The 129,696-nt window shown below is 47.2% G+C and overlaps 5 protein-coding genes and 2 non-coding genes across 10 annotated transcripts; 4 read left to right on the top strand and 3 right to left on the bottom strand.

Annotated features, from left to right (window-relative positions):
- Positions 1–25,813: 25,813 nt before the first annotated feature.
- Positions 25,814–25,885, bottom strand: Trnah-gug (transfer RNA histidin (anticodon GUG)). The gene has a single exon. It is a non-coding gene; the product is annotated as a tRNA-His (tRNA).
- A 2,117-nt stretch (positions 25,886–28,002) lies between these two features.
- Positions 28,003–28,074, top strand: Trnah-gug (transfer RNA histidin (anticodon GUG)). The gene has a single exon. It is a non-coding gene; the product is annotated as a tRNA-His (tRNA).
- A 6,949-nt stretch (positions 28,075–35,023) lies between these two features.
- Shf (Src homology 2 domain containing F) lies at positions 35,024–55,163 on the top strand. Of its 4 annotated transcripts, none has more exons than XM_076848535.2 (7): positions 35,024–35,527; positions 44,697–44,838; positions 47,543–47,749; positions 49,236–49,376; positions 50,580–50,751; positions 50,898–51,017; positions 54,536–55,163. In XM_076848535.2, the coding sequence occupies exons 1-7, from the start codon at positions 35,030–35,032 to the stop codon at positions 54,720–54,722; spliced, it is 1,467 nt and encodes a 488-aa protein (XP_076704650.2). In that variant the 5' UTR covers positions 35,024–35,029; the 3' UTR covers positions 54,723–55,163. The 4 variants fall into 4 exon arrangements, with proteins under 4 accessions (XP_076704650.2, XP_076704652.2, XP_076704651.2 ...); XM_076848537.2 differs by having other exon boundaries at positions 50,852–51,017; positions 54,536–54,617; XM_076848536.2 differs by lacking the exon at positions 49,236–49,376.
- Positions 55,164–57,508: 2,345 nt separating this feature from the next.
- Positions 57,509–87,967, bottom strand: Duox1 (dual oxidase 1). Its single transcript, XM_076848534.2, has 33 exons — positions 87,910–87,967; positions 85,802–85,885; positions 85,443–85,607; positions 84,417–84,604; positions 84,050–84,251; positions 83,737–83,903; positions 83,073–83,133; positions 82,842–82,938; positions 81,475–81,565; positions 80,322–80,424; positions 79,918–80,090; positions 78,546–78,721; positions 78,232–78,350; positions 77,476–77,613; positions 76,699–76,812; positions 75,763–75,962; positions 74,731–74,916; positions 72,361–72,586; positions 72,009–72,102; positions 71,580–71,755; positions 69,511–69,580; positions 68,973–69,098; positions 68,201–68,379; positions 67,720–67,950; positions 67,119–67,218; positions 66,824–66,873; positions 65,262–65,389; positions 60,847–61,000; positions 60,238–60,470; positions 59,872–60,030; positions 58,555–58,710; positions 58,323–58,451; positions 57,509–57,631 (listed from the first exon to the last, which is right to left on the bottom strand). Exons 1-33 carry the CDS (start codon positions 87,965–87,967, stop codon positions 57,509–57,511), a joined length of 4,656 nt encoding a protein of 1,551 aa, XP_076704649.1.
- Positions 87,968–94,846: 6,879 nt separating this feature from the next.
- Duoxa1 (dual oxidase maturation factor 1) lies at positions 94,847–99,695 on the top strand. The gene is made up of 7 exons (XM_076848532.1): positions 94,847–94,906; positions 96,497–96,672; positions 96,905–96,962; positions 97,601–97,735; positions 98,021–98,234; positions 98,505–98,722; positions 99,439–99,695. The coding sequence occupies exons 2-7, from the start codon at positions 96,526–96,528 to the stop codon at positions 99,693–99,695; spliced, it is 1,029 nt and encodes a 342-aa protein (XP_076704647.1). The 5' UTR covers positions 94,847–94,906; positions 96,497–96,525.
- Positions 99,696–101,067: 1,372 nt separating this feature from the next.
- On the bottom strand, positions 101,068–104,319 carry Duoxa2 (dual oxidase maturation factor 2). Its single transcript, XM_076848533.1, has 6 exons — positions 104,173–104,319; positions 103,093–103,150; positions 102,700–102,834; positions 102,227–102,440; positions 101,709–101,923; positions 101,068–101,261 (listed from the first exon to the last, which is right to left on the bottom strand). Exons 1-6 carry the CDS (start codon positions 104,317–104,319, stop codon positions 101,068–101,070), a joined length of 963 nt encoding a protein of 320 aa, XP_076704648.1.
- A 1,035-nt stretch (positions 104,320–105,354) lies between these two features.
- On the top strand, positions 105,355–123,247 carry Duox2 (dual oxidase 2). The gene is made up of 33 exons (XM_076848531.1): positions 105,355–105,424; positions 105,678–105,767; positions 106,075–106,239; positions 106,837–107,024; positions 107,157–107,358; positions 107,511–107,677; positions 108,094–108,154; positions 108,276–108,372; positions 108,806–108,896; positions 109,325–109,427; positions 109,952–110,115; positions 110,669–110,844; positions 111,041–111,159; positions 111,493–111,630; positions 111,852–111,965; positions 112,138–112,340; positions 112,639–112,824; positions 113,945–114,170; positions 114,255–114,348; positions 116,168–116,355; positions 116,900–116,969; positions 117,297–117,380; positions 117,862–118,040; positions 118,222–118,452; positions 118,633–118,732; positions 119,577–119,626; positions 119,889–120,016; positions 120,263–120,416; positions 121,524–121,756; positions 121,995–122,153; positions 122,477–122,632; positions 122,736–122,864; positions 123,125–123,247. Exons 1-33 carry the CDS (start codon positions 105,355–105,357, stop codon positions 123,245–123,247), a joined length of 4,638 nt encoding a protein of 1,545 aa, XP_076704646.1.
- The last annotated feature ends 6,449 nt before the right edge of the window (positions 123,248–129,696 follow it).

The raw sequence follows: 129,696 nt of genomic DNA, 5'->3' as shown, positions 1-129,696 counted from the left end.
GGGGGAATTGGAACGAATCCATGAGTCACCCAAGAAACCAGGACCTGGGCTAGAAAGACCCTGGTTAGTCCCTTAAAGAAAGGGTCTTGGGTAACTGCTCCTTTTTGCCTGGGGGAGGCCCCACTGAGCTGTATGAGTAAGAAGGATATAGGGAAGAAAAGAGCTGAGAAAAGCCCAGATCCCAAATATTGCTGGGGGGAAAAATGGAGCTAAACAAGACTTGAAGTTAAATCAAGGAAGCCCACATTTAGAATGATCAGCATGAATGTCAATGATCCTAATTAAATTTGAAAACAAAATAAAACTTAAACATTTGAGCCTCAGCATAAGCAAGCCTAATACAAGACATTCACATTTATAATATAGGTTCATGTTGAGATGAGTCTTTGCTTTACAGAAAATTTCCTTCCTCATGGAATTGCTTTTAAAAATGTGATCTCTTCAAGCATACAAAATACAATTTCATTAAACACATATGATCACCTTTTATTGTGTGAATGGTGGCATTCCTGTATAAGCACAGAACCACCTGAATTTTGTGAATAAATATGAACTATTAAGAAATTTGGCACATCAGGCTCCTGTTTTCCCCCAAGGCCCTTGCTTACCTTGGCTTGTAGAATTCCTTATGGCTCTTCAGTGAAGGACTAAAAGGAAATCTCAGCTAGAGTGGGGCGAGTTTCTTGCCATTGGTTGGTTTGACTTCCTGCTCATTCAAATGTGAGGGCCCCTCCTTCTTGAAATCTCAGGCCCTCCTTCAAGGTTTCTGCCCTCACTCCCCATAGAGTGCAAATCTAAAGTTAAATATATGTAGGGTTTTTTCTTCTTTTCTTTCTTTCTTTTTTCTTTTTCTTTTTTTTCTTTTCGTGTGTGTGTGTGTGTGTGTGTGTGTGTGTGTGTGTGTGTGCTAGGTGTTGAATCCAGGGATGTGCTACCAATGAGCCACATATCCAACCCATTTTATTTTATTTTATTTCATTATATTTCACTTCATTTCATTTTACTTTATTTTCAGACAGGGTCTCACTAAGTTGCCCAGGCTGGCCTCAGAAACTTGCTATCCTTCTGCCTCAGCTTCCCTAGTAGGTGGGATCACAGATCTGTACCACTACCTCCAGCAATATTTATAGATTTTGAAGACTACTTTGCTAAAGTATCTCCTAACAGGCACATCTTCCAGCACTGGACAAGGCATTGGACAGCAGATAAAAGAAAGGTATAAAAGTCTCTGCACTCAGAAATGTACATAATTTTGTACTGGAAAAACATTTCCTAGAAAATGACAGAAAGCAGGACTGCACATGATTCAGTGCCACATGTGGCAAGGAATTCTTTTATTAATCCATTCACCAAATATTTATTAAGTACCCACTATCACACAGGCAGCTGTTTAGGGATCTGAGGACACAAAGATGAATGAGACAACGTCCCTGCCATCATGGGACATAAGAATCACTGAGGAAAGACAGATGTGTCAAGAAAGCACTTGTCTTGAGTCCAGAGCCCTGAAAGATGCTCCTGTATTTTGATCCCAGGAGTTGGAGACCAGCCTGGGCAACATAGCGAGACTGTCTCAAAAAAAAAAAAAAAAAAAATTGTAGTAATGAATCACTGATGGAGAAGGAAGGGGAAATATACACCATGTCAGGAGGAAGAAGCTTTGACTAAGGCACAGAAGTGAGACCTACTCTGACAAGCTAAAGTGGCTTTTAGAATTTAAGAATAGAGGGAAATTATTGATAAATTAATTAAGGAAGGATAAAATAAAGGAAGAAATTAGCTACAAAATGAAGAAGGGAAATGTGAATGGGTTGGGATGGGTTATAAGACATAAGTCTGGAAATGTAGTCAAATACCAGCTAGCTAGGGGCTCTGTTGGCCAGGCTGAAAGTATGGGCTGATTCTGAGCAGAACAGGGATGCTGGAGGAGGGTGTATTTAATGGACAGTGGGGACAGGGAGTCTAGTCAGGAGATAAAAACAACTGTCCAGGTTGGACTGAGGCTCTCATTAAAGCAGTAGAAGAGGATGAATAAAAAGAGACAAATCTTGGAGATTAATCAGATATGGAGAAAATGAGTGGGAAAAAAAGGGAAGATAGTTCTTCAAAACTGTCCAGAGGTTGGGGATGGAGCTCAGTGGTAGAGCACATGCCTAACATGCATGAGACAGTTGGTCCAATTCCAGTACCAAAAAAGAAGTAATAACAATATTTATCTTTCCCAAGTTTCTGTGCATACACATGGATGAGTGCACATGAACACACACACACACACACACACACACACACACAATCCCTTGCAGAGTAAATATATGTTACATTGTGGGACTAGGGCAACTCATATCACCTCTCAGGCCCCTTTGCCTTTCCTGCTCTACCTGCTACTATCTCATAAGTTTATGATGAAAATTAAATAGTTTAAATAGAAGAAAGAACTTGGACAATACTAGAATTGTAGGGTCCTACTGTCAGATATTCAGGAAAATGAGGCAACAGTGTTGAAAGTAAGCCTACTCACAGATATCTCCAAGCTGATGTCTGACTCTCAGAAGGACTGTGAAGTGTCCCTCGCTCATCCTGTCTCACACTCTCTCCCCATATCCCTGCCCCCTTTCATTTTTATCTTCAGTAATTGTGAGTTCTGTAACTAGGTCCAGGCATAATGATAGGCACAGACCCTAGTGTGCCTATCATTATGCCTGGAAATGAAGCCAATGATCACATCTCCCTCTTCTCTGACCCTCTCTCCTCCATCTTTCTTTCCCTGGAGAAGATGTAAGAACACACATCTTTATCACCTCAGTACAGGCCTCAGCATATTTTTCCAAAAGATTCTGATTCCCAACTGCCAAAAGGAAGAAAATTAACCTGGAAGGTTCTTCCTCTCAATTAACTGACTTGGACTCAATGGTTTATTTATTTACTTTTTGTCACATCACATACAAATTGATTGATTAAAAACTCTCAAATTACGGATCAGGAAGAACCAAGTGACTTACCCAAAATCAACAGCTAGTATGTGGCTCACCCAATTCCATACCCTGAGACACTCATTCCCAGTTCTGGGGCTGTTTCTGGACTATGAGGCTAAAAGTTAGTAAGAGATACCTCTGTTTCTGCAAGATTTCATAGTCTTGCAAAAGATTTTCCTATATGTTCACTATTCATCCTCACAATATTCCTGTAAGACAAGCAAATTAACTGCTAATTCTATTTTAGGTTAAAAAAAAAGGAGGAGGAGGAGGAGGAGGAGGAGAAGGAGAAGGAGAAGAAGAAGAACCAATTTGCTTAAAGAAGATGAGCAATTTGTCTAAAGTCACAGTTACTCAGGGCAAAGCCAGGACGAAAGGACTACTCTGGTCATTTCCATGGAAGCTAGACCTTATAATTGTGTAAAGTCTAGAGGTTACTCCTGGAAAACTAGGTGACCTGCCACAAACTCATCTGGAAAATAGCCATAAATAATTGATTGTTCTATACTTCCTGCTGTTACCTGTCCTTTGATTGCTCCTAGAAGCAGGCAGAACTAGGGAGAATGTAGGGACTTCTAATTTTGGCCTTAATAGAATAGCTGAAAACAACTAAAAAAGTTAGATAAAATATCAGCATCATGAAGAGCAAACAGTGGAGGTGGGACTAAGGGCTGTGATCCTGGAGAAAGGGAAACACCAGAGTTGTTCTCATTTATTTCCCTCCCTCCCTCCCTCTCTTTCTTTCTTCTTTCTCCTTTGGTACTGGGGATTGAACTTCACTGAAGATGAAATGGATAGCCACTGGAGTTCCATATCTATTTAAGCATTGGAATCTACACTTAAAAACCTACAACATCTGAAATTTGAATATTTCAGATGTTCAAATCCTACTAAATAGGTAAAGAAGAAGTGATACCAATTTTCATAAACTATTCCAAAATTCAGAAAAGAGTAACACCACCAATGCCTCACTAAGGAAGCCGGCATTACCCCAATACAGAAATCAAATAATATAAGAAAAGAAAGCTACAGACCAACATCCCACAAGAACATAAATGAAAAAATTGTCAACAAAATTACTAGCAAATCAAACCCCGCAATACATAAAAGTATATCATAATCAAGTAAGATGTATCCCAGAAACTAAAGGCTGTTCAATATTTGAAAGTCAATGCAGTTTACCTCGTCAACAGACTTAAAAGGAAAAGTCATATTATTAACCCACATATACAGAAAAATACTTTTTAAAGTCCTACATTTGTTTACAATAAAAACTTTTAGCAAACTAGGAAGAAAAGAAAATTTATAGCTACTTGGAAGGCTGAGGTAGGAGAATCACAAGTTCAAGGCCAGCCCGGGGATGTAGCTCAGTGGTTGAGTGCCCCTGAGTTCAATCCCTGGTACAAAAAAAATGGGTACCATTACATATCCATTCAAAAAATGGCTAGAGCTAGAAGAAAGGAGAGAGGAGAGAAGGAAATAACCAATTGCTGGTGTGTTTCCAAGGCAATTAGAATTGCATACGCTGCTGATGGGAATGGTTTCCACAAGAGTGTACAAAAACAACAAAAAATCAAATATATTTGTACCCAAAATGAAGTTTAAGGAAATGTACTTTAAAATTTTTAACTAGTGCATCTTCAATTTTTTTTTTTTTCAGTTTTCCCCACTTAACTTCTCTTTCTGGCACTCAAATTACACGTACACTGGATCACTCAATGATATTCTAAGATCTTTAACAATGTTCTCTTTTTTTGTGCTGTTTTTTCTTTGTGTTCCATATCTTATAATATCTATTGCCATGTCTTCAAGGTCACTAATCTTTTCTCCTACTGTGTTTAAGCTGCCAGGTGCTATGGCATATGCCTGTAATGCCAGCAACTTGGGAGGTTGATGCAGGGGAATTGAAAGTTTCAGGCCAACCTCAGCAACTTAGCAAGGTCCTCAGCAACTTAGAGAGACCCTGTCTCACAATAAAAATAAGGACTGGAGGATATATACTCAGTAGGGACCCAGTCCAGTACCCAAAAGGAAAGAAAATTACAGCGTCTAAGCTGCTATTGATCCCATTCGGTAGACCTTTTAATTCAAATATTATTTTTCATCTCTAGAAATTAAAACCTGTTTGTATATATGGTATTTCTCTCCTCATCAAGATTATTACTTTCTCTGTTTTCTTTAATATATTTTACTATGTATGGGATGTACTAAAATACCTGTTGCAATGGTTTTTGTCTTCTATATTTTTTTTCTTTTTCTTTTTTTCAGTGGTAATACTGGGGATCAAATCCAGAGTCTTACGCGTGTTAGGCAAGGGCTCCACCACTGAGCTGCATCTCCAGCCCTTGTCTTCTAATTCTATCATCTGTGTCGTTTCTAAGGCTTTTGTTGTTGTTTTAATTTTTGAGTCAGGATCTCACCAAGTTGCCCAGGTTGTTCAGCTTCTTGGTTGTCATGAACTGGGCAGCTTTCTGCCACCATGCTCCTCCACCATGATGTTCTGCTTCACCATAAGCCCAAAGTAATAAAGTCAGTCAACCATAAAACAAACCTTTGAAACCATGAGCCAAAATAAACCTTTCTCCTCTAAAGAATAACAATAATAAGTTGCCCAGGCTGGCCAATTAGTGATCTTCCTGCTTCAGACTCCGAAATTGCTGGGATTACAAGTGTATGCTGCCATACTGGTGTCATTTCTGAGTTTCTATTGAATAAATTTCCCCTCTTGGTATTAGTCTTCATTTATGCTTTATTACATGCTGGGTAATTTAAAGGAAGATGATCGTTAATATGAGTTTTACATGGTTACGTGATAGATTTTTGTGGATACCTTTAAATATTTTTGGACTTCATCTGGAATGTGGTTAAGTGAGTTGGAAACAGTTTGAATCTATAGAGCTTCCTTGCACACTTTGTTAGGCAGGTTCAGAACAGTCTTCAGTCTAGGATTAATTTGGCTCTTCTATAGGCAATTCTATTCTGAGAATGCTCCAAGAGTTAGTTGTTTCCACCTTGGCTAGGTTCCCAGTACTGGTTAGACTCTAGGATTTTTCTTTTCTTTCTTTTTATTATTTAATTATGATTTATTTGTTTATAGTGCTAGGGATAGGACCCAGGGCCTCATGCAAGCCAGGCAATTGCTGAGACACATCCTCAACCTTTTTTATTTTATATTGATACAGAGTCTCACTAAGTTGCTCAAGCTGGTCTTGAGCTTGTGATTCTCCTGCCTCAGTCTCCTAAGTAACTGGGATTATAGGCATACACCACACACCACTGTGATCAGCTCTTCTGAGTTTTTCTGCCAACCTTTTTTGAGTAGTTTTTCTCAGGACTTAGTGGTTCCCCCACGTGCAACTGCTGGCTCATCAGCTTTCTCTCTATGCAGTTCTCTCCTCTATACTCTGCCCTGTGAATTTGAGCAATCTTGGGCTTCCTGAACTTGGACCTCTATGAGACCGCAAGCCTCAAACCCACTTCTCTGTGAGACCACTGGCCTCAAACCCACTTCCCTGGACTATGGCCTGGAAATTCTCCTAAGTAGTAAGCCCAGTCAACCATAGCATTCGTTTTGTTTCCCTTCTTTCACAGATCTCCATCCTGCACTGTCTGTTGTCCCATATCTGAAAACCACTGTTGCATGTATTTTGTCAGAACTGTTCGGTTGTTTAAGGTGAGGGGTAAATCTGGTCCCAGTCACTCTATCTTAGCCAGAAGTTAAAGTTTATAAATAATTATCAAGTGCTAACTTTTGTACTGGACACAGCCTCAGAAATTAAAGATAACACTAGTGACCCAGACAGATGAGGGTTCTGTACTCTTGAAAGACACATTTTAGTGAAGGCTTGGGACACACATCTGTACTGAAGGCAGTGACATACATCTGTAATCCCAGCTATTTGGGAGGCTAAGGCAGGAGGATCACAGGTTTAAGGCCAACCTGGGCAATTTAGCAAGACCCTCTGTAAAAATAAGATTAAAAAGGCTGAGAATGTAACTCAGTGGTAGAGCACTTGTCTAGCATGCATGAGGCCCTGAGTTCAATCCCTAGTACCACAAAAAATTTAAAACAAACAAATAAAAGTATGTGAAGACAAGTATTGGGTCTGATAGTGGGAATGGACACATTACGTTTTAATTTCTGCCAGTTGCACAGGAGGAGAGGGTGGTGGTTAGGTGGGGAGACCAATATAAAAAAATACTGCCTACAATTATATAAATAGAATGTTTATTTGGCTAGCAAAACAATAACAACAAAACTGTATTCTCTTAAGAACCAGTTTGGGCATGGCTGTAGTCTCAACTACTAGCGAGCCTGAGGTGGGATGATCATTTGAGCCCAGGAGTTCAAGGCCAGCCTAGGCAACATAATGAGCCCCATCTACTAATTTGGGCAACTATTGTGTCTATTATGAAACTAAGAAGTTGGTGTAGTATTTAGCTCAATGTTCAGTATAGAATGCTTTTTATTTCACTTAGGTTCAACCAATTCTTGTAGACTCAAACACATCTCAGGGTAATTTGGTGCCTTTCTATTCATTCCTATGTAATTTCTATTATTATTCCTATCTTTATTTTCTTTCTTTCTTTCTTTCTTTTTTTTTTTTTTCTTCTTCCTAGTGTCTTCTACCTTTGGGTTCAGAATTCTCTCCAAAAGAATACTTTCTGTTCAGGCCCAGTAGAAAATGAAATGTGGGCCTCCTGCCCAAAAATCATATTATAAATTTCAAGACAGCATCAGCAGAGCATTAAACCAAGCACAGGGCCCTTCTAAGAGTGGATCCCACCAGTCACGTGGCACATGCCTGTAATCCCAGCAACTTGGGAGGCTGAAACAAGAGGATCAAAAGTTTGAGACAGCCTCAGCAATTTAGTGAGACCTGGCTCAAAATAAATAAATAAATAAAAATGGCTGGGGATATGGCTCAGTGGTAAAGTGTCCCTGAGTTAAATCCTCAGTACCAAAAAAAAAAAAGAGTGGGCTTCATGTGACTGCCCAGGTCACATGCCTGTGAAGTTGTTCTTCCTCATCTCACCTCCAGACAAGTTTCTGTCTTCTCTGATACCCTCAGCCATTTGTTAGACAAACAGGAAGCCTTGATAGCAGCCTGAGTGACACAGTTAAAACCAACAACCAGCCAAAAGAACTGAGCTTCCACAGCTCAAATCAAATGCATCCTTCCTGGGGCTGCAACAAAGAAGGGACTTAGCCAATTTTTGTGGGATAATGAACACTGAAGACAGAAGAAATCATGCTGTAACCCAAAGAAAAGGAGCTAGGTAGCTTTAGACATCAGGACCTTCCTGGCACTCCTAAAGTCTCCACACGGATGATCCTTTCTTGGGACCTAAGCTAGGGTCTTCTAATGCTAATGCAGTATTGATAATGCCATTCATCAGTCTATGGATAAAATCCAGAAAAAATATTGAAAATGGAAAAATTATATTTAAAGTAAAAGGAAAGAATCAACCAACCAAAAGATCCAACATTCATTAGTGGCTAAACTAATGTTAAGTGGAGTTAATATACTGTAATAACTTGTTATCATCTAAGAAATAGAACAGATTTGAAAATCATCCTGCTTCATAAAGGATGACCAAAGAAATCAAAGTACCAAGGAGGAGGGGTCCTTTGGAGACTCACGTGTCCCTTCCTTACTCAGTTTTACTGGCCTTGACCCCAGCCAGTATCATAAAATAGCTGTTATCTATTTTATGGGTGTGGAGCAGAGATTCTTAGAGCAAAATAGACCTTTCAAATCTTCCTGCTAACATCACAAGCTGTGGGTCATCAAGTCCTGGTGGGCATGTCACAGGGATTCCGTGCTGGTCCTACACACAGGCCCTCAACAAACCTTTCACACAGATCCCACTTCATGGAGATGACATCCACTCCCTCTCTCCATTCCTAACCTTCCACGCATTTTCTTATTTTTGCAAAAAGGTCATTTCCACCTACCTGATCGATTCATTTCCCAGAGTCAATATGTTCTAAACAACAACCTACTGTTGCTGGACCCAGTGGCGGGCACCTAGAGTTCCAGCTACTCAGGAGGCAGGAGGATTGCTTAAGTCTAAGAGTTTAAAGTCAGTTTGGGCAACATAGTGAGACTCCAAGACCCTTTCTCACAAAAACAGCACACACTAAACAAAAAGCAAACAAACAAATAAAAACCTTTCTGTTATCTTCTCAGAGGTCACTTCAGCTCAAATCCCCTCCCCTTGACCTTCAGGCAGAGTAAATCACCCCATTAAGATGTTCCCCATCTGATCTGGTGGTAGAGCTACGATTTGGGCCCTTTTGCCCTCTCACCAGCAGAGAGTTCCTTTAGGAAAGAGCTTCAGAGAGTTCCTTTAGGAAAGAGCTGGTGAAAGACAAAAAGAGGGAAGCATGTCTCCAACTTCACAATTTTGGATGTGGTTGACCCTGAATACCAGGCCATTTGAAATACCAGAGATAGTTAAAGAAGTGGGTTTAATAGGGATGGTGACAACAAGTGTTTTCCAAGGATCCCATATATTTATCTATACACTCACACACACACACACACACACACACACACACACACATATATATATACTGTACTGTGGATTAAACTCAGGGGTTATTAATAAATAAATTTATTAATAAGTAATACTATTAATGAATTAATAAATAATAAATTATTAATAATAAATAAATTTTATTTTATTTTGAGACAGGGCCTCGATAAGTTGCTGAAGCTGGCCTCAAACTTGCAATACTACTGCCTCAGCCCCCTGAGTCATTGAAATTATAGATGTGCACCACCACACTCAGCTATAATTTGTTATATATCCAATTATAGTTTATCTTTTGAAATGCTTTCTATTTCTAATGAAACTGTGAGCTTCTTGAATTTTGCCTGTGAGAAGTGTCTTTTCCTCACCAGCTTTGTCCCATAGGATAGTTTACTTTTAGGGTGGTGAGACGGTGTATGTGTAAAGGATGTGGAAATAGAGGAGGGAGATAATAGATACCCCTTCACATTGCAGCACCAGTCCTGGACAATTCCATGATCAAGTGCTGACTAGCCTGCTTTTCTAGTGTAGAGTTCCTAAAAAGAACTAATTTAAAAACCAACTAAGTATTATCTGACTATGGGAAAAAAAGAATGAGAATCTGGCAAATCCTAAGGAGCCACTACCTCTTTGCCCTGGTATTAGGGATTCTACCTTCTTTCCTTTCTTCTGCTTATTTCTAAGTTTTCTCTATTTCCTTTTCTCCACCTCCTTCCCTCTCTCCTCTCTTTCTCTCACAGTTCTTCCTCTCTGTTTCATATCTCTCCTTCTTACAATTTGGAGGGCTCTGCTGGAAGCTGTGCTACAGAGAGCTTGAGAATAGAGCAGCTCCAGAATGCCTGTGGGGGCCACCTCATTCCTTTCAGAGCTGAGCTGACTGGCGACCTTGGCAGAGAACACTAAGGGAGGCAAACACTGGTCATGTGCATTCGAGGAAGAGGATGAACGGGCAGTCCCAGCTTTGTGATGGGAATGGAGAGTCCCAGGAGGATTTGTGAAAATGGTCTTGGGTTCTAGAAATCTGATATCAGCCACTTTCCATTATCACAGTCTTATTGAACTGTGGGTTAGAATTTAATTCTAATCCATTAGAACAGGATTTACTCTCTGTTGAAGAGAGTTGGGGGTTGGTTTCTGGTTGTAAAAGGCTGACCTCTAGTATTCCTGAATGGTTTATAGTTTGCTGATTATGGCCCAAGTGTGAAGAGGACAAAGTCTAAGAAGTTTCGTTTTGATTGCCACTCAATCCTTCCCTACATACTCTGATTATATCCAGTTGGTGAAAGTCTACCTTAATTTGGAAAACAAGTTATAAGGAAGTAATCCTTGTCCAAATTATTTGTTATGAAGCAGTTCAGGATTTAGTCCCTCTTGGGGTTTTTGTTTGTTCATTTTATTTTGTGGGTGTTTTTCCCCCCCTCAGGTTTTATTATTAAGGCAGGAACGGAAAGATTTCTATCAGAGACTCTGTGGGCAAAGTGACCTAATGTCTTTTGGGAAAGTTGAATTTTCATAAGCCTCGATTTTCACTTCTGCAAAATGGAAGTGATGATGATTATGTCTACCTATGAGATTAGTAGAAACGTCGTATTAGAACCAATGTGAGAAGGAAAAGAAAAACATTGGTATAAATGTGGAAGTGCTCCAAATATTACTTTAATAACTAATTTAAGTGTAAAGATGTTAATAGAGGTGCTCTCCCTCCCCACAAACTAGATTGTTCTCTTATGTTTCCGGTACCACTCCAAAATTTTTACCTGAATTTTCTCGTTTTTTTTCTTGACCACAAATCCTTGAGGAAAATTCTATTGCTACCCCAGTTTTCCAAATAAGGAAACTCAGGTGTAGCAACATGAAGTCATTGGCCAAAATCACCAAGTAAGCAAATGACAGAGTTGAGCCTGAGCTCAATCCCCCTGTTGTTACCCAGGACCCTCTAGTCCTCATCCTGCCCCAGCTGCCAAGCTGTCCTCTTCTCCTTTTCCTATACTGCTCATCCTCTCCCCTCCCCCACACTAGGTGTTGAACCCAGGAGCACTTCACAACTGAGCTACATCCCTAGCCCCAGCCCACCCCACCCTCTCTTTTAAAAGTTTTATTTCTAGATAGGATCTAAGTTTCCTGGGCTGGTCTCAAATTTGAGATCGCTATGTGCCTCAGCCTCCCTCCTGAGTCAATAGGATTACAGGCTGGCGCCACCACTCCTGGCTCTACACTGCTTATCTTTTAAAATCCGACTCAGGATCCTCCCTTTTCCTGCAAGCCTTTGGACTTCAGTTTGGTACCTCCACTTGTTGTCTTCTTTTATTGTCTGAGCCCCCATTTCAACATCGCCCCAATTTCAAGATGCAACAATGCAGCTCGGGGTTGTGCCTGTGTTACAGAGCTAAGGATGAGCCAGCCAGCCTGGGGGAGTGGGAAAAAACTGGATGCAGGAGGCTCTATATCATCAAGGTGAAATCCAGCTCTCCATACTGTTTTCCCTCTTACCATCTAGAGTCACACTCACTCATCAACCCACATCCTCCATAGCTCCAGGGAGGTGTTTGTCTTTCCCCAAAGAATCTCACATTTACCACCTAAGCCAAACCTTTGGACAAGCTAGTTTAACATTTAAAAGGGAGATAACAATGGCATCTTTACAGGGCAATAGAATTAAATGAAACAAATTCACTTATTAAATGAAATAAACAAAAGCCTTCAACATATTGTCTGGGACAGATATTTAATAAATATTCTTTCTCTTTTCTCTTTTCTGCATGGCTCTCTCTTCTTATTCTATCCCTAAATTTAGGCTCAATGATCATCCTATTATACCAAGTTCCTTGTTTTGTTTAGTTTTGTTTGCTTTGTACCTGCTGAGTTCCTGACACATATTTGATCATCTGCTCTTTTATTTAGGGGCCATAGGCAAATCCAATAAGGTGGGACCAGGGTTGGGCTGGACCCCAGGCCATGTTTAAACTACAAGGGCAATGGTCCAAACTTGTGGAGTCAAATGTACTCTCAGGTCCAAAAAGTGACTTCAGAACCAGAAACAAGGGGCACCTAAGTCATCAGTGTCAACACAAATACCATGTTAAATAAAAATTACAAGAGGCCATTGTTGTGGACTAAGATCCTGCACAAACCAGATAAAAAATCAAAACGGAGTCACTAACACTAAAGTTCATGTCAGCAAGCTGTTTCTTTTAAGAATTCAGGATTATTTCTAAGAAATCAGGATTAAGCTGGGCAGTGCCGCCAATTGCTACAATCCCAGCTACAGGAGGCTGAAGCAGGAGGATCACAAGTTTGAGACCAATGTGGGCAACCTAGCAAGACCCTGTCTCAAAATTAAAAAGTGAAAATAAGAAGGGCTAGGGATATAATTCAGTGGTAGAGCACTTGCCTAGCATATGTGAGGCCCTGGGTTCTCTCTCCAGCACCACCACCAGGAAGAAGAAGGAGGAGGAAAAGAAGAAAAATTAAAGAGATAATAGTCAAATTGTGGTTTTTAATTTTCAGTTTTAATTTTCCATTCCCTGATGATTACTGATTCTGAGAATTTTTTCCTGTATTGATGGGCTACTTGTGTATTTTTGTTGTTGTTAAGAAATGTCTGTTCAGGGGCTGGCTCAGTGGTAGAGCGCTTGCCTTGCATGCTTGAGGCCTGGATTCTATCCTCAGTACCACATACAAATAAATAAATTTTAAAAAAAGAAAAAGAAATGTCTGTTCAGGTCTTTTTGCTCATTGTTTTTATTTGGGTCTTTGTTTTCTTGCATTGAATTATTTGAGCTCCTTAAATAAATAGGATAAGGATATCAACCCCTTATTTGATGTATGACTTGCAATTCTTTTTCTCCCATTCCTCTAGTTATCGCTTCAGGAAAGTAACTTTGAAATGACCATTCTCCTTTTTGTCCTTTGTTTCTGCTTTCTTCAGCCCTTTTCTGACTAAAAACCCAACCACCTATGCTTGGCTCATTGGAACTATTACTCTATTTTACAGAAGAAAGTGTTGCCTGATTCTAGAATCAAAAATAATATAGTCAATTAAGATCTTTAAATTGTGTGTGTGTGTGTGTGTGTGTGTGAGAGAGAGAGAGAGAGAGAGAGAGAGAGAGAGAGAGAGAGAGAACACCCAGGGCCTTGCACATGCTAGGCAAGCACTCTACCACTGATCTACATACCCCGTCCTTTTTTTCCTCTCTCATTTTATTTTGAGACAGGGTTTTTGCTAAATTGCCCCTGCCTGCCCTTTGCAATCCTCCTGTCTCAGCCTCCTGAATAGGTGGGGTTACAGATTATTTTCATCCTTTGAAACTAAAAGTATCCTCTCACATATTTGATGTAAGAATTGAAACAAAATATTTATCTGATTGGTTTTTTAAACAAATTTGAAGCAGCAAGTTCTTTGCTGCAATCTTATTTCTTGTCAAGAGCAGTTATCTCCTCAAGGGAACTGAACATTATGTCTGAGATACTGACTGTCCTATAAAGAGAAATTACAGGGCACTCCTTTTTCCAAGGAACAAGCTCTAGATTGGAATTCTTTATCAAAAGAAGGGTATCTGTTTGTGATTAATAAAACCTACAGGATGATTCAGCACAGTTCCCAAGGAAAATGACTGTTCAGATCCATTTTGCATAATATATTACAGGTATACTCTGTACAATAAGTTACACATTACGTAAAATATTAATGGGCAAATTTAATTTAATTGTAGCAAATACAATGAAAAAAGAAGGCAAATAATGTTTTTTGTCACATAACTATAAAGTTCAGATCAAAAAAGTTAACATTAATTTATTCCTTAATAATTATAGTCAAAGTAAGCTAGGTGCAGTGGAGCACACCTCTAATCCTAGTGGCTCAGGAGGTTGAGGCAGGAGGATCACAAGTTCAAAGCCAACCTCAGCTACTTAGGGAAGCCTAAGTAACTCACTGAGACGCTGTCTCTAAACAGAATACAAAAAAAGGGCTGGGGATGTGGCTCAGTGGTTAAGACACCCTGAGTTCAACCCCTGGTATCAAATCATCATCATCATCATCATCATCATCATCAAAGTAAGTGCTACATTTTTCTCATTTAAGGAAATTACTAGGATTTTTTTAAAAAAAAATCTTCCAAATATCACTTGCCTTTGAAAGTAGCCCTTATTAATCACACACTAGCCTTCGATAAATGTTACATATATTAATATTATTACTATTATCTTTTAGGAACACTGCAGAATATGAAAAGAAAATGCTAGACAATGAATAGCATGCTGAAGAATCATATTTTTGTAAAATAAAAAAAAAAAAAAAACACTCCCTGCTCTGGTGAGCTGAATGCTTCCTACCCAGAAGTCCCTGCACCTGAGCTGGGAGCCCCATGCATGGTGGGGCTCTGCCAAGAGTATAGGGGCACCAGTGAGATGTCAAGCTCTATGTCAGAGCACTGACTTGCCTCCATTGAACTTGAAAAAGGCCTAAAGGAGAAGGGAAGAAATACAGAGACACAGTCCTAACATAACTACCAAAAAATTCAAATTATTATTAATAATAACAACTTAACTTTATTGAGAGCTTACTAGATACTATGCTCTGGGGCAAGGACCTTTTTGTATATCATTTCACCAAATCTCAGTGGAGTAGTTACTATTTTTTCAAATCCCTATTTACAAAATGGGGCTTAGAGAGATGAAACCACTTTCTCAATTGCTATTGAGTGGAAATCTTAGCCATGAATCCAGACATTTGAGTATTTTCCAAGTCATAAGCTTTAAGTAGTTGGTTCTAAATTTTCCCCCTGGAACCTCTAGAGCCCCAGAGGACACTAATAGAAGACATTGAAACTGGGGGACTGATTCAGCCCCTCACTTCATATCACAGGAAGTTTCTCTAATTCCTGCAAAAGCCTACTCTAAATAACCTGCAACCAACAGGTGCAATTTAATATTCTCCTGAAACGAATAAAGAAAACTTTAATAATAAGAAAATGCCACCAGGCTGGCACAAGCTTTGAAATCTGCAAACACTGCCTGATAGGGTTTGGATCTAGAATGTTCCCCAAAATCTCCTCATGTGTTGATGCTTTGGTCCCCAATGAAGCAATGTCTAGAGTTGGAACTTGGGAAAAGATTGAATCATGAAGGTTCTAACCTCATCCATGGACTAAATCCATTTGAGGGATTAATAATATGAATGGACACCTGGGAGAAGGTGGAAACTGTAGGCAAGTAGGGCCTGGTTGGAAGAAGTAAGTCACTAGGTGTCACCCTTAGGGATTATATATCTTGTCCCTCACCTCTGCCCCTGCCCCTCCCCCCCTCCCCTCCCCCCCCCCCCCCCCTCCTCCTCCTCCTCCTCCTCCTCCTCCTCCTCCTCCTCCTCCTCCTCCTTCTTCTTCTTCTTCTTCTTCTTCTTCTTCTTCTTTCTCTCTCTCTCTCTCTCTCTCTCTCTCTCTCTCTCTCTCTCTCTCTCCCCCCTCCATGGCTACCAAGAGCTGATCAACCCATAGCAATAGTTAGCTGATCATGGACTGAAAGCTTTGACGCCATAAAACAAAATAAACCTTTCCTCCTTTAATTTTTTTTTTTTTTCAGGTGTTTTGTTCACTGTGAGGAAAGCTGACTAACACACCACAACCCACAGGCTGGGTTCTGCAGAGCTTTTCCAGATGGAGGATCTGCTGACTCTGGCATGCAAGACCAAAAAGCTGCCTGCAAGAAAGCTGGATTGGAATGGTTGCTGCCATCTCCTTACATCACTACTCCCTACCTCACCACAGGAAATCACTGTCCACACTTTTTGAGAGCTATAGGGGAATGGGTCAGATGGAAGAGTGAATAGAAAGGGCCATGGCCAAGGCAGCATCTGTACTGAAGATGGATAGCACAGATAAATGGGAAGTCAGCAGAGGGTCTTCAGAGCCCAAGTCTCCTCCTCTCCCTTTGCCTTTCTTTGTCCTCTTTCTGTCTCTGGCCTGATCAAACCCCATCTTCAAGAAATGATCTGAAATTAACTGCCTCACTGGAAACTAAAGTCTAAGAGTTGCACATGTATTTTCTGTATCCTTTTAAAGATGTTTAAGAATCAATGAGCAGTCAGATGTGAGGGTGCACTCCTGTAATCCCAGCAACTCAAGGAGGCTGAGACAAGAGTATCACAAGTCCAAGGCCAGCCAAAGATCCTGTCTCAAAAATTTTAAAACTGGGCTGGGACTGTAGCTCAGTGGCAGAGTGCTCACCTAGCATGTGTGAGCACCACATATTGTCCATCTACAACTACAAAAAAAAAAATTTCAAAACTAAGTAAAAGTTTTAAAAGGACTGGGGATTCAGCTCAGTGGTGGACCCCTTGCCTAGCATGGATAAGGCCTGTGTTTCATTCCTAGCACCACACACACACACACACACACACACACACTCACACACAAACATACACAAATACAACCAATGAGCCAGTGAGGGAGGTAGATTTGGGTTTGTTCAGGATTATTTCTCCTAATACTTGACTCCTTAAAATTTGTACAGTTGAAGGGAGGGAAGGGGAGGGGGCATGGGGCATGGGGCAGGAAAGATGGTGGAATGAGATGAACATCATTACCCTAGGTACATATATGACTGCACATGTAACACTACATCATGTACAACCAGAGAAATGAAAAGTTGTACTCCATTTGTGTACAACGAATTGGAATGCATTCTGCTACCATATATAACTAATTAGAACAAATTTAAAAAATGGAAAAAAATTGTAGAATAAATAAATTTTGGAGGTTAACAAGTCCTTCTCAGAATTCCATAATTACATCAATCTATTGGGCCAGCTTGTGGACCAATGGGCCACAAGGATAGAGATTTTGAGCAAAGGGACTTCAGGTGCTAAAAGATTTAAGGCCTGCATGGATCTTAGGCAGAAAAATGTCTAAAGCAAACACTAAACACTGTGTTACTATATGTCCCACAGGTGTCCTTGCAGGTCCTAGCAGTGACTTATAAGCTTTACCTCCAACTCAGGTTCCAGAACAATAATATGCTGGCTCTAGCACTGGAAGGTAAGCTTCCCACCTTGCTGGGCTGCTGTGCAATTGGTCTGGATTAAGCCTTCCCTGTTCTGTGGACTGAATTATGTTTCCCTCAAAAGTCATACATTGATGTCCTAACTGCTAATGTGACTATTTTTGGAATAAGGAAAAAATTAATATTAAATGGAATTACAAGGGTAAGACCCTAATCTGATAGGATTGGTGTCCTTATAAAAGGATACACCAGAAGGCTTTATCATTCTAGGTCTCTCTATGCCATGTGAGGACACGGTGAGAAGGTGTCAGAACATGAGGCAGGTAGAAAGCTGAGCAGCAGAAACCGAATAACTCAACACTTTGGTCTGGAACTTTCTACCTCCAGCACGGTCAGGAAATAAATTCTGTTATTTAAACCACCCAAGCTGTAGTATTTAGTCATTTCAACCCAAGTGTACTAAGACACCTGCCTCCTCTCTGATGCTTTAAGATTTATAATCAAGAGAGGTTCAAATGGGTAGATATACTGTCTAAGCCTACTCTCACTCAAGCCAAATATCCTTTACTACACATCAGCGAACACACTTTACCCCGCACATCATTGGTCTTTTGCCATGTCTAAAAGAGATAAAAAATCCAGTGAGGCCCTGGTGATACCAGAGAATCTTCTTTTTTTGATCGGAGTTGGTCCCAAGTTCTCACTATAAAGGAGGTTATCTTGAGGATCTCCGTGAACCAGATTATGTTACTTTTGAGTGGGAGGACAATATTTTAGCACCTTTTAACAAGTGAGCAGGTTAGCAAGGGAATTGGATAAAAAGATATATTTAATAGGGAGAAGGAAGGTTTAAGAGCCCTGGGGAAGGTGGGGAGCTTAGGGACCAGGGCTGGTCTCTATAATGTGAAACTGAAATCAGCAAATAAATTCGCTGACTAGATAGTTTTCCCCACATCTCCCAAAAAATAGAAAACTAAAGTACTTGATGCTGGTACAGCATTAACTTTAGCAAAGGTTAATAAATAATTTTAAAGTATTTAAGATAAAATGTTCAATGATTAACTGATTATCTTTCAAATTAAGGAACAGGGCTCCAGGGGTCAGGGACCTGATCAGATAAGTTACACAAGCCAGAGGTGAGGTCAGAGTGGGAAGTACTAGATTGGAGAAGCTGTAACTGGAAGAAGCCCTGTTAGAATTGTCTGGGAAGGTGAGGTGAGGGGTAGGGGAACAATGAACGTCCAGGCCTAGGTGGCTATAGACTCAGTTGATTGACAATTCTGTTTATCGGAGTCATGCCTTGGAGTGGTCTTGGTGCAAGACATTAATCACAAATTCTTGCCCTTTCCAAACAAGAATACAACAAACTGTTAGGAGAGGAAGTAGAAAAGAGACCACTGTCAACAAGGGTTTTTCTTTGAAACTGCTTATTATCAGATATATTGCCTAATCCTGCCTCATTAAAATGTTGGGCCTCTGGAAATATTTAAGGGAGTACCACCCTCTGTTATATTCTGTAAAATTACGAAATGATTCTGTCCTTCCTGGTGACTAAGCTTTCATTGCCTTATGTGGTTCCAGGAAAGTAGGCCCCTAAATCACTCAGCACAGACTCAACTTCTTTAGAACCCATTGAAAATTGCTGGTGTTTCCCAGCATTCATATAACCGTATTTACAAATATGGTTTTATATAAACAAAGCATTCCAATAAATTTCCTTTTCAAAAGTCACAAAAGCACTGCAACTTTTTGAGACCCAAGCAAGTTAAAGATGATATCACTGGTAATCTATAAGGGGATAGAAATTTGCAGAAGCCATTACTAAAGAATGGGAAATCCTTTTTTTTTTTTTTTTTTTTTTTTGGAAGAAGGGGCATGTAGTTGTGAGTTGTTAAAGCAGAAATGAAATGCCTGTTAAATGACAGCAATGGCGAGGTGCTAAGAAATTCAGTGAGACCCTGTCTCTAAATAAAATACAAAATAGGGCTGGGGATGGGGCTCAATGGTCTAATACTCCAGAATTCAATGATATAGAGAAATTTCTCTCTCTCTCTCTCTTTTTTTATTTTTTGGTACTGGGGATTGAACCCACGGATGCTTAACCACTGAGCTGCATCCCCAGCCCTTTTTATTTTTTGACACAGGGTCTCACTAAGTTGCTTAGTGTCTAGTCAAATTGCTGAGACTGGCCTTGAACTTTTGATCTTCCTTCTTCAGCCTCCTGAGTTGCTGAGATTACAGGTGTGAGCAACTTCACCCATCTTAAGAGAAAATTTTCAGATCAGCCAGGGGAAAAAGACATATTACACACAAAGGAACAAAGATACTGATTCATCGGAAGCTATGCAAGCAGACAGTGAAGCAACATCTTTAAAGTAGTACAAGAAAAAGCTGTCAATAATAATAGTATTAGGGCTGGGGATATAGCTCAGTTGGTTGAGTGCTTGCCTTACATGCATAAGGCCCTAGGTTCAATCTCCAGCACTGCCAAAATAATAATAACAATAGTATTATATAGGGAAAATGAGGTCAAAATAGGCATTCTCAGACTTCCAATGCATAAGGGAATTTATCAACAGCAGATAAGCAGTACAAGAAAATTTAAAAGAAGACCTTCAGCAGAAGGAAGACGATATCAGAAAAATATATAATTCTATACAAAGAGTCAAGAGAATAATTATAAAATACATTTTTCTTATCTTAAATTTCTCTTTAAAAGATAATTGGCTGATTCAAACAAAAATAATAAGCAGGGCGCTGTGTTTGTAGCTCAGTGGTAGAGTGCTTGCCTATCATGTAAGGCGCTGGGTTCAATCATCAGCACCACTTAAAAGTAAATAAATAAAATAAAGTGTAAAAAGTACAATAACATTATTTTTAAAATAAAAAATAGCAAGGAGGCTCAATGGCAAAACACCTATAATCCCAACAATTTGGGAAGCTGAGACAAAAGTATCACAAGTTCAAGTCTAGCCTTGGCAACTTAGGGAAGACTGCAAATTAGCAAGACTAAATAAAATAAAATAAAAAGACTGAGGATGTAGTTCAGGATAAAATACCCCTATGTTCAATCCCCAGTACAAAAAATAAATAAATAAATAAATAAATAAAACAAAAATAACAAAGTATTGTGTAGTTTACAACACAAAAAAAAGTAAAACATTTAACTACAGTAGCAAAAAAATTTTTTTTTAAAAAGTCAGGAGAGGAGTTATACTGTTATTTATTCTTAATATTAATTAGTACAACGTTATTTAATAGTAGATAGAGATAACTTGAAGATGTTTACTGTAAGCTTTCTAGTAATACTTCATAAAAACAAAATAGAGAATGGTAGTGGTCAAAAAAAAAAGAGAGAGAGAGATAAAGCCATTTAAGAAATGCTCATTTAGGGCTGGGTTTGTGGCTCAGTGGTAGAGTCTTGCCTAGCATATGTGAGGCACTGAGTTTGAGTCTCAGTACTACAAATAAATAAATAAAATAAAGGTCCATCAATAACTAAAAAAATATATTTTTAAAAAAGAAATTCTCAATTAGTCAAAAAGAAGGCAGAAAATGAGAAAGGAGAAACAGAAGGGACAAATAGAAACAAAATAGCAACATAGGATTCAAACTATAAGTGTCTGTGTGTGTGTGTGTGTGTGTGTGTATGTGTGTGTGTGTGTGTGTGTATACATTCCCTTTTTGGGGGAATACAAAGGATTGAACCCAGTGGGTGTTTAACCACTGAGCTACATCCTCAACCCCTTTTATTTTTTATTTCGAGATAGGGTCTTGCTATATTGCTAAGGTTTCAGCTAAACTGCTGAAGATGGCTTTGAATTTGTGATCCTCCTTGCCACTGGGATTATAGGTATGCACCACCATGCCAGCTATAGAATCATATTAAATGGAGAACTCTAAACTAACCAATGTAGAGGTCAATAGGATAAAAATAAAACAGAAATTAATGAATTTCTTCTACAAAAAAAACACTTTAAAGACACAGAAAGATTAAAGGAAAAGGATAGAAAAAGATATACTGTATAACATTAATCAAAAGAAAGTTGGGGGCTGGGGATGCAGCTCAGTGGTGGAGTATTTGTCTAGAATGCACAAGGCCCTGGGTTTGATTTCCAACTCTGAAAAAAAAAAAAATGGTAGCATGGCTATTTAAATAATCAGACATTTAGATTTCAAGGCAAGGAATATTTCCATGGATTAAAAAAGAATTCTTAATAATAAATAGATCAATTCATTAAGATAACACAACAATCCAAAATGCATGAAACAAAAACAAAAATCAAGAAATAGACAAATTCACAATGGGATTTTTTTCAACACCCCTTCCCAATCATTGATAGATCAAGTAGAAAGAAAACCATCAAGGATTTAAATACTTGAATATTACTTTAAAACAATCTGATCTAATTGATAATCATTCCCCCATTAACAGCAGAATACATTTTTTTTTTCAAATGCCTTCAGAAAATATACAAGATATCCCAGGAATAAAATCCTCTGGGCTCAGATAAATCAGAAGTGAAACTTTTCCAGCCTCAGTTTTCCACACCTACTTCTGGGGATGGAGCGCCTTCTAGTGGAAATCCAGTCTGCTGCCTCTTCCCTAGATGTCCCTGCAAACAGGCTGGGTGGTGACTCCCTTCCAGATCACCATCTTCTCTCAAAACTTTCAAGTCAATGCTGGAAATGTAATTTGGTGGTAGAGAGCCTACTTAGCCTATATGATGTCTTGGGTTTAATCCCCAGCACAAAACAACAACAAAATCTCAATGTCCCCCACCACATTGATGAGGTTCAGTAGACTCAGCTTCTTATAGTAACCTAAGAATTCACATGGTAACCCATGAAGAGCTCCATTAGAGCTCTAGAATACAGCAAATTTTTGTGTGCTGACGAGTCAAGTGGTGAGACCTTGTTAAAATGAAGATTCTGATCCAGTAGTTCTGTGTACAAGTAGATCAAGATTCTGAATTTTAAACAAGTTTCCAGGTAATATGGCGGCCCCTAGTCCAGTCTGCTTATCAGTGGCAACATGCTGCTGGTGGCTGACAGCAGCAGTCCCAGGTATGCTAGGAGTAACAAGGAAGCCACAGGGTCATTGTTTAAACAAACAATCCAGAGCTTATAAATCACTGTTGTTGCCTCCTTAAGTCTACACACTTATACCAAAAACATATTTTGCTGAAATGTTACTTAAAATATTTTTTAAAAGCATTGTTACTTAAAACATTTTAAAACTTGTTGCACCTTAAAAGACTAAGGGGTGATGTCTTTTTCTTTGAAGGCAGATTTAAAAGCAGTCAAAAATCCTTTCAAACGAATGTGATTATATATATATGGAGATGGATTCATGCATATGACTTATAAATCAACCCTGAAGATAATTCCCAAACAAGAGTTCAAAAAGTATTTGGGGCAGTTTATTGTAGAGAGTGTAATGCTAAATTGGAAACAATGCAAGTTAAGATGCTTAAGATCCACTGTGTTCATTTTTAAGGAGTTGGTTTCCTTATCATATTCTCACCTACTATTTTATTTAGGTAAAACTTGAATATGGCTTAATAAGTTCTAGGCACTGTTGCTTTACAAATATTTACTTATTTGATGTTCATAATAAGCCTGCTTCCCCCACTCCCAGATTACAAATAAGAAAACTGAGGCATTGAGATATGTTACTTGCCCAAGGTTGACCAGCTAGTAAATGGATGAGTCAGGATTCAAATCCTAGGCAGTGTGCTTCCAGGTGCCAAAGACTTCATTACTAACCTATGCTACCCTTTAATATGAGTTAGGAGTAGCCCAAAGGAAAGGTGTCAGCTACTACACCTCAGTGTCTATCAGAAAAAAAGGATAAAGAAAGTCAAAGTTAGCTGGTTTGAGTTGCATACGCTGGTACTCCCAGTGACTTCAGAGGTTGAGGTAGGAGGAGCACATTTGAGGCCAGCCTCAGTGGGACCCTGTATCAAAATTAAAAACGGAGATGTAGCTCAGTGATAGAATGCCCTGGGTTTGCTTCCCAGTACCAAAAAAAAAAAAAAAGAAAAGAAAAGAAAAGAAAGAAAAGAAAATCAAAGCTGACTTGGACTCAAGACTGGAAATCTGCAGAAAGTAATAAATCCAACCAAAATGGAAACAGCTGGAGCTAGAATGTGTGCACAGAGAGCTCTTACACAGCCTGCCTCTTTCATGGATCTCAGACCTAAAGGAGAGGTTAGGCCTCAAGCTGGAAGTGGGGAAAAGTGGGGACCACATTCCCAAAATCAGAAATCACAAAATGGTTTCAAAAACTAAAGGCCAAAAGGAGAAGGGGTGCTGGCTGCTGCTTAGAGAGGCTCCCAGGGCAGCAGAGTCTTGGTGATGTCTTCCCAGGCCAGGGCCTCAGGGTCTCTAGCTCTCAGTTTTTGCAGCCCAGAAACTTTATTGTATCAGTGTACCCAGAGATAAGCAGCCTCAAGGAAAATGAATCATACCAACTAGACTCTTAAGAGACTGAACCAAAATATCACAGTAAGGAGAACAAGTGCCAGCAGATCAGAAGCTAATGCAGAACAATGTTCTTCGCTGCAGGAAAGTCTAATTAACAGTCAAATCATCATCAAGTCTATTTCATGGGCCTGAAATCAGAGTAAGGGGAATTGACAGAGTGACCTCAAAAGACAGTATTATGAAATTTTGGCAGCTGGATGCACCCATCGCCAGGATGACTATATACCTGCCAAAATGGCTAGTAGTTGGAAATGCAGGAGAGGACCCTTCCCTCCTGTATTCTTCCTACAACCAGGTCAACCTTCAACACTTTCAGTTCATCTTTGTCCAGCATTCTTGACCTCAGATGTGAATGGTTCGTGGGGTACCTCACATGGTGGACATTTATGGGGGTTGTTTTCTTGGTTGTTTTTACTCATAGAGAGTGAATACTCCTGACTTCCTCCCAAAGTTCTGGAATCAGCTCATAACCCATTGCACAGAAGTACCGCAGAGAGTAATGAGGGGCTGGGAGCAGGTCCATTAAGGAGAAAGCCAGATCTTTCTTTGCTTCCCCCATACAACCCCCATGCCTTGTTCCAGCTCATAGAATAAAAAAGTTCAGTGTAGTTTTTTTGTTGAAGGATATAAGGAATAGAGTGGTCACATTCCCGTTGAATAGTTCTGTTTTGTTTTGTTTTGGTTTAGTTTTTTGGTCAGTGATGTTGATTTTCTAAATATATAATTCTTACATCAGACATCCAAACCCTGGCAAATTCTCAGGCTCACCTTTCCTCATTCTGAGTGTTCAAGCTCAGAACACTCTTGTTGTCTGAGCTGTCCTGTTGTGATTTTAAACTTACCAAATCTAGGGAATTGGGAGCTAGGAGACCCAGGGAAATGACAGCCTGCTGCAGTCCTGGCTTTTTGCATCTTTCAGTAAATCTGTGCTGATGGATTATGAGTAAAAGGGGTGCACTATCATTACAATGTCCATTTCTCCCAGGAATGCTCCCTGACTGCTTTGCTGCCACCAATAATAACACCCACCCCTCTGGGAAGAGCTGGAAAGGCTTATTCCTCATTCAGGCCTCTCTCATTCCCTCCTTGACAACAACCCAGCTGCCACTAACAGCCTGAAAGCCAAATCCAAAACTCACTTCTGTTTTACCTAATGCCAAATGACAGACCGGAATTTGTTGAGTTGGATTTTTTAAGTACACATAAAACAAACCAACAAATACAATTTGCTTTAAACCTGAGGTAGAGTGGGGATGGTGGGTTCAAGAGAAAACACTCTGTCACCTATGAGTCTATGGAGATTGAGGTTACAGATCTCTCATTAGCACCCCTCTTAGTGACTATAAGAACCAGCTCTCCAGCAGGTCATATTTTTCCTTGTCACAGGATCTGAACCAAAAATGGTTGCCAAATTTATTCTAATCCTTAATGCTTGCGTGTTGTTCCTATAGTCTATATCCCCAAAGTCTTGACGTTTTAGCAAGTGTGAAGTTTTTTTTGAAGGACCCAATATGACTCCACCATTGCCAGGGACCAAATGAGGAAGGAAAAAAAAAAGGTACCTCACGGAATCATCAAAAGCAAGACAGTCACATACTAGGAAAGATGAAGGTGGTTAGTTTATTAGCAGATGCAGAATTTAAAAGAAAGAAATGTCCCAGGAGAGCCATACAACTTTCTGTATACACACAATAGTCCGTTATATAATACCAGCCCGAGCCTCCAGCCCGGGCCTCATTCGTGGCAGAATATGATTTAAACACAGAGAACTTGGTAAATCCAAAAAGACGCCCCTTGCCGTGCCATTGTTCCCACAATGCCGTGACTCGGATTCGAACCGAGGTTGCTGCGGCCACAACGCAGAGTACTAACCACTATACGATCACGGCGAGCTACCGGGACGCCACGCTGTACGGGTGACTGAGTGTGGCTCTTCTCGTCTAGAAGGCCGCTGCCCTGGCTTTCGTAAGCTTCTTGTTTTAAACTAGCTCTCCCAACCACCCGACCTTCACACTGACCCCGAAGAGAGATTCGAGCACCACGAACTTCCCACCCCGAAGTCTGCTTCACGGTCTGTACCGACAGCAAATGACAGCACATGAAAAAGCTTTGCAAACTAAAGGATTTTTATGACGCCACGTCTCTGTTAATGTGAAACCCCAGGTCACCCGAACAGGGGCCCGGGGTCCCTCTCACGCTCACGTGCCCCGACTGTCACGCTTTCTGAAGGAACTCTTAAATTTTACGAATAGGAATTATGATCCACCCTCACAACTTCCTTGGAAACGGGAGAAAGGGACCCCAAGCGCAGCCCACACGGTGGCGTGGTCGGGGTACCTGGCCTTTGGCCCAACAGAGAGCAGAGGAAAACTAGCTCGTTTGCGTGCAGTCGCGGAGGGGAGAGGCGGGAACAAGCAATGACAAATTCCTGACGTGCAAAAAGGTGGAGCTTACAACAGAGAAGTGTTAGGAAAAAGAAAGCCCCTCTTGGATCCTCGGTAGCTCGCCGTGATCGTGTAGTGGTTAGTACTCTGCGTTGTGACCGCAGCAACCTCGGTTCGAACCCGAGTCATGGTATTGCGGGGGACAATGGCTTGGCAGTGGGGTTTTGTCTCATCGCCCTCTTCCATTTTTACCCTGAGTTCTGGAAAAAAAATGTATTCCAATTCCCTTGTGACAGTTGAGAACGGCGTTTACACCAGCTCTGGCTAAATTGGTCTGCTGCAGGGCATAGGCTTTCGATTACTATGCGCTTACGCTCAATTTTGGAGACAGCCCAGAGAACTCGCCAGGCTACGAAGTGTAATAGGCATCTGTGCAAATTTCCCTAATACAGGAATGAGCTCCACGGGATTGGAAGAAAAGGCTCCTCAAAAGAAGTAACCTTTGAGGCAGCTCTTAAAAGTAGAATGGAAATTCGTCAAGCAGGCAGGATAATTTAATGTGCAAAGGCTAGAACGAAGTCTTGAAAAGGCACTGTCATAATTCCTCTCGTAAGTGTTCTCCCTACGTCTTCTTTATGAAGTCCCCACCCCCACAATGCCCCCAGGCCCTGGTGTGACCGTAGACGCTTCTCAAGCACCTGTTGAGTGAATGAGTGCAAATAATTAAAGAGTGGGAATCGACACCGAGGGCCAAGTGATGAGCTGGAAAAGCAGATGAATTTACTGAAGTCTCGTGGGTGAGGGTGGTGAAAGGATTCAATCCGTGTTCAGCAAGATCCTTCTGCTGGGACGAATGACACTTGAGAGGCGGGTGGTCACTATGAATTCACTTGTCAGGAAACCACTAGCACATTCCATTTAGCAAATAGCCACTGCTCACTGTATAGCGACGCAGTTTAGGCTCCGTTAGGGCGCCAGCACTGATGGGCAAGAATAAAAACCAGACTTGATCCCTGCTGCCACCTAGGAACACAGCGTAGGGTGGGTGCCCGGCGCGGCGGAAGCCTTGAGGAGGGAGGAGTCAGAGCCCGGGGACTGTAGGAGCGGCTGGGCTCTGGAGAACTGAGAGGGTGAGGTGGGTTCGTTGAGTTCAGCCTACGCAGCCAACACAGTTCTGGGGGCGTCCACACCCTCCACAAAGGCTGTGTCAGATCACTGCTGCGGGAATCAAGCAGCGAGGAGCGCCCAGGAAGAATGGCCCCCTACAGGCAGGGGAATCCCGATAGAGTTTCCAAGTCACAGGAGACTGACCTCTCACAAGGACGGTCTGAGCTCTGGTCAGCCCAGTCCCTGGATGCACAAGCGGTCTCCTTCCATTCCCCACCCCACTCACAAGTAGCCCACCACCAGAAGCTCATGATCACATTTTCTGGCCAATGTACCAAAATCTCACACAGAACCTGAGCAACTGGAGACACAGCGGTGCGCCTGCGCATTCTGACACAGCGTCAAGCTGGAGCCCCGCCCCATAGGTGGGTCTCTTAGTGACGCACGGACTGGGAAGGCCTATGACTGCTGAAGAGGACAATCAGACAGTCCGTCTTACAGGTCCCCGGTAGCTCGCCGTGATCGTATAGTGGTTAGTACTCTGCGTTGTGGCCGCAGCAACCTCGGTTCGAATCCGAGTCACGGCATTGTGGGAACAATGGCACGGCAAGGGGCTCCCTTTCTTTTGCTTGTATGAAGCCATTTTATACACCTTAATTCACTTCCTTGAAAAGAAACTGCTGTATCTCTACCTTTGAAACTCGAGCTACTTCGTAGACCTCCAGTTTTCCGAGTACAACTTTAAAATCACGCTCCGGAAAATTAGTGTCCGAATTATTCGATACTGACAAAACAGCGCCCCCATGACCTTGTGATCCCTGCACCCCTTTATGCATTTTTAAAACTTGGTTCATTCATTTTTGAATAGAGAATACATATATATACAAGCCTAGTGAGAAGTAAAGCTCCTCATACTTCTGGTCACCCACCAATTATTGCCAGTTTTCAGTATCTTTCCATGACAGTCCTTGTGTAAATAAATATGTATTTATGTTTGTGTAAATACTTTCCTCTTTGTTTATTGCAAAGGAATCTCCTTCCATTTTGGGTCTTGTCTTTTTCCTTCCCAGGCCTGGACTCAGGCAAAATGGAAGAAGGGGATTCTTTGCTGTATCCATAAGAACCTTTGGATGAAAGCCTGGGCCCTGTTGACAAGAAGCACTATTTTGATTTCAGGTTGGAAGGACAAAGAAGAAGCCTGAGTTTGGAGTATGGAAGAGAATATTGACTTGACAGTCCATCTGAAGACCCTCTACTCCCAAGACCCAACTTGAGTCACAAACTACTATAATTATAAAATTTAGCCTAGCCAAGTGGTAGAACACTTGCCTGACATGCACCAAACCCTGAATTCAGCACCCAGCACTGGAGGAAGGGTGTGGGGGGAGCAAATAAAATAGAGTTAGGATATTCCTTCAAATGAACTGAAGACAGAACTGAATAAGTCTTGCACATGTTTGTGTTCCAAGCACACAGTCTCCCCACAAATATTTGGACAGAGTTTTTTAAATGAAGTATATAAAGTGACCAGGTTTGCTTTTTATTGGGGGGTGGGGGGTTGTACCAGCGGTGCTCTTTGACTGAGATATATATATATATATTTTTTTTTTTTTTTTTCTTTTTTTTTTTTTTCATTTTGAGACAGAGTCTCACTAAGCAGCCCAAGCTGGCTTCAAACTTGGAATCCTCCTACTTCAGCCTCCCCAGTCACTGGGATTACAGGCATGTGCCACTATGCCCAACCAGGTTTGCTTTATGATTTCATATTAAGTTGTGTTCTTTCAATACAGACCATGTTATTTTCATATCATATAGGAATAGTCTGAGATTCCACTAAGAAAAATGCGCTCTCCCATTTTTCAAGTGAAATTTAGCCCTCTAGGTGTTTTCCTTCCTTCATTCCTTCTTTCCTCCCTTTTGTTTTGTTTCTGATTTTCTTTTTCAATCCTTAACAGAAACATTTCTGGAAAAATATTTTACTTTCCTCTTACTATTACAGTCAGGAAAAAAAGTGAAAGTTGGTGATAAAATCAACTCACCTGGAGCTTCACTTGGATGATCTTTGGAGATATGGCCCCATCTGAAGGCACCCAGGCTACTCATCTTCTGCCAGTTGTGCTTGATGGGAATATGAGTTCAATGCATCAGATCTTCTGATGTTTCAGGAGAAAACAGCAATCTTGAGTGTTATGTGTGAGCTCTCAAATTTTTAAATATTGTCAACTTATTCAATTAATTTTTTAAACATTAGGTTGAATGAAACTTTGTAGGCCAAACAAAATCTGGCACAAATGAAGTTCCAGTTCCACATCCAGAATCTCAAAGAACATAGGTCAGAGTGAAGTGGATGTGGTTATCCTCTCAGGGAGATGAACAGAGTCAGACCCAGACAAGATTGGAAGCAAAAGAACCAGACTTAGAAGAAGACAACTCTCAGGAGAAATAAGAGCTTAAGTCTGGGCATCCAAAGTCAGGAAACAGGGAATGAGGATACTTCACTGGCTCAGTGCCCTGTGAGAAAAGCAAGGGCTCAAGACTGGGGGCCTCAAGAAGTATACAATGTCGGGAGATTAGAGAAGAAAATGAGAGGAGAGAAAACCAGGAGAATATCATTCTAAGGAAATCTTGGGTGAAGAAGGTTTCACAAAGAAGGGAGATCAAATTCCGGTGCTACAAAGATGTCAAGGAGAAAAAGAAATGAGAAAATTATTGGGTTTGACAGAAGTCATGGCTGACTTTTGTTGTTAATACTTTGTTTTGAGACAGGGTCTCACTAAGTTGCCCAGGCTGGCCTCAAACTTGTAATTCCCCCTACATTAGACTCCTGAGTAGCTGGAATTATGTATTTGCCACCATATCTGGCACCACTGCTAACTTCTAAAACTTTCTGTGAGAGCAACTAGGTGTATGTATCAAGAGTTAAAAAAAAAAAATTTACATTTTTTCCTCAATAATTCTACTTTTGAGAATCCCATAAAATGAATGAATCTTAAACTAGGAAGTGCTATCTGCATAAATATGATCATTACAGAGTTATTTAGAAAGAAGGAGATTGGAAATATCCTAAATGTTAAAAAAAATAGTAATAATTAGGTAATGTTGTATTAAACCAAAGCATATTCATTAGGGCAACATATTAAATGGCCATTTTAAAAGTATAAAGTCAAGTTTTAAATGCCTTTCCAACTACAATGAGTAAGATTCCCTTAAAGCAATATCTGATCCAGGTCTGAAACAGAGAAGGTATGATGTGAGTCTAGAAAATCTTGTGTGAGAAAGAAAGTTTTACTTAAAGATTGATTATACCAAGTCAAAAGGACACAGGAACCTCTTGAAAAGGCTCCTATCAGCCAAATCTGAAACAATTTGAGGATTAGAAAGAATAATAAGCTAGGCACAGTAGTGCATGCCTGTAATCTCAGGGATTGGGGAGGTTGAGGCAGGAGGATAGCAAATTTGGGAACAGCCTCAGCAACTTAGTGAGGCCCTAATAATTTAGTGAAAGCAACTTAGTGAAAGGCCCTAATAATTTAGGTAAAGCATCCCTGGGTTCGATCCCCAGTACTACTACTAATAAGAATACCGTGATGGCAATGGATGTTGAATAAATTTTTTTAAAAAAATTCAACTTATAGGGATAAGGGAAAGAGAGTGGGCAGGGATGGTGATAAGAAAGATCTTCTTTATAGAAAAATGCCAGAATGCCAGCTAATAAAGGCAAAAGGAATGATAGAGTGATAGACTAAAGTCACCATCTTGCAGTCCCCAGTGTAGTAACAAATATAAACAGATCATCAGGGAAGGCTTAAGATATTAGGTAAAATGTTGTTGGAAGCAAATAGCCAAAAATGCCTCAGTACATCACCCCACAGCTCACTTGAAATAAAGTCAATTGGAGTGATTTGGTAGACTTCAGCTTAACCAAATTCTCGAATCTAGCAACATCAATAAAGGGACAAGTGGGCATTTCAGGACTATTAATGTGACACTCTGGGAAGTCCACAACATCTCCTATGTAGTGGTCTTTTCACAAATGTTTAATTTGAATTAAATCATGAACAAACATGAATGAACAAAATCACGTGGGACACTCTACATAACAATTAGCCTGGACACTTCAAAACCATAATGTCATGAAAAGCAAACCAGCAACAAAAGAAAGAGGGACTGCTTAGGATTAAAATAGACTAAAGGAACTTCACAAATGCAGCAGGAAACTATAAAAGACACATGAGAAAAATGGGAAACTTTCATATAATCCTTATAATGGACAACACTTTTAAATAAATGTTAAACTTCCTAAACATGATAGGGGTTTTGTGGTCCTATAGAATTCCTATTCTTAAGAAATATCTCACACATACTCCCACCCACACACACACACACACACACACACACAGAGAGAGAGACAGAAGAGAAGAAAAAAAGAATAAATATGGCAAATATCTAAATTCAATGAATCTTGGAAAAACATGTACAGGTTTCCACTGAGGGCTTTTGTTGTTGTTTTGGTACCAGGGATTAAACCCAGGGCACTATGAGTTTCATCCCCAGATCTTGTCCTCATTTTGAGACAGACTCTCACTGAGTTGCTGAGGCTGGCCTCAAATTTGTGACCATCAAGCCTCAGCCTCCCAAATCACTTGGATTACATACTTTTTTAATATTTATTTTTTAGTTTTAGGTGGACACAATATATTTCACATTTATGTGGTTCTGAGGATCTAACCCAGTGTCTCGTGCATGCTAGGTGGGCATTCTACCAATGAGCCACAATCCCAGCCCTTCACTGTACTCTCTTTGAACTTTTCTATAGGTTTAAAATTCCCCACCAACCCCCAAATAAAATAATTCCCCCCAAAATGGAAGGAAATGAAGGCTATATAACATGGGGAAATCAAAATACAATGTTATGGGGGAAAAAAGAACATAAAGTTGTGTGTATACCACAATTACAACTATATAAAGCTAGGAATAAGAGAAATTATTTTTGTTTATTTCAACTTTGTTAAGCCAGTACCATGTTACAGGCTCTGTACTAAATGGTAGGAACTACTCCTGCTTCCCAACAGAATCCAACTCTACAGTGAAACACAATGTAAGGGTTTGGAGGAGTGTTGCTATGATGGCCCCTTCTCTGAATCCTTGGTTCCCATCAAAGTGCCTGCCCGCCCTGAGATGCTCAACATTACCAGCTTCCAGGAGCTCACACTCTTCAGGGGAGGAAGGTTCATTAGTAACTTAAAACAATAGTAAGTGTATAATGCACACAAGACATTGTAATTTTAAAACTATCATTTAAGCCCTATCATTAGGACTTTTTCCTTCCCTCTGAAATAATTTAACTTTGTTCCTGTTCTTCCCCACCAGGAATACTCTCCTTCCTTATAGTGCTGCTCCCCACCTTTATGCCTTCATTCAGCTCAAGGCTGGCACCCCTTTATTTCATCTTTCCAAATTCTACACAGCTCAGGTCTACCTCCTGCAGGAAGTCTGCAGACTTGATGGATTCCATTCCTTTGAGCTGTCATCAGTCTGACTCTGTTCTGCTTTTTTTTTTTTTTAATTCCAGGGATTGAACCCAGGAACTCTTAACCACTGATCCACATCCCCAGCACCTTTCTTAATTTTTTTATTTATCTATTTTTAAATTAAAAACAGGTCTTGCTAAATTGCTTAGGAGCTTGCTAAATTGCTGAGGCTGGCTTTGAACTTGCAATCCTCCTGCCTCAGCCTCCGGAGCTGCAAGTGCCACTGTACCCAACTCTGTACTACTACTTAAACATGTGGCCTCATATGATACCTTTCATTATAAATATTTTACAGTTTTATAAGCTAGTTCATATCCATCATCTCCCTTAATAACAATCACTATTTCCCTTTCCAGGAAAGGATGAGTGGCCTTGACCAAATATCTGTTTAGAGCCCACAACTGTTGACTCCTTATCAGTGATCTTTCTGTTCCTTCACACTTGATGACTGTGGAGATTCTCACATATGGATGATACCAGAAGAATAGTATTCTGGTATCATCTCTGTCCAGCTTTGCATCATTAGTTAATATTTTAAACTGCACATTTAAGAAACTTGTACATGTTACATTTTCTGTTGTACTTCACGGAACAAAGCACAATACCAGATTTTTCATTATCTTCTACAGTCCAGTACTCAAAGTGTACTTGCTCTGGAGCCAGCAACATTTGTGTTACTTGAGAGTCTGTCAGAACTACAAAGTCTGGGATTGCACCCAAGCTAGACCTACAGAATCAGAATCTTTAATTTAACAAGATCCCCAGGAGACTTATGTTCACATTAAAGATTGAGAAGCATATATACACAACATGCCCTAGAATGTGACAAATATTTTGAGACTTGAAGCCCAGGGAAATCTAGAAAATTTGTAATTTTCCTATCGCATCCTTCTCCCCCAGCTTTGAATTCCTTCCCTTTGGGACCTCACCTGGTTCTTTGCTCCCTCATAAGGCAGACATTAGCCTAAGAGTGGGGAGACACAGAGGCAATACTTAGCACATGTTATGGTAAGGTGAGGCAAATATTTGTTGCCTTTAGGGCACAACACTTCTGGTGAGAAATTGGCTTTATTCCTAAGATAAAAATGCCTAGCACTTAAGTATCAGAGCCTCGAGAGGATAAGGGATTTGTGATAGACAACATTGGAACTGTTTCTAGACTTGATTTATTGACTTGTCTGTTTCCATTCTGTCACTAATCTGATTGACAATGAAACCCAGAATGTGGCTTGAGGGATTTCTGCGAGCGCGCATGCTGCCTTCAGGGGCTGGTGGGCCTTCTTGGGGCAGGTGCGCCGGTAGGTTGGGGGTGTTTGTGCGAGGCTTGTTTGCTTGGGAGAAGGGCATATGTGGAAACCACAGGAAAGAAGTGGGTGTTTCTAAGGAGTTGATTATGATGTGCGAAGTGTCTGCCTGAATTGGAAAACAACGTAGATTTGGGTAAATGTAATTCAAGCAATGGGATAGGAGGAGGTACGTGGGGCTCCCGGGGTGGGGCAGTTATAGACACATCTTAGGAAAACAGCTCCTTCTCTCGCCCTCCCTAGACTTTCCCTTCTAGAAGGTTGTTCTCCCTGCGAGGCTTTGAGCCAAGAAAGAAGCGAAACAGAAGGAGCCAGAGGGCCTGAGGGCTCCCCTTTCTGCGTCTTGCACAAGCTGGAAGCAGAGGAAGGGGCGCGGATAGATATGGGTGCGCGCCCCACAAGCACGCGTGGTGACAAGTGGAGGATTCGCTTTCAGTCCAAGAGTCGCAACCTCCGCCCTGCAGTCGCCCACTGCCCACTTCACTTCTCTAGCTTCCACACAGGCTGGGAGCTGGCGGCCACCTCCCCGCGACCTCCTCCCGCGCAGAGGGAGGTCGACTCCGTTAGACAGCGGAGCCCCGCCCTTCCCTTGTTATTGACGAGCTCCGCCCCCTCCTGCCGCCCGGCGCAGCTCCGCCCCCTCCCTGCCGCCCGCCCCCGCCCCCCGCCCGGCTACAGTGCTCCCCTCGCTCAGTCTGGCTGGCCCCATGTTACTGAGCGGAGCTCCTCCTGCGGGCTCCGGCCCGGGGCCGCGGGCTCAGGGGGGCGCTGGAGGCGGCCCGGGGGGTTCCCGCCGGGGCGCTGGAGGTGCGGGAGCAGGCCCAGGAGGGGGCGGCAGCGGCGGAGTAGCGAAGTGGCTTCGGGAGCATCTGGGCTTCCGCGGGGGGAGCGGCGGAGGAGGTGGGGGCAAGCCGGCGCCCCCGGAGCCCGACTACCGTCCCCCTGCGCCTTCCCCGGCCGCGCCCCCCGCGCCGCCCCCAGACATCCTGGCCGCCTACAGGCTCCAGCGGGAGCGCGACTTCGAAGACCCCTACTCCGGGGCATCGTCCGGCTCCGTAGCCCTTGCCACCCCGGTAGCCCCCGGCCCCACGCCGCCCCCGCGCCACGGTTCGCCCCCCCACCGCCTTATTCGGGTTGAGACCCCTGGGCCCCCAGCTCCCCCTCCCGATGAGCGGATCTCTGGACCCCCATCCAGCAGCGATAGGGTGAGTGCCGCGCCGGGAGGGGGTGGCCAGGAGGGGAGTGGTTGGAGGTCTGGAGGTTGTGAGAGGGACAAAGGTGGCCTGGCCGGGTCTCTCACTGTCACGGCTCCTGGCGGACACAAGCTTAGTCCCTGACCCTGGGGCTCAAGAGTCTTAACCCACCTTTGTTCAAATTCTCGACCTGCTAATCCGAGATGGGGGGCCCCCCGAACTCTGCTCCTATCCCTTGATGAGACCTCAGGACTAGTGACCCTCCCCCTCTTGGGTTCTGCTCTTGGTTTTGAAGCCCCCAGGGAGCCTGATCCTTGAGCTTTTATTCTAAGGGGGATTGAAAAGCACACCACCCTCCTTGCTGGTTTATGGCCTTTCTGCCCCTCAGAGCAGAAGCTCACTGCCCTTTGATCTCTGACCTCTCCCCCAGGGCAAAACCTGCACAAAGCTTTTTCCTCCTGTTTCTCCTCCTCCCCCTCTTCCTTCTCTCCTTTCTTTCCCTAGAGTCCAAGCATCCTTGCAGGTGCTGAAACCCCAGAACAGAGGTGAAGGCTGGGGTTTCTCCTTGTGGACCCTTTGCCTTACCGGTGAGATTGGAACTGGACTGGCTGTTCTCAAGAGGCCAGGAAGGGCACTGTGCAGCTCTTACCAATGATGTTGACTACTGGGGTCCAGGCCCACTCCTTCTCTTGTTCCCCAAGGGCAGTCCCTCTTCAGGACCTGTTGCCCAGATAGGGCCAAGTAGCTGAGTCCATGCTTTCTCTCCTCCTGCCCTCCTTCTATCCAAGTCCATTCTGAGAGAGATTGGAGTGGTTTTATGGATCTGCAGGCACTGGGGTAGGAAGGAGAGCAGGGCAGTCACTGTGCCCCAGGACATTTACAATGTCTTAGAGTCCTTCTATCCAGTCAACGTTGGCCTTGGCCCTCCCTGACAGAGGAACAGTTGAAAGCCATGCCCAGGTCTCTCTAGCTCTAAATCCTAGGACCATGACTCCGTGAGCCACCCTGGGCCTCTTGTCCTTCTTTGTTAAACCCTAGGAACTCAGTTCTGGGGCTTATTTCCCTATTTTCAGCAGAGGAGAACATTTTTATTTTTATTTGATTGGAGAGCAAAGTTGTTGTCTAAATCCACTGGCTCCAGGATTGAGGCTTTCAGCCGAGAAAGTGCCTTTCTGCCCGATTTCCTGGATAAGAGAGATGTGTCAGGGTCAGAACAGAAGCCTCAGGAATGTGAATAATTTTTTTCTGTAGTTCCTGCCATGGGGCATGGCTGCCAATCATGGGCCAGGATCCTTAGTCTGCAGAGGAAGATTCAAGGGTACTTTTCCCAGGCTATGCTGTTTCCTTCCTAATTGTCCCTGTCGTTGTGTGATGTGCTGGTGGCGGTGAGGCAGACTGGAGTACTAGGCCTTATTTTTACCGTGGATCAGTTAGTCTCCTCCTCTCTGACCACTGCCTGTTGGCATGTGGGCCTAAGCTGTCCTTGGCCCTTCTCCTCTCTGCAGTGGCTTAGAATGGCCTGACATGCTACCCACCAAGCTGTGGTTCCTCCAGGACAAGGACTGTGTTCTCCTAATATCTGAATCTCCCAAATGTTTGATACAATGCTTGGCATAAAGAGGGGTGCATAAATATGTCCTGAATGGTGACTATACACTACCAGGGTGGCCTGAGGGTCAGGGGCTGCCTAGTAGAAACCCTTACATGTTTTCCCAAAGATCCCTAAGTAAGGGACTGTACCCATTCAGTCATGTAGACAGACCCCTGATTTCTTCATGCCTTCACTTGGATCAGCTCTGTGATCTGTGGGCTGTTCAGACCTGGGGGGCCAAGAGATGTCTGACTACTTTGTCAACCACAAGGACAGGAATGAAATCCAGCAGGCTCTCCCAGGAGCCACACAGTCTGTTGTTTCTTTAGTGGGTGTGATGAGAAGGACTCAGGATACCATCTGAACTGTCCTAAGGGCAAGGACACTGCCTCAGTGGGCCCTGACCTAGGGATTCCCACCACTTTAAGGAGTGGAGTTTGGGGGATTCCAGAGTCTTTCCCTAGGAAGAGCCCAAACAGGGTTCCTAAGCTTTTACACTAACCCCAGCTGTCTAAGCACCCCTTAGGCCTACTGAGTGACCTGCAGATCGCACACAGGATGTTTCCCCTGGATAGTGAGCACCCCTCTCTCCCTGCACCACCACCCCCCCGCCCCTAATGAGCTAGTGTTTCTGTGGTGTGTGGCTGCTTTCTCCCTCCTCTCATTTCTGCAGAGCCCTTTGACTTGTTGCTTTGGGATCTTTCCTTAGGTGAGATGGGGACTGGGGACCTGGATGTGCCTTGGACTGGCCTGTTCCTGTCCTTCTATTGAAGCCTGGCTACTTACTGCTGGAGGATGGGAGGGATCAGCACTCTGAGAGGGGTTGGTCATGAGGTTTGATGAAATGGGTGGAGGTACTTCTGTGATGAGACTGAGGGTAAAGGAGCCTTGTGCATGCGGGGGCAGGAGAGAACAGGGACCTGGACAAGACCCTGAGAAACCCAGGGGCTCAGGACCATAAGCTTTCTTTCCATGCAGGGTTATGGCTCCCGGCCCACCCTGAAATCCACTGCTGTATTTGGCAGGTGTGCAAGGGTGACCATCTGGGCAAGCCTGGCAGGGCAGGTGTGGGAGCAGCAGGAGTGGCGCCCTGCAAGGGGCAGGCAGGGCTCACCATCTGGCCACAGGAAATACTCTCCCTCTGGTGCTGGGCCCTTGTCCCGCCTCCAGGAGGTGCTCTGGCAGAGGAACATGAGATGGGGCCTTCCCTTGATTTGCTCACATTTCTCTGAACTTCAATAGGAAAAACCTGGTGTAATGAGGAAAAGGGATGGATATGGAAATGGATGAAGCTCTGAGCTGCCTATGACCATCTGCACAGTATGTCCTTTGCCTCTGTCATGCAAAGATGTATGGGTTGGCGGGCAGGGAGTAACATGGCAATAAGATGGTCATGCATCCCATATTGAAACAAGTGCTCTTATTCTTAGCTTATGGCAGAGGTCCTAGGGTTCATGACCCTCTAGCAACTGTGTGTGAGTATATCCTATTTTTCTAGGGAAAGGCTTACAGCTCTCAGATTAGGGGTTTATAGCTCCCAAAAATATAGTCTTAACATTTAAAAACAGATATACCTTGTAGATGTAGTCCACATGGATTTGGATCCTCCAGGCTCCAATTTGGAAAGAAGCAAGCAGACAGGTAGAAAGAGAAAAATGAGGGAGGCAGTCGGGAGTGTCTGAAGTCCTGCTCTGAGATTAGGAGGGTGGCTAGAGGCCAGCAATGTATGACCATTAGCCAGTGTTCATTGGGTGTACTATGTCATTAAGTGACACTGACCTAGATGCTTAAAGGGACACCTAGAAAAACTTGGTCCTTGCCTTTTTGTAGTTTGTTTGCTTATATTTGCCTTCTATGGCCTCCATATAGTCTAGATGTCTGATCTGCTTATCTTGCATGCATTCTCTGATAGAAATAGAGGGAGAAGGAAAGTTGTAGGAAGGGGAGGGAGGAAATGGTAGAGGTTCTGGTAGAGAGACGTTTGAGGACTGGTTAGACAGCCCTCTGTAGCCTGGGCTGGCCATCTCTGCTACTATGGGTGCTTCAAGGATGGCTGAGACCTGTGGACTACTGAGGGATTAAGTCTGGCCCTTCCACTATACCCAGTACTGCGGCATCACACTTTGGCTCTCATTCTGTCTGGAAGACATCTGTACTGGTTTGCTTGGCTAATAAGTGACTCAGTCATGCCTCATCCCTGGCACTCTGCCTATTGGGAGCTAGGAACAGCTGGGACCCTGAGGACCATGAATTGCTGGCTGGGTCGAGCAAGCCCTGGCTGGGGTCCAAGACTTGAAGGGGTACCTACTGCATACTCCAGTTGCCCTCACCCCAGAACCAGCAAGATGTTATATGAGAATAAAGGTGGACTCTAAACCCTGCATGCTGTAGGCTTGTGAATTCTCCCAGAGCACCCTGAGGCACTTTAATCTCTTGGAGCTTATTTTGTGTCTGTATCAGCTCCTGAGGACCCCAAAATATGGTCTATTACTCTTTAATGATATAGTGACTGACATTTACTGAGCACTTACTTTGTGCAGTACCATTTTGAAGCATCTGATAAGTATTAGACCAGTTGATCCTTATAGCAACCCTAGGCCTGGGGCAGTGGCACACATATAATCCCAGCAGTTTGGGAGGCTGAGGCAGGAAGATCACAAGTCCAAAGCTAGCCTCAGCAGTTTAGTGAGGCTATAAATAACTTAGAAAGATCCTGTCTCAAAAAAGGGCTGGGGAGAGGCTAGGGTTGTGGCTCAGCAGTAGAGCACTTGCCTAGCATGTGTGATGCACTGGATTCGATCCTCAACACCACATAAAAATAATAAATAAAATAAAGGTATTGTGTTCATCTATAACTAAAAATATTTTTAAATAAATAAATAAAATAAAAGGTATTGTGTCCACCTACAACCAAAAAAAAAATATATTGAAAAGGGTGGGGGGAGTGCTGAGGATGTGGCTTGGTGGTTAAGCAATCCTGTAAGGAAGACTCTATTACTATCTCTGGGTTATATATAGAGGAATGCAGCACAGGAATTTGAATGCATGATTTCTCAGCTAGCAGGAAGAAAACCAAGCTTCACAGCCTGGAGGACTGACTCCAAACTGAGCACTATGCCTAGGCCCTCAGCACTGACCACCAGGTGCCCCACAGAGAACTGTTCATGAAGCATATGCTAATGAACAAGGGGAGAGGATCCTTAGAGAAGAGATGAGGGGCATTTTCTGTGATAAATTCACCATGTTCTGAATCCTGGAGATTACCAATCCTGAGATGGTCCTAAGTGTCTTAAGAGTTGGTAGCATCAGTCACATCTGTGACGTTTGAATGTTTTATAAGCATGGCATTGCTCTTAGAATTAGAAAAGGAAAGTAACAAATCTCTTTCACAGTGAAGGAGTTTCACAAAGAAATAAAATAGGAGAGGGCATTCCAAGAAGTAGGAATATCAGCTACAAAAAATTTTGATCTTGGGAAAAGTAATCAAACTGATTGGTTAACAGTAAGAAAGGGTTCCCATGATTAAATATTTAGGGGAAATACTAAGTTAAACAAAAATTAGATTTGATTTATTTGCTGCAGAACTTCTCAGAGGTAAACTTTTTTTGTTTCTTTTTTTTCTGTGTGGGGATTGAACCTGGGGCCTTGCAATGTTAGGCAAGTACTTGACTACTGAGCAATATTCTCAGCCCCTAAATTTTAAATTAAAATTTAAATCTACAAGTAAAGAAAAAAAAAGATGCTACATTTTTCAAAGTTTTAGAAAATCTGTCACAAGGTACTAAGAATCAGGAGACCTGAGTTGTAGTCTCGTCTGCACTGCTGACAAGCTGTGTGCCCTGGGAAGTACCTAAACTGTAAGGCCTTAATACCAGAATATAAAAGATTATCATCAGAGCTAACACTTATGGAACACTCACCTCACTCATGTGCCAGCCTGAGGACTATGAATTGTTACAAACTTATTTCCCTCTTCCCTACCCTCTGATATAGGTATGATTGTCATGCTCATTCAACAGCTAAAAAAGACAGGTTTCCAGACACTAAATATAATGTTTACTAAAGAAGTGACAGAAATGCAGTGTGGGTAGTTTGGGGACTGTGCAGAGCCAACATCCTGAAACATGTGCTCCTTGCTCTGCCTTGGACTTTTATCCCCCAGAGCCCCATGGGTAGGGACATGTTCCCATCCCAACTGCAGAGTGGAAGACAGAACCAGATGGTGGGCCTGCTGGCTACCTCAGGAGAGGCGTGGGCAGGAAAGATGCAAAGTAGACAGCTGCTCTGGGAAGGGCACTGCCCATTTGAACAGAAGAGTAGCAGGGTCTTGGAAATAGCCTGCTGGGTTCGGAAAGGAGAGGGATATAGGGCCCTCTGGGTAGGAGCTGTTTTACCCACTAGTTTGAAAATATTTTTAGCATTTGAATAACATTCTGGTTATACCAGAGGATGTATGCCTAAATATCAATCCTGGTGTTGTGTACCTTTCCCAAAGACCTTTGGCTGACTGTCCCTCCCTCTGCCTTTGAGCTAGAGGCTTTGATCCTATTCTCCTGAGAGCCTAATGTTGCAGCCATTACTAGTCAGTCAGAGGTCAAAGTGAATGGGGATCTGGAAGTTGATGTCACTCCAGAGGATGTCGCCTGGGGAGAAGGAGGCCTTCTAGGCAGCCAGTAATTATGTCTTGAATATACTCTGTGTGGAGGGCCCTGGGTTGGTTGGATGAAGGACACAGCAGTGGGGACATCAGAGGGGGCTGAGGGGCCACAAACAAAATAACAAATTGTGGTAGATCTGAAGTCTAGGGGGCAGGTTCTCCCACTGAGCAGCTCACCCTCACAGACTTAGAAACACTGTGGAAGTAGCCTGGGCTCTACTGGGTTCCTTGGTGCCCTTGTGGTTGCCACATCCTGCTAGCCTTCCCAGCTGGCATCTCTGCTGCTGCTCCCTTTCTGAGCCCTGTGGGTGGCTCTTTTGGGCACTCCAGCCCAGGGCGAGGGGCCAGGGCTTCCTGGAGCAGGGTGTGGAGCCAGGAGTGGAACAGAGGAGCCATTGAGCTGCCCGCAGAGCTGCCACCTGGTTGCCCACAGGCACTGGGGAGGCCCCCACCAGCCTGGGAGGGGTCACAGCCCCAGGCACTAGCCCAGGATTCCAGTGGGAAGCTGGCTGCTGCAGCTCTGACCATATGTAGTGAGGGATGGGTGAAGGGGCTCTGTGTAGTGGTGGGGTAGGAGAGCTTGCAGTAGGATCCTCTGTTCACCAAGGGGTGCAGTTTCACTTGGAAAGACAGTCCTCCTTTGTGACTCCACCCAGATTTATGCTTCCTCTCTATTCTGAATGAACAAAGAAAAGAGTTTCATTGTCCCTTCTTCCTGTTTTATGTGAATGGATGTAACAGATAATTACTAGGAGTTTACAGGCACTGGATATTTAGCAATAGACTTGGGCCCTGCCCTCAGGAAGCCCACAGTCTTCAGGAAGAGGTCTATTAAAACAAATATTTACCACAGTGTGACAATAGCCCCAGCACAGAGGCACCTCACAGGCAGACCTGTGTGAGCATGGAAGAGTTTTCTAAAGAAAGAAAATAATGAGTAAGGGTGGGTCATGCCAGAAGGAATACAAAAGAGATCTAGGCAGAAGGAAGGCCACTGAGATAGAAAAGAGCAGAGCGTTCAGGGAACAGTGATCCAGGGTTGGTAGAGAGAAACCACAGAGGAAAGTGGAATCTTACATCTCTGTTAACTGGATTTTTCTTAAAGCAAGAGAGCTATTGTAAGGTCTAAGGATAACCTGTCACATGATTCAGACCCTGTTGAGTAGCTGCCGCAGATGAGTGTGAGGCTGGGTGCTGCCTGGCAGAATTACCAACAGTGGCTGACTCTAGAGCACCCTTGGTCAGGGGTAGGGTTGTGGGTGCCATTGACCTTGGAAGAAGCAAGCAATAGGGTGCAGGTGACAGGTAAGTGGATTTCTTATTTCTGCTTTCTGGAAAGAAGAGGACTAGGGGTGAAGAGCTACAAGGGAAGATAGGAGGTGAAGGAGTAAAGACGTTTTTCCTAGTGCCTACTATATGCCAACTGCTTATTGGAGCTGGAGAGACAAAAATGACAAAGTGCTCCATGCTGGTGGATGATCTGGTGGTGGTGGTTGCAGGGGCAGGGTGTGAGATGGGGTCAGTCCAGAAGTAGGCGGAGATGCAGGGGATGTAAAGGAGCCGAGGTTTGACTGGAACAAGGTGGGAGTGGAAGACCTGAGGGATGACATGTTAGCAGCCTTTGGGAACCTCAGAATCATTTAGAGGGGCCATCAGGGATTGAAGGAACTTGCCAAAGGGGTCTCTGGGAGTTTCCTTTCTCCATTTCTGCCTTTCTAGGGGTCACCATTCCTATTTCCTTTCACCCAGGCCAGGGTGGTCATCCAGAGGGACTTCCAGCTCAGCTAGCTCCTACAACCCTGATCCAGCTCAGAACTAAAGTCTACTCTGTGATTTGGGGAAAGATAGGAGTGGCCCTTCCTCATAGCACAGGCCACAGAGTCACCTTGTGTAACCCAGTGATGTGGTACTCTTAGAGTGCTGACAGCCCTGAGTGGGTTGGGCTGTCTCCGCCTCTGCTGGCCCATCAGGAAAAGCCCATACCTAGCTTGGAGAAAGACTCTATTGTCCTCAGCTGTGCCCTGCCCTGAGCATCTTGGGCACCTTGGGCACCTCTGCAGGGTGTGTAGCTTTTGGTTTGTTCTGCCTTGACTGGATATGGGGACAGAGATGTGGCCATGAGCTACTTGTATGGGATGGGGCAGCTTGAAAAGTAGAGGGATAAGGTGGGGACTTTCTTGTCCCTGTCCCTTAGTACCAAGGGAATTTCAGCATAGCCTCAGGGCTTCCCCAAGCCATCTCTCTCCTGGTCAGCTGAGATGCCCACTGATGTCAGGTTGGTGGCCCTTTGCACAAAGAACATGAGTTCCAATCTATTTCCCCACTTTCGCAGAATGGTCTTGGACATGTTACTCCCTAGCTGCCCTGGGCCTCCAGTGATAATAATACCCACATGATGGGGACATTGTGAGGATCAGTCTATAGAACTGTGGCAAAGTGAGTATTCAGCTTTCCTTCCTTGAGGGCAGGCATCTGTTTATATTTGTTCAGCATCTGGAAGTGCAGTGGTGGGCATGGACCATGCTAATCTCTGAGTTGCCTCACCATTCCCTGCTTGCTTTTTAAACTCTTCCAATACCATTGTAACCAGTTCTCTAAATTCATTCTCTCTGTTGAACCACTTGGCGTTAAGTTCTTGTCCAGCTTGGACCCTAAGGCATGGCACAATAACCTCACCCTGACCATTTAGGCTAGGACATGGTCCAGAGGCACAAAATCAGCAAAAAAGAAAGATGCATCACTGTGGCAGCCTATTTTAGGACCCTGCAAAGGAAGATCGATAACTAGTCCCTATCTAAGCTCAGAAACTTCTCTTGGTAGCTGGGACTCTGGGTTTGAGGCAGCCTACCCAGGATTAGCATCAGTGAATGGAGTTGGGAGAAGCAGACCTGCCTCAATTGTCTGAAGGCCCTGTCTTTGCCCTTTTCCCACAGTTGGCAATCCTAGAAGACTATGCGGACCCATTTGATGTTCAGGAAACTGGTGAAGGTTCGGCAGGACCTTCAGTAGCCCCAGAGAAGGTCCCTGAAAATGATGGCTACATGGAACCCTATGAGGCCCAAAAGATGATGGCTGGTAAGTAACAGGGGGAAAGGGGAGGTCTCATTCCCTGAAGCCTGGCCTCTGTGAAACAGGCTCTGGGACCCCCAAGTCTAAGGACTCCTTGGTCCCTAGAAAATATGGAGAAAGCCTTTGCCAGGTCCTTAGGAGTGATAGCCATTGCCTTCAAGGTAGTCTTTTTTGGAGGAGGAACTGTGACTTTTGGCTCTGAGGCCATAGAGGAGGCCATGCAACCCAAGGTCAGATAGAGGCATTCGAGATAGGAAGGGCAAGATAGTGGTGGGAGGTCAAGGTTCCAAAAGGGAATCTAAAATGATTTGAAAAGAGAATCATGAGCTTTTGAGAAGGATGATGAGTTTGAAAAATATTATATCAAAGTGAAACATCTTTATGGCATTGGAAACATGACTAGAAATATAGTGTAGGTGCCATGAGGCTGGGCAAAGAGTTAGGGTGGGGAGAAATGAACAAGACCTGGCCTTGGGGAAAAGAGGCCAAAAGAGGATCTGGAGACGGAGTCCAAATGGGAGTGATCAGAGAGAAAGACAATGATGGATCAGTCTAAACCAAGATTCAAGCCAGGGTGAGAGAATATTGATTTAGGGGAAAATACTGTTAGTCCTTGGGCATATTGGGAGTTAAGATGAGAAACCAAAGGGACAGTGAAGCACTTCAAAGGTAGGAATGAAAAGCTTGGATTTGGTTCAGAAGGGGGAATAGAGTCACTATGAATTCTTGAGCAAGAAAGAAATGAGATAAACCATGGTGCAGTTGTGCATGGCCTGTAATTCCAGCACCTCAGGAGGCTGAGGCAGGAGGATTGCAAATTTGAGGCCAGTCCTATCTCAAGATGAAAACTAAAAAAAAAATTTAAAAAGGACTGGGGATATAGTTCAGTGATAGAGAACTCTTGGGTTAATTCCCAGACTTAAAAAAAAAAAAAAATGGTGGGGATAAATTGGGATTACTGAGGCCTTAGTGTGCAGAATGAACTGGAAGAACTGACATCAGTACTTTGAGCAAAGTAAGTTAGCAAACTGGTATGGAAATTGCTGGAGTTTTAAGGACCAATACTTTAGATCTCTTTCTTCCTTTCCTGGGCTTAGGAATAATTAAGGAATAAGATTAAAGAAACAGATGGAGATTTAAATGTCTATTACTGATAAAGTTGATTGGAGAATATTACCTCGCTACAATCATCACAATGGGCTCCTTAATACTTTGACACAGAATTAAAACTTGCCTACTCAGACTTGGGCAACAAAGGACAGCCATAAGCCTCTACATGGAGGCAGGCCACTCACTGCAAGGAAAAAGTAGCCAAAGGCAGATCTAAGTAAGAGAATGAAAATTTACTAGCCAATCAAACTGCTCTTCCTCTGGAGAGGTAGGTAGGAGGCAGAGAGCCTCTGGAGTGTTATCCCAGGAGTATTGTTTCCAGGAACCCTGAAAACACAAGCCTGTGAAGTGGAGGTTCACCTTGGCAGTAATCTAGATATGTAAAGATGAGGGTGAAAATCATCAGGAATTGGCAATGAACCATTGGGATTTAGATAATGACAATGATGGGTCAGGTTCAAGGAAAATAGTATAGTGGACAGAAATGAAGAAAGTGAGAAGATGGTACCTCGTTGAGGTCAGAGGGTTGTGGACCATGAATGCTCATATATATATATGGTGGGGAGGGTACCAGGGTTTGAACTTGGGAGCACTCAACCACAGAGCCACATCTCCAACCCTATTTTGAATTTTATTTAGAGACAGGGTCTGACTGAGTTCCTTAGTGCCTTGCTTTTGCTGAGTCTGGCTTTGAACCCGTGATCCTCCTGCCTCAGCCTCCCAAGACACTGGGACTACAGGGATGCGCCACCACGCCTGGCTATATACATATTTTTTGATAGTAGCTGTGTAGCTTTTAAAATCAGATTTTCAGTGGGGTCAGTGATCCTGAAAAGAGATTGACTAATTTGGAGGAAGGTGGTGAGTTTGAAATGATATGATGTCAAAGCAAAACATCTTTTTGGCCATGGGTATATGACTAGATTATAGATGCAGTGGGAGCCATGAGACAAGTAGTTTAAAAGTTAGGGTAGGAAAAAATGAATAAGACTTGACCTTGGAAAACAGACCAAGAGAGGATCCAGGAAGAGTCCAAATGGGAACGATTAGAGAAAAGACAATCCATGAAATTGATTTGTGGAAGAGGAAAGTTCACAGTGGGGGTTGGTCAGCAGTGCCTGAGTAACAAAGAAGCGTTTCCTGGTTTTAGTGAAATAATGTCACTTGGGATAGGAGGAAATGAATGTAGCTGGGCAATGAGGAGAAGATGAGGTAGGGGAGGACCATGACCCACTTTCCTAAACATTTCAACTTCATCTGCCCAGTCTTGCTGACTGTCATGGGATCCTTTTTCTGCCTTTCAGTCTGATGCCTATGTGCCTCTGTCTTTCTTGGATCCCCTGCTTGTAGAGCCCGGGAACTGTTTGACTTGGAGGGTTCCTCCTCTTTTTTCTCTTGGTGTTAGGGTTTGAGCCCAAGGCCTCATGCATTCCAGAAGTATTTTGAGGATGAAGAACCCAGGATTTCTGACTCCTGAGTTCTTCCAGAGCCAGGACATCTCCTTTGAAAGAGACCTGGCTTATGGTGAGGAGCATTGCTGGAGGAGGGGTCATAGGCATCTCTCCCTCCTTGCATCTCTCCCTCCTTCTTGCCCTGGCAGAAATCCGGGGCTCCAAGGAGACCGCAGCTCAGCCCCTGCCTCTGTATGACACACCCTATGAGCCAGAGGAGGAGGGGGCCTCCCCAGAGGGTGAGGGAGCCATTTGGCCCCGGGAGTCCCGCCTGCCTGAAGATGATGAGAGGCCCCCAGAGGAGTATGACCAGCCCTGGGAGTGGAAGAAGGAGCGGATTTCCAAAGCCTTTGCAGGTGAGTCTTGATGGGAAGGCAGATGTGCTAGGGATTCTGAACAGCTTCTCAGACTCAGGAGAATGAAAGGAGTAGATCCCAAGAACCCAAGGAGGTCCAGGAATGGGTCTTCGGGGCAGAGTTGAGTTTTGTACCAAGGATAATGAGGACTTGGGCAGTGTAGACACACACTGAGCACAGGGTCAGGGAATGGAATGAGGAAAGGATGAAGGCATTTCCCTGCATCACCATCTCTCAGAAGACAAGGCCATTTCCATCTTTTAGGGGCTGGATATACTTAAAAATAAAGAAATTTCAATACAAAGCTTATAAAGCTTGTGGTGTATATTAAATACATTTAACAAAAGAGGGCATTTAATACTTCAGACAATGAAAATAGCTGTGGCATGTAACCTGAATTCTAGGACTGTGTCTTCCAGTGGTAGGCCCAGCCCCAGAGGGATCTCTGAGCTGCAGCGGAGGCTCTGAGAAATCCCCTGATTGCTGAATGAAGATCAGATTTCTCTTGTCCTAACCACACCATTTTGGTTCCCAGTTGGGAGTCCACCATGGAAAAGTGCAGGTTGGCTGTCAGAGATGGGCAGAGGTGGGTAGAGCAAGACCCCCAGTAGGAAAAGGGCTTTCATTCCTGAACCTTTGAGGGCTTAAACGCCATTAGACTTCATTCTTGTTCCCATGTCCCCTCACTCCTCCTTAGACAAGAGGCTCATCCTGGAGCTGGACCCAGCCCTCCACTCTGCCCTCCCCACCCTGGCAGCCAGACTGGGAAACCTCAGTTTTCTAATTTGCTTCCTGTAAAGCACACACCATTGAGGATGGGCCATTTATCTCCAGAAGTCTCCTTGGAGAATCAATACTGTTTGGATTGCTTAATGGGAAAATCTATGCTGGTCATTAGGAAACCTCGTTAGCAGTCCTGCAGCCGAAGGTGGCGTCACTTTTCTTGAGGGTGGGAGGGGCATTACATTTCAAAAAACATCTGCCCCCAAGTCTGAGTGTTTCTGACAACCTGAAGCTAAGCTGTCACATTCTCACTGCCCAAGAATTCTCAGGCTGGGAGTGAAAGAAGAAGGGGAAGCAAGGCTGGGAATGTCAGGAGGCTGTGGAAGCCCGCATGTAGTACCAGAGGTGTGGGTAGCTCCTGATACCACTTTTTTTCCTTTTCTGGTCACTTTGGGGATTGGGGGCTTAGATAGACCAAATGAATGGGGCCCATGGGGCTGGCAAAGAAAGACTATGTCCTGCTGCTTGCCACTAAAGCCTCCCAGGCTTTGACCAGGCCAGCCTAGTATGTGGTCAGTAGTTGTTCTGTCCAGCCCCTAAGTGAGTCCTCTTCCCTCCCCGGAAGCTGCCCTTGCCTCTGCTCTCCCCCTTCTCCTTTCTAGGCTGTCCTATATCCTAGCTCTGGGTTTTGGTCTCAACCTCTGCCTCTTTCTCTGTCTCTGTCACTGTCTGTCTCTCTTCTTCCTTCTGCTACTGGCTCCAGTTGACATAAAGGTCATCAAAGACCTACCTTGGCCTCCGCCTGTGGGACAGCTGGACAGCAGCCCCTCCCTGCCTGACGGGGACAGGGACATCTCCGGTCCAGCCTCACCCCACCCTGAGCCCAGCCTGGAGGACAGCAGCGGTGGGTCCTGTGGGGGCTTCTGGCCAGGGTGACAGGTCCTCACCTCTTAGACCCTGTGGGTTTGGGTTGGAGGAGCTGAGAAGTGGGGCAACGTGTGGAGAATCCAGGAAGAATCCCTCTTGCCCTGGAGGGAGAGGGAAAAGATAAAATGCATATTCCTCCCTCCTCCCTCAGCATCTGTGGTGAAGTGTCTCCTTTGGGAGACCCCTTTCTAATATGTTCCCAACTGTGCCACAAAGATCTACTGTTTTCTAGTCAGCTTCTTTGGTTAGAGCTTTGCCTGATAGTGCAGACCCTTATGAGGCATGGGGGAGGTGCTGGCAGAGGAAGCTCTAACTGAATAAAGCAGAGGATCTGGTGACTGAAGGACAATAAAGGCTTGAAAGTGCTACAAGGAGAAAGAGCCTAAATAACGGGGGCGGGGGGGGGGGCGAGGTACTGAATTTACCTTCTGTGTTTAGTTTTGCCTAGAATGGGCACACAAGAGTGGGTATGGACATATGTGTGTGCACACAGGTGTGAGCATCTGTTTGTACCCTTCTGCCTGAGAGTTGGAGGTCTTTTGTAAATGCAGGTGCATGTGTTCATGTGGCCATATGACCCACTGGGGTGGCCCTCTCTTGTGCAGGCTCAGCCATCAGACTGCCCTGGTCTGGGACAGGCAGAGTCACCTCCCTGGGTTTCCATGGGTGGGGAAGGGGAGCCCTTGGGGCGGGGAGGGCAGGCTGTCTGGCGGCTTTGGGCAGGATTAGCCTGTCAGGATGGCACCAAGGGGAATCGGATAATTGTTCTCAGATCGATAAGTCATTTCTACAGAATGGCTTGGCAGGGTGATTTGGAGAACGGTAATGAACTCTGAGGAGAAGAAAGAAACAATATTATCAGCGCTGAAGCCACCCTGAGGGGGATGGAAGAGGGGAAGGCAGTCAGAGGCTCCTGGGAGAGCATCTGAGTGGTTTCTGGTGTTGCTCCCCTCTATCACCTCCCTCTGTGGCACTAGAGGCTACACCTTCCCCCCCATCCACCCAGGATGGGCCCAGGATGATGTCCCTAAAACTGGTCAGGACTGTGAGTGTGTACCACCCTTCCAGAACATGCATTTGGCTCCTTAAAGGCCTGGAGGAAATGGGGCAGGGTAGTGGCTTTTCAGTAGGGCACTACCTCTAGGGTCTTCAGAGGCCATGACCCCTGTGTTCCCTACAGCCCAATTTGAAGGATCGGAGAAGAGCTGCCTGTCACCTGGCCAGGAGGAGAAAGGGCGGCTACCTCCCCGACTCTCTGCAGGGAACCCCAAGTCAGCCAAGCCTCTAGGCCCAGAGCCCAGCAGCCCCCTGGGGGAGTGGACAGATCCAGCACTGCCTCTGGAAAACCAGGTGTGAGTGTCTGTGTCCAGCTGGGGGACTCCCTCACCTCTCCTCCCTTCCTGGCACTGGCTTCCCTGCAGGGGACACCCACAAATGGGTGGACCTGGACAGCGAGGGACCCAGCAGGGATGCCCCCCTTCCTCTCTCTCATCCTCAGCTGGTACCACGGGGCCATCAGCCGAACAGACGCCGAGAACCTGCTCCGGCTATGCAAAGAGGCCAGCTATCTGGTGCGCAACAGTGAGACCAGCAAGAATGACTTCTCTCTCTCCCTCAAGTGAGTAGGGGATGCTGCAGGTGGGGGCACAACCCATGGGGCAGGAAGAGACTCCAATATTCTCCCCCATGCCCAGCAAAGCTGGAGAGGTTCCTATCCCCCTTGAACAACTGCTGACTCCATGGCAGGCATCCTGACATGTCTGAGACTCATACCCTGCTCTCGGAGGAAACCAACAAGCTGCAGCATCCAGTTCAGAAGGGTTCCGTCATTCACTAGCTGTGTGGCCTAGGGCCCCCTTAACCTCTTCAGGCCTCAGTTGCCTTATAATAAAAAGGAATAATAATATTCATCTTATAGGGAAGGATTAAATGAAATAATATATGAGAAACACTTAGCATGGTGCTCAATAAATTATCACCATCACCATTGTTAATGGAAGTACGAGATGTTCCAGAAGCACAGACAAGGAGATAGAAGAGCTTTGCCTGAGGGAGTCTCAAGGGTAAGATGGGGGGCTGGGGCTTGGGAGGAGGGTAGAGCAGTGGACACAGAGCTACTCCTGTTTACTCTGAGGAAGTATATGTTTGGGGCAGAGTCCTGGAAGAGGTAACAAAGGCTGGGCCCTCCCTTTCCATTAGCCATGCTCCCTAGGAGCAGATATGCACAGCCCAGCCTCAGCCTTCCAGGTTCCCTGGTGGACCAGCCAACCTTCCTCTTGGTGACCAGGAGTTCTACAGCCCCATAAGGCCGCTGTCCAGGGCTTCCCTGCTTCACCAGCAGACACCTACACCATTTCCTACTGCATTCTCTGGAGGCATTAGATAACAGGTATTATTCCCCCACCAACACTACCCCCACGCCTCCCAACTTTAAGTCAGTCCAATTTGTGGAAATGTGAGATTACTGAACCTTATACATTTAGGGGATGATTATTTAACTTTACTAAAAGATTGTGGAAAAAGTACCAAACTATGGTTAAGTAACCTGAGTTCTCTTCTTGAGTTTGATAAAAACTGTGTGACCTTAGACAAATCACTTAACCTCCTGAACTTGGTTTCTTCCTTTGCAAATGTCTCAGAACATTCAGATTCCTTAAAGCTGTCATATTCTAGAGGTCTGCAGATTACAAAACCAAAGGAGCACTTTGGAAAAATTCATTTGTCAAGATTTTGATATACATAACTTTAGGTGGTATATTTTTTAAAAAATTATAGTTAAAATTTATGGAGCATACCCAAGCAGCATGCATACCATCTCCAAACCAACTATCATCCTGCCATTTAGATCTCTTTTATACACATAGATTCAAGAGGTTTGTGACTTGGTCAAGGTCCCCATCAGGGAGGGCATGGTCATGCTCACCTATAGGCCCATCTATTCAGGAGGGAGGCTGAGGCAGGGGAATCAAAGACCGCCTCAGAATAGCAAGGTGCTAAGCAACTCAATGAGACCCTGTCTCTAAGTAAAATACAAAACAGGGCTGGGGATGTGACTTAGTGGTCGAGTGCCCCTGAGTTCAATCCCTGGTACCCCCCACCAAAAAAAAAAAAAAAAAACACAGTTGGGCTGAATGGTTCTACCCCTCATCAAGTGCCATATGCCTGCAGTCTGTACTGTCCAGTGCAGGGAGAGACACCAGAGTCTGGCTCCCTGAGGTGGAACTAAGGAGTAGAGCTAAGCAGGAGTAGGGGGCTGCCTTTTACTGGGGAGTAAAGAGAAGAGGCCCTCCTGGACTCCTGCTCCAGCCCTGGCTGGTCAGGCTTCCCCAGCGTCTGTCTGCCAGAGCCTCGTTTGCATATAAATGGCTTCTCTGAAATACAATTATGGTTTCTCTTCTCTCCCTAATGGAAGGGCTTTCACTGGTAATTAAACAGCTTCCTCAAAAAGCCCTGCTAGCCTTAGCCCTGTGGTTCAGCTGGTCCCACCCCAGCCCCACCCCCACCCCTGAGGGTCTGGCAAGGGCTTGGGTATGCTTCAGGTCCTAATGGACTCTTGGGACTTGTCTGGAAGGTTGAAAACATAGTCACCCCTCTCTCTGTGAGGTCGGTTATGCAGGTAGAGCTGAGATCTCTGGCCACTTGTTGCCCTTCTTGGCAAATCTGTCCCTTGAGGAGAAAATATAATGTACAGTTTTGGGGAGAGGCCCCCAAGTAGACTGGGAGAGGGGGTCATTTCCAAACTGGGAGAAGGTGAGGGAAGGCCTGGACCTTGGCATGGAGCACACAGGGGAGGGTGACTGCTCCCTGCTTCCCTCTCCTATTCACAAGGGCTTACTAGCCTCAGGACTCCTCCCCTCCAGGGCTTGTGCAGTCAGTCAACCCCAGGCATTATTGCAGTTCCACAGATGACCTGACACACACCCTGGGGCCCCCAGCCTTCTCCCAGCAGGCTTCTAAGGCTTCAAGTACTGAGGGGAGGCAGGGATGGAGTTAGGGGTCTATTTTTCTCTCTTCAGTCTCCCCACTCCCTGATTTCTCACTTGTGGGCCTAGTGAAAAGGGTCCAGGCAGAGCCTTCTTTGCACCCAGGCAGAGAAGGCAAACGGTATGCTTTTCAATCCTTACCTCTCAAAGAGTGAAGGCCTCAGGATGGAGGTTATCCCCTTGATGTTTCTGCTTCCTACACTGGCTTCTTAGCCCTGTCCTTTTCCCCAAGTGGTCTCTGAGTAGGCAACAGCAGCCAAGTCAAGCTTCAGGACTCCCCCAAACATTCCATTGCCTGTGGGTGAGTTTCAGACCTGGTGCCCAGCAGACCAAGTCTGTGATAGTTTAGACAAACATTTTTGCTGGCATGGTTTTGCAATCTCTCTGAAACTCAGAGTGCCACCTGGACATTTAGAGCTGGCTAAAGTTTTGCACAATGGCATCCCTGTCTGGAGGGCAGGGCCAGCACCAATGCTGTTTTCCAGGGTGGTGCAGGGAGATGAGAGAGGCAGTGGAGCCCCTCCTCTCTAAGAAAGGGAACAGAGCTACAGCCTGAAGGTGATGTCATTCTAGGCCCAAGGGCTAGATGGATGAGTTGAGGCCTTGGCCTAAGGCCCAGATAGCAAGAGGGGGAAGGGGTGTCCCCAGGAGGAGGCAGCTGAGCCTTCCTAGATTTGGGGGGGACTTCCAGATCAGCTTGCTTTCTCCCCCAGTCTTTGCAAGGTAGAGCCCCCAAACAAGATTTGGTTACCACATCTGTCCACCCACCTTCCTGCCAAGGGTATCTGTGGCTCCACATGAGTCATCAGGAGCCCTCACAGGTGACATGCCATATAGCTCAGGAAGAATGAGGCTAAATTGGCCCTGGTTCCAAAATCTGAAGGGCAGGGGTGCTTGGATTCCAGGGCTGGGGGTACTGGACACTCCACTTTGCACCTGCACACACCCTGTACACTCACTTTATATGTTACCTTGATCCAGTGCCTAATGCTACTTACCATACCAGCAAGAAACCCTCCACACCCTTGCTTTCTAGACTCCCATCATCTCCCACCCTCAGCTGGCTTGCATTAGGACTGGGAAAGGTTACTGGATGGCCAGGTGGGGGAACTGAGGAGAGTCCCCACTCACCAGGGTGTCTTTCCCTTCCCAGGAGCAGTCAGGGCTTCATGCACATGAAGCTCTCCCGGACCAAGGAACACAAGTATGTGCTGGGCCAGAACAGCCCACCCTTCAGCAGCGTCCCTGAAATCGTGCACCACTATGCCAGCCGCAAGCTGCCCATTAAGGGGGCCGAACACATGTCCCTGCTGTACCCCGTGGCCATCCGGACTCTGTAGATGTGAGGCCAGGGCACAATGATGGACCTGGACCCAGACCTGTCACCTGGCTGAAGGCAGTGGCTCTTCCCAGGGACATGAAACCTTTCTTCTCCTTGCCCTGGGATCTAGTAGACGCTGGAGGTTCCTTAATTTATTCTAAAGGGGAAAGGCTACTGGGGCCTTTGAATAAGGGGTTGGCTGGAGCTGGAGCTGGAGCAAACCCTGGAGAGAAAGGATAACCCCTGGAGTAAAGAGACTCCAGAGCTGCTGGTCTCCAGGGGAGTTTTAAGATTGGCATTTCCGGCCCCTTTCCAACCCAATGGAAGAGGTAGCCACCTTTCTCACCACCCTCTCCCTACTGGGTCAGTGCGGGGTGAAACAGGACGCTGACCCTCTCTCCACCTCCATTTCCCCCTACCCCAAGCCACCCGAGGGATCCGCCCAGAGTCTGGTGCCGGGAGTGGGGAAGGCAAACGCCTGGGTAGGAGACGCCTGGGGGTGGGAGGGAGAGATGAGGGGAAGGGCTAGGGCCAGAGGGAACTGTGCAGTCCCCGGGCCGCCCCGGCTCCCGGCCAGAGGCAATAAATAAACCCGATCCTGCCAGGCACAGCCGCGTCCGCGCCTCCGGCGCTGCCCCCGGGTTGACAGGGGAGGGAACGGGAAGAGAGCACAGATTATGTTTATAAATCAGCTCTGGAGCCGACACAGGCCGGCTGTGAAAAGCACTTTCGAAACATCAAGTTCCTTCCTTTGACGAGATGTCAAAACATCCCCCTCCGCCCCAACCCGGGCTGGGGCTCCCAGGGCCCGCTGGCCACGCGGCGCCCCTCCTCGCCGCACTGCCCAGCGCGGCTCCCCAAGAGCGCGTCCAATTTCCTGCCAACAGCCATTTGTCTGGGAGGAGGGGAGACGCGCAGAGACAAAGAGGCAGCGCGCCAGGCGGGAGGGAGTGGGGCGGCCCTGCCACGCGGAAGACGCGCGCCCGCGGAGGCGGGAAGGCGGCGGGGCGGACTGTAGGGGTCCAGCCTCGCATTCTTTCGCAGTATTCTGGGGCTGGCCGCACCTCCCTTAGCCCCTGATTGACAGGGCAGTGCCTGGCAGCCTGTAGGCCTCGACCCGAAGCTCCCCACCTAGGCTTTTGTCGCGGGGTTGGCCGTGGGCGCCCCCTGGTGGTCGTGCTTCGAACCATTCGCCCGGGACGTGGTGCCACCCACACCCACAAGTTACCCTAGCGACACCCCTGCCCGCGCTGACTTCTGGAACCTGCCAACGCCTGTGGGCCCGGACCTTTAGAATACCCACTGGGCCGTGGGGCAGAGCGGAACTGCTGGCCGGCTCTCAGTTTCCACAAGACAGCTGAACAGAAATTGGTGGACAAACACCTTAAGGAAAGGGCTCCCTGGGAGGGCAATTTGAGGACCTCTTCCACAACCCCAACATGCAGCTCCCAAGTGTGCCGTGAATCACAGGACTTGGGAGTTTCTCATTCTTTTGATCTGTCAAAAGTAGGAAATCCGTGAAGACGAAAAGAATCACTTGAAATTGGGCATTGTTTCAGAAATTCCCTCATAGAAGGCTGCCCTATCTTGAGGTAGACTGGAGAGCATCAGTCATTTTGCATATGAAAACAGAGTCCTGAAGAGTTTAGGTGATGGGTTCATCTGTCTCCCAGCTGTCATCTCGCTGCCTGGAAGATCCATGTAGGCACAGGTGCCCCACTATCCGTTGCTCAAAGAGGAGCAGGGAAAGATGAGGTTTTTAGAGCAAGCCAGGCCAAGTCTGGCTTCCTATAGGGTCAGATTGTGTCCGGTCCCCCTTCCTTCTCTGCCAAGCCCACCTCCTCCAGAAACCCCACAGCCTTTCTCTGCTCCTCCTGATCAGGCTTCAGAAACTTCACACCAGCCACCCTGTGAGCCCAAACCAATAAGGGCACCCCTGGGCTGAGATAGGTTTCTCTGACTGGTACTTGGCCTTAAGTGGTTACTTTATTCAGTGGATACTGGCAAGCTCAGATAGATATCTGGACCAGCCTGGTGAGCTGGCTGGGTGAGTATTTTCCTCTGCCTGTGCCTCACCCTATCCTGAGGCAGAATAAAGAAACCTTAAATGTGGAAAAGTGATTTATTTTTAAAAAACAGAGACTACTGGATCTGGGAGAAGAGGGCTGAAGAGCACTGCATAGATAGGTATCAGGCCTGGGTCTGACTACACTACATATTTTAAAACTTGAGAGAGAAGGTCAGTTGTGCTGTTAGGCTGGGATGCTAAGGGAAAGTTTGTAAATTTCAAATTTCTTGCTATGGATCCAGCCTCTACCAGCTCCAAGGCATTTGCCAGCCCTTTTGAAATTGGGGAGCCTAGAAGAGGGAGAGGTCAGGAGTGGGGAGGGTTCTAAGATGCCAGCATCTGTGTCCCCACTTCATCTTTTGACTCATAGTCCCCTACACACACACACACACACACACACACACACTCTCTCTCTCTCTCTCTCTCTCTCTCTCTCTCTCTCTCTCCTTGAATTGTGGTTTTATTTAGTTTTCCTTAATCTGGAAGAAGAGGCTTCACTGCCCCAAACCAATAGCTCCCTTACTTCCCAACCTCTAATTCCTAGATAGTGTCCCTGATTCTCCAGGCTGAGGCTCTTCCTGAGCCTAGGGAAACAGCACACATGTGATGATGACTGAGTCATCTGGACCAAGTTGGGAGGTCAAAATGAGGAGAGGGTTGAAGTATCCAGAAGCAGACAGGCCCAAACCTCTGCTTTGTTGGGCTAGGCAGTGGGCAGAGCCCCAGGGGATGTAGTCTTAGAAGTTCTCATAATGGTGGGAGAAATGAGTCCGGTCCTGCCTGTTGATGAGCTGACAGGCCTTCTCCACATTCTTGGTCATGCCAGGGGGACCACAGCTAAATACTCCGATCTTCCGAACCTATTTCAGAAGGAAGAGGTGAAGCCTAGCACATTGTTCAGGGGCAAAAACAGCTCAGTGCTCACAAGGAGGGCCCGATCAGTGTTTAGCGGGATGGCTAGGTTCATGTTCATGGTGCAGGCTAGTTCCTGGTTTTTTTTGGTTAAAGACCAGCAAGAGCCCTTCCAGTGCTCCTGATGAAGGTTTACTTTGTACCATGCATGGTGAAATGTTTGTAAATCCAGCTTGGTTTGGGTATGTGCCAGACCAGTGTTTCTAAGAAGGGCTGGGTTAATTAATGTTCAACTTGAATGGTAGCTCAGTGTCTCATTGAGGTCTAGCCCAGTATTTAAGAGAGCAGTGGCTAGCCCAATGTTCATAGTAAAGATTAGCTATGTCCAAGATGAAGGCTGACTCAGTATTAATAGAGAAAGTATCCCTAAGGTTATGCCAAGGACTAGCTTGATTACTGAGTTCTTGCTTTAGGACAGTGAAACATGGCTTAACAGTTGGTTAAGTCCCTATTGCCAGAATCCTTCCTTTAGCATTCAGGGTGACCCCCACATCTGTCCTTTTCCATTCCATTATCCCATCCCAAGGGATAGATTCTCATCAATAGCCAACTCTCTTCCCGATACAGTAGGGGTTTGGGAGCTTTGCTCAGATCCCAGACAATAAAGGTGAATACAACCTGGATATGAGGTGGACCAACCTGTGGGTGGACCTCCTGCAGGGAGTTGAAGAAAGGCTCAAAGGGGGGGCGGCCAAAGTGGGTGACAGAGCGCAGGCCCGTGAACAGACTCCGATTCAGCACCTTCTGGAAGTGTCGCTCACAGATGTACTGGGGAGGGAGGGATGGAGGAAGGTCACAGCCAGGCACACCAGGGTCAACTCCTAGCCCAAATGGTGGCTCACCTGGCCTGCCTGGCTGGCCCTGACCTTACCAACATGGTGGTCCTGAGATCAAACTTCTCAGCCAGCTGGGTGATGTAGATGTGCACAGACACCAGGTCCTGGCAGTCATTCTCCTCTACCTCCCTGATGATGTCAGCCAGCCACTCGAACTGCCGCTGGGTCCGTGTCACCCAGATGAAGTAGATCTGGGGGCACAAGCTGGAGCTCAGGACCTCAGCTCAGGATCCCTGCATCCCAAGGTTCTCCTCATAGACAGAACTCTTCCAGCCTTAATCAGCTTATGCCTCTTCCCAGACAGCCTGGGTTCTGAAGGTCAGAGGTGGAGTTGCCCCAAGGGATGGAGAGGTAGAAGTAAGAGGTAGCCTGGAGCCAGACAAAAGGACCCTCTGCAATTGAGTGCTGAAGGTCAGGTTAAGTGGCGAGCAGCAGTCTCAGACTCTATCCTAGCACTCCCTCCAGTGAGCCCTGCTCTGGCCAGAAGCTGCTCAGGAGAGGTTTCCCAGAGGGAGAGCTTCCAGCTGAGGGTTTTTTTTTTTTTTTTCCACAGAGCTGCCTCAGGGAAGGCCCACCTGCCTGAAAGGAATAGGAATGAGCTCAAAGACATTCTAGTGGGGGAGCTCACTCCAGCTTCTGAGGGGTAGAAGCTGGGCTAAGAGGTGTGAGTTAAGGAGCAGAGGCAGAGCTGGCACTGAACAGAGGAAGGGAGCTGTCACTCTCTGAGTGCTGACAGCATATGGGCTGGGCTTCTGCCCTCCACATTCCCGCACCCCTGACTCACCTGCCAGGCCCAGAGAGACAAGCAGGAGCCTGCCACTGGGTCCAGCCTGGAGTGAAGAGGCCCTGTGAAGAGGGGGCCTTAGGGCTTGGGCTGTGTTCCTGGGGCCAATCCCATCCACCAGCCCTGCCTTGCCACTCCCCCTCCTCTTCCTTTTGAGAGCTGAGTCAGTCTCACTTATGCCCTACCCCAAACATGTCCTTCCCTCTCCCAGCCAACAATGCTCCAAAGGCTGGCCTCCTTTGTAAGAAGGAATAGATTTGTTTAAGCCCTTCCAGTCCTTCTTGGAGAGAAACTCCCAGAAGCAAATCCTATGTGGATCACCCCATAACGGAGAGGAGTCCTTGGAAACCAAGCAGGAACCTGCAAGCATCAGCAAACCCATTCTGTCCTTCAGGATCTGGGGATACACTGCCACCTCCCCACCTACCATCAACCCCTGGATTTCAGGCCAACTTGCCCTTGCCCATTGAGTACCAAGAACAAGGGGTCCAAGAAGAGAGTCAGGAGAGAGAAGCAAAGATGGGCCCAATGATGGAGGGAGTCATAGCTGTGTGAAAGGGGCACTCACCTTCTTACAGAACACTTGGTAGCTGACTGATGACTTGAAGACTAGGTCTTTGAGAATGGAGGCAAAGGGGGTGACCCCAATGCCCCCTCCCACCAGCACTGACACCTCAAATTTATGCCACTCCTGGTGACCCTCTCCAAATGGTCCATCCAGGTACAGCTGTAGGGAAGGTAGTAGGTTCAAAAGGTTTTAAAGCCAGAAATGGTAAGCAAGGAAAGGCAGATAGGGTATGGAATGAGGGGAACGGGTGGGGGGGGGCAGTTGTGGCAATATCTAGAGAAAAGGAGGGACACAGTGGGGAGTCTGGTGCTACAGGACCTAAGGGGACATGGGAACATGTGGCACATCTGGCCTGGGTCTGAGCACCTTTGGGTATCTGGCACAGCTGTCACCCGTTGGGGGTGAGTAGATCTCCCTGAGGCGAGTGGTCCAGGGCCCGGCCACCCGGATATGCAGGCTGAGCGTGTCCTCATGGGGCGCAGAGGTCAGTGTGAAAGGGTGGTACTCAGTGGTCCCCAGAGCCAGGCAGGCAATCCGCACCCACTGCCCTGACTTGTACTCAAAGCCCTGAGGCCGCTGGAATTGCAGGTGGGTCACTCCTGGGGAGGGATGGGAATAAGAGGCTGCTACTCTGAGCCCAGTGACAATGTGGCCTCCAGAGTTCCCCAATTATTGTCTCAGATCTGCTTCTGGAATATGACAAGGAGGCTTCCCCTCATGAAGATCACTCTGAAGAGAAGGTGGGGGTCAGCAAGGCAAGGGGCAGCCTGGCCTGGGCTTGTCCACTCTGTGGTGAGAGAGGCTCAGGTCCCCTGGCAGACAGCATTTCTCACCAGATTCCTCCTACTATCACCCCCGTTCCCTGCTTCTCTTACTGGGCCAGGCCAGGAGACTGTGTGTCTCAGGATCTACCCCTGCCCTGTTGGCTGCCTCAGTGCCACCAATCTGGTCCCCTAACAGCTTCCAGGCTGGTACCTGAAGGCAGCAGCTCTGCTTTCACCACGCTGATCTCCACCTTCTTCCGGCTCAGGCTCACCAGCTTGTCTCCCACATAGATAAGTGCTGGGACCAGGAAGAAGATGTGGAAACGGGGCAGCTGGATCAGAGCAAAGCTGCCATGGATGATGAGCTGGAGAGAGCAAAGAGCATAGCTCAGACCTAACAATCTCCACAACAGAGTATGGTGCCAGCTCAGGCTTTAGACCCCACATCCCTCCCTGGTACAGCCAATACTGGTACACCCAATCCCACCTCACCATGCCACACTCTTTCCAATTTCTAAAACCCAACCACTCCCAATTCCATCCTCCAAAGCATTCCATAGGAATGAGACTATTTTCCATGTCCTTGTCACCACCCTAAACCAAACCACATCAGCTCCCACCTGGACCCACGCGGTAGCCTCCTAACTGGTCTTACCCCACTTCAAACCACTCTTTTGAAGGCAGCCAGTGTGACTTTTTGGAATGCATTTTATCATTTCCTTCTCAGCTTAGAAAGCCTTAGTGACCTTCCATTACACTCTGAGGCTTTGCAGTGTTCTATATCTGCCTGCCAGTCAGTTCCCTGCCCCGTTCCTCAAATACAGCAAGTCAGGACTTTCACTCCTGTTGTGCTGTTGCCTGGGCTAACCTTCCCCTGGCCCATGACTACCTTTATCTGTCTTTTCAGGTCTCAGTAGAAATGCCACCTTCTAGGGCCTTCCCTTGGTCCTCACCATCACATTTCCCTGCCAACTCCCTTAGAGCATTTGTCATCATCCACAGTCATCCACAATCGCTTATAGGTTTACTGTTGTTTTCCCCACTGGACTGAAGGAGTAGTGACTGTTTGCCAGTATACTCTTAGCTCCTAGCATTTTGGCTGGCACGTGGTAGGCACTCAACAACTGTTGGGGAAAAGATTTTACCCCTTTGGCACTGGGAATTGAACCCAGGGGAGCTTTATCACTGAGCTACATCCTCAAGTCCTTTTTATTTATTTATTTATTTATTTATTTATTTTTATTTTTGGTAGTACTGGGGATTGAATCCAGGGAAGCTTTATCACTGAGTACATTCCCAGTCCTTTTTATTTTTTCTTTTGACAGAGGGTCTCACTAAGTTGTTGAGGGTTTCACTAAGTTACCCAGCTGACCTTGCACTTGCAATCTTCTTGCCTCAGATTCCTGAGTAGGTGGGATTACAGGCATGCATCACCATGCTGGGTTACCCACCCCCCTTTGGACACTAAGAACACTAACTGGTCCCCTACTTTCCCTGAAATGACTGGCAGTTACTGTCCAGCTCTGGTCCTTTCCCTAGTAAATTTTTCTGTGGTTAGACACTATGTGCCCCCATTCTTCCCACTCACTTGCTCCTGAGTCTGGCTGGGTCAGTGTGGCTCCACATCCACTTGTCCTTAAGATCTGCTCACTGAGGGCTCACCAGCCCCAAAATGGCCAAATTCCAAGGGATCCTTTCATTCCATGTCTGTTCCCATTTTTGGCAGCCTGTGGCACTACTGTCTACCGCACCTCCTCGCTCCTCCCCCCATTCTCCACCACTTCTGTGACAATGCTCTACTGGTTCTCCCTCTTTGCTTCTCAGGTCACTTACTTTTTAGCTCCTCCACTGGCTCCGTTCCTTCTGCTACTCCAGTCATGGGTGTTACCCAAACCTGGTTTCTTCATCCTCTGCTGTTTTGTCTGTGTTCTAGCATATATGTCATGACCTCTGAGCTGAGCCACAGCCCCTCAGCTTCAGCTGCAACTTCACATCACTACATTGTCCTACCACCTAATGCTCTACAGCCATCCATGGCCAGGCCTGTTGCTGCCTCTGAATACCCTGTCACCATTCCTACCCCCACACCTGTGTTCATGCCTTTCCTTCTACCTGAGCCACTCTTGAGTTTCCACTCAGCCTTGTCACCATTTAGATGATCTCTCCTAAAGCCTTGGCCCAAGTCCAAGCTTCTCCCCCAAGTGTTCCCTAATCAGTTTAGCCCAAGTGAAACTCTCCTCCCTGAGTTCCCATTCCTAATTGTTGGGAACACTTGGCTCAGCAATTAATCCTCTGTTGTGTGTTCACTCTAATCCTTTCAAGTGTGGGCACTTACCTCTGCAGCAAATCCTAAATTCTGAAGGGTAGGGGTTAGAATTTCCTCCTCTGCTGGGCCTCCCACAGGTATATGTTCAACTGAACTCTGGTCTCTCACTCAGGAATCCCTTCCCCCAGCTGAGTGTTCCCAAATTCTTGAACCTTCCCCCATAAGACTAACCCTCTCTGAGCTCTTTGAACCGGCTCTGCTTTCTCCAACTTCCTCTTTCATCAAGGAGCACACACCCAGCCCCAAGGCTCCAAAGCCTTGGCTCAGTACATCCAACCAGGCTCAGTACAATGGTAGGGTGACTTCATCCTCCTGTTATACACCCCATTGTATGTTGGTTTTCCTTTTATGCCATAAAGTGCTGAAGACCCCTGGCCGGCCAAAGGGCCTTGGTGGTAGATGGAGCACCTCTACTCTGATATGCTAGTCCCACCTGCAACAACCCAGATTAGGAGCTCCGACATTCTTCCTCAGGGCCTACTCTACATTAGGGTCCTATCTGCCCAAAGTCAAGTGGCCAACCTTGGGGTAAGTGGGAAGCAAGAAGGTGCTTTGCCCCTGACTCCACCTAGGTGAGACACTCTCAAGCTGCCTGAGTAGCCAGGTGTGGTGGCACATGCCTATAATCCCAGCAGCTCAGGAGACTGAGGCGGGAGGATAGTGAGTTCAAAGCCAGCCTCAGAAAAGGTGAGGTGCTAAGCAACTCAGTGAGAGTCTGTCTCTTAAAAAGAAAGAAAGAAAGAAAGAAAGAAAGAAAGAAAGAAAGAAAGAAAGAAAGAAAGAAAGGAAGAAAGGAAGGAAGGAAGGAAGGAAGGAAGGAAGGAAGGAAGGAAGGAAGAAAGAAAGAAAGAAAGAAAGAAAAATACAAAATAGGGCTGGGGATGTGGCTCAGTGGTTGAGGGCCCCCTGAGTTCAATCCCTGTACAAAAAAATAAATAAAAAATAAAAAAGCTACCTGAGTAGGACTGTCCAGCAGGGCTGTCTGTCCTTTTTGAGCCCCTGACTTTCCTGCTGGCAGTAAAGGTGGTTCTGAACCCTAGTGATGCTCACAACCCAGAAATGAATCAGAAAGGGTTCTTGGACTTAGGAGCCAAGCTGGCCACTCTTCTGGTCTCCCCACTAGTTTAAAGAAACTGCTTGATCACCAGGAACAAGAATGTTGTCTCTACAGCTAAGAAGCAGTAGTCAAGGATGCTAGGGCTCCACTCATCACTGGGAAGATGGGATAGAGGAATAAATGAGCTATAGCTCCCAAAGAAGGCAAACAAACATCATCAGTTCTAAGAAATACCCTAAGTCAAGGTTGGGCAGTTTCCTCAGAACCGTGAAGGCTGAGTCACAGGCAAGATGCAAACAGAACCTCCTCCCAGCTACTAGGAGGAGGCAGGTCAGACAACAGGAGCCAGCCTAACCCAGGCAATGATGCACACTCTCTTTGTCTCAGAACAAAGGAGACCCCTGTGTGTAGTTCTGCCTAGAGATAAAGAGGGTAGTCATAGGGGCTCTGGGCCCCTTGAATACTGCTAGTCAAATCATCAACTGATGGTGACAGCTGGGGCCTTGGGACTTGGTTTAACTTCTCAGTGAGGCCCTAAGGGTGCTCCTTGGGAAACTGCCTGTGTCCCTGAGGAAGGCAGGTAAGCAGAGCCACAACAAGGGACCGAGGTCAGAGTTAGCTCAGAAACCAATCAGGTGAAGCAGTCAGTGACTAGCTCAGGGGAGGGTGAAGGGAACTGGAGTAGGGAGGGAATGGGAAGGAAGTGTGATATGGGACCCAGGTTAAGGAGAGGGGATAGGTGGTGTTTTAAGAACCTGTCATAACAGCAGTTCAACTGAAGTTGTTTTGAGGAAGTTTTATGGTGGCATTTATCTGGGTGGAATGGCTAATGTGCCCCAAAACAGGGTTAAAGCAAAAGTGGCAGAATGCATTTAAGTTTCACTGAAATGGTGAAGCTCTGTAAAGTGCAGGTAGTCTATCTACCCACGAGCCCAAACCAGCCACCTAAAGGAAGGAAAGACTGGGCAGAAGGGATGTGGGCATGTTTACAAGGAATGTAAATCAGCTTGGCAGGGCTGCTACTGCAAAATCCATGCCAGGAAGATCTTCCAAGGCTGAAAATGGTGTCAGCCTACTGGAGAGGCCCATACTGTAATCTCCATCTTCAAAGAGGTGTGTGGAGAAGTGAAGAGGATACTGGAAATAACTAAGAGGTGGAGAACTAATGTCTCAACCCTCATTGCCTCCCTGGGAACATCCTGCCCATACCCTGCTGGCCTGGCTCACAGCCAAAAGCTCTCACCAGGATGTAGAATAAGACGTAGAGGTGGTGGGTCAGCCAGAAGCCCCGGAAGCTGCGGCGGCGGAAGTGGTGGGAGGCGAAGACATACATAATGGCTAGGACCAGGAGCAGCACGACCCCCGTGAAACCTGCAAAGTGAAAAAGAGTGTGAAGGGCAAAGGAGCAGTGCCTTGCAGAGTTCTAAGGCATCCAGGATCAGGGTTCCTTCTCTATTTCATTAACAAAAGTGGGGGTGGGAAAGCCCCAGCATCTTCCTCTGTTCTTCTCCCTCCACACCACTGATCACAGAATCTTTCATTTCAACTCTACTTATCCTCCAAAACCCTTGTCACCATGGCCATTTTCCATCTGTGTCATAGCGTTTTTTTAAATGTCTGTCACTTAGCTAACTCTCAGGTCCATAATCAAAGGGTCTGGCTAGGCTAGTTCATCACTAGCCTAGTGCCTACTGCAGGGCCACCTACACCCTAGGCCTTCTATAAATATGTGCTGAATGAATGAATGCACAGGCTACTCTGGCTCTCTGGGCCAGATACTGGAAATTTCAGGCCCTGCCTTCTTGAGGTCAAGGCTTGTTCCTCATCTCTGTTCCACTCCATGTGGCTACCATAGCACACAGCATGAGTACTGGTACCATTAGTGTGTTTATGGGACCACACTGTCCCTGTTCATCACCAGAACCCCTGGGTTTAGCCCCAAGTTGGTAGGAAGCCTCTTTTCTCATAGAGAATCCCAGGCCAGGCCAGCAGTACATGGGAGGCTAGTACCAGAGCCAGGGTAGGGGTGGGAGAACAAAGAATGGTCCCTCAGGTGATCAAGGGAGAGAGAGGCAGAAATTAGGAAGATTAGAGTCCTGCAGTATGGGAAAGCAAAGGTTAAGAAGGGATCTATCCAAAGCCTGTAAAAGTCCTGATTGGAGAAGAGAGCATAAACACAGCTTATCCACCAAATCCCAGTTTGCAGGAATTAGCCAGCAACTTCTGAAGTTCAAAGCAGAGCATTTTAGGATTAAAAAAAAAAAATCCATGCTGTGTTTCACAGAGTAAAGCCAGTATAGAAAATGTGTTCCCCCAAGGAGGGAATCAGTTGAAAATACAAATAGATTCAAGAGGAGTTTGAATAAATTCACAGCTAATAGCTCTAAAATGGGTGATTAAGGGAGTTAGGAATATGCCTCTAAACAGTCCTTGTGAAGACATTTTACAAGGAGTGGTGGGCTTCTGTCTGGCTTGACAAAGAGCCTGATCCCTCTCCCATTTATCTGGGGCACAGCATTCCTCAAAGCTGCTGACACAGTAGATGTGTATGTTGGAGGGAGGGGCCCATTCCCATTCCACTGAGAACTAGTCTACAGTAGGAGTTAGTTGGCCCTTACTAAGGGAGGAACTAGTCCCAGATAGGGGAGGACTGGAATGCAGAGTCAACCAAATCTCCTACTGCCCAGGAGGGTCCTCAAGGCCAGAGGGCAGAGCCTGGCTCACCTTGAGAGTGGACTGAGTCTGGGATGCCCTGTAGCAGGTAGAACCCAGGTCAGAAATTCACAGAGCTGGGAGGGCTCTCACCTGGTACAGTCTGGAAGAACCACCAGTAATACTTCTGGGGGAACTCAGACCTGTGTGGAAAGGACAGCAAGAAAGAACCCTGAGAAGAGTGCTCTGGGTCTTCCAGAAGGGACCCTCCAGAGGAGGCTCCCAACCCAGCCACCAGTAAAACCTTCTGCTGGGATTGAGGGCTCATGCTGGTTATTGCCTGCCCTGGAATCTGGAAGGGGACACTCTCCTCTGGGCCAGGAGGATTTGTTTCTTTTCACTTGCAAGGACTCCCCTCTCCAACCCCCAACCCCACCTACTCACTCACCCATCATCATGGAAGAGGCCAGGAAAGAGGCATGAGAGGACACTGAGTGGGCTGATGGAGAACAGGTACACATTCACCACATGGCCTGCACTGTGTATGACTAAAATAAAGCAGACAAGGGGTGGTGAGGCCAGGGTCAGCCCAAGATGGAAACCCCACCACATTTCAGGGGCCTGAAAGCCCTCAGGGGTCTGATTGTCTAACCTGCAATCAATCTCATGGTCCTCCCCCAAGACCTCAATGAACACAGCACATGAAGCCAAAATTATACCATTAGAAGTTCATTCTTTTGGTTTCTCTCACAGAGTCAAGTTTAGAAACATACAAACTGGGATAGTTTATGCTATGTACACTTTCTGGAGTGTAACTTGTCAGCTGGAGGCTAGTGAGGTGCCCTCAATTGCGTGGGAAGAGGCACTGAGGGCAATGCGGGGCTCCTGGGATTACTTCACACCATAGCCAGGGTCAACTCCATCCTCGTGGAGGACATCCAAGATTTGCATTAGTTAAGTGCTGGTAGAAAGGAGGGGTCTTAAAGAGGAGGGGAAGCCAGTAGGGGGCGGGAGGGCAGTAGAGCATCTCCAGAACACCCTGGCCCTGCCTGTGAGGACAATGGCTGTGGAGGCAATGAGGCGATGGAAGTCCACGGCGGCGTCGAAGGGCACGTATCGATTGAGGAAGGTCTCCCGCAGGAAGGTGATGAGGTTGCGGCACATGGTGAGCAGGATGTAGGAGTACATGAAGGAGATGCTGGCTGCCGTGCCCCGCGAGAGGATGATGCCCACTCGGGTGGTGTCCGTGATACCCATGTGGTGTGCTGCAAAGGCGTAGTCTGCGGATGGAGAAGAGGTGAGCTGGTTAGGGAGGTCATCAACCACAGGCCCGGGGCCGCTGCCACTCACCACGGGGTGAGAACATTCTAGCAGGCCCCACCCAACTGGTTGCCTTCGCCCAGGGCAGGTCCCACCCCAAGGCTGTCAAACCCAAGGCCCCTCCCCAGGGGTTGTCTGTCACTCACATCAGGCCCGACTCTCAAGGCCATCATTTATCACCAGCCCTTTCCCAGGCTGGCCATCACTCACAGTAGGCCCTCTCCAGGAAAAGCGCCCAGGCGATGGCGTAGAACACCGCCACGCAGCCGATGTGGCGTCGGTAGTTCTCGATGAAGCGCTTGAACTGCTGCACTGTCTGGTGGCGACGGCTGCGTTGAAATTTCTCTCGGTGAGCCTCGGTGAACAGCAAGGGCTGGAATGATGTTACCCTGGAAGGCAGGGAGCCTTAGTCCTTGGCCCCATCTGACTGAATGCTAGTGGGGCTCCCCTTTCCCCAAGGGGAGCCGCCAAGCGGCGAGGGAACAGCTCCACTCCCACTTCCCAGGAATGGGTGTCCAGTGACACATAAGCAGACGTCAGATCCCAAAGGTTCTAGCGTGCTCTGCATGTCAGTGGACGGCCAAGTCATTTCATCTTCCCCGGTGTCCCCTCACACTCAGACAGCTCCCTCCCCAGTCTGTAGCCCCAGTTCCCACAGGTCACCCACAGTCAGCCTTTACTGGAGTTCAAGAAAACTTTCTCCATGAAGGCTTCTCTGACCTCCCAGGCAGACGTGAGACCTTCCTTGACCTCTGAAGCCCCTGCTCTTACCACCATTATACCATTCAGCAGGACATTGTATTTATCAGTGGACCAGATTACCTCATCAGACAATGACATTCTTGGACAGGGACTATTTATCTGCTTGCACCCCTAGCATTGAGCACAGTGCCTGGTACCAAGTAATAGATGTTGTTGTATGTATATAACATGTTGAGGAGGCAGATGGACTGCCTGGGCTTAAGAGGAAGAGCAGGCATACTTCTTGCCAAACCTCCGACGAATCTCCTGGGGAGGGTCTGTGTCCATTGGGCACTGCAGTTTCTGTGGTGTCAACTCAGTCTCCATGTTGTTGCGGGAACAGCGAGCACCAACTCTGGGAGAGGGACTAGGAAGGAATGGCAAGTAATAGGACCTTGGCCACCACAGCCATTTGGATTTCTGAAGCTCCTGTCCCGCCTCCAAATCCACTGTGTCCAGGAAGGATCAGAGTACTCAGTGAGGAGGCAACAGGATTCCCATGGAGACCCAGAGAGAGAATGAGCTGGAGGTCCCACCTGGGAACTCTGCATATGCCTGGTCCTGCACAAGGGTGTCTGGCCCAGGAAGCAAGGGAGTGCTGAAATCAGCAGGCTCTCTACTTTCCCTGGTACAGGACTGGGTCCACCTAGAGTAAAAGTTGCCTTTTTTCTAATTTGTATGAAGGTGCTACATAGTGGTGTCTCCAATCCCAGCCATTCTGGGGAGAGAAATGGCAACTCCTCAACACTTCCCTTCAACATTCCCAGATGGAGGCTCACCAGATCTTCTCCTGGCTGATGTAGGAGGCTCTCCGGCAGAGGTCCTTGATAACTTCAGGTACCTCCACACCTACAATGGAGAGGCAGGCCAGTGAGCAGCTTAGAGCCCAGAGTCCAAGAGGGTATGGCTCAATGGACAGCAACCCCACCTTCCCATGTTCAGACAAAGTAGCGGATCCCTGTCCAGTGGAGGCCCTGCCTCCAGTAGATTCAGCCCTTGTCCACAATGGAAGCTGGACCCCACCATAGGTGGGCAGAAAGAAGAAAGACCTGAAACTAAGTTGGCCCAGCAGGCTTCCCTGAGAGTAGGTCACCTTCAGTCCCCCTCCTGGGGGTAGAGTTCAGAAACTGTATGTAACCTGCCTGCTAAGACCACTCTGCCACAAAAACTTTGCTTAGGGCCCTTCTGCTTAAACTCTTCCAAGAGTTAAGTGTAGAATTTAGGTGATAGGTATATGGGAACGTATTCTAAAATTCTTTCTACTTTTCTTTTGAAAATGTTCATAATAAAATATTGGAGGAAACCCCTCCCAGGGGCCACCCCATTGTTTCTGTCTGGGTTGAGCGCTGAGGGTGGAGCAAGACTGAGCTGCAGATCCAGGTTCTTAGAGGAGTCCCCGAATCTCCAGGTTACTTTCAAGTGTTGCACCAACCCTGAAGATGACTCTCATCTGTAGCTAAGGCCAAAAGTAAGAAAGCTGATTTAAATGAAATCTGAGTGTTTAAAACAAAGTATAGCTTTCTATACTCTCAAATGGTTCAGTAAATAGTTGATGTGGCAAACAGCAAGCAATGGCAAATCTAGGTGAAAGGTGAAGAGCTATCTGTACTGTTCTTGTTCCTTTCTGTTGTTTAAAATTTTTTAAATAAAATGTGGAGGAAAATATAAAATAGGGCTGCGAATGTGGCTCAGTGGTCAAGTGTCCCTGAGTTCAATCCCCAGTACCACCCTAAAATAAAACAAAATGTGGAGGAAACAATAAAGCATAACAATGATTAAAAGCCAAACAAGACAAGACAATACACAATGCTAGCTTTCAACTTAAACCTCATCAGTCCACAAGCCTGTTCCTATCAGGGATGAATGTTCCTGGGATTCTGTGGCTTTGTTCAGTTTCAGGCACCCTCCTTGTCTCAGCCCTCAGGCCCAAGTACCCACTACCCTACTTGCTTGGGAATGGTGGAAAGATGAAGAATCAGGAGTGTTAGTCCCACACCCCCACCCCCACCCCGTGCACCCGGTATCAATTCCCTTTACCCTAGGATCAGGGGAAGCCCTACCCAGAGGTTCATCTGTATGCTGTCTAACTTGCTCCTGTCCCCCATGGAGGCTGCCCTGCCCTCCTCTTGTCATAATTCCAGGAGGACCTGGGTTTGGTCTGAATGTAATGTGCCCCAGTGAGACTCTCAAGCTAAGAAAACACTGTAACAGCTCAGAGCAGGCCACAGACTTCCCTGCCTGCTTGCTACCTGGCCCCTTCCTTACTCAGACTCTTCCTAGCCTCTGCCCACTTGAGTCAGAGCAGTAGAGAAGGAATTAGGCAGAAGGACAATAGAACTAGGTCTTGAGGCACTTAGCAAACATTTCCTGCGCACTTAACCTGAGGACATAGTGGCAAAAAATCTAAGAAACACTACCCTACCACCCACAACCAAACACCTCAGTTGAGGGGTACATGTCCTAGCCCAGCTACGGCTATAACAAGGAAACACTGTCTCTTCCCTGCCCTGGGCTCAGGGGGCTTTGGTACAGGGGAAGCAGAGTTCCAGCCATTTCCCACCCATCCTGACCCTACCCACACCACCAGCAAGGCTGCATTGTGACTTCCATCGTTTTCATGTACTTTCACCTTCTTAGGCCACTTTCCACACAAAAACAAAAAATAAGTTTGATACTTGTGTTGGTATTAAAAAATATAATCCAGGCTGGACACATTATAATACATTCATTATTACAGTCACCTTTTCTTCTGATTTCAAAAGAAATGAAAGCGATTTTGTGAACTTCCAAAAGTATGTGGACATTGTGCCTAAGAGATAAGGCAGCCCCGCCTTCCAGGCAGCCCCACCTTTGACGCAGAGCTGTGTGAAGCGGAGCTCGCTGTCATGATCCCGCAGCATGAAGTGGAAGTCTTCCCATGTCAGTTCCTCTTTGTCCTGGAAGCCTGACTCCCGAAACATGGACTCTACCACCTCGGCCAGCTGGGCCTTGGACAGGCAGTTGTTGGAGATCTCAATGAAGGACCTGGAGTTGGGGGAAGGGCACCATCAAGCCCAAACACAGGGGCCTGCTGACCATCCCACCAGGCCTTCAACACCTATATGATGGGGCCCCAATTGGCTGAAGCCCAAATGCCCTACAAGTTATAATACACTCTGGTTTCAGGAGTAAGCAGGAGGTCCCTACTTACCCTTTACCTTTTTGCTCTCCCTTTCATGTCCCCTCCTTCCCCTGGCAGTCCTGCCCCAGCTTACTCTTCTGACTGTCCCAGACCAACCTCAGCATCCTGATGAACTCCTCCTTGGAAATGAGGCCATTCCCATCAAAGTCGTACATGCGGAACATAAGGCGAGACTTCTCCTCAGGGGAGCCTGGGAGAAGGATTTCATGAGGAGGGCTGTGGCCCATCTGCCTAAACCCCCAGGCCAGACAGAGGGGCCATACACTGGTGTAATGACCCACTGTTGGACACAGTAAGGGTCACTCTGCTTCTTAACTGGCATCTGGGCATTCCTAGGTGTGACCATGGCTGGAGACGTGGCCCCAGTGCTCCCCACTTGGAACAGGTCAGCCACATTCCAGTCTCTGTCCAGTGTCTCCTATCTGAACAATCATTTTTCCTCCCTCACCTTTCATGAAGACCACCAGGATGTCCAGGAACTCCCGGAAGGACAGGTAGCCATTGCCATCCTTGTCAGCCAGAGAGAACATGGACTCCACAAACATGTCCTGGGGCTTGAGGCCCAGGGACTCGGCAAACTCAGCCCTGCTCAGCTCACAGGTCAGAGCCTCCCGAACCTTCTGGGATGAGTCCAGGGGCAGGGTCCCTGCATCTGCCTGGTCGATGTCCAGCACCTGCACTTGGGCAGCAGCAGAGGGAGGGAGAGAAGGAGACAAGGCTTCCTTGACCTGAAGGAATTTATCCAGCATGCTCCAGAAGCAACCCTGTGAGTGGTCCCTGGGGCCATGTTTGTACTATGGAGTCCTGGACCTCTGCCTTCTATGATTACACACCTGACCCAAGCTGGCCATTTGGCATTGGAACTAAGAGGTCCCAGATATGTCTTGTCCTGAGCACAAGAAAGTTCAGAAGATGTGGATTATCCTTTTCTTCCAAGTGCTCTGAGACAGAGAAAACCGAGGCAGCCTGAGAGAGGAGTGACCTTGTTTTTGACAGCTTTCCTTTTCCCAGGCCTTCCAGGCCAGGTTGAAGTCCTCTCTGTAGAATTCTCAAGACAACCTGGATCCCCTGGGACAACTGTTCCTTTATATGGGTTTCTCTTACATCTAAAAGAGTTGTAACTAGGACAAGGGTTCACCTGGGTTTGGGAAAGGGAAATTCTCCTTACATGCCATCTCCAGCCTACCCATGGATTGCCCTAGCAGGAAAACAGACAGTAAGGGAAACAGGCATGCCACAGGCCACAGTACCTGTCTTTCCTGCCTATCAACTAGGCTGCTTAGATCAAGTCTGGTTGTGGTTCTGTGAGGCAAACATTGCAGCTTCAAACAAGATACTTTAGTGGAAGGAGCCCAGAGCTGAAGGCAAGAGACCTGGGTTCATGTGCTAACTCTGCCACCTGTTTGCTGCATGACCCCAGGCAAGTCTCTTCAGTTGTCTGAGATTCATTTCCTCACCTGCCCTACTTATCTCACAGGGTTATTATGAGAATCAACAAGAGAGGGTGTGTGGAAAGTATTTGGAAAGCCGAAAGCACCAGCACCATGCAGCTATCAGGGATTGTCAGCCACCTCCAGGGAGATAGCAGTCCTCCCACCTCCCAGCACAGGGGGTTCCCATAGCTTGATGGATCCTGGACTGAGTGGAGGTGCCTAGGTCCCACTTTGGCCCTGGCAAGGAGCCCCCTACCTGAGGGTCCCTCAGTTCTTGTGTATACTCAATGTTTAACTTGTTTGAGAGTTAAATTTGCCATAGGGTAAATGTTCATTAAATGGTAGCTTCCCACAAGAATCCTCTCCCCACAAATGTTTGTTTTTTCTCAAACATTAATATTTTGCCCTTCTGTGGAGCACCTTTGCATATACCTTCTGGCCCTTTCTTCTGAGCCAACACTCTTTCATCTTTTAGTTCTTGCTAAATCTCATTTCCATCATGACCTTTTACTGAAGGCTTGTTATCTTTTCTGAACTCCTAGAACCTGTATTTATTGGATTACTTTATTTTTTTTGCAGTAATGGAGATTAAACCCAGAGGTGCCCTACCACTGGGCTACACCCCAGTACTTTTTCTTTTTTTTCTTTTTCTTTTTTTTTTTTTTTGAGACAGGGTCTTGCTAAGTTACTTAGGCTGACCTTGAACTTATGATCCTACTGTCTCAACCTCCTGAGTAGCTGGGATTACAGGTGTGCATCACTACAACTGGCTCCTGTATCACTTTTGTAGCCTTCATCCTTTACCAGTTATCTTCCTTTCTATGCATATCTCATCTTCCCAGTAGAATGATAAACTTCAATGAGGGAACCATTCTGAATTTACCTTATATTTCCCATGTTTCTCTACTCCTCTGATCCAAGGCTGACTATGTTTTTATTTATTTATTTATTTATTTATTTATTTTTGGTATCAGATATGGACTTCAGTCTTTGAATTTTTCATCCTCTCTTCTTTCTTAGATCCTCTCACTATCTCTCAGAAGTTTGAAAGTTAGACATTAATACTCCTTAGAGGGCCCTGGCAGCTGTGCTCCCTATGGATGAGTGAATCACAACTCTCAGGGGCCCACACTGCCTGTCTTGCTCTGCCTCATTCCTGGGCTTTGACTCCCTGGAGTCTTACAGCTGAGGACAAGATTCCAGTGGTGGCAGGGACACCTCTTTGCCAGTAAAGTCTGGTGACTTGCCCCAAATTTTAACAGTTGATTGTCATTTGAGAACTCAGAATTGTTGACTTCCCCTGGAGCTACACCATGACCTCGTGCAGGTAAGGCTGCTACCACAAGTACATAGTCACATGGACAGATCTGATCCCATGAACCCACCTGGGAGAAAAGGTGCCTGAAAAAGGTCTCTAGGAGATGGCTCCGCTGCTCCCGCGTCACAGCTGCCCTCATCAGCTCCTGCTCCCGCAGCTCCCACTCCTGGAAGCTCAACCCATTCTCCTTCAGAGCTGCCTGTAGGTTTTCTACCAGTGCTTGCCGCTCTTCCTCTAGGTTAAACAGCAGCACCTATGGGACCAGCGGTGAGAATAACCATTTGATAGGCCTCTTGAAGTTAGACGTTTTACATGGATTATGTCAGAGGGCCTACAGACAAACCCTTACAAAAGAGATATCTCATATCTCTTTTTTACAAAGGAGAATATGGGCTCAAGTGGCTTGCTTACAGGTGCAGAGTGAGTTCAAAAGCAATTGTACAGCCAGGTGTGGTGGCACACGCCTCCCAGTGGCTCAGGAGGCTGAGGTAGGAGGATCAAGAGTTCAAAGCCAGCCTCAGCAACAGGGAGGCAGTAAGCAACTCAGTGAGACCCTGTCTCTAAATAAAATACAAAAAAGGGCTGGGGATGTGGCTCAGTGTTTGAGTGCCACTGGGCTCAATTCCTGGTACCAAAAAAAAAAATTGTACAAAGTCATTATTCCCTCAATTCCATGCTGAAGAAGTGAGGGGAAGACAGGGAGACCAGAGGATAGAGGAGACCATAAGCCAGGCAGAGTCACAGCCCATATTCGGCCTCCAATTTAGCTTCCCTCCAAAATATCTACAAGTTCACTAGATCCTAAAATAAGGGAATAGGGAAGAAGGCTCAGCCTCTTCCAAGGATTCCCAGCTAAGATCTGTGAGGGCATCCTTAGAAAAGGAGGAAGCTAACTGTGGCTGCAAGAGTGAGAAGAGTAAACCCCGTCATTCAGCAGGCGCAAAGCAGGATAAACGTGTTCATGTTTACCTGTTAGTTACTATATCCTGGGACTAGAGACTAGCAGTCCTACCTCCTGGCCCAGTGCTTCTTCCCCTCCATCTGACTGCTTCCTTTGCTATGGCTTTGGACAAGCAGGCAGGGGCCACCTGGGCCATACCAGGTCATACTCCTTGGGGATCTTGAGCAGCAGGGTACGACGACCACGGTTGTTGGACAGGATGAGGTTGACCTTCTGTGGAGGCCGAAGCTGGATTGTCCGGAGCACAGTGAGCCTGCCATCTAATACTCGAATCTGTCCAGGCTGTAAGTGCACAAGCACAGGCCGGCAGGGCTCCTTGCGGCCCTGCCATTCCAAAGCTGAGGGAGAGAGATGGGGCTGGGTCAGCTGGGTTTGGATCAGCTGGGTGCACCAGAGGCACGTTGGGAGGAAGAAGGCCAGCTCAAGGCTGGTTAGAGCAAGGCCTCCACAGCTTCCTGTCCCCTTTCTGGGCACTGAGAGTCATCCCTTCCCCAACAGTACTACTGTGCCTCTAGCCCAGGAGGAGAATAGTGAATTCCATTTCCTAGTGTTAACTATTTTCTCAGCAGAGTACTTTACATGAACTATTTCATTTCATTATAAACCTTTAAGGTAGGTGTTATTATTATTTCTTTTAAGACAAAATAGGCTTAGAGACATTAAAACATCTGCCTTAGGTCCAATAATCAGCCTATAGTGGTGGAACCAAGATTCTAATGCCAGTCTGACACCAGACCTTCATTAGTCACTGCTCTGTTGCCTATAATTCCAGTATGAGATGCCACAAAGCAGCAGTTCTCAGGGATTTGTGAGTCACAGTAACCTGTAAAATCTAGGCAGAGTCCTACATCTTTTTCATGAGTCTATCACATTCTCTTCACTGGGATCACTGGGAGGAGCTATGGAGGTTGGAGGACTGCAGGTCCTTTCACCTAATGCCACTGTGGTTTTCCCCATTTGATCTGGCCTAGCCTACAGCCCTAGAAGAGGGAGGCCTTTTCCTGGGATAGAGATGGGGACTGCAGTTCTGAGTCATGTCCTCCCCTCTACCATCCTGGCCAGCCCCAGACCTACCTTCCACACCCCCCACAAGTTTCTCTGACATGATGCTCTGGCGTTCCTGGCCTTGAAGCCTCTTGAAATTTCTCATCCTGAGTCGGGCAACAATCCAGGCGCTGAGCAGGCTCACTGGGAAGGTGGAGGTAATAGGTGTTCAGGGGAAGGTGAGGCTCTGGGAAGATGGAAGTGGCTCCCTTCCCATCTCCTTTCTTTGGCAAAATATCTTGCTTTCCCCACTCCTGAATCTACGGATCAATTGTTTCAAATTGTGCAGCTCTGTGGGAAGAACTGCTTTGCATCCTCTGGTAAGCTTTGGGTAGCTTCTAAGATTCCTGTCCAGCCTCCCAAGCTTCCTCCTCTCAGGTCCCTTCCCAGTCAGTGACAAAGTTGAATCCTCAAGCCACAGGCCAGACCCACCATGCCAGACTGCTGGTCCACCCAGACATAGCCCAAGCCCTTGCCCAGCAACTCCATCTGTCCCAGCTCTGGTTCTGAAAGGAAGTTTACCTCTGACAATTCTCCAGGCCCAGACTTCTGCAAACAACTGAGGGTTGTGAACTTCCCCAGGTTTCTGACCAAGTTGAGCCCTGGTGAGTTGCAGGGGTCATGGATCCCAGGAGAAAGGGAGGCAAATCTCCCTGGAGCCAACTTATCGGCAGCTTAGACACTTCTTGTGTCCCTTCCCCTAATATTTCCTTCACCTTCCCAGGGGGACTCTGTATGGTTTATTGTCACAGACAGAACCACCCTGAATCACTCCCCAGCCTCAAACTGCCCACTCATCACTTTTACCTAAGGGGAAGCAGCAGAGGGTTCCAATGGTGAGCCCAAAGCCAAATCCGCTGCCCTCAAAATAGTCCCGGATGATGAGGGGGACGCAAGCTGGCAGGCCCTCAGTGTTGAGCTGTCTTGGCTGTGGACAGGGGTCTCCTGGGGAGGCAGAGGGAGTCAGTCCTGGGTGTTGGGCCACAGGCTCTGACACAGGATCACTGATAAAGGTAGGGGGGCAGAAAGGGAGTGAGGGTGTTCTGGGTAGCAGAGAAGAAGGGGCTGCTTAACCTTTCCACGGTAGCAAGGTTGTCACATTTGCCTACTTGAGTAACAAGTGGGGTAAAAAGTGAACCTCTGTCTCTTCCTATATGCTTGCTTACTCTTTCTCCTCTCTCTCATACACACACACACACACATACACACACACACACACACACAGCACTTCCCTCATCACTGTCATGGGCAGGAAATCCTCACTGCACTTGGCCTTCCTAATGCTTCACTCAGCTTCAGCCCCTTCCCAAGTGAATGTGAGTCTCCTCACCAGGTCTCCAGGGCATTCAGTTCTTCCTTCATTCAGATCCTTTCCTGAAGTTGTGCACAAGGAACCCACACATCTGTACATGGTAGCCCTGGCACCCGGAACCAAAGTTCCCAAGAGCAGAACTATAACTCACTGCCTGCTTGGATCTGCTGCCCAGGCATACTATGCCAAGCCCACAACCGAGGAGAGACAGGCTCCAGACCCAGCACCCCTCCAGTCCCTTGGGCACTCACCTGCAAGCCAGTAAAAGACATTGGGCTGCAGGGCACTGGGGTCCACATTGGTGATGGCCACTAGAATGTCCCTTAGGGAAGTGTTTCTGATCTCTGCAATCTCTCTCTCAGAAAACAGCCTGAAGGTGGGAGAGGTGGAGAGCTGTGGTGATGGGAAAGAGATGCAGGCCCCAAGCCTAGGGACCTGAGGAGGAAAGAGACTCAGAGTGGCTGGGGAGCAGGTAATAGGAGGGTCTGGAATCAATGTGGGTTGCCTATGGCCAGATAGAGGATCTGGAGCCCAGTCCAAGGTAAGTCTGAGGTGAAGGCCCTACCCATTCCTGGTATTTTCAAACCAGTAGCGGTCTCCATCCCGTAGCCGCACAAACTGGTCAAGGACGATCGTGCTGAAGAGGGGTCCAGGGTCCCCATGACTCTCCAGAAGCCCCCCTGGCAGCAGCTCCAGCCGAGACAGGTCCTGGTTGTACAGGGCAGCTGTAGCCTCCAACACCTGGAACCAAATAGGGGCAGGAGTATGTGAGAGGACCGGGCACTCAGCCTTGGGCAAAGAGGTGGCTCCCAGGGATTAGCCCCAGGAATAATAATAATAAATGACAGTAACAATAACTCACTCTTCCAAAGTGCTTATTATGCTCCAGGCACTGCTCTGAGTGCTTTGCATAAGTTAACTCATTTATGAGAAACTCACAGCTGCCTGTTGTATGAAATTGGTATAAAACAGAGAGTCAACCCCTTACATAATTTGTTCTTTAAAAGGTGTGAATGTTCAAAAGGCAAAATTAGAATGTACAAAGTTGAATGATAGAATGATGTCATAAAAGGGTTCTATTTTTTGGAGCAAAAAAAAAAAGTTTTTTAAAAAAATCAAATCCCTAATAGTATACTGCTTTTCAGAGACAGTCTTCAATAATATATCCTCGACATTTTATACCTGATTTTTTTCTTCAGTTCTTTTCTTCACAAGGTAAATAAGCACCTGACCAGATTAGTTCCAAGGAGACCCAGTGGGAGCCAAAGATTTGCTCCTTTGGGCATTCCAATCCAAGGTAAGTCTGAGGTGAAGGCCTTACCCATTCCTGGTATTTTCAAATTATATATCCATAGGTATTATAAAGTTTGTGGGCGCCATGAGCACATCAGTTCTTTATGGGCCTTCCAATTCTCTTCTTTCCAACAACTTTATTAATTAGTAAGCGTAAAGTTCAGTAAAAGAGGCACTGTAGAAACACTGCTGTGCCAAGATAGTTAGGCAGCCAAAGCTGGTAGGTTGGCCCAGGCAACACCACTTGCCCAGGTGATAGCTCAGGGAATGAGAGCTGACTCCCAAAAGGCAGCTGGGGTATGAGTACAGAAAAGCACAGCTTGTTTCTAAGTAAAGGACTTTCTATTCCCACTTGGGGGTTGTTGGGAAGAGAAAAGGAGGTAATGTCTACTAAGTGCCTGGGATGCAGTATATGCTCAATAAACATTTGCTGGATCTGAGAATTCTGAGTCAAAAGCCAGTCAATCCTGCTGCTCTGATAATCTCCATCCTGGTGTGTGAGATTGGGAAAAGTGACCTGGGAAAGCCGGTCCCTCTCAGCAGGTACTTATTTCTGATACCCTCATCTCACTACCCATTTCATATCTGGGAATGATGTGCCTTGGTCCTCCTATCCCACCCTCTGGGTCCTGACCCCTCCTCACAGTGCCATCGCTCTGGGAGAGTGCAGGGTTGATGTCCTTCCAATGGGAAATGGGAGGCAGGCCCAGTGCTGCCCTGGCCTTGGTGTAAGAGGGCAAGCCCAGATCCCGGCCCCGTTGCAGGCAGCTGGCCAGGTAGTCTGTGCGGGAAAACTTCAGTGGCCCAGGCCAGAAATCTGGGAATGAAAGACCAGAGGGTTAGAGGGAACTCAGGGCCAACCAATGTGGCCTCTAGCCCAGATGACTCCAGTCAACTCCAGGAGCACTTGAACCAAGCAGAGGGAGAGTCAGAAGCTCTCTCAGCAGTAACTGTGCTGCAGGCTCCCAGCTCTGGATCCCTCCCTTCCCCACTCTAGAGATCCAGTCTATCTGAGATCCACAGCCTGTGGGGACAGCCACAAGCTTACCTCGCACATCCTCAACTACCACATGGTCCTCTTTCTCAGCAATTTGGGAGGCCATGCCCAACAGCAGTGCGTCCACATCTTCAGCACTTTGTAGATTTGGGTTCTTTGGGGATGGGAGAATGGAATCAGATGTTAAAACAGCCAGGCTCCCTCCACCACAACTTTCATATCCTTGGGCCCATCCAGGCCTGTCATTAACTCCTAGTGGGACAACCCTTTCCTGCAGTCAATTCCCTACTCAGAGAGAGTGATATTCCTATTCAAAGCCCATGTTGCTGGAGATAGGTCTCTACAAGCAGAAAGGATCACAAAACTCTACTTCTACCTCAGACTTAACTTTGTTTTGCAAAGGCTCTACAACATCTAGGTCTTCATTCTTGCTCTGTTACTAATCAGCCATGTGACCCTGGGGAAGGTCACATGGATCTCTCCAAACTCAGTGTCCTCCCCTTAATAAAGAGACTTGGGTGAAAGGTGCAACTTAGTGGTAGAGTGCTTGCGTAGGATGCCTAAGTACCCAAGGCTCTAGCTTTTATCCTCAGCACCACACACACAATGGGGAGGGGATGGCACTCAGATTAGGAAGACACTGAGGCTTCTTTCAATTTAGCTGCAGGACTGATTCTACACCTTCCTCTTCTATCCTTGGCTCTCCCACCTTCCTCCTGCCTTTGTAAACACTCACACAAAATACCTGATTTTGCTTTAAATCAAGGGTCAAAGCTCTTTACCCACTATCCTGGTTTGGATGGACAGATTTCCCCCCATAACTCTCAGAATCCCTTCTTCTTCCCCACTCCACACATACACACACATTCACACACTTTCCAGGGTGTGTCTAAGTGGGAAGTTTCCTTAAGGGTCTGGGATGGTTGGAGTATTTTCAGGCACCCAGATCTGTCAAGGAAGAGGAAAAACCTAGGAGACAGCAATAAATGTAGAATCACACCTGTGCTGCACAGTCTCTTACACAGCCCCAAGCTGAGGGTAGAGAATGGATTTTTGATCATGTCCCCCAGACTGCCTCCTTCACCTCAGCCCATCCCTGCTACCTGCTCCAGCCCTCCTGCCCTCCTTACCTGCACACTCTCAGACACAAACAGACACAACATACACACATATACCCACCCATATATGTGCCCCCAGCCCTAACCTTTCGATTCCAATAGCTGTTGCAGACACGAAGAGCTCTGGAGAAGCTTGTGTTCTTATTGACAATCCTCTGGAAATAGCAGCTGGCATTTCTAAAATGAAATGAGCCAGGGAGGGTGACTTGGGATACAAGATTCCAATGTCAGGCATCAGCTCTGGTCTCCAATACTATAGCTAGGGGACCCAGGCTTCCCTAAGGTGGTGACCACCTGACCTTGAAAGGTCATAGACAATCTGACTTTTGGAAGTTCCCTCCCCTCACATCAGACCACAAATCTAAAAATTAAGTAAGTCATAGGAAGTCTATACATTGGCTTGTTGGAGCATTGCCCATGAAACAAAGGGAGAGGAAAGAAATGCAGTCTGGTTGTACATTTTCAGTACGGAAGCATCTTTTTAAAAAATATTTTCAATCTGAGGTTGATTGACTCCTTGGATGGGGAACCTGCCAATTTGGAGGGCTCAGAGTGTGTCTGCATGCAAACTTTATTTTTTTTTCCAGATGAGGTCCTCCTATGTTGCCAAAGAGTCTCAAACTCCCTGGTAACAGGAGTTCAAGTGATTCTCCTGCCTCAATCTCCCTAGTAACTGGAAACATAGGCACAAGCCACTGTACCCATATGTTCACATTTCTATTTGTATTTTCATGTGTGGTGCTGGGGATTAAACCCAGGGCTTCTTGCACACTAGGCAAGTGTTTTACCACTGAGCTACATCCCCAGCCCTATATACACATTTTTAAAAGATTTTAAAATTGTTCTTTTGAAATTACTTATCTATGGATAATTCAATTGTCTATGATTTCTCAGCTTTCCTCAAGCATACTCAGATATTGTTCTAGAGTAAGAAAATATAAGCTATCAATTGTTTTAAATTAAAATTCAATTATTAAAAAGTACAGTAAATTAACATGCTTCATTTAATATATATTTGCTTTAATATATATTTTTATTTTAAATTTCCCTTTGCATTTATTTTGAAACCAATATTTTTCTTCAGATTGCACACATTTTTAAAGCTCTTTCCAAAAGCTTGTAAACCCATGTTCTGGGCTTATAGCTAAAAATGTCACCAGCGTAGTGCCAAGACCTCATGTTCAGATGGTTGGCCTTATGACAGACACCCTTTTGAGCCTCAGTTGCTCACATTTAGTTGCGAGACAGATATCTACACACCAATTGCAGGATAATGTATGTCAATATGCTTAAAAACAATGGTATATGTTCATAAAATTATTTTCTTTCTCCTTTATATTCACCATTGCCTCCACTTCAGACTGAACACCCTGTCTTGAGGGCTACTGGGGGAGTTTTCCCAATGGATAACCTCACTCCTCCCAAAACACAAACATTTGAACCCACTCCTCACCTCATGTAGACGCCAGGGGGCACCATGGTGGAGAAGAATTGCTCAGAAGCCACCACAAACTCTGGAGAGATGCTGGGGTCCAAAAAGGAGCGGTATCCTGAAGTAAGAGAAGAAGGAGGGACACTAGAATTCGGTTTTTAAATGATTCACCATTCCAGCCCACAAAGAGAGAAAAAAAAATTACATATATATATATATCTCCCCCATCACCCTCTCTTTGCATTCCCTCACCTGCATATTTCGGGGGCGTTTTCTGCAGGAAACTGGGCAGCCACTCATACAGAGCAATGTTCTGAGGGTCAGAAAGAGGAGATGGGCTGAGGTGAAGAGGGCAGTCTGGGGGACATGATCAAAAGTCCATCCTCTACCCTCAGCTTGGGGCTGTGTAAGAGACTGTGGGACCTGTGCAGCACAGGTGTGATTCTACATTCATTGCTCTCTCCTAGGTTTTTCCTCTTCCTTGGCAGATCTGGGTGCCTGAAAATACCCCAGCCATCCCCTCCCCCAAGGAAACTTCCCACTTAGACACACCCTGGGCAGTGTGTGGATATTGTGGACCTGGTGGGGCCACCAGAGAGCTGAGCCCAAGGAAGACAGGTGCAGAGCTGAAGACCCAGGAGGGCAGTGCCCGGAGAGACAACCTAAACAGGAGCAGAACCTGGGCTGTCCCCAAGAAAGAGGAGATTGGGGGTGGGAGAGCCCGTAAAAATAACCACAAGCAAAATCCGCTCGGTAGGCCTCCTTATCATTGATAGGGGCTTTTTCTAGACATTAGCTCCCTAGGAAGAGGAGCCTCCAGGAAAGCAGCATTTCTGTGTGAGGGTGGTCGCCGGATGAAAAGCTGTACCAGTGGACTTGCACGTGGGTGGCCAGCAGGGTAGATGGTTCTGCTGACCTGGTAGGTGGCGATGACCTTCTTGCGTGCGTGCTGGAACAGCTCCTCGTCCCCCCAGTGCGGGTGCTCCTGGGCCAGCCTCTGCGCGCACAAATTGTGGTAGCGAAACCAGAGCAGGCCCAGCGCCTGCAGGAAGGGCTCCCGGTTCCCTCGCTGGGCTCCGAAGGCTGCAGATGTTGGCATGCACACCAGAAGATGAGCAGCTGCGCGACCCGGGGAGCCCAAACACAAACCCCGGCCCACCCTCGCTCCCACCGACACCGGACACCCTGACGCCTCCACTTCGCGCCCCTATGCGCCCCCACAGCCTCACCATACAGTCCGTGATGTCCCCGCTGCCCCGTAGCGGGGTCGGGCGCGGTCCACATGAGCAGCGGGTCCTGCGAGTCCCGAGGGAAGGCGGGGTCGGGCCCTGACGCCAGTTGTCCTCCAGAGAAGCTCCTCAGAGCATCGCTCCAGGAATGAGAGGAGCCATAGATGGCGCTGCCGTCCAGCCAGCCGGTCACCTGGTTGGTCTGCGGGGGCACAGGGTGGGCGAGCAGGGGTCAGGGAGCAGAGATGGGCAAAGGCCTGCAGGTGGGGAGTGGGAGCCTCTCCCTGGCCCATCCTGCCAGGCCTGAACCCCAGGGAGCCACCTGCCCCAGGCCCAGCCTTCCAGTTGGCAGCCTGGCTGGCCTCACCAGGTCCCGGGGTTTGCTGGGGCTCTGCCCCGTCTCTGGGTCCCAGCGGCTCCTTTGGAAAGGTAGCACCACATCCCCTTGCTGGTTGGGGTCGAACACGGGGTCTCCAGGTGGGATGTGGATATTGAGGAATTCCGCGGGACAGCCAGGGGTTTCCACACTCACCAGGTCTGACAGCACGTGGTAGCCTGCAGGAGGCAGTGCTAGAGTCAGCTGAGGGCCACTCTCTTTCTTGCCTCAGGTATCTAGTCCTTTTGCCTCTCTTCAAGCTTCAAGAGTCAATAGTAGCCTTTATGGGCAAGTCCAAGCCTTGACTTCCTTGCATTCCCTTTCAATCCTTTGTCTCTCCTGACCTGCCTGTGCCTACACCTGATCTAAGATGTTGTCATTCTCAGTTTGGCCTTCTCCTTGGTAACTGGGAGGTGCTCACTGAGTGTGCCTAGGCAAAGAAGGTATCAGCACCAGCTCCAACATGCGCAGCTGGGAGCCTCCCTGGGGGGCCTGACAGCTTCTGAGGGAGGTTAGATGGGGGAGCTTGCAGGAGCAATCTGAATGGCCAGCAGGAGGCAGGCCTGCCACCTGACCCCTCCCCCACTTCACTAAGGTCCAGCTGGCTACTACCTCGGTTAGCCCTCTCTGTTACAATGGGAACACTTTCCCGAGCCTGTCCTATGAGCCACTGGGGCAACAGGGTTCCATGAAGAGTCCCTACCAAATGATTTTCATGCTCCTGCTTCCAGTTGCACCTCTATTCTATCAGCCCAATAAGGGAGGGATGCTCCTTTTGACTCTGCCCACCCCTCCTCTTCCTTCAGAGGACAGATTTATGCCTCCCCCATCAGACTTCACTTCACTTGGATCATCCCTCCCTCTGCCTTACTCTTACTCCATTGCCTCTTCCTCCATCTCTCACCCCCACTGTCAGACCCTCCATCACTCTGTCCCCATCTCCTGACCCCTCCTCATACAACAGAGGTGTCCAGCTAACCCCCAGTGGCCTTCCTCCTGAGAGGCTGACGTCCTCACCAAAGAAGAGGCCCAGTACAGTTCGGTTTCTCAGAGAGGCCTGCCCTGCAGGGCCCCTCATGGCAGTGTTACTAAGGTCTCGGGGGTTGGGCAAGTGAGGTTCTCCCAAGGGCTGGTACACGCCATCTGCATAACTAGCTGGGACCAAACGCTGCAGCCGAGAGCCTGATGGAGGAGAGATAAGAACAAGGGTAAATTCTCAGGGAGCATACTTGACATCTCTCCTAAGCTTCCCTCCATACCATGAATCCTAAAACCTTAGAAATGGATGGCCTTTGCTGACACTTACCAGTTCTCACTCTATTCTAGTGAGTACCAGCCTGCCCCTGGGACACTGTCCCCACTTGGCTCTCACCTACCTTTGCTGCCCCATCTGTGTTCCACAAGGTTGTTGTACCATCCATCAAAACGCTGCACCTCCCATGCAATGGGTTTCTGGGCTCCTGGGTGAGAGTGGAAAGAAGGGATGGCTGGGCAAGTCAGTGTGTGAGAGGCCAGGCAGGTCTGCAGGGACTGGGTCCTGTGAATCTGGCACTCAGGGCAGCAGAAGTTGGACCTACCCCAGAGGTGGGAGGTGGGCATAGAGGGAGAGACAAAGGCAAAGTCAGGCCAAACTCAAGCCCCATCTTTAAGCTGCTCAGAGGACAAGATACTACCACTAAAATAGAGTAGCTGGATGCAGTGCCTGCTGACAGGTGGCTTCAGAAAGGAAGAGAGGGCTAGAGAAGGACAGTAGCTATGTGGAAGAGGATGCAGAGGTCTCCCACTCCCTTCATGCTTCAGATCCTTGGTGATCATAACAGGACAAAAAACATTCTCAGGCTGGAAGACACGCTTCAACCAACTGAGAGAGCCCCCTCTGTTAAAATTAGAAACTTCCTTCAGCTTGTCCTAGAGCCAGTGGGGCAACAAAATTCCACGAAGAGTCCCTACTAGACTATTTCTATGCTCCCCCCTCTACTTTCACCCCTACCCACCCCCACTCCCATCAGCCCAATAGGGAGTCAGTTACACCCCATACCTGGGAAGGACAAGTCATTCTGTGACCCATCACTGGGCATGGACAGTCTAGAAAGGAGCCTGGCCCTTTCCAGCTCAGCAGAGCCTAAGGCAAGGGTGCAGTATGCTCTTCTGGTCTTTTTCCCAGTTTCTTGGGTGGGACCTGGGGCTGGACTGGTCATGTAGATGACCTTGCCCTTTTCCCCTTCTGGGACTTTATGTTCTGCATAAAATTCCTGCTCTTAATGCCATAATACTTTTCAAAAAGTAGGGTCTAGGAAGGAGCACTCAGCTACTGGGGGCAGAGCAAAGGGAAGGGGAGAAAAGGGAGGGTCCAGAATCAGGTGTGGGATGGAGATCTTTCTGGTCAGTAGACCAGACCATTTCTCATCTCAGAAAACAGAATAAAGGCCTGTCATCAGCCAGAGAAGACAAACTCCTCTGACTATCCTTAGACCAAGGACAGGGTCTCTAAGCTACCCTCCTGCCCATGTGTGTGCCTCCTCCGCCACCCACCACAGCACGCTCACTCACTTACCAGGGAATCAGGGAAGGAAAATGACTGAAGCTATGATGTTTGAGCAAACGACACAGGGGCAGGGACGAAGACAGCCACACACATGTGATCTCTAAAATAAGATGAACTGGTGGCAGAACATCCTTTAGGGGAGCATACAGGGTGAGTGCTTCTTAGAGATAAGAGGCAAAAGATAGGGAGAAAAGGAAACCCCAAAGCCAAGGAAAGGAGACGGCTGGAATGAAGGTGAATGTGACTAGCTCTGGCAAAGAAGAAACTTCAGGGGACATGTCATCATCTTGTCACCTCCAGCCGGCACAGATCATTCCACAAATTTTCTCCAATTCCTATATTTGCATTTCCCATCCCTAATGATCAGATTTGCTCCTTTTAATCTAACCTGTGGCACCCTAAGCCCACTTCCCTCCTCACACACCCAGACTACAGAGAGTAGCCTCAGATTGTAGTAAGAAACTGTCCAAGGCTGAAGATTACAAGATTCAAATCTTCTGGATCATATTGGTTTTGGTTTTAAATATTGTTTGAAAACACTAGTAATTCCCCTTCAGTTTGGGGCCTAATATTATCCCAAGACCCTTTATTGTCTTGTATCAATCAATATTTTCCTATTTTGAATCAGAGACCCTTAGTTTATGAAAAAAGAGAGAAGATAGAGGAAGGAGAAAAGGCCCCAAAACTGGAAGAAATGAAATAGAAAGTGCTGACACACCAGCTCCCTAATTCTGTATATTTGGTAATAATTTTCATTCCATTTCCATCAATTTATTCAACAACTAGAAACGAGCACCTACCTACCATGTACAGGACATTGTATCAACTAGGGCCTAAAGATATAGACATGATCACTACATAGCTGCTATCCTCGGGGGAGCCCAGAGGATGCTGGGTTCCTCTGCTCACAACCTTGACTCTACTCCAATCTATACTTACCCATGGGGGTCCATGGCCCAATCAGGAGGGTCCATGCAAGAGCCATGTAGAAGCCCATGATAATAGAAATTCAGCTGTTAGAATACCTCAAAATGGAGACCCTAGAAAAAGAAAGGACAAAGAGAATGAGCCCAACTGTTCAGAAGAATCAAGCCAAGGCTGCTGTAGGCCCCTGTGAATCTAGAACAGGTAACAAAGAACAAGAGACTAATTTGCTCCCAAGATCCTGTCCTTGATTCAACAAATACTCAATGAGCACCCACTATGTACCAGAAACTGACCTAGGCACTGGAGAATAAGTGAAGAACAAAATAAAACTCTGCCTTCATGGACTTTAACTTCTGCTTAGTTGGAAAACCTTGCTTTGACCCAGCTGCCTACAGAGTGTGTGTTCCTTGGACAGAGCCTTGCTTGGGGGCTGAGAGACTGAGCTGAGGTCTCAGTGCTGCTACATGGGCTTCTGAACAAGCCACTTACCTGACTTGATCCCTGTTTTCTTCTTTCAGTTATGGGAATAAATATACCTGAACTATTTAGTTCCAGCATGGTTGCTAAAATCAAATGTGAGATTAAGGTTGAATTCAAAGCAAGAAAAATGACAGGTGTTATGCAAATGCAATATAGAGTAGGCTGGATCTTGGCTCCTCTATGAAGCCTGAAGAGGGGTACAGTGCCAGGTGCTCGTGTTTCAGGGTTGGCTTTCTGCTCTCCCCCTGCAGGCCAACAAACCACCCAGGTACAACAGGGAAACAGAGGTCACAAGGGACTCAAGTTGGGACTCCTAAGTGGCACAAAGAATGCCTAAGGCCAGTGAGAGCCTCCTAAAGGCAACCTGGATATTGAAAGGGAGGAGGTAGAGGCTCAGGGAAAGCCCCTTCTACAACCAAACCTCAGTAGGACAGGTCATCTAGTCAGAAGAAAGAACCCAGGAAGCAACCTCATCCCCACTCCCATATCCTACAAATAGAAGAAACCTAGGCCCTGCCACAATGTAAAGGCTCAGTATTCCATCCATTCCATCTTGCAGAGTCTTCCAGAGCTGGCCTTTGATAATATATAAAGAGCTGGGCTCTGGATAGTTGGAACTGTATGACTAGATATGCTAAGGTCACCACATAGGTCCTTCCCTAATCCAAACTGTCCTACTCCTTCCCTTCTACCATCATGTTTTCAGGCTCCTGGGCACTAAAGACTAATGTACCACTCAATCCCAAAGGGCATGCAGTAAGTTTTCAGGCCAGGATGTGAGGACATCCTGGAGAGAAGGGCAGGCATGCTTAAAAACTATTCTTTGTGGATAGGTAGCCCTTAAAGATTTACACAGCAATGTGGTGCAGTAGCTTCCCAGTAGTGGGTCAGAGCAGTTAAGCCTCAGGCGGTGGCATAATCAGGGAGAGAACACAGGCCTGCCTGGTTCTTATCCCACATGGCCACTCTTCTTAGAGTGGTGACCCTGGTGGCCCTGGGATCAGAGGAAGATGAGCTAAGGTTATAGGGATTCCAAACTAGTCCCAAGAGAGGGGCTGGGGGAAAGCTTGGACCCTCAGAGCCCAAAGCTCCCTCCCTGGTATGATGTGCTGGTGCCAGGAAGAAGATTCTCAAAGCTCAAGCAAACTAGGCCACCCAACATTCCAAGGTCCGGAAGAACCCTGTCTCTCAAAACTCCGGTGGGGCAGAGGACAAGGCCTAACAGGGTCCATTTTCGCATTAGGATAAGATTGGAAGGTGCAGTGAGGCAAGAATTCCCTTTCCCTCAAAAACTTAGCAAGATGGGGCTCCCTCCCTCTACGCCCTGCCCTTGGAGTTCCCTCCCTCGGAGCCACCGGGCCCGCGGGCTGGAGAAGTCCTCCTGGATCTGACCTTGGCCGGGTCGTCCCCCGACCCCTGGACTGTGGATTGGCTCTGTCCTGGCTCCCAGCTGGGCCGGCGAAACGCGTTCTCGACTGGCTGCCTCTCCGGCTCTGAGCCGGGGCGGGCGGGGCTGGGGGGTGAAGAAGGGACGCATCCTGGCGCTGGGGAGGGGCGGGGCAAAGTGGGGCGGGATAGAAGCCAGCGAGCCGGGACCCGCCAAAGTGCTCCGCCGGGACACGGGCGCTCGAGGTGAGAAAGCGTGGGTTTGCTGGGCTCAGGTGGGGGATGTCCTGTTGGTGCCCAGGGCTTGACTAGTGTGGCCCTGTGGGCGGGAAAGGACAAGTCTGCCTCTACGATTTGGATGGGGCTGAGGGTGGAAGACGGAGAGGGTGCGGGGCGGGCGGTGGCTGAGCCCCTACTCCTCCCTTCCAATCTCCAGTTGCCTTTAGGAGGCTCTCACTGGCCCCAGATTCTTTCCACACCGTCGGGTCTGGGTATCAGCCAATGCCCATCCACAGATCAGGTCAAGCGTTAAAAGGAAAGCACGACCCAGGCAAAAACTCTATAAGTTTCTGCTACAACACCTTGCCCCATAGTTTGGGGTGTGATCTCTTGGGGGGGGGGGCGGTCTCACTGAGTGCGAGCCGCATCCCATCAGAGCCAGAACTGCATCTGTAGGTTTGCGGAGGTGCTGCCCTGGGTGCTTGGGATGGGGACAGGGAAGTGGTAGAGAAGGGGGGGTTGTAGGGATGGCTGCGGAGGGGGCAGACCCTGGGAGAGCACAGTCCTAGCGCGCCGGTCCCTCCCCCTCGAGGCCGGGTGGGAGGCAACAATGCAAAGCCTCGGGCGCGGTCTGAGAAGTTTGGGAATGACTTGAGGTAGAGGGCGGGGAAACACCCGGTGGTTTGTCCGGCCACAACTTGGTCTTTAATTGAGTTAGGAAGGGAGTGGGGACTGGAGGACAGTCACGGCGGGAGAAAGGCGCTTTTGGTGATAGAACGTCTGGATCAGGTTTCTCCCTACTCTTACCCCCGGGAGCACAGCGTTTGAGGTTCCACAGGAAGAGGTGAGCGACACGCAATGCCACGCACGCGCTATTTGGAAGAGGAGAAGGCAGGGAACCATGGTCGGGGAGTGGGTGGGAAGTATATGGCAGCTGAGGTCTGTGCAGTCCGGCTGGGTTCAGAGGTCTTGAAGTGCTGCTCCCGCATCCTCCCCTAGGGGCGCAATTCTCGAGTCCACCCAAACCAAATTCACATTAAGTGGGGTTGTTTTTATTTTTTATTTTTTTAAAATGTGGTGCTGAGGATTGAATCCAGTGCCTCACACGTGCTAGGCAAGCGCTCTACCACTGAGGCACAACCCATCCCTCAAGTGGGGGTTCTTAAAGGAGAAAGTCTGCTAAGAAATTAAGGCAAGGAAAACCTCACAGGATCACGAAAGTCACAAAGTTTACAGATACTAAATCACTGTCCTCTCTAAACGGGAGTCTGGGTAGGTTGGGTGCATGATTCCCCACCCCTGAGTTTCTTAACACATCAGCCTTTTCTGGGGGATCTTCCCAATCCACTTTTCAGATCTTGTTCTATTTCTCCACCTAATGTCTCCTTTAGTGCAACAACAACAACAACACACACACACACACACACACATACACACACACCCCTTTCTTCAGAGAAAAGACAGGACAGGAACTCCTGACAGGTCCCCTTAGCCAGCCAGAGCTACACATTTTTAGTGGTGTCTGTCTCAACCAGAGACATAAATCATCACATTCCAGGAACTATGCATGGCCAATCAGGTCTCTTGGCAACTTCAGGCATGTCATTCACTCCTCCTTTTTAGGGGATTAGTAGTTCTTACTGTATGGATTTCCAGCAGGGGCAAGACTTCAGGAAGAAGTCCCATCAAACTCCAAGAAAGGTCACAGAGCAAAAAAACAGAGCACATGACTTTGAATGATGAAAACTAGAGCAGACTAGACTGATTTTTTTTTCATGACTATAACTTCATCTTGTACCTACCCTTCATACACATAAGAAAACCCCACTTCACCCTGTGGTAGGTAGGGACTGGATAACTGCATATGAAATACAGCTGAGCATGAGGAAAGACTTTAGTACCTAAGGGGAGTACAGGAAAAGAGAATGGTGCCTCTGTCATGCAAAGTGCACTAATTGGCCCATCCAAAAGTGAGAAAGTATCCCAATTTTATCACAGGGATGACTAATGGAATAACATAGAAGTCTGTGTTACTGAACATGTCAGTGTTTGGGTGCCTCCTTCTTGTGTCTGTGTCTCTATGTAAAGGTGTAGATGTGTGTTTGACTGTATCTTATGTCTGCTTATTTATATCAATACACACTATGGCTATATAGCAATCATGGTGGCAAGCTAGGGGAGAAGTGGGAGATTTTGCCAGAATAGAATTAATTCTATTGTCAGACCCTACTTGTCAGTCAAGGAGAAAGATGGTCCCAAGGGAATCTCAAACTTTGTAAGAAAAGCAGGATTTCTGGGTGTAGAGACTTCTCATTTCAGTTCTACCTCTTCACATAGGAGCCCTGTTAACTTAATAAAGAAACTCAAATTAGGATTGGAGTCATGAAATCTTAACTTTAAATTGAGCTATTTAAGTTAAGGAAGACCAGAACCAGAAGAGATTAAGCAAGACAAATTTTATTCACCAACTGTCTTTTTGCTTTAGTCATCTTTAATAGGTATTTTGGAGAACTGGAAATAAATTAACAATGCCTTTCTGTACTTTAGGTATAGAAAACCTTTTGTTAGTGTTTCTTTGAAGCATCATGTTAAGAGAGATGAGCCATTCTTGTAAAATATTTATAACATCTCATTAAAATAAATGCAGGAATAATACTAATAAGCAACTCTGACCAAAATGCATTATATTATTTATTATTTGCTTATATTGCAAATATTTGTTTTTGACCTTCCAATATATAACATGAATTCCTTGCTGTCAATAACCTTGTTTTATCTGCCTATCTTGTTAACCAAGATATTCTACATTTTATAGCCCTTCCTCCTATATCCTTTCATAAAAAATATGTTTTCATCTAGGTGATATAAATAAATTATTTATAGGTTATATAAATAAAAAATTCTCAGACCCATAACATCTGCTTCAAAATAAAGGTTCCTATCACATATTTCACAAAACAACTTAATCCACAAATTCTTAATCACTCATCTTCAGCTAGTATCTTTCAGATTCAATTAAACATGAACACTTATGCTTGGGTCTTCACTAGTTTTGGAGATGCCAACTATTGGAAGAGAATTTGTGAAAAATATTTGAAATCACTAAAAATTGAGAGTTAGTGAAATCCCTTCTTGCCAGCCCTTAGCTCTGCATTGGTGATAATGTGGACTGAGTATAGTGTAATGACAGAGCATAGCTCCCCCTTGTGTGAGAAATCAGAAGAGGTCTGTGAGAAGAACTCCTTCGTATTCATTCTTTTGATCCAGAGCTTGATTAGTATATGCTACATGCAGGAAAGATGCAAAGATGGAAAGATTAAGTCCCTGCCCTCAAGAAATTGAGTCTAATGGGGAGACATTATTCAAACAATTAGGGTACACTGTAATTATTTTGATCATGGAGATAGGCTCAAAATGCACTCAGAATGTTAGAATAGGGAACATCCACATAGGCCCAGTGGCATCAGAGGAAACTTCACAGAAGAGATAAAACAAGCTGAGACTTGACATGTGCCAGGTGTTTGCCAAGGGAGTGAGAGCATTCTGGGCAGAGGAAATAGCATTCAAAGACAAGAAGCTTGAAAGAGAATGTCAGATCCGGGGAGAGGTGAACAGTTCAAAATGGCTATAGAATAAGCCGGGCAAAGAATGGAAATGGAGAGAAGATGGGTGTGGATTTGTCAGGGGTGACAACCAGATCACAGGGTACTTTCTATTGGACAGTGAGAAGATTAGAATTTACCCAGAGCAGAGAAGAAAAATAATTATTATATTTATTTATTAGAAAAATTATTCTGGTACCAGGGAGGGGACATGACTAAATTAGGACAGAGGCAGTAGGGAAGGAAATATGTGGATGTTTCAAGAACTATTTAGAAAGTAAGATGGCCTGGTTTTAGCTTATTTGATTAATGTAATGGTGATGCTGCCAAAAAAAATGAGTAACTCTCAGGTAGACATGGTGCCTTCCATTTGGGACCTGTTAAATTTGAGGCAGCAAAGAAACATCCAAGTGAAAATACCCAAGAGGACCAAGACAGAATCCTGGGGAGCATAAACATTTAATAGGGAGGAAGAACTAACAGAGGAGCCAAGAGGGATGGCCAAAGACAGGAGGCCAAGGAGAACATGTTGTCATAGAGATCCAAGGAGTAAAAGTATGAAGAAAGAGAATCTGTTCTGCAGAGTCAAATACCACAGAAAGTTCAAGAAGGATAAAAAGTGAGAATTTCCCTTTGAGTTCATCACTTAGTAACCTAATGGAAAAGGCAAAGATGATACAAACATTGCAATAGATCGAAGAGTTAAGGCAGTGGATATAACACCATACACCATTCTTTCAAAAAGCCTGCTGTGAAAGGAATAACAGTAGCTTGAGGGAACCCAGAAGCACAAGAGAGAAGGTTTCTTTTTTGTTGTTGTTGTTTTCTTAAAATGGAAGAAATTTGAGCATATCTTTGAAAGAAGTAGTGGGCAGAGATAAAAAAAAATTAGAAAGTTATGAAGGGGAGAAGGAATAATTGATGATCAAGGTGGTGGAGAAAGCAAGCAGGAGTGGGGAGAGCCCAGAAGGATGGATTTGCAGAAATGGAGAGAAAAGTAACACCTACTCCTGTGGGATGGGAGGGTTTAACACTTAAGAAAAAAGCAAAAACTTTATGTTAAGACTGAGACTCAGAGCTTGTATGACTTGCTCAAAAGATAGGATTAAATGGTAAAGCTGGGGCTGGGGTTGTAGCTCAGTGGTAGAGTGTTTGCCTAGCAAATGTGAAACTCTGGGTTTGATCCTCAGCACCACATAAAAATAAATAAAATACAGTTTTTTCTTTCTTCTTCTTCTTCTTTTTTTTTTTTTTTTAGGTTAAAGCTGTCTGTCCCTCATTTTTTCCTGACAACATACAATCCCCTCAGACTGCACAAGGAGGTAACCAGCTTAGGAAAGGGGTAGGTTGAGAGCTGGGGTGTATTTATTGTAAAAGAATCCCAACAGTACAACTAGAAGGAATCTGAAGTTCATCATATCCAGTTGCAGATGAGAAACCTTCAGACTAGCGAGATCATCCCCTGCCTACTGTTAAGCTATTAGTCAGTAAAGAACTGAAACTGAACTCTGAAATAATTCCAGTCCAGGATTCTTTCTAAGAAAAATTGGAGAAAGAGATAAAGGGAGTAATAAAAATGTCCTAATCCAGAAGTTTATTTGTTATCAACACTAATCTTAACACTTTACATACACAATCTTGTTCTCATAATGACCCTGTGAAGTATATGTTATTATCTCCATTTTTCAGCAAAACCAGATCTCTGTAGAGGTCAAGAAGCTGCAAGACGCAGAGGCAGAGGCAGAATTCAAACTGTTTGAAGCTGCTTGACTCCAATGCTTATTCTTTTCACCATATCACTAAATAAGACAGTGCATGACAGACTAAATTACAGAGTCTCCTGAGCAAATTGAGACCGCAATACAGATCACAGCAAAGTGAGCAGAAGTTGGGTTTATAATTCTAAGATGTTACACACACACATTTTAACATCTCTGAAATTGAGGTGTGTCTTACCAACCATGGCAATCATGGTTTAATTGGCAGTACTTTTTTTTTCTTTTTTTGAGGTACATAAACTAATAATGTATCTTGCATCCAGTTCTGTCTGAGACCTAAACACATTAGGCTCAGGTGCCATTTCCCCAGTATCCTTAAAGAGACAAACTGGAGTTAAACAAGTTCTGAGATCAGGGAACAGGCAGAGAAATCCAAAGCCGGATCTTGAGCTGAAATGGCCTGGGAATTTGATTTGAAGAGAAGGCTCAATGTTGATGACAAATGGAATAGAAGGACGTGTGGGCCCAGCACTGTGCCTGGTAGAGCACAGGTGCCCTTTTGGTGCCTATTCAGGTGGACTCAAGCTCAGTTGTTCTGGAGTCACCACAACAGGAGCCAGGATGCTTGAGAAAGCTGGACAGAATGATGTGGACAGTGCAAGGTCTGAGAATCAGTCCTTTGCTATACATGTAGCAGAACTGTTTGGCCTTTGTTCCTTTGGGGTCCAAAGCCAATCTTTTTTTTTTTCTTTTTTGTAATCTGTATCATCTTTTACCCTTATGCCATCACTTAATAGTAAATATGGCTCTTTTTATGCTCTGTGATCTTTAAGCTTGTGCTAGAGGCCTGAGGGAAATAAAGGAGAATTATATTTCTTAAGACAGTCCCAGAAGAAATAGAGAAGCTTCAAGAGTAATGGTGGCATTGATTTAGGGGACCAAGGGATTAGGAAGGCAGCATGGGGCAGCAGAGACTGATTGCCAGTGGCCTAATTCTGTCACAGCCAAAAGATGGGGAGATGGATGGATGAGGGGTAATAGAATGTCAGTACGTGGTGGAGACTGCTAAGGCACTAAAAGGTAACCTTGAAAGAAGAGAGATCTGATCTGGTTTATTCCTTGCTTCATCTCCAGCATCAAGAATAATGCTGGTACATAGAGAGCACTCAGTAAATGTCCACTGTTTTTGTACAGCATTGGCTTCTCCACTAACCCCCACCACAATGGCTGTGTTTGGACGCATATTCCCCTTCTATGCTGACCCCAAGCCAACCTTTCCAATGGACACCGCCCTGGCAGTCATCATCACTATCTTTCTGACTGCACTAGTCACCTTTATCATCATCCTGCCTGGCATTCGGGGCAAGACGGTAAGAAGAAATCACAGACCTGGAAACCCTGCCCCAGAGACACCTCACCTTCAGAATAAGGGATCCAGAGGGTCAAAATCCAGACTCAGACCTATTATGTATCAGACACTCTGATCCCAATTGACCAAGTGGCCTCAGTTGTAGAATCCCTGCCCTCCCCAAGTGTGCACAGAGGAAGGGTGGACTTGGAAGGAGGGCACTGCTTACTAAACCCACCCACCCTGTGACTCAGAGGCTGTTCTGGCTGCTGCGGGTGGTGACCAGCTTATTCATCGGGGCTGTGATCCTGGGTGAGTGCCAAGGACCGCTGACTTGGGCAGCTGCCTCCCTCCTGTGAAGTGCCCTTAGCAGCCTGCTTCTCCTCTCCTTGTTTCTCCACAGAGACCTCCAGACCCTGCCCACACCCCATCTCTCACCATGGCCTCATCCCCTTAATCTTCCCCTTACCCTTGCCCACTGAGGTGCCAGCCAGGAAACCCTGTGGGATGTGTCTCCTCAACTTTTTTTTTTTCCCCAGTTATAATGAACATGGGCAGAAGGCCTCAAGGGACAGGTCCAAAGAAAACAGGGGAGGGCTGCTTGCTTACCTTTGGTGATTAGGCAAAAAGTTTCTATGTTAAAGTTATCTGTGTCTGCCTGTCATGGTTTAGGTTAATGCTTCCTCCTTCCGCTGCCTGAGTAACTGTCTTTAAATGCAGGTGGGGAAGTGCAGAATTTGAGCAAGGGAAGTCTTAGATTCTGACCCATTTATTTTCTGACCCACTTATTCATCCTACATCAATGGTTGGCAGGCTAACTATGAACCAGATCCCAGGCTAGTTAATAGGCATACAACTGTGACCAATAGAGACATATAGCTCTCGTTTTGATGAACCCGAAAATGCCCAGACTTCCCTGAGTTTTCATATATCCAACTCCCCAACCCCAGCTGTGACTTTCAGTTCTGAGTGGTCTGTGGGCCAGGTCAGCACCAACACAACATACAAAGCCTTCAGTCCCGAGTGGATCAGCGCTGACATTGGGCTGCAAGTCGGGCTAGGAGGAGTCAACATCACACTCACAGGTGAGGGAGGGCTCTTACGTGGGAAGGAGGGAGAAGGATATGCTCTGTACCTTTGACATGGATCTATTTTGGTATGGTCCAAAGAACTATAGCATGCCTGGCACAGGTTTAGGAGGGTATTGGGTGCTGGGGTATGGTGGATTCAGAGCTGATTTCTCTCAGTTGAGATCAGCTCCTGTGGCCTTCTGCCCAGTGAGGGTGAGCTGCACACAGCTGCACACACCCAGGCAAGTTCCCTACTTGAGATCTTGAGTCCCTGCTGAGCATAGCTGCCCTATTCCATAGGGACCCCCGTGCAGCAACTGAATGAGACCATCAATTACAATGAGAAGTTCACCTGGCGCTTGGGTGAGAACTATGCTGAGGAGTATGCAAAGGCACTTGAGAGGGGGCTGCCAGATCCTGTGCTCTACCTTGCTGAGAAGTTCACTCCTCGAAGCCCATGTGGCCTGTACCACCGGTACCGCCTGGCAGGACACTATGCTTCAGCCATGCTGTGGTGAGCATGGGAAGGGGATGGAATGGGGTCCCTACTGGCTTAGTAGGGACCCAGAAATAAGGTTTCTACCCATCTCTTCTCCATTCATATCCCACATGGGATGGGCTGACTTCTGTCACCCTGGTACCTGGTTGGGAAACTCATGGGCAGGAATTCCTGCTTCACATATTTGGGGTATCTTTGGGTCCCTTGGCCTCCACCTTGTTCCCTCCAGCCTTGCCACCAAGTGGAGGTACCTGAGCCAGTCTTCAGTGGGTCCTGGCTTTCCAGGGTGGCATTCCTCTGCTGGCTACTGACCAATGTGATGCTGTCCATGCCTGTGCTGGTATATGGTGGGCACATGCTGCTGGCCACAGGCATCTTCCAGCTGTTGGCCCTGCTCTTCTTCTCCACGGTCACATCACTCACCCCACCTTGTCCCATGCACCTGGGCACTGCTGTTCTGCATACTCACCATGGGCCTGCATTCTGGATCACACTGACCACAGGTAAGACTCTCCACCCCAAGACAGACACTGAAGGGCCCAGGAGGGATCCAGAGACCATAATGTTGATGGATTTGAGGGTCCTTTTCTAGGAGCCAAGATGCTCTTGCCCTCTTTAATTCTCATCCCTATTATATCTCTCATCTCCTGCGTTGCTTTCCTCAATGCCACTTCCTCTCCCTCCTTATATATGCTTCCTTCCCTGTATCTTCTGTATCTGTCATGTTGCTCATCCCCTAACTCTCTCTCTTTTGCAAATCTTCCAACCATCCTCTACTTTCCCCCAAACACACTTTTCTATGTCCCTAATCTTAGAATACTTGTATGTCCCTGTTTCACACAACCCTAAATTGTTCTGTCGTGCAGTTTTATTTCCTCCTGTCTTCCCTCCCTCCCTCCCTCTCCCTCTCCCTCTCCCTCTCCCTCTCCCTCTCTCTCTCTCTCTCTCTCTCTCTCTCTCTCCCTCTCCCTCTCCCTCTCCCTCTCCCTCTCCCTCTCCTGGAATACAACTAAAAGAGCACTGGACTTGGAGTCTGGAAAGTCAGGACAATAGATTTGCAATATCCATAAGACCCTAAGCCATGTAACCCCTGTGAGCCCACGATGCTCTTAAGGAGGGCTCCGGCCTCCTTCGAGTTGTTCTGATGTTTCTGGGAGAAGATGTCCTTGGGAGGGTGTTACTAGCACTAAGGCAAGACATCTGTTGCTCTCACCCTCAGGACTGCTGTGTGTGCTGCTGGGCCTGGTCATGGCAGTGGCTCATAGGATGCAGCCCCACAAGCTGAAGGTTTTCTTCAACCAGAGTGCAGAGGAGGACCACATGCTGGAATGGAGTCCTGAGGAAGGAGGGCTCCTGAGCCCCCGCTACAGGTCCATGGCAGAGAGTCCTGAGCCCCAGGACATTCCTCTGTCAGAGGCTTCCTCTGAGGCATGCTGTAAGGAGGAGCACCCTGGAGAGACTAACTGTGCCTTATAAGTCTCCTCTTCCCTGGCGGCCACCTGGATTTCCAACCTGGCTCCAGACCTCATTGGTGCCCCACAAAATCACAGAACTGTTGTCAGGGTGGATTCTGTCAGGTCCCCAGCTCCCATCTGCAGGTGGAGTGGGAAAGGATGCCTGTACCTATTGATGTTTTTTTTTTTTTTTTTTAATGAAACAAAAAAAGTCTTAAGGCGCTGAAGAGATGTTGGGCCCATAAACACTGTTGCCATGGAAAGACCAATCAGGGGCAGCTCCTATTTCTGCTCAGCCTTTCCTGGATGATTTGCCTCGTGAAGGTGCCATTAATTGTAACCCAACGTCACTCATAAGGAATGTGTGGGGAGGGACAGGAGTTATAGTATCATTCTCCTAGGGACCCCTTCACTCTTGGTTCCTCTTTTTTTTTTTTTCTGGGCCCCCTTTGTTCTTCTTTTACTTTCCTGGCTTGTGTGGACCCTTGATCTGTATTGGAAAGAAGAGGCCAAACATCTTATCCCACTTCTAATATTAACCAGCTGTGCCACTTTCTTTTTGAGCTTCAGTTCTCAAATATGCTAAGTGAGATTGTGGGGTTTACCAAGGACTTTAACAGTCCCAGGGGACTGGGGTTGTGCCTTAGTGGGAGAGTGCTCACCTAGAACGTGTGAGGTGCTGGGTTAGATTCTCAGCACCACATAAAAATAAATAAATAAAATAAAGGTATTGTGTCTTACTACAACTAAAAGTAAAAAATAAAAATTAAAAAAAAAAAAAAAACAGTCCCAGGATTTATATTTTTTGCTTTACTGGCACTTACTTTGGCCCTCAGATACCATCCCAAAAGAATGAAGTGAAGAAACTCCAAACTCCTATTCCCTCCCAGTCCAGGTAGGAAGCAAAGGGGATTCCAGGTGGGAGCATGACCTGCCTAGTTACTGAGACCTACCCACGCACCTTGGGCGGCTCAGGACAACGCTGGTGCGGGTCGGTTCCAGTTCGGACTCACTAGAGGGCGCCCCTCTCCCAAAGCCTAGCCTGGGTTACTGTGGTTTCTCCAGCTGGAGAGAATCCGGTTTCGCAGCACCTCAGAAAGCACAGTACTAAGCTGTCTCCAGCCCAGCAAAGCCTCCCGAGGGCTTGTCCTCTAAGAGCACAGAGAAATCATGCCAGTTAGTGAAGAAAGAGGTGTTGTGTTTTTTTTTTTTTTTTCCTTAAAAAAAACAGTTTATTTACAGCTCATTCGGAGACTTCTTTCCTCGTGCGTGCGGCATGTCCAAGGCCGCTCTTCTTTCTCGGCATCACAGCTCAAGGCCCACACCGGGTGGGCACTACTCCCCCCGCCCCGCAAGGTGCCAAGGTGGGTTAGGAATCTGGAGTCGAGTTCCTTTCATAGATTAGTAGTGATACTTAAGTTTGGGTCCCCGAACTTCTTGTGCAGTGGATTCTTGAGGACGAGAGGTGAGCGCCTTTTCTCCTGTCCACTGCAGTCCCTGACGCTTTGGTCCAGAAAGATGCGAAGAGCGTTGGGCCCAGCGTAGTGGAGAATCACCACCGCCCCTCCGAGGAGGAGGCACAGGATGCCTGCAAGATGCAGACGCGGTGGGGGGGGGGGGGCGGGGAGGAGATGGTGGGGGGATGGTCAGGGCTCCAGGCCAGAACTGGCAGCCTCAGTCCATCTTTGGGGGCCCATCCGTTGAGTTGCAAACACAAGCGCGCGCGCACACGCGCACGCACACACACACACACACACACACACACACACACACACACACACACACATTCACATTTACAACCGCAGGAAGACTTCTAATACGGATTACACAATTCAGGGGTTCTCATACAAAATACTGAACCCTTCATTCCCTATTCTCATCTATAAAATAGCCATAACAGTGCCTGTCTCTGAGAACCACTCCGAGGAGCAAATTAGATAATACCTGTGAACTCATTTTGTAAACTGGAAAGCACCACCCAGCATCAATCTGGTCCAACTCCCAGTTGCCCCGCGCAGTTCCCCTTAATTCTCACCGGTTGCCAGCGTGACCCAAAAGGCGGCGCCATAGTGAGGCACAAGCGTAGAGGAGCCCAGGCGGAACCGGCAGAGTGGCACGCTGGAGACCGAAGCGAAGGCGAAGATAGCGAAGAGCGTGAAGGCGCCGGTGGTCAGAAGCGCCAGACCTCCGTAAAGTGGGGCAGGCATGGAAAGCAACACGTTGGAGAGGATCCAGAAGCAGAACGCTACCCTGCAGGGGAGCAGGGAGGCCAGGCAGTGAGCGGGATTTTCCTTGTGCCCGGCGTCGGAGGGAAAGCCCGGGCCCTGGAAGGCAGAGTTGCGGGGAATCCCCGGGGTAGGGCGGGTTCCCAAGCCCTGGGCCTTGGCTGAGCCTCTCCACATTCTCACGGTTTGTGCGGACCCGAAGACTTTCTGATCCGCAAGGCTGTATCTCCAGTTCCGAACATGCCTTAGAGGCCTCCATCCTTCTGTTCGCGTGCAACCCCACTTCACCCCACCTCGCCCTACTCACTACTTTAGTTCCAGAGCTCACCAGAGCGTAGCTGCAGCATAGTGTCCTGCCAGGTGGTACTGGTGGTACAGTCCGCAAGGGCTGCTCGGTGTAAACTTCTCCGCCAGGTATAGCACTGGGTCTGGCAGCCCCTTCTCCAGCGCGTCCACGTACTCCTTGGTGTAGTCTTCGTCCAAACGCCAGGTGAACTGCTCGTTGTAGTCAATGGTCTCATTTAGCTGCTGCACTGGGGTCCCTGTGGGAAGCGGTAGGGTTATGGGAATTTGTAAGACCAGGGACCCGGAAACTAAGCAGATTCAGATAGGGAAGTAGGGGCGGGGCGCCTGTGGCTGGTAGAAATGGGTTTAGGGTGGTTGGGAAAATTCAAACCCATGAAGACCAATTGCTTTCCGAGCCTGAGGGATGTTGAGACATCCTTCCATCTACCCCTGGCACACGCCTCCAACCATGGTTATCTCCCAGCCCCAACAGTTCACTTTGCCCAGCCTCTTCACCTGTGAGTGTAATATTAATGCCCACGAGGCCCACGTGCAGACCAACATGGGCTTGAACACGGGCCACACTGAAGGCTTTGTAGGATGTGTTGGTCCAGACTCCACCAACGAACCATTCTCCACTGAAGTGCACAGCTGTGGGGAGACAGGGTAGGGGAGGGAAAAGCTGAAAAGAGGAAATAGGAGAGGCGATGGGAGGTGAGACTCTGCAGACTGTGGGTCAAGAGGTCCAATGGGGTTGCATGGTGAGGGCAAAAGAGTGGGCATTAGAAAGAGCTGGAAAATGGGAAGAGGGAGCAAAAAATCAACCCATTCCCCATTTTCCCAGATGCCCTCTGCCCACCTCCTTCCTTACACCAGTTTTTCCCCTCATGGGCTGCACCACACACTCACCCACAATTTCTGCACCTATGAACAGACTGAGAAGAACTCTCACCAACCAGAACCAGCGCTGCAGAAACAGACATTCAGGTCAGGCTTGGGCACTACCTTACCAATCCCCAAGACCTCCCTTGACCTCACTCCACCTTAATCTTAATTACATTCTTGACCTTTTGAGGTTGATGTCAAACATGCCTTTCCTTCAAGTCCCTCTGGGCCACTGATACTTCTGATGTTTTTTGGCCATATGCTTCCACCTCCCCAGCTCCATTTCCAGGTCCAGCTTGCCCCACACTCTTCAGTCACCTTCACTCCCCTAGCTCTCTGGAGTCTGGTCCCTGCCCACTTCCTACTCCAATCACTGCATGGTAAGGCTCAGTGAGTCCAGAAGTACTAGGCAGGCAGGGGTCACCTCTTCCAGAAGTGGGAGGCCCCAGGGCATAGAGGCCAAGTAGAGGAGGTGGAAATAAAGATATTCCTAGGTCTGCCAGTTCCCTGAGAAACCACCAAAGATCCAGACAAAGAAAGACTGGGACCTTCCAGACTTGGGAAAATGTACAACCTGGGTTCTGGGGGAGGGAAGAGACTAAGGAAATGCCCCCAGAATGCTACAAATTGGAATCCTGTGTAGTATCTTCTGAGTCTTTTGGATGAGGCACCCATGCACATACATCTTAACCCAACATAAAGGAGAAACAACAGTCTGAGCTGCTAGTGTTTGTCCTTTTGGCCCAAACATCATCACCCAGAGGACAGGATAGGAGTGCAGCTGCTGTCCAAGAAGAGGTAGGAGTCCCTGGGAGACTGTGAAGCCTACAATCAACTCTAGGATTAACACACTGGGTGCCCATTCTCTGCAGTACCCTTCCAAATGATCTTGCTGGAGTCCTTTTCCAGGATGTCTTGGACAGGGAGCTCTCTCTTTCTTGAGAAGCGCTGCACCAGACTTTTGAATTTGCTCCACCTGACCTTCAGCTTGACTATTCTTAGAGACCCTTTTACAATTCTACCTGTCCTCTGTCTCCAAGAGACATGATGCCCATGACAGACCCCCACCTCAACCCCTGACCCGAGCTTCCAGCATCTATTTACCGAGTGGCCACGGATCCCTGGCAAGATGAGCAGGAAGCTGGCGGCCAAGGCCAAGAATACTAGAATGACTATGAGCAGCGGGACGCTGAAGCCGGCGGCATGCCGCGGCTGGGGGTAAAAAGGCAGTACATCGTTCCACAAAGTCATCTTGCTAGCGGATCCAGAACTTCACGCCGGCAGGTGGGCAGGAGAGCTCGGATTACCCCAGAGTAGGAGGGTCAGGTCTGAGCTCCGTGCTCCCCTCTAAGGAAGTCCTGAAGCAGGCTGTCCTGAAGCGCCCATGGGTTATCCAGCGAGCGGAATTATTTCCCACAGGCAAGTTATTTTCCTGGCTCTGTGGTGTTCTCGCTGTGCTTGGAAGTCGAGCAGCACCTAGGCCCCTTTTATAGGGGCGTGGGCAGGATGCAGCGTAGCGTTCCAGCCTGGCAGCAGGGTCCGTGCAGGAAGAAGTCATGCAAATGAGAGGGGCGGAGGTCATTATGCAAATTATGCGAGCCCCTCCTCTACAACTGGAGGGCGAGCCCCAGGTCTAGATACTCACACCTTTTGCGGTTCTGGCCGGAGCTGACACCCATGCAGAGGCGAGACTGAGGACTCTGAAGAAGGGTGAAGAGTGTGCCGCGGGGAAGGCTGAAGATCCGGAGCGCTGGAGTAACGGACTGAAGACAGGAAACAGAGTAGAGAACTACAGATTCCAAGAAGAAATAAAACGTCTGCACCCGACGGGGGCCCTAAACTAAGAGGTTGGACCCCCTCTAGCTCTCATCCTTCATTGCGGAGGGAGTGGGTGGGCTGTTGTTCCTGGGCTCCCAGCTCATTAGCCTCTTTACCTTCCCTATCACCTCTGGAGAAGCAGTACGGGGAGATTGGGGGTAGGGGATTCCAGTCTTTGAATTAGGGCTCTGGAAGGTTGGGTTGTTCTGCCTGTAACTAACATGTCCCAGAGGACTCACACCTGGATGGTTTCCGAGGTCGAGGTTAGCTCTTCGATGGGGTGAAAAGTGAAGAACAGCTTCAGTGCCTTCATAGTTGCAAGTTATTCTGTAAAGAATGAGGGTCCTCCTTGATGCTTCTAGAAGTTTTGCTCCAGAAGTGGAAACTGCTGGAACTTCTACAGTATCTGCTGTAGGAGAGTGAATGTCCCTCACATACCACTTCCCATTCCCAGACTGCAAGGTCAGTATGCTCCGAGCAAGTCCAGAGGCACTAGTGCTCCTGGGAGCTCTGCTGACGGGACTCCTGGATCCAGCCAGTAAGTATCGGGTTTCTCTAGCTTCGAGGTGTTACCCAGTGGGGTGTGAGAAGGAAGAAGTGCAGGCAAAGCGGCTTCCAGTAGCTGGAAGATGGAGTCAGATCTCTGTCCAGGCCAGCTGGATGGGATACCCAGGACATCGCAAGTATCGCCCCTTGAATTCCGTTGGGGAGCTTGGCGACGTGGCTAAGCCAGTGGGGTCCTGGAGAGGTCACTGGAAAGCTAGTGCTGAGAATGCTCTCTGTGCCCACAGGCTGCCAGGACGCACCCTCACTGCCCTGGGAAGTGCAGCGCTTTGATGGTTGGTTCAACAATCTGAGGCACCACCAGCGTGGTGCTGCTGGTAAGTCCTGGGGCCCAGGTGGGTGGAGCGCAGGGGTGCAGCAGCCCCTGTGAGAAAAAGCAGGGCAGTGTTGGAAGCGGGACAGGCGCCACACTTATGCACTGCTGGGATCCTATCAGTACAGGTGGAAGTTTGAGGGAGACGAAAGGCAGAAAAGAGAAAGAGAGAGAGAGAGAGAGAGAGAGAGAGAGAGAGAGAGAGAGAGAGAGAGAGAAAGAAGGAAAGAAAAGAAAAGAAAAGAAAAAAATGGTTGGAGTAGAAGGGGGTCTGAGTGTTTTGACAGAGCCCGGTTCCCTGCGTTTTGCAGGGTCTAGGCTGCAGCGTCTAGTACCAGCCAATTACGCTGACGGGGTGTATCAGGCTCTGGAGGAGCCGCTGTTGCCCAACCCGCGCAGGCTAAGCAACGCAGCAACACAGGGCAGAGCTGGCCTGGCATCGCTCCGCAACCGCACAGTGCTGGGGGTATTCTTTGGTGAGTGCAAACAATAACAAAACCCCGCTGGGGTTAACCAGGAACTCTGCCTGGGGAGAAGGTCCCCAGTACAAGTCGGAAGGAGACCTGAGATTCCTACTTTTCTCCCACCTTACCCTACCCGCAGCATTTGAGTCTGCCTTCATCTTGGAAGTATTTGGGGGTGACAATGCAGGGATACTTGTTTCCCTGATCCTTCTTTTAATCCTTATGCACTGCTGGGATCAGGAGACCCTAAACACATTAGCACCACTGGACCCCACTATAGCTCTAAGAACTGAGTCCTTCTATACCGCTTTCCTCCCCAGGTGATGATAACTACTTTGCCACTTAGAGGGTGGGAACTGACTTGGGAAATCACTTATATTAATCATATCATTTGGTTCACGCAAAAACATTGGGATAGAATACTGTATTTTCAGTTGACATATTAGAAAATTGAGGCTACCTAGGGCTAAGCCTCAAAACTGACAGCAGAGCTTGCTTTCCGACTTGTGACTTAGTTCTTTTAGCTCCTGAGAACCCTTGGGGGGACTCCCTGGTCGTGGGTAGGGCGGGAGAGTACAGTAACTCACTTGTATGGCCCCACGCTCCCAGGTTACCACGTGCTGTCAGACCTGGTGAGTGTGGAAATGCCCGGCTGTCCCGCTGAATTCCTCAATATCCACATTCCGCCCGGAGACCCCGTGTTCGACCCAGACCAGCGGGGGAACGTGGTGCTACCCTTCCAGAGGAGCCGCTGGGACCCGGAGACCGGGCGTAGCCCCAGCAATCCCCGGGACCTGGTGAGGCCAGCCAGGCTGCCAGCTGAAGGGCTGGATCTAGGGCAGAGGAAGGCTCCCATTCCGTCACCCTCAGGTCTTTCCTTGCCCATCTCTGCTCCCTGATTCTTGCTCGCCCACCCTGTGCCCCCGCAGACCAACCAGGTGACCGGCTGGCTGGACGGCAGCGCCATCTATGGCTCCTCTCATTCCTGGAGCGATGCTCTGAGGAGCTTCTCTGGAGGACAACTGGCGTCAGGGCCCGACCCCGCCTTCCCCCGGGACTCGCAGGACCCGCTGCTCATGTGGACGGCGCCCGACCCCGCTACGGGGCAGCGCGGATCCCAGGGATTGTACGGTGAGGTTGCGGGGGCCGAGCAAGGGTGCTAGGTGGAGCTGTCAGGGCGCCCGCGGTTGGTGGGAGCCAGGGCGGGCCGGGGTTTGTGAGTTTCGGCTCCCTGAGGTCACTTAGCGCCCTGTCTCCTGGTGTGCACCCCCATGTCTATGCAGCCTTTGGAGCCCAGCGAGGAAACCGGGAGCCCTTCCTGCAGGCGCTGGGCCTGCTCTGGTTTCGCTACCACAATTTGTGCGCGCAGAGGCTGGCCCAGGAGCACCCACACTGGGGGGACGAGGAGCTGTTCCAGCACGCACGCAAGAAGGTCATCGCCACCTACCAGGTCAGCAGGACCGCTCATTCTGGTGCCCCCCCCCCACGTGAAAGTCCACTGGAGATTCTGCTTCCTGGCACAGTTTTTCATCCTGCGACCACCCTCACCCAGAAATGCTGCTTTCCTGGAGGCTCCTCTTCCTAGGGAGCTAATGTCTAGTAAAAGCCCCTATCAATGATAAGGAGGCCCGGTGCTACTTACAGGAGAGATTTTGCTTGTGATTATTTTTACCGACTCTCCCACCCCCATTTCTTGTTCCTTGTGGGGCACAGGCCAGGTACTTCTCCTGTTTGCATTGCCTCTCCAGGGACTGCCTCTGCTGAGTCTTCAGCTCTGCACCTGTTTTCCTTGGGCTCAGCTCTCTGGTGGCCCCACCAGATCCAAAATGCACCTCTCCTCTCTCCTCTCCTCTCTCTGACCCTCAGAACATCGCTCTGTATGAGTGGCTGCCCAGTTTCCTGCAGCAAACGCCCCCGGAGTATGCAGGTGAAGGAATTGGGGAAATACCTGGGCTGAAGATTCGTGGGGAAAAGAAAGTAGGTACAGGCATGTGATTGGAGGATGAGGGGGTAAGGGTCCTATCTCCTTTGTGACCGGTTTCCTTCAGGATACCGTCCTTTTACGGACCCCAGCATCTCCCCCGAGTTCATTGTGGCCTCTGAGCAGTTCTTCTCCACCATGGTGCCCCCTGGTGTCTACATGAGGTGAGGGAGCATTGGCATTAGGAGCAGCACAGTTCCCTGGCAAGAGGTGCTAAATGAGCGGCCTTCTGGGCCTGGGACCTTTCACACATCTCCACTTTTCACTGAGAAAGAGAAGCAGAATTTGGGGGCCTAACACAGGACCCTGTGGTGGGAGGTTTGGTCTTAGGGAAATCTCCCCAGCTTTCCTAATGACAGAATTTAGGCTGCTGAGTGGAGGATTTGTCCAGCAGTTGGGTCACCCTCCTTCCTCCCCGCCCTGGGCAGACAGAGCTCATTGTGTCTTCAGTCATTGCCAAATCCTTGCTATGCTCAATGAAGTTAATGGGTCATCCTTCAATACTAGCCAACACCCACTGAGTCCACTCACCTGATTCAAACCCATCTTAGCTTCTGACCTGAATTTCCTTAACTTGCTCTTGATTCCCCATTTCAGAAATTCCAGTTGTCATTTCCGGAAGGTGGTGAACAATGGTTTTGGCAGTTCTCCAGCTCTCAGGGTCTGCAACAGCTATTGGACTCGTGAGGTCAGCTTGGGGTTAGGGAGGGTATGGTGGGTGGTAGACAGTCTTCACACGTTTAGAAAAAACAATTTCAGTTTTCAGGTGTTGCTGCTTCAGGTTGGTGGATGATGAAGGGCAGAGAAAAATTATTTTGGGATAATTGCTCAAGAGAATCTGGGAGTACTGAGCACAGTGGCATATACCTGTAATCCCAGCTACTTGGAGGCTGAGGCAGGAGGATCACCTTGAGTCCAGGAGTTCAAGGCCATCCTGGACAACATATTAAGACCCTATCTCAAAGAGGGAGGAAGGGAGAGAGTGGGAGAGAGAGACAGACAGACAGACACTCTGATTGCAACTGACCAAGGGCCTTTAGAGTGCTGCAGTGGTCCAGGGTGAAGGCTTTGGGAAGGGGCTCTGTAGTCTATCTTGAGTGTATTATTTACTTCTAGAACCCCAATCTGAATAGCGTCCAGGAGGTGAATCAGCTGCTGCTGGGGATGGCGTCCCAGATTTCAGAACTGGAGGACAGGATAGTAATTGAAGACCTGAGGGGTAAGCTCAGATCCAGAAGGGATGGGGGCTAGAGGCCAGAGAGACTAGGGATCAACAGGTAGACCTACAGTAGCCATAGGGCAGAAACAGATACACATGCAGACTTCAAATAGTCATTAGAAGAAATCAAACATTGAGCATTTTTCTTAGTTTTGGGTTGCTTTTATTTTAAATTAATTATATCTGAGTATGGGGGCAGGGATAGTACCACAATCTTTTGGTGTTTAATTAGGTCTCTAACAGTTTTAATCCAGTGTCTTGAAGTTAGGGAGGAATAGGGCAGGGAATTTTCCACTTCGTGTCTAGAACCATCTTGAGTCTTAGAGGAAGGCTTTTATCAGAAAAACTGCCTTGATTACACATGGTAACATTGGCCCCACGTCAAGTCAAGATTAGTATGAACACAGACTTCATATAGGAGACTGCTGGAGCCTGGGGTTGGGGAGAGGGTTCAACAGCCAGATGTAGGCTGCAGGGAAAAGAAGGACTGGGAGAACTGAGTGTGTGGTCTTGTTTCTCCTCAGATTATTGGCCTGGCCCTGGCAAATTCTCCCGCACGGATTATGTGGCCAGCAGCATCCAACGTGGCCGAGACATGGGGCTACCCAGCTATACCCAGGCCCTGTTGGCCTTGGGATTGGAGGCCCCAAAGAATTGGAGTGACCTCAATCCCAATGTGGACCCTAAGGTCAGGAGTAGTAATAATAATAATAGCAGCTAAAGCTTTCCTGTGGCAATACTGTTCCAAATTCTTTATATAAGTTATTCATTTAATCCACATAAGAATATTTTAATGTCAATACTATCAATGTTCCCATTATAATGGTGAGTTCTAGAGGCATGATTTAAATTCAGCCATTTGACTCCAGAATATGGTCCTTGCTACTACCCTGTACCACTGGGGAAGAATGGCCTCTCCATGGGGTACTATTGTCCTTTTCCTTCAGGGTCCTACCTCATTAGGTTGGTGGCCATGAAATTGCTAATTATAGTGGCCAGGCAGTCTGAATAGTAATGGTGTGGTCCTCAAGTTCCTGACAAGGGTCTTACCATGGCTAGGGACACATTGGTCCTCCCACCAGACTGTGACCACCTGATGGGGGCTGCCTAGGAACAGGAACCTCTTTCCAGGCCTGAGTAGCAGGCAGCTTCTGGGGTTCTGTGTCTGAGGGATGGGGCAAGAGTGGTTACCCTTTCCAATATAGCACACACACACATACATACACACACGTTATTTCCAGGTGCTGCAAGCCACAGCTGCCCTATACAACCAGGACCTGTCTCGGCTAGAGCTACTCCTGGGTGGGCTCCTAGAGAGTTATGGGGACCCTGGACCTCTGTTCAGTAACATCGTTCTCAGCCAGTTCGTGCGGCTACGAGATGGCGACCGCTATTGGTTTGAGAACACTAGGAATGGGTAAGGCCTGCCTGGGGCCCACCTCATACTCCATGTTGGCCTGGCCTTAGAATGCCCCCATAGGCCCTTGATTCCCAGTTGGCCTACCACACCATTCCCATTCCCTTCAGGTTTCTTTTCTTTTCTGGGTCCTTGAGCCTGGGTTGCTGGAGGCCTGCATTCCCTTCCCACCCAACTCCATCTTTCCCCAACTCAGGTTGTTCACCAAGGAAGAGATTGCAGACATCAGAAACACCACCCTGAGGGATGTGCTGGTAGCCGTCACCAACGTGGACCCCGGTGTCCTACAGCCCAATGTCTTTGTCTGGCATAATGGTCAGTGGCCCTGGAGAACACAAGTGAAAGTAGCCAGAGAAGGATCCAGATTGTGGGGGAGAATCACTCGGTGCAGTCCAGGGTTGGACTGAGAGGTCTATATTAGGCTGGACCCCACAGAGTAGACAGGACTGCTAGGAGGACTGCACCCTGCAGTCAAACTATATGGATGCAGAGAAATGGGACGTGGAAGGGATCTTTCAGAGGAAACAAGTTTTAAAGAAGTGGGCCTGGGGAGGGTGGAGGACACCTGGGTCCTTTCCAAGAGGAGAAGGAGACCTGCCCAAGGAGTATGACCCTTGGACTTTGAGATCTTCATGCCCTCTTCCCCAGACTCACCTTGCCCGCAGCCCCAGCAGCTCACAACCAAGGGCCTGCCCCGCTGTGCACCCCTTACCGTGCTTGACTACTTCAAGGGCAGTGGTCCTGGTTATGGTCTCATCATTGTGGCTCTCTGCTGCTTTCCATTAGGTGAGCTTTTTGCCCCCTCCCTATTTCTCTTCGTCTGGCCCCCTCTTCCCCACAGACTGGCCCATCCCCTCATTACCTGTTGGCCTACAGGGCTAGCTCCTGGGCACAGTTTGAGGCCAGGCTCAAGGGCTCTTGGGAAAGTAGGGGCAGCAGCCTCTTTACCCACTGAAGCTGTGGTTGAAGGGTTCTCCTCCCCATTGACCCCTTCTGATTCCCGTCAGTGAGTTTGGTTATCTCTGGGATGGTGGCTCATTTGCGGAACCAAGAGCGCAAGAAACTACAAAAGAAAGGCAAAGAGAGTGTGGAGATGGAAGCAGTCAAAGATGGAGTGACAGGTGAGATGAGGCTGAGGGAAATAAAGGAAGATGGGAGGATGAGAGGCCTGAGACAAAGAACCATGTTACAAAATGGGGCAAAAACCAGGCTTTAGGGTATCTGCTCAGATTTGTAGAGCAGTATAGGCCTAAGGATGTCTGCTTAATTACTGCCAAATCATCCCTTCCCTAGCAATGGAGTGGCCAGGCCCCAAGGAGAAGAGCTGTCCCATCACCATCCAGCTGCTTCCAGACAGGTGCCTACAGGTCCTTGACAGACGTCTCACTGTGCTCCGCACCATCCAGCTGCAGCCCTTGCAGCAGGTCAACCTCATCCTGTCCAGCAACCGTGGGTGCCGCACTCTGCTGCTCAAGATCCCCAAGGAGTATGACCTGGTACAGCTTGTCCTGCCTCCCTGACCTAGGCTGCTTTTACACATCTCTCCTCTCATAAGCAAGTCCTCTCAGGCCACCTCATCTTCAACTTCAGAGATCACCTGTAAAGGGCTATGCTGGGAACAGGGACTCCTTTCAGAGGCCCCAGACTCAACTTGACCCCTTAGGCCATTCACTTGGTTCAGCCAGATAGACCGGGAAGAGCTTTTCTCTCCTTCCTTCAACCCAGTTTCCTTCAAGGAGAGGCTGGACAGGAAGCTTGAACTCCCAAGTGTGGCAGGGTCTTTCTTTCACCCAGGTGCTACTGTTTACCAGTGAAGAGGAGCGGGGTGTCTTTGTGCAGCAACTGCAGGGCCTCTGTATGTTCTGGGCTCTGGACCTCCACGTGGCTGAGATGGGAGAGAGTGAGCTGTTCAGGAAGGCTGTGACCAAGCAGCAGCGTGGGCGTATCCTGGAGATCTTCTTCAGACACCTTTTTGCTCAGGTGCCATACCTTGTGCCTTTGGAGATGGGCCCAGACCAGGGGATGGGGCCAACCTAGGCTGGATAGGACCCCACTTGAGTGGACTAGCTTCTACTCTTTGGGCTGGAGACAGACATCCTTGTTTGGATCTCAGCTAAGCTGCTTACAAGCTACATGATCATAGACAAGTTACATTATTTTAGATATGTATCTCCACTTCTTCACCTCTGAAAGAGAGATTAAAGGGCTGGGGATGTGACTCAAGCGGTAGCGCGCTCGCCTGGCACGCGTGCGGCCTGGGTTCAATCCTCAGCACCACATACAAACAAAGATGTTGTGCCCACCGAAAACTAAAAAATAAAAAAATTAAAATTAAAATTAAAAAAAAGAGTGATTAAAATTGTATCCATCCCACTCTGGTGGTGTTGTGAGGATCCAGTGAAATAGTTTACATGGCACACCCTCAGAGGTTGGCCCCTGGACCAGCAGCATCAACCTCACCTGGGAACTTGTTAGAAATGAAAATTCTCAGGCCCCTCTCCAAAGAAACTGAAGGAAGCACTCTGGGGGTGGGACCCAGCAGTCTGTGTTTTAATAAGGTCTCCTGATCCTGGGCTAGCTCAAGTTTGGAAAACACTTCTATATGTAGTGCTTAGTTGACGTGCTTGGTATGTCATAGGCATTTAAAAAAATGGAAGTTACATGTAACTTTTAAATTCTTTGCACATGGGCAGAGACAAAATCATAGGTACATGGCAGCCCTATCTGAACTGGCATGAAAGCATAGCCCCAGTCTCTTCCTGCCTGTTCACCCTTTCTGTGATTAACTTATGTCCCCAGCATAGGCTCTTTCAGTTTCCATTTCCCAACTTTGCCACTCACCCCTGCTCTCCACTTTCCTTCTATCATCACCACCCCCATCATATGGTGCTTGATTCCAGGGAGAAGTGGGCAGGATGCTAGAGATTCAGTCCCCACCCCCCCACCCCCATAGGAGAGCAGAGGCTCAAGTCAATATATCTAAGCATCTAAGCTCAGCCTTTCTGAAATGTACCCTGGGGAAATGTGAACAGTCACTGAACTGCTTCCAGCTCAGGCCTTAGGCCCTTCTCTCCCTCCCTCTGCTGCTGCCCAAGTGCAGGTGCTGGACATCAACCAGGCAGATGCAGGGACCCTTCCCCTGGACTCATCCCAGAAGGTGCGGCAGGCCCTGACCTGTGAGCTGAGCAGGGCTGAGTTTGCCGAGTCCCTGGGCCTCAAGCCCCAGGACATGTTTGTGGAGTCCATGTTCTCTCTGGCTGACAAGGATGGCAATGGCTACCTGTCCTTCCGGGAGTTCCTGGACATCTTGGTGGTCTTCATGAAAGGTAGGAGGCCAGGGACAGCAGGCCATCTGAGTTATGGAAGGTCTCTACCTGGGGAGGTGGTCTGCATCTCCCTATCTCCCCCAGGCTCCCCGGAAGATAAATCCCGCCTGATGTTCACCATGTATGATCTGGATGGGAATGGCTTCCTCTCCAAGGATGAATTCTTCATCATGATGCGGTACGAAGTGGGCCCTTCCAATCCTGAGAGGTCCTGGACATTTTAAACAGAAAAACAGATCAGGTCAGAGGAGGGCAGGAGAGGCAGCTAGTTGGCCATCTATGTTGAAAGGTGACCTGGACACTGCATGCTAGATTCTTAGAACACCTGGCTTCAAAGGTTTATTTGCCTCAAGCAGGGTCTATACCGCACTGTCAATAGCAGCCAGGAAAGTCTCCCTACTTTTAAAAGACATGCAAATAAACAAGCCAAAAAAACAAAACAAAACAACTAATACCAATATGAACAACAACAGAAGCCTATTTAATCCCTTTAGATGCCTTTGGGTCTCTGTAAACTCTTTTACCACATACCCAAAACTGCTTTACAAAAAGAAATAATGCATGGATGACCTTGATCACTCTTCTAATATCAATCATCACAATAGGAAAAGAAACATGGAAAGTTCCTCTATATTCGAACCCTTCTTTCTTTCTGTTTCTTAAGCCATTTCTGGTTTTGGTGTGTTGATAAAGACCAGCTTTGAGTATCATTGACTTCTCATTTCTGAAGATAATACCTTGCCATAGGGTGAGACTCATCTCTCTGTGTTCCTTGTTGAATAGGCTTCCTCCACACAGAGATTGACACATAGCAAGCATTCCACACATGGTTAACTAAATAAGACAAAGTGAAATGAGCAAATGAATAAATAGCAGAAATACAGCAGCCTAGATTCTTATAATAATTTTTGTTTTGTTTTGTTTTCGCAGGGGGGTGGTTTCTGGGGATTGAACACAGGGGCACTCGACCACTAAGCCACATTGTCAGCCCTAGTTTGTATTTTATTTTCTTTAGAGACAGGGTCTCACTGAGTTGTTAGTGCCTTGCCATTACTGAGGCTGGCTTTGAACTCACAATCCTCCTGTCTCAGCTTCTGGGATTACAGGCATGTGCCACTGTGCCTGGCAGATCTTGTAACAATTCTATTCTCTTTCACTCTTTTCTTTCTTTAAGCATGCCCCTTATCTGCCAAATTCCAGATACCCCAACTAGATGTAGGCTTCTCAAAGCTAATTTCAGTCTGTACCTCCCTTGTGTGTCATTGCCAGCCCAGCCCTCGGTGCTTCACACAGCTCCTAGGAATGCAGGAGAAGGCCCTGATCACCGAGGGCTGAGTTCCCACTTTCTTGCCCTGTAACTCAGTATGGTTCTTGCTGAGCCTCAGTGAGATGATGCTTTTTAATGTGATGGCAGTTCTTGCCATGTGGCCCAGGTCTTTTTCTTGTGGATTTGCACATTCTCACCTGGTTGGTTTTTGTCCCAAAGCACAACCTAAGGAAAGAGTTTGGCCACTGTAGCTACCACTTGGGTGCTGTCAGATTAGGTGTGAAGACACACCTGCCTGTGCCCTAGAGTGTTGCCCTAGGAAGTAGTAGCCATCACAGCTACATCTCCCCACCCTACTGTCTGGTGCCTTCACTGGAATGTCAAAGTGGGAGCCCAGGGGTAGCTATGGGAAGTGGCAGAAAGCCCATCATGAGACAGGGCTGTGGCACACAATGGATATGTCCATGCACTAAGTGGATATTCGTTCCCAGTGGTAGATGCCCTCTGGTTCAAAGGCTGCTTTTTCTTACTAGTCAAGGTCACTTTCAATTCTGTTCTGTATTTTGAACACCCTAACCACATTAGTGTCAACTTCAGGCCAGATGAGCATCTTCTCAGGGCCATTTCCCAGGTCATTTGTAGTACACCTTAGGTAATCTTGAGCTGCCTCACCCTGCACCTGTCCAAGTCTGACCTCACTGGACTGACCTCTGTCTCTGGTCCTCCACAGGTCCTTCATTGAGATCTCCAACAACTGCCTGTCCAAGGCACAGCTGGCTGAGGTGGTGGAGTCCATGTTTCGAGAGTCTGGCTTTCAGGACAAGGAGGAGCTAACATGGGAAGACTTTCACTTCATGCTTCGGGACCATGACAATGAGCTTCGCTTCACACAGCTCTGTGTCAAAGGTGGAGGTGGAGGTATGTGAGTGTGTAAGGAATTGTTGGAGTTGGGAAATGGCAGTCTTCAAAATAAGAACTCATGGTGGACAGTACCTAGGTCTTATTCTTCTGAGTCCTTGGTGCCTTCTGAGCCAGGCACTCGTATTCAGGGCATCATATATGGATATACAAGTTGTATACTGCACGGAGATGCCTACTGAGGCCAAGGGGCAACTGAAATCCAGCAACACACTGCTAAAGCCACAGGCATTGACCTGGGGTGTATCTGGCCAGTGAAGGAAGCACTATTTTTTTTTTTTTTTTTTACACAAAGGACATGCAGGATTGCATCCCCCCAGAGGCTCCCTCTTTTTCTGATAGCACAAAGTTGCCACATTGTCTTCCCAATGTACTGCGGGTGCTTTATGTGGAAAGAGAGCAGAGCAGGGTCAGATATGACTAAGTCACCAGCAAGTGCCTTGGTAGCCTTAGCAGAGGGATGGGAGGAGAGGTCAGTTTTCCACCCTCCATCACCCCACTGCCCTCATGAGAAACCCAGTTCAGCCTCTGTTCTCCTTTCCAGGTGTTGGAGATATCTTTAAACAAAACATCAACTGTCGAGTCTCATTCATCACTCGGAATCCTAGGAAATGGTAAACAGGAATAAGGAACAGGGAGGTCTCCTTAACTAGGTCTCCTGCAGAGAATGAAGGAAGTAGGGCTGGTCAGATATTTGCCCTCTGAAAGTAGTTCTTATCACCATGGTCAGTTTCAGCCCAAATTACAGCTTCCTCCCACACCCCATACTGCTCAGGACTTTGTCTCTCTTCCTGCCATTCCAGGCTGGAGTCATCCTACAGAACAGATGAGAAGACTATAGTCATTCTCCCCTCGCTCCCTGGTTTGCCTCTGCCCCAAGCTTTGAACCCACAGTTTCTTCTCCTGGGTATTAAGACACAGGCGCCATTTTCTTTTTTCAGCTCCTGCTCCCAGGAACCAGGACTCCCTGCTTCAGAAGCTCCAGAGTTGGGAGGCTCTGGGATAAAGAAGAGGTTTGGCAAAAAGTGAGTGTTTTCTGGATCTCTGGGGCCAAAGAGACATGAAGAGAAGTCTCAGGGCCTCTGGGTCCTGCCCACACCTCCTTGACTAACAGGGATCATTCTGAGGCTCATTCCACTTATCCCACTAGATGACTGGGGCTAGAGTGTCAATCTCTATACCCGTTCTTCAGGCAAGGGCCCTGGCTCAGAAGCAACACCAAGATGGTAGTAAGGGGTCACCTGACTCCTGATTCCTTGGGCACAGTGGTGGGCCTGTATAGGGAGCAGGACAGGGGAAGGACAAAAGAAAGAGGAGAAGGAAGAAGAGGTAGAGTTACAGAGAAACAGAAGAGGGGATGGAGAGAGCAAGTGAAGATGGAAGTAGAGTTAGGGGAGTGGGAGGCTGCCTTTCTTCCTTTGTCCATCCTGACCTTGGTTCTCATAGACACTGAGGGAAGGCCAGGGTACTCCTCTCTCACCAGCACCCTGCCTCCCACCGGTACAGGGTGGTAGGGTCCTCTCCCCGGCTGTATACAGAGGCACTACAGGAGAAGATGCCACGAGGCTTCCTGGCCCAGAAGCTGCAGCAGTTCAAGCGCTTTGTGGAGAACTATCGGCGCCATATTGTGTGCATCGCAGTCTTCTCAGCCATCTGTGTGGGCCTGTTTGCAGAGCGTGCCTACTGTAAGAGCTTCAGGCTGTGGGCAGTGGGCAGGGAGCAGGCCCTGCCCCTCAGGGAGGAATGGAGAGCCCTCTGGTTGCTCTTCCGGGTCCTCAGTGCCTGGATGGAAGAGGCCAGGTGTTCTGACTCAGGCTCATGACCATGCATCTTGGGCCATGCTGATCTACCCATCTCTGGCCCCAGACTATGCCTTTGCCTCACCACCCACGGACATTGAAGAGACCACCTATGTGGGCATCATCCTGTCACGAGGAACAGCAGCCAGCATCTCCTTCATGTATTCCTACATCCTGCTAACTATGTGTCGCAACCTCATCACCTTCCTGCGAGAGACCTTCCTCAATCGCTACGTGCCCTTTGATGCTGCTGTGGACTTCCATCGTTGGATTGCCATGGGTGCTGTTATCCTGGCCAGTATGTGGCTCCTGGCCTTCTCCCCTTTACTTCAGCCCCATAGGTCTAGTTTTGGGGGAAACAGTGAGAAGGCTGGAGCTCTTTATACCTCCCTCTATCCTATGGTGCTGTCTCTCCCACCCTGGACTAGAGGTAGAGTCAGCCCTGGCTGGCATCTCTCTCCGATATTGTCTTTTTCAGTTTTGCACAGTGCTGGCCACGCAGTCAATATCTACATCTTCTCAATCAGCCCTCTCAGCCTGATGGCCTGTGTATTCCCCAACGTCTTTGTGAATGATGGGTCAGTTCTGGGGAAGGTGCTCCCTGGGTCTCCTGGGTGGGCTGGAAGGTGTAATAGAAAAGAGATAGCCAAAGACCCTCAGCTTCTCACTGAGTGAAGGTGCAAAGTTATCCCACTGAGGGAAACTGAAAGGTGATCTTCTTGCCTTAAGGAAGCTGACTTGATTGGCCAGGAAAGATGTTTAGAAGATGATTGGATACTCTTTGTGCATGTATTTGACACACAGCTTGCCATTTCCGCTTACCATCTATACATTGGGCAAACATTTATGGACCATGTCCCGGGTATCCAGCCAGGTGCCAAAGAGTAAGGATGTTAAGATACATGGAATCATTCTACACATACTTACTGAGAATTTACTGTGTGCTTGGTATAGCTGTAAACCTAGGGATAGAGTGGTGAACAAAACATAAATCTAGGGGCTGGGGTTGTGGCTCAGTGGTAGAGTGCTTGCCTGGCATGTGTGAAGCCCTGGGTTCGATCCTTACCACCACATATAAATAAAGAAATAAAGTAAAAAGTCCACTGGCAACTAAAAAAATCTCTGTCTTTATGGATACAAAATAATGAACCAAGCACTCAAGGAAACAAGAGTCAACTGCAGTAAGAGAATTTAGGATAACATGGGAGGAAAATTTGCTGAGCGTGCAAAGGGTAGAACTGGGGGAGGCTGGGTGCCATGTTCCTTGGAAGAATTGCTTGAGGTATACTAATTGTCATCTAGGTGGAGTCCTAGTAACCTCAGCAGTCAGGGCCAGCAGGAACAGTTAGACTGTGTATGACAGTGGTGGAGCCCCTCCTGCCTCAGTGTATCTCAGAGGCTCAATGTGTCTTTGCCCCACAGGTCTAAGCTTCCTCAGAAGTACTACTGGTGGTTCTTTGAGACAGTTCCAGGTAGGGACTGGGGCTCTATATGGGATCTGGGGATTCTGTCTGAGGGCTTCTACTTTTGCCTCCATTTCCTTAAATACACATGGGTCTTTACTGGCCACTGGTTCATTTTCTAACCTGCTGCACAAGCCCCAGCTCTAGCCTCTCCAGGCAGGCCATTCTAAGGATGAGCGAGGAAGGAGGGCAGAATGGGGAATATTCTGTGTCTATTTTCAGCCCAGGCTGAGATACTGACTAGTCACTGAACCTGTCTTCTTGTTCTCAGGTATGACAGGGGTCCTCCTGCTCCTGATCCTGGCCATCATGTATGTCTTCGCTTCTCACCACTTCCGCCACCACAGCTTCCGGGGCTTCTGGCTGACCCACCACCTTTATGTCCTGCTTTATGCCCTGGTGAGGGACTTCTCTGGGCAGCAACAGGCATGGAGGAGAGTACTCAGCATGGGAGTGACAGTAAAGGAGGGGGCTGGGAGATTAGATCCAAGATCTCAGACTGAGACCCTGAGATCTGAAATCCTGACTCAAGTATTTGCAGTCCCACCTTCCCTGGTGCCTGGGAGGGAAGTAACCGGGCAAGAGGCGGGGTGCAGGGTGGGGACCTGACTAGGCTTGAGGTATACTAACTGGCCCTGTCTGCAGCTCATCATCCATGGCAGCTACGCTCTGATCCAGCTGCCCAGTTTCCACATCTACTTCCTGGTCCCAGCAATTATCTATGGGGGAGACAAGCTGGTGAGCCTGAGCCGGAAGAAGGTGGAGATCAGCGTGGTGAAGGTGGAACTGCTGCCTTCAGGTACCACCCTGGCTTGACTCCAGCTCCCCAACACAGGAGAAGCACACTAGTCCTTCTGATCCCCATCACGGCTTCTGATACCCTCTTTGGGATTCCCGAAGCTTTCCTAATAGAAATGCAGCCTCAGAAAGGGCTGTGCTTATCTCCAGAAGAGTCTTGCAGACAATGAGAAGTGACTATGGGAAAAAATGCCTGAAAGAGAAGCAGAGGGGTTTAAGAATGAGAATAACCGCCACATGTGTGGTCTGGGTGCAGAAGTACAGGGCAGGGAACCATATGTCCTCTTAGAACAGCACCTTCAGAGACAGTCAAATGGCCCTGATTGCCAGCCTGTTATTGAGGATCAGGGTTAGCCTAAGTGAGGATTCATATTACCGTGGAGGGTGGTGGATGATGATATTAGGTGTCCCGGGTTGTCTAACCCTCAGGACTCATACTGCAAGAAAATTAATCTCATTTCAATCAAGATTATTTTAGGACCAAGTCTGGAAGTGGTGTAGGTATGCCTTTGATATGCTTCAGTATTTGCTAGCTTCCTTTTTCAATAAAGATTTATCAGACCTGAGACTCAACTGTAGCCAGGCAACAAACAGTACCCAGCTAAGATCTGGTAATAAAACACGTGGCTTTCTACTCAGCACCTTACCTTAGTGATAAAGTTTCTCGTCAAGATAATTTGGATTGAAAAATAGGTCAGTTTAAAGAAAAACATTAGATAAATGATACGTAGCAGGCATGCAGACAGGACTCATCACAGTGGTTACCCTCAAATGGAGGAGGTATGATAAACACTGAGATGGTCCCTGGAGAGCCTAAGGTCCCTTCACTCCACCAGCTAGAATTCAGGGCCTGGGCCTTTGCAGGGAGAGGGCGGTGAGAGGAAGAGAGGGGCTGGAACAAGGGAGCAGAGAAGCCCAACTCTTACGTTAACCAGAAAACAGAAAAGGGAACCTTCCTACTCTCAGACACAAGAACCCATTTGCCCAGATCATGTGACCATGTAACACTCCCTGGGCCTAGGAGCATGTAGAGAACAGATACCTGTCAGTCCTCAGGTACTAGGAGCAGGCCTTATCATCTATGCCTTTTCTTGCCCATGACCTCCAGGAGTGACCCATTTGCAGTTTGAGCGGCCCCAGGACTTTGAGTACAAGTCAGGGCAGTGGGTGCGGATTGCTTGCCTGGCTCTGGGGACCAATGAATACCACCCATTCACGCTGACCTCTGCGCCCCATGAGGACACACTCAGCCTGCACATTCGGGCTGTGGGGCCCTGGACTACTCGCCTCAGGGAGATCTACTCACCCCTGACAAGCCAAGGCTGTGCCAGATACCCAAAGGTACCCATCACTGGAAGCCCCACTTTGGGACCTTTGCCATCAGTGGAAGGTCCTTGCCTTCCCTATCCTGAGAATAGGTACTCTAGACACTTGAAGGTTGGGTTGGGAGCGGGCTGGGGTGTCCCAGAAGACACTAGGTGCTCTGTCCCCATCCTTCTTCTGCTTCCTCCACCATCTGTTTCTGGCCTCAGAGCTGGAGAGTGGCTTGGCTCATCTCATCTTCCTCTTCTCTTGACAGCTGTACCTGGATGGACCATTCGGAGAGGGACACCAGGAGTGGCATAAGTTTGAGGTGTCAGTACTAGTAGGAGGGGGCATTGGGGTCACCCCCTTTGCCTCCATCCTCAAAGACCTGATCTTTAAATCAGCCTTGGGCAACCAAATGTTCTGTAAAAAGGTGAGCGTCCCTCCCCCATTCTTCAAATAGGGGACAGGCATCCTAATTGTATTCCAGAGTCTCAGCAGAAGAGCATGAGGGAAAGGCCCTGGCTTTTAAGTGCAAATCTAAAAGCGTTCATACCCAGTTTTCCAGCTGCCAACTGAGGGAAGGTAGGGGGACAGCCAGAAGGATCTGTCCCCAGCAGATCCTCAGAAGCCTGGCTGGGATCAGAGCTTTCTTGTATGTGGGCAGTCTGAGACTTCCCAGCCTCTCAGGTGAAGGTCCCAGGGATGCAGGGAGCCTGAGCTGAGCTGGTCCTGAGCTCTGGCTTGTGCCCCCAGATCTACTTCATCTGGGTGACACGGACCCAGCGGCAGTTCGAGTGGCTGGCTGACATCATCAGGGAGGTAGAGGAGAATGACTGCCAGGACCTGGTGTCTGTGCACATCTACATCACCCAGCTGGCTGAGAAGTTTGATCTCAGGACCACCATGTTGGTAAGGTTAGGGCCAGCCAGGCGGACCACATGAGCCACCATTTGGGCTAAGAGTTGACCCTGGTGTGCCTGGCTATGACCTTCCTCCATCCCTCCCTCCTCAGTACATCTGTGAGCGACACTTCCAGAAGGTGCTGAACAGGAGTCTGTTCACGGGCCTGCGCTCTGTCACCCACTTTGGCCGCCCTCCCTTTGAGCCCTTCTTCAACTCCCTGCAAGAGGTCCACCCACAGGTTGGTCTGACCCCTCCTTCCCTGGGACTCTGGTCGTCTTGGCCCTGAAGCACCCTGCAGCTCTATCCTGAACAGAGAATTCCACTGGACCCCAGGATGGGGTAAAGTGTTAGAGGAGGACTTCCCCCACAGCTCAAGCCTCCTCCTCAGGGCCTGGAGTAGAAATCAGGTCATTCTGGCTAAGCTGGAGAAGTTTCTTCCTCAAAGAGTGAGCATCACAAGGCTCCAGGCCTCTCCTTCTCTTTCTAATTGCCTAACAGGTACGCAAGATTGGGGTGTTTAGCTGTGGCCCTCCTGGCATGACCAAGAATGTAGAGAAGGCCTGTCAGCTGGTCAACAGGCAGGACCGAGCCCACTTCATGCACCACTATGAGAACTTCTAAGCCTGCCTCCCTGGCTCCTGCTTCCAGTATCTTGCTCTCCCTCTCTGGACCTCAGTTTCCCAACCTTGCTGGCAACTTCTCTCACAGAATCCACTCCAGGCCTTACCCAGAGAGCTAGAAGAACCCACCCCTCAATGCCCCATCTGTCCTCTGCTCTGAGAAGTTAGAGAAGCCTCCCACCCACACCTCCAGCTCAAGCCATGGCAGCATGTGAAAGCAAAGTTGGAAGGGGACAGCCTCTGCTTGTGACAACTACGGAGGTGAAAAGATACAAAATCATTTACCTCTGATAGATGATCCCATTTCTCTATTGCTTTGGTATTTTCTTGGCCAAACCATTTTGAGGGAAGAAAAGGTGGGTGTACCTCTGAGTGAGAATTTTCCCAGAGCTCAACTCAGAAGCTGTGATGCTTGAGAGCTTGAACAGCCCGACTGCCTCAGCTCAGCATAGGCCTTTCCCCTCCAGCCCCAAAGTGCACCCCCTCCCCCACGCTTCCCACTCCTAGAGGGTCAGGAGCCTTTAGAACACCAGGGAACAAAGATGCCTCATCAGCCCTGATGTTTGCAATGTCAGTGATGCTGGTTGCCCTGACCCCTTGGCAGGCCCCTTTGAGCTATGGGAGTGATTCCTGGGCTCTGGGACCAAGGGAGTCTAGCCTCTCAGCCACATATTTAAGACTTTCTATCATTTCCCAATTCCAGAAGAGTTAGGTGACCAGATAACTCTAATTATAATGTGATTTCTGTCACTTTGTGTGGGTCATGCTGAATGTACTCTTTTAAGACTGTTCTCTTTCATTCACCACGATGCCTTTGTGATTCATTCATGCTGCTGTATCAGTAATTTGATCCTTTTTATTGCTGGGTAGTATTCCATTAGAGAGATGTATCACAGTTTGTTTATCCATTCTTCTGATGATAAACCCTGAATTGTTTCTGTATTTGGGTGATGATAAATAAAGCTGCTATGAATCTTCTTATATTTATCTTTTGGTGAAAATGATGCACTCATTTCTCTTGGGATATATCTAGGAGTGGCATTGGTGAGTCATAGAGTTCTCTAGACAGTAGAATTTGTAATCAGGCCATCTCCACAAACCTACCAGGTTCTTCTCCTCATTGAATTTATTCAGAGGCCAGATGTCTCTGGTTCCTATCCCTCTATATTAAAAGTATCTCTCTGACAAAGCTGAATAAACAACAGATCATGACCCAAGAGACCTAGGATTTTAGCGCCAATTTTATCTGTAAATGTTTCAGAGGGAAACATCCCTTAATTTCCCTTTTTCTTCATTTATTCAAATGTCTGGAAGGGTATTGGGGAGTCAGATAGCAATAGTCCCAAACAATTATATTGATGAGAAAAAGTATAGGAATATATTAATTACAATGTATGATGATTACTAGTCCAACCATTTATGAACAGCATCATACCTCCCAGCCTCCAGCCTTCCTGCCCCTCACCAAGTATTCACCAGTAACTTTATTCCCGGATCTTACCTATCAGTGTCCTCCCATGCCTTTCTAAAAACCGTTCAAAATATTTATCTGTCCCATCCCAATTCACTTGTCCTTACCAGACTGGAGAACGGTGCTAACATGGCTGCCATGTTAACATAATCCATAATCCATAACACTCTGTCCTCAGCCCTGTTCTCCCTTCCATGTTAGGGGAAGTGATCACCGATGAATGAATCTCCAGTCAACTTTTGCCCTGACTCCAGGCAATGTCAAGTGCATATCTAGCTGGACAGAGGAACATGCCACCATGATCTTGAATAGCCTCCAGTAGCACTTAGACTGCCTGACTTCAGTCCTGGCTCCATTCCCAGCCAGGCTTTAGATATTAGCCCAAAGTGTCTATTCACAACCTGGATGTAATATATAACACCATGCTGATTCCCAGAGAGCCACCAAATGAGCAGGATTAAAATTAAGGCCTTAAAGAGATGATAGAAGTCTTTTCAGTCTGTTTGCCAGAATCCTAAACAGGTCCCATCCTTTCTGGAGCCTGAGACAGATTCTCCTTGGTCAGTCAAGAAGGCCCAGGATCAGGTAACCATCAGGCAATTCACACTTGGGTTGAGAAAACAAAGTTATTAACTGTGTAAACATGTGGGGAGAAGAAGTTATACTCTGGAAAATATGTAAACAAGGTGGTCTGCAAAAATGTCCAGAAAGCTAGGCACAGTGGCTCATGCCTGTAGTCCCAGCAGCTCAGGAGGCTGAGGCAGGAGGATTGAAAGTTCAAAGCCAGTCTCAGAAATTTAGCAAGGCCCTAAGCAACTCAGTGAGACCCTGTCTCTAAACAAAAAGAGTTCTGGAGATGTGGCTCAGTGGTTAAGTGCCCTTGAGTTCAATCCCCTGGCCCTCTGCCCCAAAAAAAATGTCCAAAGAAAGAAGCTATGGGGAGGATGACTCAAAGAACATATTATAGTAATAGTGTAAAAGGAAGCAAACATTCTCTACAGATGTTGGTCTCAGGCCCTGGGATAAAGCCCAACTCAACCCTGCCTCATAGGGATAGGGATGAGAATGAGATGGAGAAGAAACAGCACAACGATAGGACTGGGAATGGAGAAGATGAGGATGAGGATTAGGATAAGTGGATGGCAAGGCTTTAGGGCCAGGTGGGAAAGGAGAGTGTCAGGACCCACTGGGCTCTGTGGAGAGAAATAGAGGCCCCAACACTGCCTCTTTTTTTCAAATTTACAGCCCAAACTGGTGCCCCATCCATAGAGGAGAAAGTTGACAACACATGGCATCCTTCCTACTTAACTTGCTAAGAACTTTGAGTAAGAGGAGTCAATCCACCAGAGTATTTAAGAGCAAGGGCTCTTGAATCAAATGAGGTTTGAGTCCAGGACAGATGACCTTGAGCAAACAAAGGAAACTTGGTGCCTCTATTAAATGGGAATAACCTGAGTATCTGATTCATAGGATTTGGGAAGATCCAATGAAATAATTCAACTCAATTCAACAGGCCCAGCTTCTATGAAACTTAAATATATATATACATTTTTAATTTTTAATTTGTTCTAATTAGTTAAATATGACAGTAGGATGAATTTTGACACATCGTACACAAATGGAGCACAACTTCTCATTCCTCTGGCTGTCCATGGTGCAGTCACACCAGTAGTATAATCATACATGTATATAGAGTATTAATGTCTGTCTCATTCCACTGTCCTTCCCATTCCCACAGCCCCTACCCTACCCTCACTCCCCTCTGTACAATCCAAAATTCCTTTATTCTTCCATGCCCCCTCACTCCCTTATGAATCAGCATCCACTTATCAGAGAAAACATTCAGCCTTTAGTTTTTTGGGACTGGCTTATTTCACTTAGCATGATATTCTCTAGTTCCTTCCTATGGAACGTAAATGTTAATGGAAGCAAACAGACAATAAACAAGTTAGGAGGAGAAGATCCCCAATTCTAAGTACTTTGGAAATAATCTAATGATAGTGAGTGACTAAAGGTGGATTTTTTATTTTCTAATTGAACCCAGGGCCTCATACATACTAGTCAAGTGCTCTACTGAGCCACATCCCCAACCCAAGGGATACTCTTAAGATAAAATTATTAAGAGAAGACCCCTAAGAAGATGACAATCAGATTATCGCAATCTATGTACACAGAGCTTGCTGTGCACCCAGTATCTTATAAGTGCTTGGAATGTATTAGCTCACTTAGTCCTTAGGACAAACTATGAAGTAGTTACTATCATTATTCCCATTTTTCAGTTAAGAAAATCAAAGCACAAGAAAGCTTAAACAGTTTGCTTAAAGTTACCCATGTGAGAGGACAGATTTGAATCTGCAAAGCTTACCCAAAGACCATTCCCCTTAACTACCATTTTATCTTGTCTCTCAAAAGCAGGTTGTGAGTGTTCAGGCAAAGATAATGTATGGGCAGTCCTTAACTGTATCTGGAATATTGTCATTAGTATTTTACTATGAGTAAGAGAAGTTGAGGTTCTGAAGGCAGAACTCCGTATTCTAGGAGTTTGGAAGTGTTGAGTGATGTTAAGATAATTGATCCTAGACTAGGCCAATTCCCCTTTCTGACCAGGTCCCTACTTACTCCCTCTGTATCCCACCAGGGTCTGTCTTTATGGAGGGGGAGGAAGAGGCCTGCTCTACCCTGCAGAGACAGCATCCCCCACACCCATCATCTGAAAGTCATTCATTGCCGCCTGGCTTGGCCTGGTCTAGAATGGAAGGTGGCAGGGAGAGCAGTCTGCTGTGACCAGCACAGCCAAACCAGCAGATTCTAGTGAGAGACTATGGGAAATTAAAAAAATAAAGACTCACATAAGCAGATTTTTAAGAAAACAGCTGGGATTCGGTAGAGCGCTGCTCTCTAATGGATAAGGCAGGTCTAAAGAATTATGCCAGCAATATTTATTTATATTTGTTTCATTAATCCGATTAAAGACTATGCAAGCATTATTCTTTGTATTCATGAAAGTTACAGAGTTAGCAATATTATGCAGTTTATTCCTCAGTTACATTCTACAGTTGCAATGTGCAATGTTAGGAACTTTGTGCAGCTCTCAAGAAAGTCCATTGTTTGAAGTTACTCTTATGTGGGTAATTTCAGGAGCAGCAGAGCTGGTGAAACATTGTGGTTGTCTAGCAAAAGAGTTTCTTTATTCCCAGGAGCTGTGTGCCTGAGTTCAAGGTCAAGGCTGATAAGACTTCTAGCATAGAGCTTCCACATGAAGGGCATTACTGTAGCAGCTAGACATCCTGCACCTTTGCACAGAAACTTTTCAAGGCATCAAGCATGCCACAGCCATGAAGTTATCAGAGACCCCAATCTCAGACACTGCTCTCCCATTCTCTGCCACCGCTCTCCACACCAATCTGCTTCCCAGCCTAGTTCTCAGGAAGCTGCAAAGGGCCTGGGAATCTCTCCAGCTGATCTCCGAGGAAGGCTCATTCTTCTTAGACAGTGACCTCATGCACTTTAACATGAAGTTTCCCCCTTCTCTGCAAGTGAGAGGCTAGCAGTGCATTCTAGGAAAGACTGCCCACGATGCACTGAATGCTGGACTCAGGGGACCCAGGTTTTCTTCCCAGCCCAGCTACTGACACCACTAAGGAAAGTCCCCAAGGTATCTGGGCCTCAACTTTCTCACCAAGAAAATAAAGAATTTTGGCTAACACCCCTCTAGACCTAAAATTTCATACTTCCCTTCTATACCCATTGTCACCAATGAGTAGAAGTTCTATTTTTGGGAAACAGCTTGCATTGCCTCTCATCCAAAGTCTGCAAGAAGGAAACTAACATTTATAGGCTTACTTTGTATTAGATCCTATAATATATTAACATGAATAGCCTCATTAATTCTTAAAATAACTCTTCAAAGAAAGTATCTTTGCCCCCATTAGTCAAAAAAGCTCACGAGGCTCAGAGAGTAACTACTAACAGGTACTAACAGGTAAAATCAGCTACTAGCAGGTAAAATCAAGATTTGAACCCAGGCCCTCTGACATCTCAGTATTTGCTCTTTCCAAACTCATACTCTAAAAATGCAGACTCATAAGGAAAACAAGAAGAAATCAAACATTTTTCGTAACTTGTTTTCTATTGTTAATTGCTCTGATTCTACTTATTGCAAAACTATTGTGAACATAGATCATGCTAAGTCCTAAAGGACCCCAAAGGAATGCAAGACACATTCTGAACTTTCCAGGAGCCAGCTCTGGGAGAGAAAGTACAGTGACTGGCCAGCACAGTGCTTGCTCAATGGCCCTCTTTCCACTTCTGCTATAAGGCCCTGGAGGGTAGGACCTGTGCCTTTGCTGTTGACTGTTCCTTCTTCACTTGTTAGTATAATGCCAGATACAGAGCAGATTCTCATGGGCTATTTGGTAAATAAACTATATTATGTGATAAGAAATTGATTAATGCCAAAATGAGTGGGAGAGCTGTAGGGGCTGGAGGAATTCAGAAAAGATCCCTGGAAGAGGGAGATTTTGAACTTAACCTTGAAGGATAAAGAAGATCCATTGCTCAAATTCATTTCTGGGCTAAAGCCTATATTATACTGGCCCACACTTGAACTATGTTCTCCCTCCACAGCCAGATTTTTCTAAAGATGGCATATTCAGAAGGAAAGAACACCTCTGGATTCCTATTACCTCTGGATCTGCCAACATCTGGTGTGAAATACCTCTGTATTATAACCCTGATGAAGGGTCATCCCTTCAGTACACCACTTTCTGGAAATAAGAGTCTGAGCTGGCCTTGTGCTGTGGCACATGTCTGTAAATCGAGCAACTTGAAAAGCTGAGGAAGGAGGATTTAAGTTTGAGGCCAGATTTGACAATTTAATGAGACCCTGTATTAAAGTGAAAAATAAAAAAGGACTGGGGATGTAGCTCAGTGGTAGAGTATTCCTGGGTTCAATCCTCAGTACTGGGGGACAGGGGAAA

Source organism: Callospermophilus lateralis, chromosome 3 (assembly GCF_048772815.1).
Source record: "Callospermophilus lateralis isolate mCalLat2 chromosome 3, mCalLat2.hap1, whole genome shotgun sequence".
NCBI lineage: Eukaryota > Metazoa > Chordata > Mammalia > Rodentia > Sciuridae > Callospermophilus > Callospermophilus lateralis.
Note: the sequence above shows the minus strand (reverse complement) of the source record. Positions and strands in the feature narration are given on the sequence as shown.

What these genes read in the sequence shown, in the direction of transcription:
- Shf (XM_076848535.2), top strand. Translation starts at nt 35,030, where the DNA reads ATGTTACTGAGCGGAGCTCCTCCTGCGGGCTCCGGCCCGGGGCCGCGG. An exon ending in GGCCCAAAAGATGATGGCTG is followed by an intron (nt 44,839 to 47,542) that starts GTAAGTAACAGG and finishes TTGCCCTGGCAG; the next exon opens with AAATCCGGGGCTCCAAGGAG. An exon ending in GACTTCTCTCTCTCCCTCAA is followed by an intron (nt 51,018 to 54,535) that starts GTGAGTAGGGGA and finishes TTCCCTTCCCAG; the next exon opens with GAGCAGTCAGGGCTTCATGC.
- Duox1 (XM_076848534.2), bottom strand. Translation starts at nt 87,967, where the DNA reads ATGGGCTTCTACATGGCTCTTGCATGGACCCTCCTGATTGGGCCATGG. An exon ending in TGGGCCATGGACCCCCATGG is followed by an intron (nt 85,886 to 87,909) that starts GTAAGTATAGAT and finishes ACTCTCACCCAG; the next exon opens with GAGCCCAGAAACCCATTGCA. An exon ending in TGCAGGAGGTCCACCCACAG is followed by an intron (nt 57,632 to 58,322) that starts GTTGGTCCACCT and finishes CTTCTGAAATAG; the next exon opens with GTTCGGAAGATCGGAGTATT.
- Duoxa1 (XM_076848532.1), top strand. Translation starts at nt 96,526, where the DNA reads ATGGCTGTGTTTGGACGCATATTCCCCTTCTATGCTGACCCCAAGCCA. An exon ending in CTGGCATTCGGGGCAAGACG is followed by an intron (nt 96,673 to 96,904) that starts GTAAGAAGAAAT and finishes CCTGTGACTCAG; the next exon opens with AGGCTGTTCTGGCTGCTGCG. An exon ending in CATCGGGGCTGTGATCCTGG is followed by an intron (nt 96,963 to 97,600) that starts GTGAGTGCCAAG and finishes CCCCAACCCCAG; the next exon opens with CTGTGACTTTCAGTTCTGAG.
- Duoxa2 (XM_076848533.1), bottom strand. Translation starts at nt 104,319, where the DNA reads ATGACTTTGTGGAACGATGTACTGCCTTTTTACCCCCAGCCGCGGCAT. An exon ending in CATTAATATTACACTCACAG is followed by an intron (nt 102,441 to 102,699) that starts GTGAAGAGGCTG and finishes CGCTTCCCACAG; the next exon opens with GGACCCCAGTGCAGCAGCTA. An exon ending in TATGCTGCAGCTACGCTCTG is followed by an intron (nt 101,924 to 102,226) that starts GTGAGCTCTGGA and finishes GCTCCCCTGCAG; the next exon opens with GGTAGCGTTCTGCTTCTGGA.
- Duox2 (XM_076848531.1), top strand. Translation starts at nt 105,355, where the DNA reads ATGCTCCGAGCAAGTCCAGAGGCACTAGTGCTCCTGGGAGCTCTGCTG. An exon ending in AGTGCTGGGGGTATTCTTTG is followed by an intron (nt 106,240 to 106,836) that starts GTGAGTGCAAAC and finishes CCACGCTCCCAG; the next exon opens with GTTACCACGTGCTGTCAGAC. An exon ending in GAATTCTTCATCATGATGCG is followed by an intron (nt 114,349 to 116,167) that starts GTACGAAGTGGG and finishes GGTCCTCCACAG; the next exon opens with GTCCTTCATTGAGATCTCCA.